At 65.4% G+C, this 127,080-nt stretch overlaps 4 protein-coding genes across 8 annotated transcripts; 3 read left to right on the forward strand and 1 right to left on the reverse strand.

The window, feature by feature from the left end:
• Nucleotides 1–7,415: 7,415 nt before the first annotated feature.
• On the reverse strand, nucleotides 7,416–49,380 carry NADSYN1 (NAD synthetase 1). 5 transcript variants are annotated; one of them, XM_062195669.1, is made up of 21 exons: nucleotides 49,236–49,380; nucleotides 48,040–48,100; nucleotides 44,614–44,730; nucleotides 37,315–37,368; nucleotides 36,371–36,460; nucleotides 27,344–27,395; nucleotides 24,967–25,055; nucleotides 24,708–24,825; nucleotides 23,738–23,869; nucleotides 21,241–21,315; nucleotides 19,577–19,701; nucleotides 19,231–19,279; nucleotides 18,950–19,052; nucleotides 16,667–16,835; nucleotides 15,758–15,893; nucleotides 14,713–14,819; nucleotides 13,467–13,598; nucleotides 12,949–13,021; nucleotides 10,464–10,592; nucleotides 8,550–8,726; nucleotides 7,416–7,595 (listed from the first exon to the last, which is right to left on the reverse strand). In XM_062195669.1, the coding sequence occupies exons 1-21, from the start codon at nucleotides 49,318–49,320 to the stop codon at nucleotides 7,545–7,547; spliced, it is 2,124 nt and encodes a 707-aa protein (XP_062051653.1). In that variant the 5' UTR covers nucleotides 49,321–49,380; the 3' UTR covers nucleotides 7,416–7,544. The 5 variants fall into 5 exon arrangements, with proteins under 5 accessions (XP_062051653.1, XP_062051654.1, XP_062051655.1 ...); XM_062195670.1 differs by lacking the exon at nucleotides 36,371–36,460; XM_062195671.1 differs by lacking the exons at nucleotides 36,371–36,460; nucleotides 37,315–37,368.
• Nucleotides 49,381–53,278: 3,898 nt separating this feature from the next.
• Nucleotides 53,279–65,413, forward strand: DHCR7 (7-dehydrocholesterol reductase). Its single transcript, XM_062195674.1, has 8 exons — nucleotides 53,279–53,364; nucleotides 55,743–55,846; nucleotides 56,200–56,422; nucleotides 58,799–58,889; nucleotides 59,429–59,642; nucleotides 61,884–62,088; nucleotides 62,628–62,759; nucleotides 64,573–65,413. Exons 2-8 carry the CDS (start codon nucleotides 55,749–55,751, stop codon nucleotides 65,035–65,037), a joined length of 1,428 nt encoding a protein of 475 aa, XP_062051658.1. The 5' UTR covers nucleotides 53,279–53,364; nucleotides 55,743–55,748; the 3' UTR covers nucleotides 65,038–65,413.
• A 6,349-nt stretch (nucleotides 65,414–71,762) lies between these two features.
• On the forward strand, nucleotides 71,763–88,233 carry LOC133764898 (uncharacterized). The gene is made up of 9 exons (XM_062198513.1): nucleotides 71,763–71,869; nucleotides 74,760–74,886; nucleotides 74,998–75,126; nucleotides 77,920–78,030; nucleotides 78,988–79,072; nucleotides 80,700–80,861; nucleotides 81,733–81,918; nucleotides 82,542–82,723; nucleotides 88,090–88,233. Exons 1-9 carry the CDS (start codon nucleotides 71,763–71,765, stop codon nucleotides 88,231–88,233), a joined length of 1,233 nt encoding a protein of 410 aa, XP_062054497.1.
• Nucleotides 88,234–88,495: 262 nt separating this feature from the next.
• Nucleotides 88,496–121,670, forward strand: LOC133764899 (collagen alpha-1(I) chain-like). The gene is made up of 9 exons (XM_062198514.1): nucleotides 88,496–88,871; nucleotides 90,270–90,463; nucleotides 110,605–110,735; nucleotides 110,822–111,632; nucleotides 112,620–112,724; nucleotides 118,000–118,086; nucleotides 118,550–118,592; nucleotides 118,962–119,146; nucleotides 120,804–121,670. The coding sequence occupies exons 1-9, from the start codon at nucleotides 88,496–88,498 to the stop codon at nucleotides 121,668–121,670; spliced, it is 2,799 nt and encodes a 932-aa protein (XP_062054498.1).
• Nucleotides 121,671–127,080: the final 5,410 nt, after the last annotated feature.

Consider the following 127,080-nt stretch of genomic DNA (forward strand, 5'->3'; position numbering starts at 1 on the left):
GTGTGTGACCTCGGCCTCCCCGTGGACGGCGTGTGACCTTGGCCGCCCTGTGGACGGCGTGTGCCCTGAGCGACCTGGTTAAGAGATCGTCCCGGGTCATGAGGGCCACGTCTTGACTTCCTCCCCAGAGCGTCGGCTTCGGCCTTCCCCTGTGGGTGCTCAGCCCGCTGGGGACCTTCCGTCTGGAGTCCGAAGCCGAGGTCGAGTGCGCTTCCTCCCTAGGGAGCGGCTGTCCCTGCGCCTTACACTCCTCCCCTGCCTCGGAGCCCTGTCAGGAGCGTGGGGTCTGCTCCACCTGCCCGTCCACCTATCCCGACACAGAGCCCGTGCGCTCGCCACAAGCCCTGAATGCCCGTGGATGCCCCCGCCCGCGCAGACCCGGCCCAGCGGCCACGTGCCGGGAAAGCCGTCCTTGGCTTTCTGAGCCCAGAACTGACCTCCTCTTCTCCTTCTTTTTCTAAGATTTCTCTCTTTCTTTGAAAGCCTGAGTTACGGGGTGGGGGGGGAGGAGAGAGAGACAGAGCCCTCCCACCCGCTGGTTCACTCCCCAAATGTCCACGACGGCCCAGGCTGGGCCAGGCCAAAGCCAGGAGCCAGGAGCTCCATCTGGGTCTCCCACGGGGTGCAGGGCCCAGGCGCCTGGGCCGTCACCTGCTGCTCCCCCAGGGGGTGAGCGGGGAGCTGGATGGGGACAGGCACTCTGACTCAGGGCACCACGGTCCCCGCGGAGGGGCCACAGCACCCTCCCCGCCTAAGTCTGCCCCGGGGCTCTGGCGGCCCACTTCACCGTCCCAGGAACCCACTGTGTCCATCACGGCGGTCAGCCACCTCCTGCTCCCAGCTGCCAGTCCACGGGCCTGACGCCCGGCCTGCAGTGCGCAGCCCACCTGCAGCAGCTGGGTGACAGACAGACCTGGGGCGGCACCGCGCCAGGCCCCCGCTGGCAGGGGTTATGGCCAAGCAGGGGTCAGCCGTACCTGGTACTGGCTGAGACAGGAGCCGCGTGAGAAGGAAGGGTTAATCCGCCTCACGACCCTCACCAGACAGCAGCCAGAAACCCCAAATCTGCGCCAAGGATTCTACCCCGCCCCCCCACGCCGGAAAACAGGTTTTCTTTTTCTCTAAATCTGCAGGGGGAAAGGGGCCCTCTGCCTGCCGAGCGCCTCTGGCTCCCCCTGCTGCTCCGTGGCGGTACTGCATGCCGGCGGCACAGCGGGGTTTGTCACACACAACCCGAAGCCAGGAGGCCGTGGGACGGGAACCTGCAGCCGTCCACCGCGACCCCCTGGCCACCACGCCTGCAGCCAAGGACGAGAGCTGAAACCCTCTGCGTGCCCCCGGCCTCTAAGATGCCCCCTCCTCAGCCCGAGTTCCCGAGCCTCCAGCCTCCTCCCTGGCTCTCTGCCTGTCAGGCCCCTCCCACCTGTCCCGCCCCCGTCCCCCTCCCTCTCTCGGGAGTGACTTGCTGTGACAAGGGCTTGGGACAAACCCCCTCAGCTGCTGATCCTGGGCTCCTAGGGGAGGCTGGGGGCTCCCTACACAGCAGGCCCCTCCCCACTGTCGGAACCCCTGAGGATGAGCAGAGAGAGAGGCACCCACACACCAGACCCGGACGGCAGACCCGGACGGCACCCCAGCCCGCACCCCAGCCCTGCCCCCAGCTCTGGGAAGCAGAGGCTGCTCTGAGGCCGGCCCAGCATCAGAGGAAGCCGGGCTGAGCCGGGGCCGGCCTCCCGACTCCCTCTGGGTCCGGCTGAGCCTTCGCCCCCGCGTGCCGTCGGGGTGAGTGAGGGCTGCTGCCCCTCCCCTGCTGACCCACCCATCGGGCACCGTGAGCAAGCCTTGTCCACAACCCTCTTCCTGTGCCGCCCGGGAAGGTTTCAAGTCTGGAAGTCTGAACCCCGTGTTCACACCCCCTACACCCTGCCACGCCTACACTCTGCTACACCACGCCCACCGACGCGCCCACCGACGCGCCCAGCACCTTCCGAGCACCCAGGCCTGGGCACACGAGGGCTGGGGGGGCTCATCCAGGAGACCCAGGCTCCTTCGCCGCCTGGCCCGGGTCTCGGGCCCTCTGCCCTGGCGACCGCCAGCCGGCGCTGCGCCCCAGCCGGTCCCCCCTCCTCTTCCCCCAGGCCATGGCCCCGCCAGGCCTTCCTCCCACACCACACCCTCCTCTTCATGGCCGTCTCTCTCTTTCTCCCTCTTTCTCTCTCCCTCTCTCTCCAACTTCACCTTTCAAATAAATAAACAGATCTTTGAAAACAAAAAATATTTGCTACAAAAAAATTCTGAAATCCCTGAACTGATTTTTAGAGTAGGCATTTCCATCACCTTGTGACGACCTCTCACATAAATGATTTCAGGATGTTTTACACGGAAATAAACTGACCTTTGTACTCCTTTGCCGTGAGCTTTGGGAGGCGCCAACCACACATCCACACGCAGAAAACGGGCAGCAGGCCCGGGAACGCTGCGGGAGCCGGCACCGTGACGTCCCAGACTGCCGCTTCGCCACTGCTCTCAAAGTTCCAGATCGCTGCTACACGGGGCTGGCGCTGTGCTACATATAGCGGGTAAAGCTGCCGCCTGCAGCACCGGCACCCCATATGGGCGCCGGTTCAAGTCCCGGCTGCTCCACTTCCCATCCAGCTCTCTGCTGTGGCCTGGGAAAGCAGTGGAAGATGGCCCAAGTCCTTGGGCCCCTGCACCCACGTGGGAGACCTGGAAGAAGCTCCTGGCTCCTGGCTTCGGATTGGTCCAGTTCCAGACATTGCACCCATCTGGGGAATGAACCAGCGGATGGAAGATCCCTCTCTCTCTGTGTCTCTGTCTCACTCTAACTCTTTCGAATAAATAAATAATTAAAAAAAAAAAAAAAAAAAAAAAACGCTGTGCATGGGAAACCACACATGAGACACGGCAGCTCCCCGTAGCCTCAGAGGCCGCGTTCACCCGCTCCTGACATCACCACGTGTCGGTGCGCAGACCCCGCCTAGAGGCCGTCCTGCCCCACGTCTCGCAGTCTGGTTACCGCGGGGTCTCCATGGGGGCCGGGGAGCCTCACGGAGACGGTGGCCTGCGTTCCGGGCAGTGAGCTCGGCGTCCGGACATGGCGCCATGTGTGGAACACAGGACGGCAGCGCCGTGCCTGGCCAGCCTGCGGCGGGACCCACGGCTGGCTCGGCGCCCGCCTCCCCAGCGAGCCTGCCGGCGACCTCGCCAGGTCCGGGCAGGCCGTGGCACACACACTCTAGCAGGTGGGCAGTGTGCGTGCGGGGCCTCGGATGGCGAGGGTCAGCGGTGTCCACGGAAGAGCGGCTTTTCCAAAATGATCATGGAACACGGAATTAAAGAAGGAGGTTATTTGGGGGAAAAAATTGAAATCCATGCACAGTTCATGGAAAACACCTACTACGAAAAAAGCACACAAATTGTTGTAGCAAATGACACGTTTTTGGAAAAAAAAACAAACTTATTTATCTGAGGCAGGGGGCAGAGAGGCCAGAGTTCTCTCATCCGTGGGTCACACCCAGACGCCCGAAGTGTCCAGGACGGGGCCAGGCTGCCGTGGCAGCTGGGAGCTCAATCCAGCCTCCCACACGGCCGGGAGGGACGCAGCTACCTGCCCGGGCCTGCGCTGGGGGAGCCGCAGCCGGAGCCGGGAGTGGAACCGGCCCCGGCCCCCGCCCCCACGCCAGCCCCTCAACTCGCTCTTTCACTCCACTGTGCCCTGAACTCGGTCAGGGGCCCGCGTGCGCGCGCCTCCACGCACGGACACACGCGCACACGCTCAGGAAAGTTCTGGAAGGGTAAGGTCTCCCTCTGGGTCCTCGCTGCCACAGGGCCGCCACTGCTTTCTTAGGTCTGGCTTTTTCTGGACCCCCAGAGGCACGCGTTTGTCACGAGGCTCTCTCCAGGGGAGGGCAGCGCGGGTCCCAGGGCAGGAGGCCCCCAGGGCCTGGCGCTGCAGCCACGCGGCTCCCACGACGCCTCCTGCTCCGCTTCCGCTCTGCGGCCCCCCGGGGCCGGCCCACGGGAGGGCCCCACCCGGCCCAGGGCGCCCTAACCTGCCGTGGCCTCGTCCTGCGTGGGCACCCTGGGCCGGGCCAGTTCCCAGCTCGCCCACTAGATGGCGACGGGGCGGGGAGGGGTCTGCCCTGTGAGACCGTGGGCCCCCGCCTGCCCCAGCCACTGCCTCTGGGGCGGCTCAGAGCCAGGATCCTGCTCACACGGGGACGGACCCCAGGCTGGGGGAGACGGCCGGCCGCGGGCCTGTCTGCTCCTGGGGCCGGCGTGGGAGCGCCCACTGCGGGGGCCAGGGCCTGGGGCCCTGCCTCCTGGCCGAGCTCACCGCCTGCCCTGGCTCCGCCAGCTCTGGCCGGGCACACGGGGCTGTGCTTTGCAGATGGTTCCTGGGTCCCCCAGGGGTCCGTGGGCTGCACACGTGGTCCCCGGGGTGGCCGGCGGGGGGCAGGGCCCAGTGTGGGGGTCCTGGGGAGTGCTGCCTGCGGGAGGAGGTCCCTGTGTGACCCCGTGGGTGCCCCTCGGCAGACGGCTGTTCCACGCCCCCTCCCCCCCCCCCGCTCCCTCCCCCCCCCCCCCCCCCCCCGCTCCCTGCACGAGCTCCGGCCACCTCTGCCAGAGCCGGCGCCGAGCCCCAGGGCCTCCGGCCCTTCCTTACAGTGCGGGGAAGCTGACCAGTCCAGACCAGTCCGGACCAATCCGGACCACACCTGCCACGCCACTCCCCCCACCCGTGTCGTGGGGAATCAGCTTGCACGGTGACTTGGCGGTTCCTGGGGTGACTCCGGGAGCCCCCTCCCTGCCCTCCTGCTCCCCAGCCGGTCAGCTTTCCCACAGGCCCCGGATGTCATCTTTCAGTGCCTGCTCCTTGCTCCACCCCTCGGCCTCCAGCGCAGCACCCGCGGCCCAGGCTCCTGGAGGTCAGGGGTCAGCCTGCCCCCCAGCAGGGGGCTAAGCACCTGGAGAATGGACCAGCCCACGGGGGCCGCTGGCTGCCGGGGAGCTGCAGGGGCCGGCGTGGAGAGCATCCCACCATGGCCCAGGAGGGGCCGGGCCGGGGCGAGGGGCAGCCGGGAGGGGCCGGGCCGGGGCGAGGGGCGGCCGGGAGGGGGGGGCCTTTCCCAGCAAGTCTGCGGAGAGCAGAGCCGCGGGAGCACCCCCACCACCACCCAGGCCCCACGCTGATGGCAGACGGATTCACCGCCCGGGTCCCTGCTGCGCCCAGGCAGCAGCGGCCGTGGTGCTGTGACCAGAGTGACGCAGCCACACTGCGCCTGGGCCCGGGCTGCGCTGTCCGCGTGGGGTGGGGGGGACATTTCCTGCTCAGAGGGGCGAGGGCAGCGCCTGACAGCGGAGGCGTGAGCGGAGCCCGGAAGGCCCGGCGCCAGCAGGCAGCAGGCCACGGAGCACAGGGGCGCGACACGGCTGCCCTGGGCCCCTGCCCGCCTGCCTCCCGCGCCCGGGACCTGCGTGGGCAGGAGGAGGCTGACCCCCCGGAGAGCAGCCCCGCGGCCGGCAGCCCAGAGCGTCCTCTGAGGTCCTCATGCCGCGGTGGCTTCCTCCGTGCCAGCGGCTCTTCCTGGGCCACCTGGCCCCGCGGCCCTCCTGCCACAGCCGCGCTGGGTGAACGTGGGGACTGAGACGCTCACTCACGAGCCCTGGGAGCCGCCGAGCGCCCTGCGGGGCCCTGGGAGCCACCAAGCACCCGTGGGGGTCTTGGGATCTGCTGAGTGCCCCATGGGGGCCCTGGGATCCTATGAGTGCCCCGCGGGGGCTCTGGCTTCTCGGGGGGAGATCCGCACTGGCCGTGGAAAGGAATTGTCTCAGCCGCCCGGCCTGCCGTGCTCCGGGGCACAGGACGGTCTTGGGCAGCACCAGCGCCGTAACCACGCCGAGGCCTCTTGGGATGGGTGTGTTTGTGCCTCTCCCAGCGTCAGCCCAGGGTCGGGGTTTTCACAGCCAGACAGGGTCCCCACGTCGGTCAGATGGCGCTCTGCTACAGGACGCAGGTGTCACAGCGGTGGCTTAACCTGCCGGCCCCAAACGCCCACCCTGCGTCTCCCGCCGCACGAGGGGCTGAGGCTGTGGGCTGTCTTCCTTCTAATCCATAAACCAGAACCCAGGATCGTCCAGCAAGTACGGCCCCCTCCATCTCAGAGCCAGATTCCCCCGGAACCCACGGTGCTGAGGCCCTCGGACCACAGCTGTGGGGCCGGCGCTGCGGCATGGCGGCTAAAGCTCCGGCTGTGGCGCCGGCGTCCACATGGGCGCCCGTTCCTGTCCCGGCTGCTCCACGTCCCTTCCAGCTCCCTGCTCATGCACCCAGGAAAGCAGAAGATGGCCCAGGTGCCTGGGCCCTTGCACCCCCACAGGAGACCGGGAAGAAGCTCCTGGCTCGGCCTGGCCCAGCACCAGCCGTTGCGGCCATCTGGGGAGTGAACCAGCAGAAAGCACTGGCTCTCACTATCATTCTCCGTAGCTCTTTCAAATAAATAATTTAAAACAAACAAAAAATGCCCACCCTACTGCAAGGTCCCGGCAGCCCGTGAGCCTAGGGTGGGGCAGCAGAGGACAGGGAGCGGGCAGGGGGTGAGCTCGGAGGACCTGGGGTCAGGGGGGCTGGCAGGGGGTGGGCTCGGAGGGCCCGGGGTCAGGGGAGCGGGGAGGGGGCGGGCTCGGAGGGCCCGGGGTCAGGGGGGCGGGCAGGGGGCGGGCTCGGAGGGCCCGGGGTCGGGGGGGGGGGCAGGGGGCGGGCTCGGAGGGCCCGGGGTCGGGGGAGGGCAGGGGGCGGGCTCGGAGGGCCCGGGGTTGGGGGGGGGCAGGGGGCGGGCTCGGAGGGCCCGGGGTCGGGGGGGGGGGGGCGGGCAGGGGGCAGGCTCGGAGGGCCCGGGGTCAGGGGGGCGGGCAGGGGGCGGGCTCGGAGGGCCCGGGGTCAGGGGAGCGGGCAGGGGTGGGCTTGGAGGACCCGGGGTCAGGGGGGGCGGGCTCGGAGGGCCCGGGGTCAGGGAAGTGGGCAGGGGGCAGGCTCGGAGGACCCAGGGTCAGGGGAGCGGGCAGGGGTGGGCTTGGAGGGCCTGGGGTCGGGGAGGCCACAGGCGTTCGTGTCTGCTGTACCCAGCGCTGGGACTCAGTGACTTCCGTGTGGGCCACCATCCGCCCAGCAGGCCGGGGATGTCACTCACCGAGCCAGAGGTGGGAGGCTGAGACCCCTGGGGCTCGGCCCAGGAGAGCGGCCCCGGAGCTAAGAGGAGCCCTGGAGAAGGTGGGAGACGGGGCTCCGAGGACCCACACAGGGGAAGGCGGCTGGCCCCAGGCTCTGCGGGCGACTGCGCCAGCGCCCATCAGGCACCCATCAGACCAGCGCAGGAGCCGGGCAGGAGCGCAGGAGCGATCGCTTTATTGACGCCTGAGTGAGGCCCTGGCTGTGAACAGACCCCGGCCCCGCCCCCCCGCATGTTGAAGCGGCTGCAATGGAGGCGTGGACGATGCAACAAAGCTGGCGGGATCCCACGCCGTCAGTCGGGAGTGTCCAGGGCCGGCTGTGGTGTGCCCTCCAGCCGCAGGACCTGCGGAGAGCCGCGGTGAGGAGCCGTCCGGGGGCCCAGAGAGGACGCACGCCGGCCACGGCTCTGATCGGGGCAGGACACAGTGTGGGCGGGGGATGGCGCAGCCCCGCCTGGGGTCACTGCGCACGTGCGGCTTCTGCCTGGGGGGGGCTCCAGCGACACCGGCCCCTGGACACAGCTGCGCCCCGTCCAGCTGTGACTCCCAAAGGCACCTCCAGGTGGCTGATCTCCCCCCAGGGAGACCCCTGCCAGCTCCCCCGTGTGCACCTGCGCCCCGACATGACCACCTTCAGCTCGGCCCGTCGCCTTTCCCGTGCTGGTCTCGCTGCGGGAACGTGGGTGGCTGTCGGCCGGCCTGGTGAGCCCCGTATCTTCTGTCCCCCACGGGTGGGGAGGGGAGACCGAGTAGTTCAGTCCCCCACACGGCTGATGCCGGGGCCACGACGTGCGGCCATCACAGCCGTCCACGCAAGGCCCTAGGCAGGACATCTGTGCCCGCAGAGCGTGGTTCCTCCGCTCTCGCGAGCATGGCGGTGATCCCAACGTGGGGTTTACACCCCAAGCAAAGACCCCAGGTCACGCTGCGGGCAGCTGGGGGTCTGAGGGCAGAAGAAGGGCTAGAGCAAACGTGGCCTGCGGGCACAGGGGGCAGACGCCACGGGAAAGGACGGAGGAGGAAACCCCGCAGGACCGGCCTACACGGAACCATGGGGACCACAGGGCGGAGAGCCGCACGCAGCCCCCAGGGCTGGGGCGGGGGCTGAGCCTGCAGGAGGCGGAAGACGCAGGGAGCGTGGACTTAACGGCGTGAGAGGTGATGGAGCCGCCTGCCGGAGCCACGGCAGAGCTCACCCCGGCACCCGTGAGCACCTGCCACCTCCATGATGCAGAGGACCCGGCACCACCACCAGCACCCCCGAGTGGAGGCCGGGCGAGGCCCTGGGCGGGACGCACCTGGCGGTCTATGCACCGGAACTGCCAGGGCCAGTGGGTGTTGTACAGGAACGGCCGCAGGTCGAACCTGTTGTCGTCTGGGCTGTAGCTCTCGGCGTGGTAGGCGGGCGTCAGCGTGGTCATCTTGTGCCTGTTCGCGGAGTACTTGGAGAAAAACCGCTTCACCTTCTCAGCCACCTGTGGGCGTGCACAGGACACCGCTTATAGGGAGGCCGGACAGGCCCAGGGGTGGACAGGCCTGGGGACGGACAGGCCCGGGGGGTGGACAGGCCTGGGGACGGACAGGCCCAGGGGTGGACAGGCCTGGGGACGGACAGGCCCGGGGGTGGACAGGCCTGGGGACGGACAGGCCCAGGGGTGCACAGGACACCGCTTATAGGGAGGCCGGACAGGCCCGGGGGTGGACAGGCCTGGGGACGGACAGGCCCGGGGGTGGACAGGCCCAGGGGTGGACAGGCCTGGGGACGGACAGGCCCGGGGGTGGACAGGCCTGGGGACGGACAGGCCCGGGGGTGGACAGGCCTGGGGACGGACAGGCCCGGGGGTGGACAGGCCCAAGGCTGGACAGGCCCAGGAATGGACAGGCCCGGGGATGGACAGGCCTGAGGGTGCACAGGCCTGAGAATGGACAGGCCCGAGGCTGGACAGGCCCAGGGGTGCACAGGCCTGGGGACGGACAGGCCCAGGGGTGGACAGGCCTGGGGACGGACAGGCCCAAGGCTGGACAGGCCCAGGGGTGGACAGGCCCAGGGGTGGACAGGCCCAGGGGACGGACAGGCCCAGGGGTGGACAGGCCTGGGGACGGACAGGCCCAGGGGTGGACAGGCCTGGGGACGGACAGGCCCAGGGGTGGACAGGCCTGGGGACGGACAGGCCCAGGGGTGGACAGGCCCAAGGCTGGACAGGCCCAGGGATGGACAGGCCCGGGGATGCACAGGCCCGGGGATGGACAGGCCTGAGGGTGCACAGGCCTGAGAATGGACAGGCCCGAGGCTGGACAGGCCCAGGGGTACACAGGCCCGGGGATGGACAGGCCCAAGGCTGGACAGGCCCAGGAGTGGACAGGCCCAGGAACACACAGGCCCGGGGATGGACAGGCCTGAGGGTGCACAGGCCTGAGAATGGACAGGCCCGAGGCTGGACAGGCCCAGGGGTGCACAGGCCTGGGGAAGGACAGGCCCAGGGGTGGACAGGCCCAAGGCTGGACAGGCCCAGGGATGGACAGGCCCAAGGCTGGACAGGCCCGGGGATGGACAGGCCCAAGGCTGGACAGGCCCAGGAACACACAGGCCCGGGGATGGACAGGCCTGAGGGTGCACAGGCCTGAGAATGGACAGGCCCAGGGGTGCACAGGCCCAGGGGTGCACAGGCCTGGGGATGGACAGGCCCAGGGGTGGACAGGCCCAGGGCTGAACAGGCCCGGGAATACACAGGCCTGGGGATGCACAGGCACAGGGATGGACAGGCCTGAGGGTGCACAGGCCCGAGGCGGGGCGCCTGCTCTGGGACACACGCCCCTCTAGTGGCCAGCGGGTCACCCCCTGCGTGTGACCTCGCCCAGAGGCAGCAGGGGAAATGCCAGGGTCCAGGCCAGCGGCTGGGACGTGAGACTGCAGGACTGCAGGAGGCTCCCCGGCGGCTCTGAGGGGTCACCGCGCCCCGGCCCTGCCCTCGCCATGGTCTCAGCCGGCGGGAAAGCAGAGCCATCCTCACTCCAACAAGGGCGCGGGCCTGTTCCCGTCCTGTCGCCCTGGGTGTGGCTGAACCGCTCAGGGGTGGCTGGGAGCACGTGGAAGCCCACGGGAAGCACCCATGCCACCCGGCTCACGCCGCCTTCCCTCGCTTGGCCGAGTCCCGTGGGCCACGCACAGGTGGCTTCCCCCAAGCGCTGCCCGGAGCTGTGCTGCGGCTCACCTGTCTGGGGGTCCAGGCGCCTCGCCACAGGTGCAGCAGCCGGCAGAACATGCTGTAGGGCCCCATCTTGGAGATCTTCCGGAGTCGCCCGTACACGGAGAGCTCTGCGTATGTCATGCCCATGTCCTCCTGCGGGGACACACGCCAGCCACGAGTGATGGGCAGCTCGAGTGGGGGCAGCTGAAGAACCTCGGGGCGCCTGGCCCCGACCGGCCCACCGCAGGTGTGGCACTGGGGGGGTCGGGCCCAGGGCCAGACCAGAGGCATGCGGGCCTGCAGGGGCGATAGGCTGGGTCCCTGTGGACATGGCCTGTTTGAAAGCAGAGGCTTTGTGGGTGGGGTGAAAGTTCATGACCTGAGGTGCCCTGGCCCTGGGTGGATGCCGGGGGCTGTGAGTCCAGGGACAGGGGACAAGAGGAGAGACAGCCGGAGGAGACAGAGGTGGACAGCTGAGCGGCAGCCACGAGCTCGGGGCGGGAGAGGCAGGAGCCTCCTTGGAGATCCGGCCCGGCCAGCACCTTGACTTTGGACACCTGGGCCCAGAGCCATGAGAACAAACTCCTGTAGGTGAAAAGCACCCAGCACAGGAGATGCTGTCCCCTGCCCTCCCGAGCCCCATCCCCAAGGCACGGAAGGCCCAGAGAAGGGGCAGTGCTCTCAGGACTCTGGGCCACGTGGGAGGCCACAGGACGCTGTGGTCTCACAGTGCCAGGCCAAGAAGGCCCCAGGCCCGGCTCAGAACCTCCAGCAGCACGCGCAGGCCCTCACAGGCTGGGCCCCTCTTCCGTGGCTCAGCACCCGCCCCGGTTCCCTCTCTGTTCCTTCCACGCCGGAGAGACAGGGGCGGACGGCAGAGGCCACCTCCGACGGGGCCTGCTCAGCCCTCTGCCCACACCCGGTCCTGCCCTCCACTCACTCAGTTGTAGCCAAAGCTCTGAGCGCCCGCCTCGGGGGCCCTGTCTCGACCCCCGGCTCAGGCACGCTGCCGCTGCAGCCGCCCTCCTGGCTCTGGCTGACTGCTGCAGGCACGGCCCGAGGCCGCCGTGGTCCCCTCCCCCTCGTCGGCGTTTTAGCAGTCGTGGCCACGTCTGCTGTGTTCGCCACGGGGCCTCCAGCGCCTGACCAGTTCTGGCTGAGTTCCTGGGCTACCCCCTCCCAACGACGGACAGAGCCACTCGGCCACACGTCCACAGGGAACAGGCGACAGACAGGACCGCGGGGCATCTACATCGGGCGCCAGCCAGCAGGTGCAGAGTGGGCATCTATGCTACCCCAGCAGGTGCAGGGCAGGCGTCCACACCACCCCAGCAGGTGCAGAGTGGGCGTCGGGCAGGCGTCTACACCACCCCAGCAGGTGCAGGGCAGGCGTCTACACCACCCCCAGCAGGTGCAGAGCGGGCGTCTACACCACACTCCCCCCAGCAGGTGCAGGGCAGGCGTCTACACCACCCCAGCAGGTGCAGAGCGGGCGTCTACACCACACTCCCCCCAGCAGGTGCAGGGCAGGCGTCTACACCACCCCAGCAGGTACAGGGCAGGCGTCCACACCACCCCAGCAGGTGCAGGGCACGCACACGGTGGTGAGACATGGCGCCTCCCCCGTGATCAGAACGAGACCAGGATGTCCACGTTCACTGCGTCTGCTCAGTGCCCGAGACGTCCCCCAGGCCCTGGGCTGGGAGGGACGAGCAACAGCTACCCCTGCGCACGGCTCGGCGCACAGAGCCGAGGCTGCCGGCACCAACAATGAGCTCGCGCGTTCCTTTGCCAAGATCAATGAGTAGAAACTGATCGCCTCACCCACACTAGCAACAGACGGCCCAAAAGCAAAGTTAAGAAAACCGTTCTGTTTATAATAGAACCAGAAAGAACATTTTAAAACAAGTCTTGGGGCCGGAATGGTGACACAGCGGGTAAAGCCCTGGCCTGCAGCGCCACCATCCCATATGGGCGCCGGTTCGAGTCCTGGCTGCTCCACTTCCGATCCGGCTCTCTGCTGTGGCCTGGGAAAGCAGTAGAAGATGGCCCGAGTGCTTGGGCCCCTGCACCCGCGTGGGAGACCCAAGGAAGCTCCTGGCTCCTGGCTTCGGATCGGCACAGCTCTGGCTGTTACAGCCATCTGAGAAGTGAACCAGTGGATGGAAGACCTCTCTCTCTCTCTCTCTCTGCCTCTTTCTTTCTCTGTGTTAACTCTTTCAAATAAATAAATAAGCCGTCTTCTGAAAGCTAGAACGTGCCACTGGAGTGAGCTGAGCGCCGCCCCGCGTCACTGCTCGGGCCTTAGCACAGGTGGCAGTGACCCTGGGCAGCACAGGCTGGGCGCTGTCCCCGGCAGAGCCCGGGCCGGGCTGAGAGCCGATCTCACCGCCCGTGGGAAACCCGGAACCAGAGGGGCCCAGCAGGAGAGCAGGGGAACAGAAGCCTGAGCCCCAGCAGGGGGCAGGAGGCGGGGGAGGGCGGGGCCTGCGCCAGAACCCGCCACTACCTCATCTGTCTGCGACACCTGTCCGTTGTCGGCCAAGGGCTCCAGCTCTGCGGTGGCCGGTGCCGACAGGATCCTGCAGCCATGACACGGAGGTCGGTCACCGGGGCGCGCTCACCCACTGGGGAGAAAACCCCGACGGTCGCCCCCAAAAACCGGCCGCCATCCAGGCCAAGGTCGGGACTCTGGGGCCTCCATTGGTGGGAGGGGGCGTGCCCTTGGCAGGGGCGGCTTCGTGGCCTGGGTGGGCTGTACCCTGCGTTGCAGGACACCTGTGGACACCCCAGCTCCTCCCCACTGGCCGCGGAGGCACAGCCTGCTGCGACAACTACACGTGTCTCCAGGCACAGGCCCCAGCGGGGACAGACAAGAAAGGGGCAGCGTGGGCAAAGGCCTGGGGGGGGTCCGGGCTCCCTCACCCACCGACTCTGCACGGCCTGCCCCGGGGTGGCGGGCTAGGCAGGAGGTGGCTCACACCGGGGAACGGGCCAGCCACATGGGGCAGCGCGGCCCGGGCTCACCCCTGCAGGGCCGGCAGCTGGAAGCGCCCGACGCAGAAGCGGACGAAGGAGCTCAGGTCCGTCTTGCTGATGCCCCCGATGGGGTTGATGTCCGCGCTGGAGCAGTCGTACTTGGTCAGGTAGCCCAGCAGGCTGTGGAGACGGGCACACGGTCACGCCCGGGAGCCTGGTGCTGCTGCAGCGGGCGGCAAAGGAGCCGGGCTGCACGCCGTCGGGGGAGGCGCGGGGCAGTCAGGAGCTGGCGTACTCGGCCCGGGCGGCCTGGTGGGAGGCCAGGGCCAGGGTGGGCCCTGCAGGGGAGCTGGGCCAGGCTGCCGCCCCAGGGGGTCCCAGAAGGCACAGGAGCAGGGGAGGGGAAGCGGACGAGGCGGCTCAGGGCAGGGATGAGGCCGGGGGGGGGGGGGGGGAAGCCAGGGACAGCAGCCCTACATCAGGCACTGGCGCGAGCTCAGCCCAGCGCAGCGCCAGCTCAGCCCCGGCCCTCACCAGCCTCGCCGGGTCACTTCTGCAGCCTGGACGGTGCCTGCCATCTCCCCTGCTCTCAGCCCTCCTCCCCTGGGCTCCACCCTCCAGCCCCTCCATCAGGTCTCTCGGCCTCCTCCCAGGAGGCGTCTGCCTGGGCCACGCAGAACCGTCCTCACCCGGGAGCTTCCGTGCCCTCGCCTGGTCAACTGACACCCCGGGCCCGGGGGACACCTGCACCTGCCCCAGGACACGCCCACACCTGCCCCAGGTGGACACGCCCACACCTGCCCCAGGTGGACACGCCCACACCTGCTCCAGGACACGCCCACACCTGCCCCAGGTGGACACGCCCACACCAGCCCCAGGTGGACACGCCCACACCTGCTCCTGAGGTTGGTGGGGGCCCCGTCCCTTCCCTTCCCTGCAGGACCCCACCCCATGGTGGCCCGGGGCCCAGGACGTGGTGGGGAACAGATGCAGCACCCCTGCAGAAACACCTCGCTGGTTTGGAGGTGAACACCCGGGGCCAGGACACCTCAGCCGCAGCGACACAGCCAGGGAGGAGGAGGAAGAGGGAGCCGGGTGGCAGGGGCGGTGGCGGCTGGGCTGGAGCCGGAGCATGAGGGAAGAACCCCGGGGCGGACAGCGAGGACAGGGCTGGCGGGGGCGGGGCCCGGTGAGCCTGCAGCAGCGGCTGCAGCCACGGGAGAGTCCTGCTGCCACATTCGACAAGGGCTGGTGCAGGGGTCGGGGACACGGGACACTGCCCAGCCACACGCACCTCTCATCCACGTTGGCGGAGCCGAGCACCAGCAATCCCCCGCGGGCGCCCCGAGACCAGAGGCTCAGCTGGGCGAACAGGTAGGCGAGGACCATGCGGAGGCGGGCCTGCACAGCGAGGGGAGGGGTCACTCGGCGCGGAGCCCACCACGGCTCTGGAGGCGGGGGCTCCGTAGCAGCCCCTGGGAGTGGAGCGGGGGCTCTCTGGTGGCCAGGGAGCAGCTGACCCCTCCGTGGTCCTCACGTGAGCACGGGGGTCCTGGTCTCCAGAGAGGGTACAGGGGTGTGGCGGGCAGGACTGAGCCAAGGCAGCTGGGCACCGGCTCCACACCCTCTGCCACCGGCAGGGGACAGAGAAGGTGAGGCCCCTGGGACCTTCCTCTCCCTCTGCCGACAGCCAGGGGCAGGAGCATGCACACCAGGCTCACACACGTGCACACGCCCACGCCCACATGCACATGCCCATACACGCTCACTCACACAGGCACTCGCCACGCACAGCCATCACACAGACGCTCACAACACGCATGGGTTCGTGCACACCCATGCTCACACTCTTACACAGATGTACACACGTGTTCACATACTCACTCCACACGTGTTTATAAACTCACCCACACGCTCACCCTCAGACACGCACCTCTAGCAACTGCCACGCTCACACTCCCACTCCCACTGTTACACACTCAGCCTTGCACACGAGGCTGCAAGACCAAGCCCCCAGAGGTACACGCACTGCGGACCCCAGCACCAGCCATGCCCAGGGCTGCCCGGCCCTCCCCCGGGGACCAGGCCCACGGGGGCACCTGCACAGCCGTGCCCGGGGCTGCCCGGCCCTCCCCCGGGGACCAGGCCCACGGGGGCACCTGCACAGCCGTGCCCGGGGCTGCCCGGCCCTCCCCCGGGGACCAGGCCCACAGGGGCACCTGCACAGCCGTGCCCGGGGCTGCCCGGCCCTCCCCCGGGGACCAGGCCCATGGGGGCACCTGCACAGCCGTGCCCGGGGCTGCCCAGCCCTCCCCAGGGGACCAGGCCCACGGGGGCACCTGCACGTTCTGCAAGGCCAGGTTTTCCCTGCTGCATCCTCCGTGAGCTGCAAAGCGGGGCCTCTTCCCGGTCACCAGGCTGAAGACGCCCACCACGGCCTTCACGGCGGGGTCGATGTTGAGATCGATGTGGTGGCTGCAGGGGGACAGGGAAGGAGGGGGGTGTGTGCACACATGTGCGTGCACACATGTGGCGGAGCACATGTGATGCAAACCTCACGGTGGGAGCTGTTGTGTTCATGACACCGTGTAACCGCGGCCACCACCCCGCCCCACCTCCTGCCGCTGCTCTGCCCTCTGCCTCGGGTCTCCGGCACGCGGCTGTTCCACTGGACGGGTCCTGCAGTGCCTGCCCCGGCCTTGGCACAGCGTTCCCAGGGGGGACCACACGGCAGGGTTTACCAGGCTGCCCAGCCCTGTCCACAGTGTCTGATGCCACGAGACGTGACGGACCACGCCGCTGTAGGCCCACACCTGCTCTGCGGTGCCGTACCCCGGCTGGCCGCTGTTCCTTCCAGCACCCGGGAGCCAGACTGCCCGCCCCTCCCTGTGGTCCCTGCGCTGGCTTCCTCTAAGGGTTGCCCCCGGAGAGGAACTGCCCAACAAGGCAGCTTTTCCCCCATTCCCCTCCCGCCCAGAGGCAGAATAAATGGAACGTTCTGAATAGAATGCCAAGTCCCACCCCGGAAAGGTGGAGGCCAGAGGAAGTGACCGAAGCAGGGGTGAGTGACATGGCAGCCCCCCACCTCCATCTCACCCCGCCACGCCCGGGGTGCCGGGAGGAGGAAGAAGGCGGGGCTCGCCCACAGCCTTGGGCCTGGGGCCACAGAGGACGCACAGACGCCGGAGTGGTCCCGGGCAGTCATGGTCAGGGCACCTGGCTGGGCCCAGCACCTGGGCCGACTCTACCTTCCGATCTGCTGGGCCAGCTCCCGGGCCCTGCTGCACGTCTCCTGGGAGGAGTTCTCGCTGGCCATGTAGCAGGTGGTCAGGACGCGCCCACAGAGCTCCCGGGGGTCCTGGGGCGTGTAGCTGCTCTGGTCCACGACGGCCCGGACATCGGCCAGCACCTGCTGATCTGAGTCACCAGACACAGGTGGAGGCCACCAGAGCTCGCACTCGCCGGGGTGCCACACGGCCCAACCCACGCTGACTCTGGGTGCCACATGGCCCAACCCACGCTGTCTCCAGGTGTCACACGACCCAACCCACGCTGTCTCCAGGTGTCACACGGCCCAACCCACGCTGTCTCCGGGTGTCACACGGCCCAACCCACGCTGTCTCCGGGTGCCACACGGCCCAACCCACGCTGTCTCCGGGTGTCACACGGCCCGACCCACGCTGTCTCCGGGTGCCACACGGCCCGACCCACGCTGTCTCCGGGTGCCACACGGCCCGACCCACGCTGTCTCCAGGTGTCACACGGCCCGACCCACGCTGTCTCCAGGTGTCACACGGCCCAACCCACGCTGTCGCCTGGGTGCCACATGGCCCAACCCACGCTGTCTCCAGGTGCCACACGGCCCAACACACGCTGACTCCGGGTGTCACATGGCCCAACCCACGCTGTCCCCCGGTACCACATGGGCCAACCCCACACTCTCGCCCATGCACCCTCACCCTAAACCCCACGCTGTCGCCCGGGCGCCCTCACCCTGAGCCCCACACTGTCACCCAGACACCCTCACCCTGAACCCCACACTGTCGTCCAAGCACCCTCACCCTGAACCCCACACTGTCACCCAGGCACCCTCACTCTGAACCCCACGCTGTCACCCAGGAGCCCTCACCCCTGAACCCCACGCTGTCACCCAGGAGCCCTCACCCCTGAACCCCACGCTGTCACCCGGGAGCCCTCACCCTGAACCCCACGCTGTCACCCGGGAGCCCTCACCCTGAACCCCACGCTGTCGCCCAGGCGCCCTCACCCTGAACCCCACACTGTCGTCCAAGCACCCTCACCCTGAACCCCACGCTATCACCCAGGCACCCTCACCCTGAACCCCACGCTGTCACCCAGGAGCCCTCACCCCTGAACCCCACGCTGTCACCCAGGCACCCTCACCCTGAACCCCACGCTGTCACCCGGGAGCCCTCACCCTGAACCCCACGAGTCACCCGGGAGCCCTCACCCCTGAACCCCATGAGTCACCCAGGAGCCCTCACCCTGAACCCCACGCTGTCACCCGGGAGCCCTCACCCTGAACCCCACGAGTCACCCAGGCACCCCCACCCTGAACCCCACGCTGTCACCCAGGCGCCCTCACCCCTGAACCCCAAGCTGTCACCCGGGAGCCCTCACCCCTGAACCCCAAGCTGTCACCCGGGAGCCCTCACACCTGAACCCCACGAGTCACCCAGGCGCCCTCACCCTGAGCCCCACGCTGTCACCCAGGAGCCCTCACCCCTGAACCCCAAGCTGTCACCCAGGAGCCCTCACCCTGAACCCCACACTGTCACCCGGGCGCCCTCACCCTGAGCCCCACGCTCTCACCCGGGCGCCCTCACCCCTGAGCCCCACGCTCTCACCCGGGCGCCCTCACCCTGAGCCCCACGCTCTCACCCGGGCGCCCTCACCCTGAGCCCCACGCTCTCACCCGGGCGCCCTCACCCTGAGCCCCACGCTCTCACCCGGGCGCCCTCACCCTGAGCCCCACGCTCTCACCCGGGCGCCCTCACCCCTGAGCCCCACGCTCTCACCCGGGCGCCCTCACCCTGAGCCCCACGCTCTCACCCGGGCGCCCTCACCCTGAGCCCCACGCTCTCACCCGGGCGCCCTCACCCTGAGCCCCACGCTCTCACCCGGGCGCCCTCACCCCTGAGCCCCACGCTCTCACCCGGGCGCCCTCACCCTGAGCCCCACACTCTCACCCGGGCGCCCTCACCCTGAGCCCCACGCTCTCACCAGCAGCCCTGTCACTGGGATTTCCCGGCGAGCACCCTACAACGTGCAGGCCACAGATGCGGGCGGAGGAGCTGCCCCCTGGCCTGTGCCCTGTCCTGAGCACGGACACATGACAGCGGTGGGCGCAGCCACCGGGGCTCCAAGCCCCAGGGAGGGCCTTTGGTGGCTGAGCTGGACGGGTGGCTGCGACGCCGAGCGTGGCCACAGACCCTCCCCACGATGCCCATCCCTGGACGTCGCCCCTGCCCTGCCCGGGACTCTCCCCGCCCAGCGACGGCATCACCTACTTCCGCTCCTCACGGCCTCACAGACCTGATGGCACATGGAGTAGACCAGGCAGGCGGTGGCGGCGCTGTCCACGCCCCCGCTCAGGGGCAGGAAGAACCCCGCCTGCAAGCAGTCGCGGGACACACGTGTGGGCGGGGCCTCGGTGCAGCCACGCGCCCAGACCCCGGCCATGCACGCACAGAAGCACACGCAGGCCAGAGTGGCTCCACCCGCGACTGCAGACACGCAGATCCCTCAGTGAGGCGGGTGCTGAGCCCACCGGCACCCCCCAGCTCCTTACCTGCTGGCTGCGTCTTAAGAAATCCCAGAGCCAGCAGGTGGGCCCGAGGCTGCAGAACAAGCAGACGGGGTGGGGATGAGCACTGCCCGGGCCTGCAGGGGGCGGCCGCCGCCTGCCTTAGCCAGTGCTGCAGGCTCCTAGTCCTGCCCCAGCGAGGGTAGTGGCTCCGGCCCGGTGCCCGCGGGCCCAGTGCGGAACAGCCGCATGGCTGGAAGTCGGGCCCGGGAGCTTCGGCTCCTCCGTCCAAACCTTCGCCCTGCGAACGCCCATGGCGCACACTCCCCGCGGAGCCCCACCCCAGCCACTGGGCACAGGGACACGGCCACGTGGGCCTCGGGCAGCCCACCTTATCTCCTCCTCAGGGCTGTGGTAGGCCCACTCCACGGGCATGGACACCGGCTCTAGCAAGTCGTCGGTGTGCGAGAGGGCAAAGTCCACCTTCACCCGGGGGTAGGGGCTCACCCTGCTGGCCTGTGGGGGACGACAGATGCTGTGAGCCTGGGCCGGGGGTGGGGAGGCACGGCTGCAGCCCCGGAGGCTGGTGGGTGGGCAGGCAGACACCAGAGCCCTGCTCGCTGCCTGCACAAGGGGAGACGGCACAGCCCCATGGGAAACGGGCAGGCTGCTGCCCACGAGGCTGACACACAGCTCCTGGCAGGCCCGGCAGCTCCACTCCTGGGTGGGGTCCACACAGACAGAGAGAGAAATGTGTGGTCCACAGACACGGAGACAGAACGTGTAGTCCACACAGACAGAGAGAGAAATGTGTGGTCCGCAGACACGGAGACAGAACACGTGGTCCACACAGACACAGAGAGAAATGTGTGGTCCGCAGACACGGAGACAGAACACGTGGTCCACACAGACACAGAGAGAAATGTGTGGTCCGCAGACACGGAGACAGAACACGTGGTCCACACAGACACAGAGAGAAATGTGTGGTCCGCAGACACGGAGACAGAACACGTGGTCCACACAGACAGAGAGAGAAACGTGTGGTCCACAGACACGGAGACAGAACGTGTAGTCCACACAGACAGAGAGAGAAACGTGTGGTCCACAGACACGGAGACAGAACGTGTGGTCCATACAGACATGGAGACAGAACGCGTGGTCCACACAGACAGAGAGAGAAACGTGTGGTCCACAGACACGGAGACAGACCGTGCGGTCCACACAGACACAGAGACAGAACGCGTGGTCCACAAAGACACAAAGACAGAACGTGTGGTCCACACAGACATGGAGACAGAACGCGTGGTCCGCACAGATACAGAGAGAAATGTGTGGTCCACACAGACACAAAGACAGGACACGTGGTCCACACAGACACGGAGAAATGAACACGTGCACCACACAGACACAGAGACAGAATGTGTGGTCCACATGGACACAAAGACAGAATGCGTAGTCCACACAGACACAGAGACACAAACACGGGTCCACACAGACACGGAGACAGAACGCATGGTCCACACAGACACAGAGACACAAACACGGGTCCACACAGACACGGAGACAGAAAGCATGGTCCACACAGACACAGAGACACAAACACGGGTCCACACAGACACGGAGACAGAACGCATGGTCCACACAGACACAGAGACACAAACACGGGTCCACACAGACACGGAGACAGAACGCATGGTCCACACAGACACAGAGACACAAACACGGGTCCACACAGACATGGAGACAGAAAGCATGGTCCACACAGACACAGAGATACAAACATGGGTCCACACAGACACGGAGACAGAACGCATGGTCCACACAGACACACAGACACTAACATGGGTCCACACAGACATGGAGACAGAACACGTGGTCCACACTAACATGGAAACAGAACACGTGGTCCACACTGACATGGAGACAGACACGTGGGCCACCCAACGACTACATGGAAGAGAAGGCCCATGCCCACGCTGCCACACGGACACGCCCTGAGAACATTCCTGCGCCCCACGTGCACCCACACACACAGGCGGCTGCCCGAGCACTCACCGCCAGGTTTCGGGACGAAATCTCCGCCCGGTAGCTCCTGACGTCCTCCAGGTCCAAGGTGGCAGTGAGGACTTCCTGGGCATTTGGAGAGAACAGGTGACTTCCTGCTGCTGCCACGGCCATGGCCCGGGCGCCACGTGTGGACACAGCTGGGGGCCCGCAGTGCTGCTTCCAGACCCGCACCAGCCACCCGGTGACCCCGGCAGAGTCGCGACTGGCAGGAGGTGGTCTCCCGGGAGACCACCTTACAGGTAAGACCCCCACAGCCCACGCTGCCTCTGCTCCTGACTCCGGCAGTGCTGGCTGCAGGGGGTGTGTCCCTGCCACCCCCATGGGAGACCCAACTTAAATTCCAGTTCTGGCTTTAGCCTGACCTGGCCCTGGCTGCTCTGGGCATCAGGGGAGAGAACCAGCAAATGGAGGGCCCTCAAGTGGATGAACGCAAATTTCCACACACACAGAAGTCACACAGGAGCAAGGGCCGCTTTTCTGCCTCTGAACGTGGCTCGATGAAGGTGGGACTGCTGGGGCTACTGCAGCTACGCTGTGGCCATGAGGAGAGGCAGCCTGAGAATGAAGCCCACACAGAAGCTGAGGCTGGAAGCCGGCGCCGCGGCTCCCTAGGCTAATCCTCCGCCTTGCGGCGCTGGCACACCGGGTTCTAGTCCCGGTCGGGGCACCGATCCTGTCCCGGTTGCCCCTCTTCCTGGCCAGCTCTCTGCTGTGGCCCAGGAGTGCAGTGGAGGATGGCCCAAGTGCTTGGGCCCTGCACCCCATGGGAGACCTGGAGAAGCACCTGGCTCCTGGCTTTGGATCAGTGCAGTGCGCCGGCTGCAGCAGCCATTGGAGGGTGAACCAACGGCAAAGGAAGACCTTTCTCTCTGTCTCTCTCTCACTGTCCACTCTGCCTGTCAAAAATTTAAAAAAAAAAAAAAAGAAGCTGAGGCTGGAGACCGGCCGAGGTGGAGCCAGAGCCCGGAGACCCACAGCTGGACCCCAGCCGGACACTGCCTGTGCCCGGGAATTCAGCCTGGTTCGGCACAGAGCAGAGCCGGGCCTTTAACTCAGGGTTCCAATCAAACTGTGTTCCTGGAGTCTCATCTCATGGAAGGCAGGTGTGGGACAGTGAGAATTGTGCTCTCGGCCAGCGGGGGACACAGGACAGTGCGGCCACCCTGCGGCACCATTCCCGGCACCACTTCTCAGACAAAGGGTACAGGAAGTCCCAAGCAAGGCACGAACCCCAGGGAACCGCCAAGCCAGCGATGGCCAACCTTGGCACGAGACGGCGGCCTCCTCCACTCCTCCCAGCCCAGAGCGGCTCCAACCTGGACGCTCAGCATGAGACATCCAACCCAGAAAACCCCAGCGAGGTTCGCAAGACCCGGGGCGGCTCGCGCCCTGGACCTGGAACCAGGTGCAGGTGGCTGCGGCTCTGACGATGACCCTGCCCACTGCCCGCCGCCCGCCAGCTGCTCTGGGGCGGCCTCTGGAGGGTCCAGCCTGAGGCCAGCACCGCTTCCTCTCGGGTCAAGCACGGGCCTGCTGCCCACCCCTGCCCTGGGCCACACCACAGCTGGTGGGGCTGTGTCCCGTGGGGAGGGGCAATGGTTCTGAGATCTCAGAGCGTTCACCAAGGGCCCAGGAGCTTGCTGGAAATGCAGATTTCAGGCATTCTGATTGGGGGCGGGGCAGGTGGCTCCGGACACACCCCCGGGTCAGCAGGACTGCAGGGTGCCTGCGGCATGGCCAATCTCGCCGGGAAAGAAAGGGCCAGGGGACAGGGACACGCTCAGCTGGCGGCACGGGCTTCCCAGCCCCAGGAGGACCCCGGAGGAGCCTGCGGAGGGAGGGCGGGTGTTCCCACGGCCGCCACCCGCACCTGTCCCCGCACCGTCGACCCTGCCCGCCCCAGGGCAGTGCTGAGGAGACCTTGAGGGCCAGAGTCAGAACAACGCCCGTGGTCACCCCCAGGGTCACCGTGGAAACAGCAGATGCAAGCCCTCCTGAGAAGGCGGTGACGCAGCACCGTCTGGACCACGCTGCCCGCACCCCGGGGATCAGGCGCCAGCCCTCGCTGCTGGCCATGCGGTGTGCTCAGAGAGACCCTCCCCAGGGGCCCGGGGGTCTCCTCGCTTCCCCTGCCTCAAGCTACTGCACGCTGCCTGGGAGGGCCTCAGAGGCCCCCTGCCTATGCTGCCCCTCTCCCGCGACATGGGGACCAGGCGCTGTGCCTGCTGGGCCCCAAGCGGTGGCTTCCGCTCCCTGCCAGCCCCCAGAACTACTCAATGGAGCCCACGGCCCCTCCTCCCCACCCTCCGGGGACCACGGCGCCCCCCCCCCCGTCCTGCTCCAGGGCTAACACATGGCCACCATGCTGTCCGTCCAGGGCCGGGTCCCCGGGCTGTGTGTGTCCACCTATGACCAGGACCCTGGGGGATGTCGCCCGGGCAGAACCCCGGCCCACAGCAGCCGGGATGGGGCCGCGCGCGCTTACCACGTCCTCCAGGGAGAACTGGGAGCCCTGTGCGAAGATGCTGCCGTTCATGGCTATGAGGGCGCAGCCGTCGTAGTAGAGGCGGTCCCCGTCACAGCCCTTCTGGTTGGCCAGCAGGTAAATCCCGCCGCTCTGCAGAAGGCGGGGCCACAGAGCTGTCGGCACTGGCCGGGACCCAGGCCCTCTTCCCGCTGTCAGCCCTGCCCCCCTGCCACTGTCAGCACTGGCCAGGGGCCCTGCCCCCACCCCCGCTGTCAGCACTGGCTGGGCCCCTCCCCCTACCCCCTGCTGTCAGTATTGGCTGGGCACCCCCCCCCCCCACTGTCAGCACTGGCCGGGCCACATACCCCCGCTGTCAGCACTGGCCAGGGGCCCTACCCCTACCCCCGTTGTCAGCACTGGCTAGGCCCCTGCCCCCACCCCCGCTGTCAGCACTGGCTGGGCCCCTCCCCCCCACTGTCAGCACTGGCCGGGGCCCCGCCCCCCTGCGCTGTCAGCACTGGCTGGGCCCCTCCCCCCCGCTGTCAGCACTGGCCGGGGCCCCGCCCCCCTGCACTGTCAGCACTGGCCGGGCCCCTGCCCCCCTCCCACTGCCAGCACTGGTACCCCACCCACCCCCACGGCACGGGCACTGTCAGAGGACACGGTGTGGCTTGAAGAGCCCACAGCCAAGCTCCTGTGGCTGTCTCGCTGCCTAGAACAAGGGCAGCAGGCCAGGGGCGCGGTCTCCACCCACCATGACACCTGTGGACAAGTGCCCGCCCTGGCTGCTGGTCACCATGCCGTTGGCAACGGCGCCTCTTCCCAGGGCAGCCGGGAGTTAGGGACAAGGCCGGGCCCCAGGGGAGCGGTCAGCACGGCCTGGCTGAGAGCAGGCAGGAACCACAGGCAGCCCGGCCACCATGCTGAGGGGAGGACCACGAGTGCTCCAAACACGGTACCCGCCCCTGCGGCCCGGCCTGGTGCCTACCTTGGTGGTGGCCATGGTGACCAGATCCACCCTGGCGTGGGCTTTGCGTAGCACGTGGTGGCTGCCAGAGGCATTGGTGAAGATCTCCACACCGTCCAGGCCCATGTCCACGTGCGGGCTGTGGGCACAGGCAGGCGTGGAGACGAGACTGGCTGGACTCCCCCAGCCGCCTCCCACGGCCCCCGAAGCCCTCCCAGGGTGTCTCCCCAGGCCCGGCCACCAGCCCAGGATGCCCACAAACCCGGGTCCTCCAGCTGACCTGTGGGGCGTCCAGAGCTCCTCACAGACCTCACTCCCGATGCAGGTGTCCTGCGTGGCCAGCACCGCGTCCCCGAAGGGCACGGTCTCCTGCAGGTGGGGGTCACAGGTGCACAGTGGTGTCAGCTGCCCCATGAAGCCACCACTGTGTCCCAAGCCCTCCCTCGCCCAGAGCCCACCCAGGCCAGGCAGTCAGCCCCGGGCAGCACCTCCTCGGCTGACCCTGAGGGCCTCTGGTCACACCATCCAGGACCACAAACTGCCATAGCGTTCACTGTAGTTGTGACAAAGACGCGGCACAAATCACCTCAGCACACGGGCACCGAGCGGGCGCCGCGCCAGGTGACAGAGGGCACGGAGCTCGGACCTCACTGGCAGACACGGGGAGTGCGCCCACCCTGTTACAGACACGACCCGGCTGGGACCGGCGCTGCTTTGCCTGGCCAGGAACCCAGTGTGGGAGACCTGGGGCACACAGGGCTCTCGGGGGCTCCCCGCTGCAGGTGCGAGTCCAGCTCCCTTCACCGACAGGCCCTCCCTCTGCCACCCACAAAGCCGCCATCAGCTTGTGGCTGCAAGGAAAGCCCCCACCCCGGACCACAGTGCTGGCCACTGCCAGACCCCGCACCCGGCCTCGGGCGCCTCGCAGACCTGACCACACGGCTGGGGCCGCAGTACGGCCTCCCCCTTTCCAAGAGGCGCCCAGGGCTGGGAGCGCCAGGCGTGGTGAATGCAGCATCGGAGAGCAGGCTGGGTCCCCGACAGCCCGCGCTGCCACCGGGTGTCACTGGGCTGTCACTGCACAGTCGCTGTGCTGTCACCATGGAGTCACTGTGCTGTCACCGGGTGTCACCAGGCTGTCACCAGTCACCGGGCTGTCACCGTGCAGCCACTGGGCTGTCACCACAGTCACTGTGCTGTCACCGTGCGGTCACTGTGCTGTCACCGGTTGTCACCAGGCTGTCACCACAGTCACCGGGCTGTCACCGTGCAGCCACTGGGCTGTCACCACAGTCACTGTGCTGTCACCGTGTGGCCACTGTGCTGTCACCGGTTGTCACCAGGCTGTCACCACAGTCACCGGGCTATCACCACAGTCGCTGTGCTGTCACCATGGAGTCACTGTGCTGTCACCGGGTATCACCAGGCTGTCACCACAGTCACCGGGCTGTCACCGTGCAGTCACTGGGCTGTCACCACAGTCACTGTGCTGTCACTGCAGTCACTGTGCTGTCACTGTGCAGTCACCGAGCTGTCACCGAGCTGTCACCAGGCTGTCACCAGTCACTGTGCTGTCACCATGCAGTCACCGAGCTGTCACCGTGCAGTCACCAAGCTGTCACCACAGTCACCAGGCTGTCACCACGCAGTCTCTGTGCTATCACTGGGTGTCACCACAGTCACTGTGCTTTCACCACGCAGTCACTGTGCTGTCACTGGGTGTCACCAGGCTGTCACCGTGCAGTCACCAAGCTGTCACCACAGTCACCAGGCTGTCACCACGCAGTCATTGTGCTGTCACCACAGTCACCAGGCTGTCACCACACAGTCACTGTGCTGTCACCATGCAGTCACCGAGCTGTCACCGTGCAGTCACTGTGCTGTCACCGTGCAGTCACCGAGCTGTCACCAAACTGTCACCAGGCTGTCACCACACAGTCATTGTGCTGTCACCACAGTCACCAGGCTGTCACCACACAGTCACTGTGCTGTCACCATGCAGTCACCGAGCTGTCACTGTGCAGTCACCACAGTCACCAGGCTGTCACCACGCAGTCACTGTGCTATCAACTGGGTGTCACCACAGTCACTGTGCTTTCACCACGCAGTCGCTGTGCTGTCACTGGGTGTCACCAGGCTGTCACCACAGTCACCAGGCTGTCACTGTGCAGTCACCGAGCTGTCACCACAGTCACTGTGCTATCACCATGCAGTCACTGTGGAATCACTGTGCAGTCACTGGACTGTCACCGAGTGTCACCGGGCTATCACTGTGCAGTCACCAGGCTGTCACCACAGTCACTGTGCTATCACCACGCAGTCACTGTGCTGTCACCGTGCAGTCACCGAACTGTCACCAAGCTGTCGGACCTGTTCTTTGAAACCACCCCCAAGTTCAGGCCCCCTTTGCAGGGCTGACCTGCACAGTCTGGCAGCACCCCAGGGTGCTGAGGGGCGCCCATGTTGTCTTCCTGGGACGTGGCAGGATCAGGTAGGATAGAGGACAACCATGGATACATCCCTGGCAAGGGGGCTGCTGGGCCGTTTGTGTGCCTCTCTGCTACTCCCACCCACCAGGGGTCCCGCCCCACACGGCACCCTTGAGCCTGGAGCAGCCACGTCTGCCTGGAACGCGAGCTTCACGCCCAGGGCCTCACCTGCTTGGTCAGCTCCTGCAGCATCCTGGGGAGAAAATACTCCTCCACGTGCCTGGAGAGGGAGCAGGGCAGATGTGAGGGAGGTGTGCCTCAGAGCACACGGGAGAGCCACGGAGAGCCACAAAGAACACGGAGAGCCAGGGAGAACACGGAGAGCCACAAAGAGCCACGGAGAGCACAGAGAGCCGTGGAGAGCAGACCCACCCAGGGCACGCTGATCCCTGCACACCCACTGTGCACCCAGGCAGCATTTAAACCCACACAGAGCAGACCCACCTAGGACAAAATGGCCCCTGCACACCCAGTGTGCACTCATGCATCCCCTGGGGTTCAGCTCCCCCATTCTGAGGGTGGCTTTGCTGACTGTGAAGGACCCTTATGGGGGAGAGGGACAAGAAACTAGGCCTGGGCAGATATCAGGGGCTTCTTAAGAGGATAGATGTTCCCCAGAGTCCAGCGGGCAGGACGTTCTCTGGGAAGGAAAAGTCAATCCCCTTCAGAGAACCTCTAGGCACGCCCAGAGCAGAACTGCCCCTCCCCTCCAGGAAACCTCTGGGCGCGCCCAGAGCAGAGCTGCCACTCCCCTTCGGAGAGTCTCTAGGCACTCTCCCTCAGCACTCTCCTCAGCACGTTCCCTCAGCACTCTCCCTCAGCACTCTCCCTCAGCACTCTCCGGTATGCTAATTGTCCCTCCGAACCAGCCAATCCCGTGCCACCTCTGCATTCCATATGCTAATGGTCCCTCTGAACTGACCAATCCTACGCATGCGCATTAGGAATATGCTAATTCGTTGCCTATATAACCTGTGTGAAACTGCCGCTCAGGGCTCCTCACCGCCTGAGGTGGGGGCCCGTTTGCGCAAACGTTCAATAAAAACCTCGTGCTTTTTGCATCAACTGGTCTGGAGTCTGGATCTTTGGGCGTCCTCCCGAGCAAGTGGGCATCTCTGCAACTGAGAGGTCCAACATTTTGGTGGCCCGTACGGGGATTTTAGGTCGCCCTCAGACCCATTCCCTGAGGACCAGTTGGAGGTACGATTAAGTGTTTTCTGTTTGTTGTTCTTCGTCTTGAGTGTTCTGACTGGCCAGTACCTGACTCTGTGAGACCAGTGGGGGAGGCAGGCGTGCCCAGCAACCCCTGGTCCGTTTCCCGGAGGACGCTCCGGTCTGTGAGACCAGTGGGGGAGGCAGGCGTGCCCAGCAACCCCTGGTCCGTTCCCCGGAGGACGCTCCGGTCTGTGAGACCAGTAGGGGAAACCCTCGGTCCGTTCCCCCGGAAGACGCTCCCGGGGTGGTCTGGAGGTGGGTCGGAGACCAAGTCTCCCTCCTTCCCGGGGAGGGCTGGTCAGGCAGCCGCTCCCAAAAATAGCGCAATAGCGTTCGATTTGTCCTAGCCATGTGGTTTGTCTTGTTTACTGTATATGTCTGTGCATTGGCTGTTCTTTTTGTTTGGGCTGAAATCCTTGCACGCATGGGTCAACAAATAACCACCCCTTTAAGTCTCACTCTAGATCACTGGAAGGACGTTCGAGAATGCGCGCGCCACCTCTCAGTGGAGGTTAAAAGGAAACAATGGGCAAAATTCTGTTCCTCAGAATGGCCAGCCTTCGAGGTCGGCTGGCCAAGGAACAGCACTTTTAACCTTGATATTATTTTACAGATTAAGGCGCGAGTCTTTCAGCCAGGATCCAATGGACACCCTGATCAGGTGCCCTACATTACCACGTGGGAGGATCTTTCACGTAACCCCCCTCCCTGGATAGAACCCTTCTCCTTCCCGACGGAGCCCATACGGACCCTGTTACCCCCTCCTCCTATCCCGGTTGTGCCAACCTCCTCCCTATACCCTCTGAAGGAGATTCGAGATCCAAAACCTGACAAGCCACCGGTTCTTCCGGCTGATCAGGACTTTCTGCTCTTTGACTCTCCCCCACCCTATCTTCCCGGCCAGCCTGCTCCCCCGCAGGAGCTCCCACAACAACCAGAGCGGGATGTGCAACCTTCTGCACCATCCCCTGATTCCACGAGGGCAGGGGAAGAAGTCTCAGCGCCTTCCCCGCCCTCTAGCCGCCTGCGCCTCCGTCGGGGGCAGGCAGGGGGCTCGGGAAGCGTCTGGACTTCACAGACCTTTCCTCTTCGTTCGGTGGCTGGCCAGATGCAGTACTGGCCATTTTCCGCTTCCAATCTTTACAATTGGAAAACCCATAACCCCCCTTTCTCTCAGGACCCCCAGGCTCTGACTGGGCTGATTGAGTCAATTTTATTGACTCATCAGCCCACCTGGGATGATTGTCAGCAGCTTCTGCAGACCCTCCTCACTACTGAGGAAAAGCAGCGTGTCTACCTGGAGGCACGGAAAAACGTCCCTGGAGCAGATGGCCGACCGACCCTACTGCCAAACGAAATCGAGGAGGCGTTTCCCTCAACCCGTCCTGATTGGGACTACACCACCGTTGCTGGTAGGGAGCGACTTCGTCTTTACCGCCAGATTCTCCTTGCGGGTCTCAGAGGGGCTGGAAAGCGCCCCACCAATTTGGCCAAGGTACGTGCAGTAGTACAGAGGGCTGAGGAAACGCCGGCAGGCTTCCTAGAAAGATTAATGGAAGCCTACCGTATGTACACCCCGTTTGACCCCCTGGCAGAGGACCGGCAGGGAGATGTAATCATGTCCTTTATAGGACAGTCAGCGTCGGACATCCGCAATAAATTGCAGCGGCTAGAGGGGCTTCAGGGGTATACTATACAAGATTTAATGAAGGAGGCAGAAAAGATTTACAACAAAAGGGAGACCCGAGAGGAGAAGGAGGAAAGGATCCGCAAGGAGCAGGAGGAAAGGGAAGACAAAAGAGACAAAAGACGTAATCGAGAGCTTAGTAGAATTTTGGCCACCGTAGTGCAGGATACAGAAAGGAGTAGACCAGGACAGAATAGGGACTTGGGAGACAAGCGAAAGCCTCGGGTGGAAAGAGATCAATGTGCCTATTGTAAAGAAAGAGGACACTGGGTCAAAGACTGCCCGAAGAAAACACAGGGACCAAAGAAGAGACCAGTTCCAATCCTGTCCCTGGAAGAAGACGACTAGGTGAGTCAGGGCCAGGACCCCCCCCCTGAGCCCAGGATAACCCTTGAAGTGGGGGGCAGACCGGTAACCTTCCTGATTGACACGGGAGCCCAGCACTCGGTACTGACTTCAGAAAAAGGGCCTCTAAGCTCCAAGACTTCCTGGGTTCAGGGGGCAACTGGAGGGAAGTTATATCGCTGGACAACCAATTGAGAGGTCCAGTTGAGTACAGGACTTGTGACACACTCGTTCTTACTAGTGCCAGACTGCCCCTACCCCCTCCTGGGCAGGGACCTACTCTCGAAGGTAGGAGCCCAAATTCACTTCCATGAGAAAGGAGCTACCATCACAGACTCAGGAGGGCGGCCCCTCCAGGTATTAACACTACGCTTGGAGGACGAACACCGATTATTCGAGAGGCCCTCGTCCACCATGGCTCCCCTGGACCCCAAGTGGCTCACAGATTTTCCTCAGGCCTGGGCAGAGACTGCGGGAATAGGGCTGGCCGTCAACCGGCCTCCCTTGATCATAGATCTGAAGCCCACGGCCATTCCCGTGTCAGTTCGTCAATATCCGATGGGCAAGGAAGCTAAGGAAGGTATCCGGCCACATATCCAGAGACTGTTACACCTAGGCATTTTAAAACCTTGTCGTTCACCTTGGAACACCCCCCTACTACCAGTAAAGAAGCCTGGTACGGGTGACTACCGCCCGGTACAGGACTTGCGGGAGGTTAACAGGAGAACGGAGGATATGCATCCCACAGTGCCCAACCCCTACAATCTGCTAAGTACCTTGCCTCCGACCCACGTATGGTACACTGTGTTAGATCTAAAAGATGCATTCTTTTGTTTAAGACTGAGCCCTCAGAGCCAATCCATCTTTGCTTTTGAGTGGAAAGACCCAGAGACCGGGTTTTCAGGACAACTCACCTGGACAAGGTTGCCCCAAGGATTTAAAAACTCGCCTACCTTGTTTGACGAAGCTCTGCACCTAGATTTGGCCGACTTCCGAGTCAACCATCCGGACCTGGTCCTCCTGCAATATGTGGACGACCTCCTCCTTGCCGCCGAAACTGAGCAGGACTGCCTAAAAGGTACCGGGGCCCTGCTACAGAGACTGGGGGAATTGGGCTATCGAGCCTCCGCGAAAAAGGCCCAAATATGTCAGAAACAGGTGGCCTACCTAGGCTACCTCCTAGAAGGAGGGCAACGGTGGCTGACAGAGAGCCGAAAAAGGGTGGTTGCTCTAATTCCACCCCCTACCGATGCCAGAAAGATGCGGGAATTCCTCGGGAGTGCGGGATTCTGCCGCCTTTGGATTCCTGGGTTTGCGGAGCTGGCAGCCCCATTGTACCCCCTCACGAAGTCCAATGCTCCCTTTCAATGGAGAGAAGAGCAACAGTGGGCGTTTGACAACATAAAAAAGGCCCTATTGTCAGCCCCAGCCCTGAGCCTCCCTGATATGACCAAGCCCTTCACATTATACGTGGATGAGAACAAGGGAGTGGCGAAGGGAGTGCTAACACAAATGCTTGGACCCTGGAAAAAGCCGGTGGCATACTTTTCAAAAAAGCTAGACAATGTAGCGGCCGGCTGGCCTCCGTGCCTCCGCATGATAGCGGCCGTGGCAGTTCTGGTAAAAGACTCGGACAAATTGACTCTAGGCCAACCTCTCACCGTAGTGGCACCTCATGCTGTGGAGACAGTTATCCGACAGCCACCAGATCGGTGGCTCTCAAATGCTCGGATAACTCATTACCAGACTATGTTATTAAACTCAGAGCGGGTCCGGTTTGGGACTGCCACCTCTTTAAACCCGGCCACCCTGCTCCCGGAACTGGGGCCCCAGGCCCAGGTAATCCATAACTGTCACCAAATCCTGGCTGAGGCCCACGGCACCCGAAAAGACCTAACCGACCAGCCTCTGCCGGATGCCGAAATGACCTGGTTCACGGATGGGAGCAGCTTTCTACAGAACGGTGAGCGGAGGGCTGGGGCAGCGGTGGTGGATGGAAACACTGTTATCTGGTCAAGTGCCTTAAAGCCTGGAACTTCTGCTCAAAAAGCCGAGCTCATAGCCTTAACTCAAGCTTTAAAACTGGCACAAGACAAAAAGGTCAACATTTACACAGACAGTCGGTATGCTTTCGCCACTGCCCATGTACATGGGGAGATATACCGGCTAAGGGGCCTCTTAACCTCAGCAGGCAAGGACATTAAAAATAAGCAGGAAATCCTAGATCTTCTACAGGCCCTGTTCCTGCCCAAAATGTTGAGTATAATTCATTGCCCCGGGCACCAACGAGGAGACGACCCCGTAGCAAGGGGAAACAGGATGGCAGACGAGGCCGCTAGGGCGGCAGCCCTGAGCCAACAGGTGCTCCCGTTAAAGACAATTGAGCCCACCCAAGTATCGAGGGAACCACCTTTCCTCTATTCGGACCAAGACTTAGATACGATCCAGCGGCTCGGTGCAGAGTATGATGAACAAATAAGGGTTTGGAGGCTCGGAGAGAAAATAGTCCTGCCACACCAATTGGCTAAAGAAATAATTACCAGCCTCCATCAATGGACTCATTTGGGACACAAAAAGCTAAAAGCAGCCTTACAGGAAGATAGGCAGTCTTATTACATCCCCGGACTTGACTCTTTAGTCCAGCAGGTGACTGAATCCTGTGTTCCGTGTGCCAAGGTAAATGCCAGACACCTCAAGCTCCCGGAGGGAGCTAGGGTAAGAGGAGACCGACCAGGAATCAACTGGGAGGTCGATTTCACTGAGATAAGGCCAGGCAGTTATGGAAATAAGTATCTTCTAGTTTTTGTAGACACCTTCTCCGGATGGACTGAGGCATTCCCCACAAAACGGGAAACCGCCCGGGTGGTCGTCAAGAAGATCATAGAGGAGATCTTCCCCCGGTTCGGCTTGCCTAAGGTAATCGGGTCTGACAATGGCCCAGCGTTTGTCTCCCAGGTAAGTCAGTTGGTGGCCAAAGCATTAGGCATAAATTGGAAATTGCACTGTGCCTACAGACCCCAAAGTTCAGGACAGGTAGAAAGAATGAACAGAACAATTAAAGAGACCTTGACCAAATTAGCGTTGGAGACTGGCGTTAAAGACTGGGTCCAACTCCTCCCTATGGTGTTGTTCCGGGTCCGAAACACGCCCTCTCATTGCGGGCTGACGCCATACGAAATCCTTTATGGAGGGCCCCCACCAGTAGCAGGCTTGCTTGACCTTGCCAGTGACTCCGTTGCCGATGCCCCTAAGTTACAGGCCCGGTTGAGAGCGCTCCAGATCATCCAGAACCAGGTCTGGAAACCTCTTGCAGCAGCCTACCAACCCGAGACGACAACCATCCCACATCCTTTCCAAATCGGTGATGCTGTGTATGTCCGAAGGCACCAATCTAAGACTCTAGAGCCCCGGTGGAAAGGCCTCTTCACTGTGCTGTTGACAACTCCCACCGCTCTCAAGGTCGACGGAATCGCTGCTTGGGTCCACGCCTCACACGTGAAGCGAGCACCACCCCCCAGGGCCCCGAGGATCCGGATAGACCAGCCAAATGGAAGCTCCAGCGCACTCAGAACCCACTCAAGCTAAGACTTTCAAAAACTGTTTAATATTTGTGATGTTCCTGGCCTTTCCCCATTGTTTTTCCAATCCCCATGCTCCACAATTGTTAACGTGGAACCCAACCCAGTCCAGCAAGAACAGAGTTCCCTCCCTCCAGTGAGGCAGGCTCTCCCCAGGCCGGTCCAATAGATTTTAGGATTAAAATCTTTGCAAAAAGAAAAGGAGGGAATGAAGGACCCTTATGGGGGAGAGGGACAAGAAACTAGGCCTGGGCAGATATCAGGGGCTTCTTAAGAGGTTAGATGTTCCCCAGAGTCCAGCGGGCAGGACGTTCTCTGGGAAGGAAAAGTCAATCCCCTTCAGAGAACCTCTAGGCATGCCCAGAGCAGAGCTGCCACTCCCCTTCAGAGAGTCTCTAGGCACTCTCCTCAGCACTCTCCTCAGCACGTTCCCTCAGCACTCTCCTCAGCACTCTCCCTCAGCACTCTCCGGTATGCTAATTGTCCCTCCGAACCAGCCAATCCCGTGCCACCTCTGCATTCCATATGCTAATGGTCCCTCTGAACTGACCAATCCTACGCATGCGCATTAGGAATATGCTAATTCGTTGCCTATATAACCTGTGTGAAACTGCCGCTCAGGGCTCCTCACCGCCTGAGGTGGGGGCCCGTTTGCGCAAACGTTCAATAAAAACCTCGTGCTTTTTGCATCAACTAGTCTGGAGTCTGGATCTTTGGGCGTCCTCCCGAGCAAGTGGGCATCTCTGCAACTGAGAGGTCCAACAACTGTCACAGGGATCTGCTGAAATCAGCTGACACTGCCCCACGGGAAAATCCAGGTAGGAGGGGCCAGCACTGTGGCATAGCAGGTACAGCCACTACCTGGGACTGGCATCCCATATGGGCACTGGGCCATTTGTCAGCTGCTCCACTTCCAATCCAGCTCCCTGCTAATGGCCTGGGAAAGCAGCAGACAATGGCCCAAGTCCTTAGGCCCCTGTACCCACGTGGGAGACCTGGAAGAAGCTCCTGGCTTCTGGCTATGGATCAGTGCAGCTCCAGCCCTTGCAGCCATTTGGAGAATGAACCAGTGGATGGAATACCTCTCTCTCTCTCTCTCTCTCTCTCTCTTTTTCTCTTCCTCTCTGACTTTCAAATAAATAAATAAATAAATCTTAGAAAACAGCCCTGGGTGGGATTCCCGCTCCAGCACTGAAGCCAACATAAACAAGCTGGCCATGGGTGGATGATAAATGACGCGGCGCATCCATGAGACGGGAGGAGGCCTGACCACGTGGGAGCCCAGGTGTTCCAAGGAGATCGCTATGCGGCAGAGCTCTCCAAACAGGCAGAGCCCGGGGCCTGTGTCTGGCCTAGTGGTGATGACGCCTGCAACCATCACCTGGGCTTGAGTCCCGGCCCCGAGTCACCACCCCACCCCCGAGTCCCGGCCTCACCCCCGAGTCACTGCCCCACCCCAGAGTCCCGGCCCCACCCCAGAATCCCGGCCCCACCCCAGAGTCCCGGCCCCACCCCCGAGTCACCGCCCCACCCCAGAATCCCGGCCCCACCCCAGAATCCCGGCCCCACCCCAGAATCCCGGCCCCACCCCAGAGTCCCGGCCTCACCCCCAAGTCACCGCCCCACCCCAGAGTCCCGGCCCCACCCCCGAGTCACCGCCCCACCCCAGAGTCCCGGCCCCACCCGAGTCCCAGTCACCGCCCCACCCCTGAGTCCCAGCCGTACCCATGAGTCCCCGACCCACTCCCAAGTCCCACCCCCAAGTCCCAGACCCACCCCCTGTGTCCCCAGCCCACCCCAGTCCCAGCCCTACCCCAGAGTCCCTGCCCGACTCCCAAGTCCTGGTCCTGAGTCCCAGCCCCACTCTTGCACACCTTGGGAGGCAGCAGGAGGGCTCAGTAGTTGGGTCCCTGTCAGCCACGTGGCGGACCTGGGTGGGGTTCCCAGCTTCCAGGTTTGGCCCCGGCTACTGACCCATCCATCAAGGAAGTGAGCCTGTGGACAGGGTCTCTGTGTGCCTCTCAAACACAGCAGGGAAGGGACATGGCCACGCCTGTGAGCCACGTGACACGTGGGCCACAGTGTCTCAGACCCCACAGGCCTCGGGCTTCAGACTCCCCGCACAGACGTCATCGACTGAGCGGCCCTAGCCACGGAACTCCGGATCCAGAATTCCCGGCTACAACGCCGGGAGCCCGAGTCTGCGTCTGCAGATCAGGGAGCCCACCCATGGAACTGGACAGCCCGGCCCAGGGACCCCCCCCACCCGCCTCCTCCCGTGTCCTGTGACGAGGGCCACAGGTGGCAAAGACACCTGGCAAACACCTGGTCTGGCACAGAGCACGGCCGCACCAGGCGCCCGGCACTCACCGGCTCCGAGACCACGGGGTGAACCAGCGCAGCTCGTGGTAGTTGGCTTCGTTTGCCAAGGCCATCTTGGGTCTGATGAGCAGGAGCCGCCTGCAGGTGACAGGTGCTGAGCCCAGCTCTGGGCACGTCCCCACCGGGGGTTCTGGTGCCGGCCAAGGACTGGGAAATCCTGCCCGGACAAATGTCTCCCTCCCTCCCTCCCTCTCCAGCCCTCTAATCAGCAATGGCAGAGCTGCCTGCACCCAGGCCTGGCTTCCTCCTCCCTGGGCTTCGCCAGCATCCCAGAGAGCCCGTGCTGGTGGAGGCTGAGACCCAGAGGAGCCAGGTCGTCAGCACCTCCTGCGGAGCGTCAGCCTAATCCACTCCCAGGGTGGGTGTCCTGGGGTTCCCGCGCAGGTCCCTCCCCCGGCCGCCCACCTGTTAGGACCATCACCCTCCCCGGCCGCCCACCTGTTAGGACCATCACCCTGCCCGGCCGCCCACCTGTTAGGACCATCACCCTCCCGGCCGCCCACCTGTTGAGGACCATCACCCTCCCCGGCCGCCCACCTGTTAGGACCATCACCCTCCCCGGCCGCCCACCTGTTAGGACGGTCACCCTCCCCGGCCGCCCACCTGTTGAGGACCATCACCCTCCCGGCCGCCCACCTGTTGAGGACCATCACCCTCCCCGGCCGCCCACCTGTTAGGACCATCACCCTCCCCGGCCGCCCACCTGTTAGGACCATCACCCTCCCGGCCGCCCACCTGTTGAGGACCATCACCCTCCCGGCCGCCCACCTGTTGAGGACCATCACCCTCCCGGCCGCCCACCTGTTAGGACCATCACCCTCCCCGGCCGCCCACCTGTTAGGACCATCACCCTCCCCGGCCGCCCACCTGTTAGGACCATCACCCTCCCCGGCCGCCCACCTGTTAGGACCATCACCCTCCCGGCCGCCCACCTGTTGAGGAAGATCACCCTGCAGTTGTAGCGGACATTTCGGTGCATCACGGGCCTGTGGGAAACAGGGCAGTGCTCAGGTCATGGGCACCTGGCGGACGAATGGCCTCTCGGTCACGGCCTCCCCAGGCCCGCGGCGGGAGATGCCCGGCCCTCCTGTGGCCCTCAGACCACCTTCAACGCACGCCCGAGTGCACACGCCACCCACGGGGCACAGAGCCCAGACCACATTCTCGCACCCCAAGTGCCTCCCGTCGAGCCGCTCTCTTCCCGGGGCTTCGCCCGCCCTGGCCCTGAACACCGAGCCTGTGTGCGGTCTGACCCCCTCCAGGACAGGCTCGGGAGACACCTGTTCACTGCCCTGGCCCTGAACACCGAGCCTGTGTGCGGTCTGACCTGTGTGCGGTCTGACCCCCTCCAGGACAGGCTCGGGAGACACCTGTTCACTGCTCTGGCTGAGCCCTCTGGGCACACGGTGGTGCTTGCTGCAGCTGGAGGGGTGGGGGGCTCAGTGGGCAGCGCTCGGCTGCTCAGGCACAGCTGGGCTGACCGGGCATCGGCTGCACAGGAAGTGACCACAGCACGTCCACGTCCATGGAGGGGATGGAATACAGCAGGCGTTGGAGGGAAAGAAACAGAGCAGCCCGAGGGGCCTTGCAGGCTCTGCAGGTTCCAGCAACGCCAGCCTCGAGCCCTCCGCGAACAACGGGGACCAGAGAGCAGGACGCACACCCAGCGCTAGCGCCAGCGCCGGCGCCGGCCAAGGCACTCGGACGGCCGCCACGAGAAACTCCCACCACGAGTGCATCTAGCCGGCTGCCCGAGCCCAAGCAAAGCGCACTGCAGGCCGGGCACAAGCGTGTTCTCAGGTGAGTCCAGGTGAGCGCGATACGGAGACGTCCATCTCCAGCGTGAGCCAGCTGCTCCGGGGTCAGAGAGAGCTCCCGGGGGTCAGAGAGGGCTCCCAGAGGTCAGAGAGCTCCCGGGGTCAGAGAGAGCTCCCGGGGATCAGAGACAGCTCCCGGGGGTCAGAGAGGGCTCCTGGGGGTCAGAGAGGGCTCCCGGAGTCAGAGAGAGCTCCCGGGGGTCAGAGAGAGCTCCCGGGGGTCAGAGACAGCTCCCGGGGGTCAGAGAGAGCTCCCGGGGTCAGAGAGAGCTCCCGGGGGTCAGAGACAGCTCCCGGGGGTCAGAGAGAGCTCCCGGGGGTCAGAGAGCTCCCGGTGTCAGAGAGAGCTCCCGGGGTCAGAGAGAGCTCCCGGGGTCAGAGAGAGCTCCCGGAGGTCAGAGACAGCTCCCGGGGGTCAGAGAGAGCTCCCGGGGTCAGAGACAGCTCCCGGGGTCAGAGAGAGCTCCCGGGGTCAGAGAGAGCTCCCGGGGGTCAGAGAGAGCTCCCGGGGTCAGAGAGAGCTCCCGGGGGTCAGAGAGGGCTCCCGGGGTCAGAGAGGGCTCCCGGAGGGTCAGAGAGAGCTCCCGGGGTCAGAGACAGCTCCCGGGGTCAGAGAGGGCTCCCGGGGGGTCAGAGAGAGCTCCCGGGGGGTCAGAGACAGCTCCCGAGGTCAGAGAGCTCCCGGGGTCAGAGACAGCACCCGGGGTCAGAGACAGCTCCCGAGGTCAGAGAGAGCTCCCGGGGGGTCAGAGAGAGCTCCCGGGGTCAGAGAGCTCCCGGGGGGTCAGAGAGAGCTCCCGGGGGTCAGAGAGGGCTCGCGGGGTCAGAGAGGGCTCCCGGGGGGTCAGAGACGGCTCCCGGGGTCAGAGAGAGCTCCCGGGGTCAGAGAGGGCTCCCGGGGGTCAGAGAGGGCTCCCGGGGTCAGAGAGGGCTCCCGGGGTCAGAGAGGGCTCCCGGGGGGTCAGAGAGAGCTCCCGGGGTCAGAGACAGCTCCCGGGGTCAGAGAGGGCTCCCGGGGGTCAGAGAGGGCTCCCGGGGTCAGAGAGGGCTCCCAGGGGTCAGAGAGAGCTCCCGGGGGTCAGAGAGAGTTCCTGGGGTCAGAGAGAGCTCCCGGGGTCAGAGAGAGCTCCCGGGTCAGACAGAGCTCCCGGGGTCAGAGAGAGCTCCCGGGGTCAGAGACAGCTCCCGGGGTCAGAGAGGGCTCCCGGGGTCAGAGAGAGGTCCCGAGGTCAGAGAGAGCTCCCGGGGTCAGAGACAGCTCCCGGGGTCAGAGAGGGCTCCCGGGGGGTCAGAGAGAGCTCCCGGGGGGTCAGAGACAGCTCCCGAGGTCAGAGAGCTCCCGGGGTCAGAGACAGCTCCCGGGGTCAGAGACAGCTCCCGAGGTCAGAGAGAGCTCCCGGGGGGTCAGAGAGAGCTCCCGGGGTCAGAGAGAGCTCCCGGGGGGTCAGAGAGAGCTCCCAGGGTCAGAGAGAGCTCCCGGGGGTCAGAGAGCTCCCGGGGTCAGACAGCTCCCGGGGTCAGAGACAGCTCCCGGGGTCAGAGAGCTCCCGGGGTCAGAGAGCTCCCGGGGTCAGAGAGAGCTCCCGGGGGTCAGAGAGAGCTCCCGGTGTCAGAGACAGCTCCCGGGGGGTCAGAGAGAGCTCCCGGGGTCAGAGAGAGCTCCCGGGAGTCAGAGAGAGCTCCCGGGGTCAGAGAGGGCTCCCGGGGGGTCAGAGAGAGCTCCCAGGGTCAGAGACAGCTCCCGGGGTCAGAGAGGGCTCCCGGGGGTCAGAGAGGGCTCCCGGGGTCAGAGAGGGCTCCCGGGGGTCAGAGAGAGCTCCCGGGGTCAGAGAGAGCTCCCGGGGTCAGAGAGAGCTCCCGAGGTCAGAGAGAGCTCCCGGGGGTCAGAGACAGGTCCCGGGGTCAGAGAGCTCCCGGGGTCAGAGAGCTCCCGGTGTCAGAGACAGCTCCCGAGGTCAGAGAGAGCTCCCGGGGTCAGAGAGAGCTCCCGGGGGGTCAGAGACAGCTCCCGGGGTCAGAGAGCTCCCGGGGTCAGAGACAGTTCCGGGGGTCAGAGAGAGCTCCCGGGGTCAGAGAGGGCTCCCGGGGGTCAGAGAGAGCTCCCGGGGGTCAGAGAGAGCTCCCGGGGTCAGAGACAGCTCCCGGGGTCAGAGACAGCTCCCGGGGTCAGAGAGCTCCCGGGGTCAGAGACAGCTCCGGGGGTCAGAGAGAGCTCCCGGGGTCAGAGAGGGCTCCCGGGGGTCAGAGAGGGCTCCCGGGGGTCAGAGAGAGCTCCCGGGGTCAGAGAGGGCTCCCGGGGGTCAGAGAGAGCTCCCAGGGGTCAGAGAGAGCTCCCGGGGTTCAGAGAGAGCTCCCGTGGTCAGAGACAGCTCCCGGGGGGTCAGAGAGAGCTCCCAGGGGTCAGAGAGAGCTCCCAGGGGTCAGAGAGAGCTCCCGGGGGTCAGAGACAGCTCCCGGGGTCAGAGAGAGCTCCCGGGGTCAGAGAGAGCTCCCGGGGTCAGAGAGGGCTCCCGGGGGTCAGAGAGAGGTCCCGGGGTCAGAGAGAGCTCCCGGGGTCAGAGAGAGCTCCCGGGGTCAGAGAGAGCTCCCGGGGGTCAGAGAGAGCTCCCGGGGGTCAGAGAGAGCTCCGGGGGTCAGAGAGAGCTCCCGGGGTCAGAGAGAGCTCCCGGAGGTCAGAGACAGCTCCCGGGGGTCAGAGAGAGCTCCCGGGGTCAGAGAGAGCTCCCGGGGTCAGAGACAGCTCCCGGGGTCAGAGACAGCTCCCGGGGGGTCAGAGAGAGCTCCCGAGGTCAGAGAGAGCTCCCGAGGTCAGAGAGGGCTCCCGGGGGTCAGAGAGAGCTCCCGGGGTCAGAGACAGCTCCCGGGGTCAGAGAGAGCTCCCGGGGTCAGAGAGAGCTCCCGGGGGTCAGAGAGAGCTCCCGGGGTCAGAGACAGCTCCCAGGGTCAGAGACAGCTCCCGGGGTCAGAGACAGCTCCCGGGGGGTCAGAGAGAGCTCCCGAGGTCAGAGAGAGCTCCCGGGGTCAGAGAGAGCTCCCGGGGGTCAGAGAGGGCTCCCGGGGTCAGAGAGAGCTCCCGGGGTCAGAGAGAGCTCCCGGGGGTCAGAGAGAGCTCCTGGGGGGTCAGAGAGAGCTCCCGGGGTCAGAGACAGCTCCCGGGGGGTCAGAGAGAGCTCCCGAGGTCAGAGAGAGCTCCCGAGGTCAGAGAGGGCTCCCGGGGTCAGAGAGAGCTCCCGGGGTCAGAGAGAGCTCCCGGGGTCAGAGAGAGCTCCCGTGGGTCAGAGACAGCTCCCGGGGGTCAGAGAGGGCTCCCGGGGGTCAGAGAGAGCTCCCGGGGGTCAGAGAGGGCTCCCGGGGTCAGATAGAGCTCCCGGGGTCAGAGAGAGCTCCCGGGGGTCAGAGAGGGCTCCCGGGGTCAGAGAGAGCTCCCGGGGGTCAGAGACAGCTCCCGGGGGTCAGAGAGCTCCACTGCCTCAAAGCTTTAAAGTTCAGCCCGTAAACAAAACTGGACAGCAAACAGCACGCAAGCAGTATTTTATCCTGTATGTGAATGGGCTGATATCTTTCCTATGTGAAGAACTCTTAAGATAAATTAGATACAATCATAGGCAAACAGGTAACTCCAACACAGTACCATATGCGACCAACAGACACATGCATCCTTCAAGGACTTAGAAAGAATTCGCCGGGGCCGGAGCTGTGGTGCAGCGGGTTAACACCCTGGCTTGAAGCGCCGGAATCCCATATGGGTGCAGGTTCAAGACCCAGCTGCTCCACTTCCAATCCAGCTCTCTGCTGTGGCCTAGGGAAGTAGTGGATGGCCCAGGTGCTTGGGCCCCTGTACCCCCATGGGAGACTTGGAAGAAGCTCCTAGCTTTGGATCAGCTCAGTTCCAGCCGTTGTGGCCATTTGTGGAGTGAACCAGCGGATGGAAGACCTCTCTCTCTCTCTCTCTCTCTCTCTCTGCCTTTCCTTCTCTCTCTGTGTAACTCTTTCAAAAAAAAAAAAAAAGAATTCTCTGTCATTCTCACATTTTATTTTGCTCATAAAAGCTCAGCTGTGGGGGCCGGCGTGGTGGGGTAGCAGGTTAAGCCGCCCGGCATCGCCTATGGGTAAGGGTTTGAGTCCCGGCTGCTCCACCTCCCATCTAGCTCCCTGCCAATACACATGGGAAAGCAGCAGATGGCCCAGTGCTTGGGCCCTGCACCCGCATAGGAGGCCCGAATGCAGCTCCGGCCTCCTGCCTTCGACTTCAGCCCTGCGCCGGTCTCTGTGTGTGTCTGGGGAACAGCCCAGCAGGTGGGAGCGCTCCCTCTGCCTCTCAGAGAAATGAGTAAAAAGTCTGAAAGAAGTTCAAACACGACTACTATCATTTTTTAAAAAAAATTTATTTGGGCCGGCGCCGTGGCTTAACAGGCTAATCCTCCGCCTTGCGGCGCCGGCACACTGGGTTCTAGTCCCGGTTGGGGCGCCAGATTCTGTCCCGGTTGCCCCTCTTCCAGGCCAGCTCTCTGCTATGGCCCGGGAAGGCAGTGGAGGATGGCCCAAGTCCTTGGGCCCCGCACCCGCATCTGGCTCCTGGCTTCGGATCAGCGAGATGCACCGGCTGCAGCAGCCATTGGAGGGTGAACCAATGGCAAAAAGGAAGACCTTTCTTTCTGTCTCTCTCTCTCTCACTATCCACTCTGCCTGTCAAAAAAATAAAAAAATAAATAAAAAAAATTTATTTGTTTATCTGAAAGAGTTACACAGAGAGAGGAGAGGTACAGAGAGAGAGAGAGAGAGAGAGAGAGGTCTTCCATCCATTGGTTCACTCTGCTATGGCCGCAACGGCCGGAGCTGTACCAATCCAAAGCCAGGAGCCAGGAGCTTCCTCTGGGTCTCCCACACAGGTGCAGGGGCCCAAGGACCTGGGCCATCTTCTACTGCTTTCCCAGGCCACAGCAGAGAGCTGGATCAGAGGTGGCGCAGCCGGGACTAGAACCGGTGCCCACATGGGATGCGGGCACCGCAGGCGGTAGCTTTACCCAGAACATCATAGCAGCAGCCCCATACACATTTTTAAAACAGGTGTTTAAACCCCATGCCAGCAAAGACTATGTAAAAGAAAGATCTTAAAAAACACACGGCCAGTGCTGTGGCACAGTGGGTTAAAGCCCTGGCCTGAGGTGCCGGCATCCCATATGGGCGCCGGGTCTAGTCCCGGCTGCTCCACTTCCAGTCCAGCTCTCTGCTGCGGCCTGGGAAAGCAGTAGAAGACGGGCCAAGTCCTTGGGCCCCTGTACCCGCGTGGGAGACCCAAGGAAGCTCCTGACTTCAGATTGGCGCAGCTCCAGCCATTGTGGCCATCTGGGGAGTGAACACAAATGGAAGATCTCTCTCTCTCTCTCTCTCCCTCTCCCTCTCCCTCTCCCTGTAACTCTGTCTTTCAAATAAAATAAAATAAAAAATCTTTAAACAACAACAACAAAAAAAAACACCACACACACACAACACAGAGACCAGGAAATTCAAGAGCGAACAGAGTGAGTCCACGAGGTAGTAGACTCACAGCCCTCGAGCCGTCCAGGCCTCACTCCGGGACCGGCACCTGCTTCCCACAGAAGGGCCCTGGCAGGGTGGGGTGACGAGGTGACAGGTCGCGTTCTCCCTGGGGCAGCAGCCGTGACCAGCACGCGCCACGGGGAGGGGCCGCAAGCCAGGGCTGGCAAAGGCCCAGACACTGCCCGGCCCCAGAGCCTCTGGAGCGGCCCTGACTGCTGACCCCGGGAACCACGAGGAAGAACCCAGGCCACGCTCATGTTGGAGGTCAGCAGCCACAGGTGCGCGGGGACACTGAGACGGCACCTGCCACCCATCCCCATCCCCGGGGGGACGCACGCACTGCTGAGCCGACCCTGAGCCACCTGCTGAGCGGACGGCAGGGCAAGGGTCAGCGGGACGGAGCGACGGAGGTGGACGCTAAGGCAAAGCACCAGGTGCGGCCCGGGGAGGGGCAGGAGACCAGCACGGGGGCCCTGCCCCGCACAGGTGGGCACAGACGCCCTGAGAACAGCCCACCTATGGCACCTGTGGTGGCCACATCGATGCCCTGACACGGAGCCACTGCCGAGACTCAGCAGGAGGCGCAGGAGGCTCTGTGTGTGACGGGGAACACCGTGCTCCCGTCGGCACACTGCGTGGTCACGTGTGCGGAGGAAGCTTCCCGAAAAACCCGCCAAAATGGCTTCTGGGAACCGTCTCCGCCAGGGGAGGGGGGGTGTCAGGTGGCTGCGGGGCAGGGACAGGAACAAAACCCCCTCCCAACACAAGACCTCTCGTAGGTGGGACGTGTGCACCCCCCAGGGCTGCCCCCGCTGCAGGCGGGAGCCGGGGGTACCAAGTCCTTGCCCTTGCCCGTCCACAGCCGGCACTCACATGCCCACGTCGCAGATGATGTCCCGAGTGACTGGAGATTCCAGAAGCGCAGCCAGCACTTGGAAGGAATGCAAGAGCGTGTCGGACTCGTGATGATGGTCCCAGCATCCGTAGCCGCTGCAGAGAGAGGGCGTGGCAGCTGAGTGTCGGGCACACGGGCCCAGGCGAGCAGCTGGCCCCAGGGCCTGGTCCACTGAGTCGGGACGCGCCTGGGGCCGGGCCTGGGCACCGACGTTCTTCCCACGGCTCCCCCAGGCACTGCTTTGTGCGGGCAGAGCCAACAGCACCGCCTTACGGGCCCGTCCATCCCCTTCTCCGTCAATCGCCACTGAGACCTCTGGCCTGTGTGCCCAGAGCGTCTACCCTTGGATCTCATTCCAGACTCACGCTGTCCCAAGAGCAATGACGCTGCACCCACGGGAAAGCCCACTCCGGGCAACAATGGCACCCACACAGCCACCCTGCGGCTCCTGGCACAGGTGCTCCCCGAGGGCTGAGGGCTCATGGCCACGCCCTCACCCCGGACCAGGCAGTACGGCCTTGCTTTAGGAAGGCACCCGGGTTTCGGCCCCGTCCCGAGATGAGACAGGCCTGGGTGCTGTGGGCGGGCCCGAGGTGACCAGCAGGGACCTTAGCAGAATTGCAAGAGGACAGGGGAAGAGCAGGGGAGGCCCCGTGGAGGTGGAGGCCGAGGTCGGGGCGACACGGCCACAGCCAGGGAAGCCGACGCCTTCAGAGCCGGGAGGGATGGGAAGGAGCCTCCCCTGGAGCGTTCGGAGGAAGCAGGGCCTGCTGACCCTCGGGTTTCAGATGCGGGGCCGCCAGGGCCGGGAGAGAGGATGCTTCTGCCCCGGACGTGGTCCTGTCTCACGGCAGCCACTGGGAACCAGCACGGTGCCGCGCAGGGTTGGAGGACGTGCAGACAGAGCTCTGGAAGCCGGAGCACAGCGTTCCCATGGCAACACGTGCAGCATTCGAGTTTACAAACAGAGGCGGCCCCGGGCACCAGGCGGCCGCCTACGGGGTGCGTCTCAGATGCTGGCCCCCACGGCAGCACGCGCCAGCCTAGCTGGGAGCAGTGCTCTCCTCCGCCCGGGGCTCTGGGCACGGGAAGGGTGTGCCGCCCCCCGAGGGACCGAGCCCGGGCATGGCTCCCCACTCCAGCAGGTGCCTGCCTCGGGGCTTCATTACGACAGCGCCACGGCGACCTCCAGCCACCTGGGACCTCTCACTGTCTCAAAGTGACACAGGGGCGCAATTCACAGTGGCGGCTGGCCACCAAGTGCCCAGGGCAAATGTAGCTGATGGCCCTGCACCTCCAAGACCCCCAGGGTCTCAGAGAACAGCCGAGCATCCCACGTGAGGACCCCTGGTCCCTCTTGGTCCAGGAGCCCCTCGGGGTGGCCCGGCCCCTGCCAGTGAAGACCCAGAAGAGGGTGTGCTCAGTGCAGAGGCTCAGGTCCTGTCCTGCCGACTCTCCCCCTTGTATCACTGCTGATACTCGCAGACAGGAGTCTTCAGGAACTCAGGCGGGCCAGCGCTGTGGTCTGGTGGATTAAGCCTCTGTCTATGGCGCCTGCATCCCATCAGGGCACTGGTTCAAGTCCCGGCTGCTCCACTTCAGATCCAGCTCCCTACTATGGCCTGGGAAAGCAGTAGAAGATGGCCCAAGTGCTTGGGCCCCTGCACCTGTGTGGAGACCTGGAAGAAGCTCCTGGCTCCTGGCTTCAGATCAGCCCAACCCTGGCCATTGCAGCCATTTGGGGAGTGAACCAGCAGATGGAAGGTCTCTCTCTCTCTCTCTTTCTCTTTCCTTTCAAATAAATAATTTTAAAAAACTATTTAAGGCCAGCGCCGTGGCTTAACAGGCTAATCATCCGCCTTGCAGCGCCGGCACACCAGATGCTAGTCCTGGTTGGGGCGCCGGATTCTATCCCGGTTGCCCCTCTTCCAGGCCAGCTCTCTGGCCCGGGAAGGCAGTGGAGGATGGCCCAAGTGCTTGGGCCCTGCACCCGCGTGGGAGACCAGGAGAAGCACCTGGCTCCTGGCTTCGGATCAGCGAGATGCGCCGGCCACAGCAGCCATTGGAGGGTGAACCAACGGCAAAGGAAGACCTTTCTCTCTGTCTCTCTCTCTCACTATCCACTCTGCCTGTCAAAAAAAAAAAAAAAAAACTATTTAAAAAACCATGGGAAATGGAATTAAAAGATAAGTTCATTGTGGTGCACACACGGGGCCTTCAGAAAGTTCATGGAAATTTGGGAAATTGGGCATAGACTTCAACTTTCATTTGCATCCAAGTGAACTCACTTCTGAATTTCACCTGGGCACGAGCTTTCTCAAGCAGCCTCAGGCCTCCTGGGATCCTCTGGCTAAAACGTCCCTGCTTTCCGGAACGACCGGGGCAGGGATGCAGGTGGACGCGACTCTTACACGGGGGACGCAGCTGGGAAAGGGGTGAAGGCTGAATTGCAAGGGTATGGGCCGGGGCGAGGCCAGGCAGAGGGGCTGCCCGGTGCACCTGCTCCTGGTGTGCCTGCTCCGGGCTCCGGGCGCACCTGCTCCAGGAACTGCAGGACCTGGGGTGGCCAGGGGAGGAGCTGCACACAGCCAACCATGTGAGGGGTACAGAAGTTCTCGGGTGTTAGGGGAGACGCAGCCGGATCCCAAGGATAGAACTCAGCCTAATGAAGGAAGTGACCCTGGGACCACCCGAGAGGAGATAGCTCCAGGAACAAGAACAGCCGAGTGCAGGGGACGGGGACCTTGGCGAGGGGAGCCTCGGACAGCTGACTCCCGGCCCAGCAGCAGCCGGGGCTTGTGGGAGATGCCGGGGGCGCAGCTGCTTTTTCAATAACAGGAGGAGAATCAAGGAACCACTTTTCCCCGCTGACTGCGACGCTGGAAGCCACCCTGAAGCTGAGGTCGCCGGTGGGACCTTTTATGGTCGAAGAGGAAGCCAGAGCCTGGGCAGGCGCCTCGGACCTTCCGGGCAGCTGATTTGCTCTCCAAGCGCAGGAGGCTGGTGAGGAGCCATCCTCCGTGGCACGGGTGGCACCTGCCCCGTGGCCTCACCCGACAGCAGGGCCACCATCTGCCCCTGGACAGAGGCTCTGTTCCCTGATGGCCTCGAGGCCCCGCCTCTTCGTGGGAGACAGCGACATTCAGCCACAGCGAGCGGGGTGGACGCAGCCCGGGGTGGGGACAGCACCCACCTGCTGAGACCCGGCTCCTACAATTACTGGACACAGGGATCGCCCGGCCTCTGTGCTGCGGCCTGCCCCAGCTCAGGCGTCCGCCAGCACCCCCCAGCCCACTCCCTCGCTGCTGCCAGCCTCCTAACGGAGCTCCTAGCCCGTTCAGCAGGGCACGGCCGGTGTGAGGCGGCACCTGCCCACCCCAGGGGATGTGTGTGTCTAATCTCACCAGATTTCCAGCTCGGGTCCAAGCCTGTATCTCGCTCCTCTGCTCTTGGCAATCTCAATACCTGTATGTAGAGAGGGGGGCGGTTTTAGCACCCACAGCACGTTCCCAGGCATACGAGGAAAACGAGCCGGGCTGCTGTTGTGGCGTGGCGGGTTAAGGCACTGCCTGCAGTGCCAGCATCCCAGGTGAGTGCCGGTTCAAGTCCCGGCTGCTCCGCTTCCCATCCAGCTCCCTGCTATGGCCTGGGAAAGCAGCAGGAGGTGGCCCAAGTGCTCGGGCCCCTGCACCCACCTGGGAGACCCGGAGGAAGCTCCTGGCTTCAGCCTGGCCCAGCCCCAACTGTTGTGGCCATCTGGGGAGGGGAACCAGAGGATGGAAGTTTTCTCTTCCTCTCTCTCTGTCTCCCTGTCATTAAAGAAACCCAAATGCAGAGTGAGGGCCCTGCCCTGAGTCCTGTTCATAACCGGGCAGCAGGGGGCAGTGCACACCTGGCAGAGATGAGGAGGACGGGCTGGCAGAGTGACCCCTAGCAGGGGTGGGGGCACACCCCAGCTGGTAGCTAAGGAGCAGATGCCCAAGGCGGGACAAGGCTCACAGAACCCAGCATCACTCACTCACTGGGTTTGGGCCACAGCTTCAGGCAGAGGGGTCAGCGGCTCGAAGACTCAGCAGTGACCACCCACGGCCTCCCGGCCCCCGGGAGGGGGGTTGCTCTGAGCTCCGGGGAGGAGAAAGCAGGCTGGCTTTTTTTTAAGGCTAAAGGTTTCAGGGGCGTGACTCGGACCTGGAACACAGCTGTTGCTGCTGCGCCCATTCTCTGAGCTGGGGCCACCTCCCCTGCAGGCTGCCAGGGACAGCGCCAAGTCGGGTGGGGGTCAAAGGTGAGCCCATACATTTCTCAGCAGGAGGCCGCACCCCAGCTCTGCTTCCTCTGTGGGGCGGCTTCTCCTTCGGCCCAGCGCCCGCCCCGCCTCAGGTCGCTGCACTCCCACAAGCGCGGGGCCACCCTGCGCCCTGGGGAGCCCTGAAGACAGGTGGGTGCGGGGCTCTCCCGCCGGCACCGCCGGCACCCGAGCGCGGACCCACGCCGCTGGAAACACCTCCAGGCCCCAGGCGGCCCCGGGCACGGAGCGCGCGGGGGTCCGGATGGCCCCTGACCCCAGGGCGAGCGCCCCCCCCACCGTTCCTGGACGCACTCTTCAAGATCCTCTGCAAGTTGCCCTCGAAGTCCAGGGCCCACTGGTTGAGCGCGCAGGTGGCCACGGTCACCTTTCGGCCCATCCTGGCCGCGGTCGCCCGCAGGGAGACCCGCCTGACGCCGCTGAACCCGCAAGCCGGAGCGGGTCCTTCCGGTCGCGCGAGCCCCGCCCCGGCCCCGCCCCGTCGGGGGATGGCCCCGCCCCCTCAGCGCGGCCCCGGCGTGGGCGGGGCGGGCCTGTGAGTCGCGGAGGCGACGCGTCACTCACGCCCTCCCGGGCGTCGCCCCGCCCACAGGGCGAGACGGGCGGGGGAGGAAGCCGACGCCTCCGCGCCCCGCCCCGGGGCGCTCGGCTGCGCCTGCGCGGCGAGGAGGCCCAGCGCCGCCCGCAGCGGCCGAGCCGGTGTGAATTGTGCGCGCATGTGCGTGATGTTCCCGCGCTGTGGCGGCGCCGCTGGCATTTCTGATGCTGCGCACATTCCCTGATTGGTGCGCCCGGACGTTTCCTTGCGCCAAGGGCAGGTTTTAGGCACGGAGCAAAGAGGGGGGGCTCGCTCTTCAGGGGCCCTGCAGGGGGTGCTCGGCGGGGCCGCACCTGCAGGAGGCCGGCCTGGGGTCAGTGCCCCCCCGCACTCTGGACGCCCCCGAGTTGTCCCGCTGCGTGCGGGGCGGCGGCAGGAGCCCCCCCCTGCACTCTGGACGCCCCCGAGTTGTCCCTGTGCGTGCGAGGCGGCAGGAGCGCCCCCCCTCTGCACTCTGGACGCCCCCGAGTTGTCCTGGTGCGGGGTGGCAGGAGCGCCCCCCCCTGCACTCTGGACGCCCCCGAGTTGTCCTGGTGCGGGGTGGCAGGAGCGCCCCCCCCCCTGCATTCTGGACGCCCCCGAGTTGTCCCTGTGCGTGCGAGGCGGCAGGAGCGCCCCCCCTCTGCACTCTGGACGCCCCCGAGTTGTCCTGGTGCGGGGTGGCAGGAGCGCCCCCCCCTGCACTCTGGACGCCCCCGAGTTGTCCCTGTGCGTGCGGGGCGGCGGCAGGAGCGCCCCCCCTCTGCACTCTGGACGCCCCCGAGTTGTCCTGGTGCGTGCGGGGCGGCGGCAGGAGCGCCGCCCCCTGGACTCTGGACGCCCCCGAGTTGTCCCGGTGCGAGGCGGCAGGAGCGCCGCCCCCTGGACTCTGGACACCCCCCCCCCCCCCGACGCAGGCGCTGACAGCTGTCCTGGGGGAAGCTGTGCTCCAGCCCGAGGCTTCTCTCCGTGGTCGGCAGCTGGTCCGTGCAGGGCCGGCAGGAGCGGGTGCGCGGGTGCCCGTTCAGCTCTGCCGGTTTCCGCCCTGTGCAGCTTCCAGCCTCCCTCCCCCCCCTCGTCTTCACGTAGGTGGCAGGAATCCACTTTTTCCATACAGATAAGAAATTTTCTCCTGACTTGCGGGAGAACTTACCTGTTGGATATATGTTTTTTTAAACATTTATTTATTTGAAAGAGTTAGAGGGAGAGAAAGAGAGAGAGAGAGAATCTTCCATCCACTGGTTCACTCCCCAGATGGCCACAACTGACCAGGGCTGGGCCAGAGGAGCCAGGAGCTCCATCCGGCTCTCCCACGCAGGTGCAGGGGCCCAAGCACTTGGGCCGTCTTCTACTGTTTTCCCAGGCCACAGCAGAGAGCTGGATCGGAAGTGGAGCAGCCGGGACTTGAACCAGCACCGCCCATATGGATGCCGGCACTGCAGATGGCAGCTGCTTACCCTGTTCCGCCACCGCGCCAGCCCGTTTTCCCTCTCTTTAAATCCGGTTTTCCCTGTGTGTGAAGTAATGCTCGCTCCCAGGAAGCACAGGGGTGGTGGCAGCATTGCCCGCTTGGTCCTCACAGCCTCCCCGGGCCTGGTTTTCATGGCCCAAGTGCAGGTCTGTGCGCGCCCTCCCCACAGGTCTCTGCTCAAGTCTCTCCTGCTGAAGGTGGCCGTCCCAGGCCTGGGGCAGAGGCCAAGAGGGTCCTGGGACACCGACACTGTCACAGGATGACGACGACAAGGCAATAGGAGCCGGTTCCGGAGCTTCCCAGCCACACGTGGGACAAGCGGTACCGGAACAGGATCCTCCGGAAGTAAAAGAACCAGAGAGAGAGAGAGAGAGAGACCGGGGCTAACCGTCTTGTGACCCAGAGTGTAGGATTCGGCAAGTGCGAAGCCGTGAGCTCGTCTTCCAGCGGAAGTTTAAGCAGAGTTCCCAAGGCGCCAGACCACCACCGACAAGGAGCAGTTAAAACCGGAGCAAGCCAGCTGGGGGCAGATCTTTCCCGACCGGAGCTGATCTTTCCTCGCCGTGATGCTGACCCAGGAGGAACTGGCCACTGCTCTCCCACCAGGAAGACGCTGGGAGGGTCTTCGACCCACATGGAGGTGGCTGCCGGGGTCGACCCCAGCCCCAACCAAAAGCCGGGAGGGTTTCCCTCCACCCCGGGCGAGACTCACCCTGGCGGCTCATCCCTGCGGCCAAGGGCAAGGATGGTGGTTTCAAAACGTCTGAGGCAGCTCGGGCCCAGGGCGCCAGCAGGTTCCCATGGCAGGTTCCCATGAGGCGCCCGGCTGCTCCGGGGGATAGGTCCCTGCCCCTCTGAGAGCCCCTCCGCTTCCATGGAGGTCGGCGTGAGGATGCGTGTGGCTCACGTGTCCCACAGGAGGAGCCGTCTCCCTGCTCTTCTCAGGCAGGGGGTGTCTTCCGGGAAACCTCGCACCAGGAAAGCTTCCCTCCGGGGCGGTGCCGGGCACAGCCGGCTCACCTGCTGCCTGCAATGCTGGCACCCCTATCCGAGCGCCAGTCTCTGCTGCCCGTTTGCCCTGCTGTGGCCTGGGAAAGCAGTGGAAGATGGCCCAAGGGCTTGGGCCCCTGCACCCGCGGGGGAGGCCCAGAGGAAGCTCCTGACTCCTGGCTTCCGTCTGGCCCCGCCCTGGCCGTTGTGGCCAACTGGGGAGTGAACCAGCGGATGGAAGACTCGTTCCTCTCCCCATGCCTCCTTGTCATGCTGCCTTTCAAATTAATTAATTAAATTTAAAAAATGATACAGCTTCTCTCTGGGCAGCCCCTGTTTCCCGCTGACCTCTGGGTGGGTTACAGTCACAGCCGCCATGTGGGGGTCAGGGTGTCCACTCTACTGTGTCCCGGGGGGCCGCGGGCATGTGCCCCCGGTTTCCTGTGCCCACAGGGCCTGTGGCCCAGACATTGCTGGTGTGGGGTCGTCAGAACCCTCTCCCCCAGAGCCGGCCAGTGTCCAGCATGGCCGCTCCCACCTAACTGGTCCAGCTTGCACTCTGCCTCCCTCTTCTCCCCCCTTCCCTCTCATCCCTGCTCGGGGTGCACCCTCTCCCCTCGCACCCACGCTCAGATGTGCCCCCGCCCCCACCCCTGCCCAGGGTGCCTACCGGAAGCTCATTGGCAGGTCACTGCCCAGAAGACCTGCCTGTGCAACCCCCCCCCCCCCGGGCCGGCTGCTTGCTCCGCGCCTGTTCCAGCAGCGGACCCCGCCCGTGCGTGGACTTCACAACCTTTTGTACCCACAAGAACTCGCCCCGCCGTGCTCAAGTCCCCCCCTCCGGCGGGGGTCTGCCCGTTTTGCTCGTGGCTGAGCGCCGCGCACGTGGAACCGCACCTGGACACGCGTGGCACTCGTCAGAAACGAGCCCCGCGCGCACAGGGGAAACTGAGGCACGGCAGGCCCAGGCCCACCCCGCGGAGAAGCGCGCGGGCCCAGCGCTGCCCCCCCGCCCCGACCCCAGCGGCCCCCTGGCGGCCGCCGCGAACCCCAGGGGTGGCCTTGGCCGGGGCGGGGCCAGAGGCCGGGCGCAGCGGGCCGGGCCGTCAATCTCGTGCCCCGCGGCAGCCGAGTGGCGCGCGCTGTGGGCCAGGAGTCAGCTCAGGCTCTCCGGCCAATCGCGGGGCGCAGGTGCCGCGGGCGGTGCAAATCCCACCTCCGATTGGCCGTCTGTCACCCACGTCATCCGAGGGGGCGTGGCGGGGCGGGCCCGCTCGGGGAGAGAGTGGGCTGCCGGCCTCCAGTGCGCGGCCAGACCGGTGTGGGGCAGGCGCGCGGCGAGGGCGCACGCGAGAGCAGGGCGACGTCGCGGGCTTCGCGCGCCGGTGAGGAAGGGGGCGCGCATCCACGGCGGCGGGGGGCGCCTGTGGCGCAGGCGAGGCGATGGCGCGCGGGGGCGCGCAGGTGAGGAGCGGCCCGAGGTGTGGGCCCCGGGCCCGCGCAGCACGGCCCTCTCGGGGCCCCCCGTGGGCGCGCGGCGGAGGGAGCTGCGGTGGCCCGGCAGGGGGCGCCCCGCTGCGCTTGTGCCCGCGGGGAGCAGGTGCATGGGGGCCCCGCGGCCACGGCCCGCTTCGGGGGGCGGCGGGCAGCCGAAGGAGGGGCGACCCGCTTGGGAGGGGCTGGGCTCTGGTCCTCGACCTCCTGGCCGGTGGGCGCCGGCACCCCCGCGGGGGAGCTACCCGGAGGCGCGCGTGTGGCCGAGCGGGGTTCCCACGCGGGAGCGCTGCCCACGGCGCGCCGCCGCCCACGCCCGGGACCAGGGTCTGTGCTGCCCACAGACTGCGGGGCCTAGGTGTCGCTCAGCTCCCAGGCTCGGAGCCTGGGCCGGCTCCAGGTTGGGGGGACTGCGCCTGTGCGCCTGGGTGTGCGGGGTTCCCGGGGCATCACCCCGCCCCTAGGAAGCCCAAGTCCCCGCCTTGTGGTCTGCAGCGCTGACTGATTACCCCACAAAGGTCCTGCCCCTGGGAAGGTGGTGGACCAGGCCCGGCCCTCCCGGTAGCCCAGGGGCCCTGACCCAGCAGGTGCCGCGTGGAACTTGGGTTTCTTTGTTCTTGACCCCTCACTGTGGCTTTTATTTTCCCTGGAGTTGACGGTTGCTTCCCTTTTCCCACTTGCTAAGGTTTCCAGGCCTCTGTCTGCGTGGGTGTGTTTCTCTGGACACCGAGAGCTGTCACACACGCACACACGGCAGACGCCACCAGCCCCTCACCTGGTGCCCGGGTGCCCTGGGCCTCCCCGGAGCCGCTCTCCGGGCTGCCTTGCCACCTGGTTCCGGCGCTGGCGGGTAACCCGCCGTGGCAGTCTCAGAATGTTCCCAGGTTTCAAGCCTCGCCCGGGGGCCCACTTTGCTCCTGCGACCGGGGGCCCACTTTGCTCCTGCGACCGGGGGCCCACTTTGCTCCTGCGACCGGGGGCCCACTTTGCTCCTGAGAAGCCCAGGGCCCTGCTGCGCTTGGTTTGATTTTCCGCTGGAAGCTTGCTTCAGATACCCATTACTGCTTGAGAAGTAATCGTAGGCGTGCACAAGGTCGCGCTGGCATTTCAGTGCCCAGGTATCGCGTGTGATGATCAGATTGGCGTGCGCGGCGTGCCTGTCGCCTGAGCGTTTATCATTTCTGTGTGACAACATTCGGAATCCTCTCTGCTCACTGTTTTGGATTAGACAGAGAGGATTCCCGTGGCCGGAGCTGGGCCAGTCTGAAGCCAGGAGCCCCCTCCAGGTCTCCCACGCAGGTGCAGGGGCCCAAGCCCTTGGGCCATCTTCTGCTGCTTTCCCAGGCCACAGCAGGGAGCTGGATGGGCAGTGGAGCACCCGGGACCTGAACCCTTGGCACATGTGGGATGCCGGCATCCCAGGCAGAGGCTTAGCCTGCTATGCCACAGCGCCAGCCCTGGATCCTTGAAGCTTCGTAACTGTGAACCTGCCCTGGACCTGCTAGTGCCCCCCCCCCCCATTGTAGCCAGGTGCAGCAGCGGTGTCTCCCGCCCCCACCTTCTTCCCGTGATTGTTGGGCACCCATTGTGTGCACCGTTCTAGACCTGGTAGAAGAGGGAGGGGAGGGCACAGGATTCTTGTCCTGGGGGGGCACTCAGGAGATGCACCAGGGACGGCACCAGTGCCTTGGCGGGGGGAGCCGCTCGGACCGGCAGCACTGCCTGACGTGTCCCAGGCGGGGCAGGGGCCGAGTCGGGTTCCTTGTGTACCTGCAGCAGAGGGCACGGGGGGGGGGGGGGGCAGGCAGCCGCTGCCCCTCTGCCGCTGATGGAGAAGGAGCTGAGAGGAGTGAGCGTGGGTGTGGGGAGGCAGGGTGACCCCCCCACTGTGTCCTCGGGGACAAAGGTCCTCAGCCAGCGGCTCTCACCTGAAACCCGGCGGCCAGGTACCCAACACCTGAAACCTTCCTGCTCCGCTCGCCTGCACACCTGGCCTCATTTGAATGGCAGAACAGGGGTGTGGTAAAGAGCCTGCATAAACTTACCTCCTGACCCGGTGTGCAAGGTGCATGCAAAACGCGTTTCCTGTTAAACGCGGCGCCTCCCCCAGGGCCTGGCTGGCTGGACGCAGAGGCTGCAGCCCTGAAGCCCTGTGGGTCCCAGGCATTCTGGACGGGCGGGGGTGGGGGGTGGGGGGGTGGGGGGGGTGTGGACACAGCAGGGCGCCTCTTCTCCGGGAACTGAGCCCTGTGTCTCCTCCTACCCTCAGGTCCCGATGGCTGCCAGGTCCCAGCCCAGCGCTCCCACGGCAGAGAACCTGGGCAGCACCACCCATGGCCAGCCTGTGTCCCAAGGCCAGTGGGGCCGTGCCTGGTAAGGGTCTCCCCGTGTTCGGGGTGGGGTCCTGGGGGTCTTAGGACCTATTTAAAATGTCTGTTGTTGTTGTCAAGGCCAAAGCAAGTAGCTTCCAGTTTCACACAGGAAGCAGTTAGACAAACCAGGACACAGGGTCCCGGACGGTGTGGGAAGGAGTGGACGTGAGCGGAGCTGGTGTCCGGCAACCCCCGTGGCCTAGCACGTTGTCCTGTGGCTGTGGGGGCGCCGGCAGGGGCCGATGAGCATCCCTGGCCTGGAACCCAGGGAGCCGTGGCCGCCTTCCGGCCTCGTGTGCGTGTGTGTGTGTGGCCTCCCGAGGCGGGAGGGCTGACGCCGCTGTCCGCCTGCAGGGAGGTGGACTGGTTCTCCTTGGCGAGCGTCGTCCTCCTGCTGCTCTTTGCGCCCTTCATCGTGTACTACTTCATCATGGCCTGTGACCAGTACAGCTGCTCCCTCACCGCCCCCGTGGCCGACATCGCCACCGGCCGGGCCCGCCTCGCCGACATCTGGGCCAAGACCCCGCCGGTGACAAAGAAAGCAGCCCAGCTGTACGCCTGCTGGGTCTCGTTCCAGGTCAGCCGCCCTGCCTGGGAGCCCAGCGCGCCCACCTGCCCCAGCCCAGCGTGTCCACCTGCCCCAGCCCGGCCTGCCCACCTGCCCCAGCCCAGCGTGTCCACCTGCCCCAGCCCGGCCTGCCCACCTGCCCCAGCCCGGCCTGCCCACCTGCCCCAGCCCAGCGTGTCCACCTGCCCCAGCCCGGCCTGCCCACCTGCCCCAGCCCAGCATGTCCACCTGCCCCAGCCCGGCCTGCCCACCTGCCCCAGCCCAGCGCGTCCACCTGCCCCAGCCCGGCGTGTCCACCTGCCCCAGCCCGGCCTGCCCACCTGCCCCAGCCCGGCCTGCCCACCTGCCCCAGCCCAGCGTGTCCACCTGCCCCAGCCCGGCCTGCCCACCTGCCCCAGCCCAGCATGTCCACCTGCCCCAGCCCGGCCTGCCCACCTGCCCCAGCCCAGCGTGTCCACCTGCCCCAGCCCGGCGTGTCCACCTGCCCCAGCCCGGCCTGCCCACCTGCCCCAGCCCAGTGTGTCCACCTGCCCCAGCCCAGCGTGTCCACCTGCCCCCAGCCCACCTACCCCCTGCCCCAGCCCAGACTGCTCACCTGCACCAGCCCAGCCTGCCCCCCAGCCCAGCTCAGCGTGTCCACCTGCCCTGGCCCGGCCTGCCCACCTGCCCCAGCCCGGCATGTCCACCTGCCCCAGCCCAGCGTGTCCACCTGCCCCCAGCCCAGCGTGTTCACCTGCCCCCAGCCCAGCGTGTCCACCTGCCCCAGCCCGGCATGTCCACCTGCCCCAGCCCAGCGTGTCCACCTGCCCCCAGCCCGGCCTGCCCACCTGCCCCAGCCCGGCATGTCCACCTGCCCCAGCCCGGCCTGCCCACCTGCCCCAGCCCAGCGTGTCCACCTGCCCCCAGCCCAGCGTGTCCACCTGCCCCAGCCCAGCCTGTCCCCCAGCCCAGCGTGTCCATGGAGGCATCACCGTGTGTCTGTCGCATCTCCAATGGGTGTTGGATGCCCCTCAGGAGGGGGGAGGGCCTGGGCATCCAGCAGGCAGGGAGGGGCCCTCGCACCTGGCCTCTGGAAACAGCCCCCAACCCCCACTGGGACGCTGTCAGTGCAGCAGGCACCACTCAGCAGAGCCCTGGCCTGGCCAAGGACACCCTCAGCCACAGTGACCTCTCTGGCCTCCCGGGTGGGATGGGCCATTCGCATGACAGACCTGGGAGTCCCGGAGTGTCGCTCCATGTCTGAGCTGGGCTGAGGTTTCCAGGGACTCAGGGCAGGAAGAAGGCAGGCCCCCTGATGAGCTATTGCTCACCCCTCCCCAGGTGCAAGCCCGGGCCCGGGGGCAGGAAGTGCCAGGGCAGCCTGAGTCACGTGGCCGTCCATCTGTGGACGATGGACAGGAATGAGTTCTGATCGGGGCTTCTGTGTGGAACAGCCTGGTTAGGGTTACCTGAGGGAGAGAAGCCAGAGACAGAGACCCCTACTGTCCAGAGACAGAGACCCCTACTGTCCAGAGACAGAGACCCCCAACTGTCCAGAGACAGAGACCCCTACTGTCCAGAGACAGAGACCCCCAACTGTCCAGAGACAGAGACCCCTACTGTCCAGAGACAGAGACCCCCAACTGTCCAGAGACAGAGACCCCAACTGTCCAGAGACAGACCCCCTACTGTCCAGAGACAGAGACCCCTACTGTCCAGAGACAGACCCCCAACTGTCCAGAGACAGAGACCCCTACTGTCCAGAGACAGACCCCCAACTGTCCAGAGACAGAGACCCCCAACTGTCCAGAGACAGAGACCCCTACTGTCCAGAGACAGACCCCAACTGTCCAGAGACAGACCCCCAACTGTCCAGAGACAGAGACCCCAACTGTCCAGAGACAGAGACCCCCAACTGTCCAGAGACAGAGACCCCTACTGTCCAGAGACCCCCAACTGTCCATCACCATACACAGGTCCCTGGGGCTGCTGTGAGGGGGCTGGAGTCTGCTACACAGAGCCAGGCTGCCTTCTGCAGTGACGAGAAAGTTCTAGCAGGTTCTGGAATGAGGTCGTGGCGATGAACACCCCACATAGCCCTGGGCCGCTCCCTTTAGAAGGGCGCACCTCACAGGACGTGAGTGCTCTCTCGGTTTCTGCCATGTCCACCTCCCCCGGTGGAAGTGGCTCCCCAGGTGGAGCGGCCTGTTCTGGAGGCTGGGGGAAGCTCTGGCGCCTCCCTCCCGCTGGTCAGAGCTCCCGGGCGCCGAGGGCGCTGATGGAGCAAGACCGAGGGTGAGGCTGGACCGTGCCCCGCTCGTCTCGGCCTCCTCCCCTCTCCGTGTCCAGACGCCGGCGGCTGGGCTGCCAGGTGGAGGGCGTTGGCCTTAAACTTCTGTGTTTCAGGTGCTGCTGTACGTGATGCTGCCTGACTTCTGCCATAAGTTTCTACCAGGCTACGTGGGAGGCGTCCAGGAAGGGGCCGTGACCCCTGCAGGTAGCCCCTCCCCTCCGCCCACACCCAGGCACGATGCCCAGGCTGGCAGGGACAGGGTCCTGGCTGTGTCCCCTGGGGCAGGCTGGGGGCCGGCCCCTCCCCAGGCCCGAGGCTCCCTGCGGAGGCCTGGGGGCACGCGGGAGTCTGGGTTCAAGCCACGCGTGGGGGTGTGGGCTGGACTGCCCGCCCTGTCTGTTCACAGAGCTCCCAGTCCACAGGGGAGGCTGAGATGGGGGGGGGCCTGAGACACCGTGGACTCCCTCGCTTCTGCCGTGACTTGGCCCCACTCACTGGCAGCTGCAAACCGCGGTCAGCTAGTCAGGACCCCAGAGAGTGGTGTCCCCTGCCCCTGCTCCCAGGACCCAGCCGCCACAGTCATTCCTCTGTGGGCAGCTGAGAGGCGCCGCTGGCCTTGGAACCTGTGGCCTGGGGGATCATGCTGGGTGCCCTGGGCCAGGGCGGGACAGCGAGGAGGGCCCCAGCCAGGCTGGACGTGGGTCAGGACGACCCGCTGGTGACGCCCGGGTCTCCCGCTGCAGGGGTCGTCAACAAGTACGAAATCAACGGCCTGCAAGCCTGGCTCATCACCCATCTGCTGTGGTTCGCCAACGCGTACCTCCTGTCCTGGTTCCCACCCACCATCATCTTTGACAACTGGATCCCGCTGCTGTGGTGCACCAACGTCCTCGGCTACGCCGTCTCCACCTTTGCCATGGTCAAGGGCTACTTGTTCCCCACCAACGCCGAAGACTGGTACGTTCAGCCTCATGTTCGCGGTGGATGCCCCCGGCCCCGGCCCGTGCTGAAGGCTCGGAGGATGGAGGCTCCATGCTGGAGGCGGTGCACAGAGCCTGTCTGACCCTGGGGTGCGTCAGTGGCCGCGCCCACCGGCTGAGGTATGGCTGGCAGGGCTGTCACAGGACAGGGAACCTGGAAAGGCGCTCTCTGGCTGGGGATGCAGGCGTGGCCTCTGCGCCGTCTGGTGGGCCTGAGATGACCGGATGCCAAGTTCCCTTGCTCAGTGGCTTTAACCCGAGCCTCCCAGCCAGGACGGGCCTGCTGGTTGGTCCCCGTTATGGAAGCCTTGGGATGTGCGGGCAGTGGTTAGCCAGCTCAGCCACCCTGCTGCCTACCTACCCGCTCACCCATCCACCCATGTACCTACCCATCCCTTACCCACCCACCCAACCACCCGTCCATCCATCTACCCACCCACCCACCCATCTACCCATCCTTCTACCCATCTACCCACCTACTCATCTACCCATCCTTCTACCCATCTACCCATCCACCCACCCATCCATCCATCTACCCACTCACCCATCCATCCATCTACCCACTCACCGATCCATCCATCTACCCATCTACCTACCCACCCACCCATCCATCCACCCATCCACCCACCCATCTATCCATCCTTCTACCCATCTACCCACTCACTCATCTACCCACCCACCCACCCATCCATCCATCTACCCACCCACCCATCCATCCATCTACCCATCTACCTACCCACTCACCCACCCACCCACTTACCCATCTACCCACCCACCCACCCATCTACCCACCCCTCCACTCATCTACCCACCCACCCACTCATCTACCCATCCTTCTACCCATCTACCCACCCACCCACTCACCCATCCACCCACCCATCTATCCATCTACCCATCTACCCACCCACCCATCCATCCATCCTTCTACCCATCTACCCACTCACCCATCCATCCATCTACCCACCCACCCATCCATCCATCTACCCGTCTACCTACCCACTCACCCACCCACCCACTTACCCATCTACCCACCCACCCACCCATCTATCCATCCACCCATCTACCCACCCACCCATCCATCTACCCATCCTTCTACCCATCTACCCACCCACCCATCCATCCATCTACCCATCTACCCACCCACCCATCCATCCATCCATCTACCCACCCACCCACCCATCCATCCATCCTTCTACCCACTCACCGATCCATCCATCTACCCACCCATCCACTCATCTACCCACCCCTCCACTCATCTACCCACCCACCCACTCATCTACCCATCCTTCTACCCATCTACCCACCCACCCACTCACCCATCCACCCACCCATCTATCCATCTACCCATCTACCCACCCACCCATCCATCCATCCTTCTACCCATCTACCCACTCACCCACCCATCTATCCATCCACCCATCTACCCACTCACCCATCCATCCATCTACCCACCCACCCATCCATCCATCTACCCGTCTACCTACCCACTCACCCACCCACCCACTTACCCATCCATCCATCTACCCATCCATCCACCCACTCACCCATCTACCCATCCTCTCACCTACCCATCTGCCCGTTTGTCCATCCATTCCCCTATCCACCCACCTACCTATCTATCCATCCAACCACCCAAATCCGCCCATCCATGCATCCATCCACCCACCCACCCAGCCAGGCAGCCAGCACCAGGTGACCGGGGGTCTCCCCGTGTAATCCCTGCAGGCAGTGGGGCTTGCGCTGCAGTCTGGGGGACCCACGGGAAAACCAAGTGTGTTTCCTAGAGCTGAAACGTCGAGGCCCCAGGGAGACGACTGGGGGTGCCTCTGCATGGCGTGTGTTCCCTGGGTAACCAGGGAGACGAACGGGCACGCCGTGTCCAGCAGGTGTGGGACGCAATCCTGGATCTCGGGTGCTGGCTGTAGGAGTCAGCTTTTCAGTCCTTAAGCAAAAATACCCATATCACGGGCGCCTGGGGAGGGTGACGGGAGGCCTCGGGGCCAGCCCAGGGCCAACTGTCAGCCTTCCTGGGGCAGAGCCTGTGACGGGTCTCTGCCCGGCTCTCGTTGGACACGGACCGCGAGGGAGTGCGGCCTCGGTCGGGGGCGGGGCTCTGCAGCGGCGCCGTGGCCTGAGCCATCGGCCCCCGGCACCCGTGTCCGCAGGCTGCGTGCGGAGATGGGCCCGGTGCCACCTGTCTGTCCTTTCTTCCCCTAAGCAAATTCACAGGCAACTTCTTTTACAACTTCATGATGGGCGTTGAGTTTAACCCCCGGATCGGGAAGTGGTTTGACTTCAAGCTGTTCTTCAACGGGCGGCCCGGCATCGTTGCCTGGACCCTCATCAACCTGTCCTTTGCGGCCAAGCAGCGGGAGCTCTACGGCCACGTGACCAACTCCATGGTCCTGGTCAACGTCCTCCAGGTAGCCGCTCTGCCGCGGGCCCGGCTCCAGGAACCCAGAGCCCCTGCGTCCCCTGGCTTCCACCTGCCTCACCCAGATTTACAGTTACAGAGAGAGGGAGAGAGGGAGGTCGATCTTCCATCCACCGGTTCACTCCCCAAATGGCCGCAACGGCCGGGCAGGGCTGGGCCAAGCTGAGGCCCGGAGCCTCACTTCCGCCTTATGCTCCTCTGTGTGGCCAGACAGAGGTCCCCACGCCCCCCAGGGAGCCACCCGCAGTGCGCATGCTGGGACGCTGCCCCTTTAGGCCGAGGGGGTCCCAGGGCAGGTGCGGCCCTCCCACCCGGAGCCCGCCCCTCCGCGCTCCAGTCCTGGTCCCCTGCCAGGGCCTGCCCCCGTCCCACACGGCCAGGCAGGGCGGGAGGTGCAGGACCATGCGGCTCGGCCACCCTCCGAGCACCACTTCCTGTGCCAACACGGGGCCTGGCTCCCGGGGGCACCGCGGAGCTGCGGGTCGGGAGAGGCCAGGAGAGGCCGCTGACGTGGCCCGTGTCTCGCAGGGCATCTACGTGCTCGACTTCTTCTGGAACGAAGCGTGGTACCTAAAGACCATCGACATCTGCCATGACCACTTCGGCTGGTACCTGGGCTGGGGCGACTGCGTGTGGCTGCCCTACCTCTACACACTGCAGGTGAGGGGTGCGGCCCGCGGGAGCCAGCTGCAGGAAGGGGGAGGGGCGCCCGGGCCGGGAAACCCAGGTGGCTCAAAGACCATTAAGTGTGCTGCTCTCACCCTACTTCTGAGCCTGCCCCGCCCGTGCTGGGAGCAGCTACAGTGGGCGGGGGCGTCTCACGAGGGCCAGCTGGGGTGGGGGTGGGGGTGGGGTGGGGGACTGATTGAACGCTGTCCCCAGAAAGGCAGCGAAAGGCAGGTGGGTCGCCCCATTGTTAAGTCAGGCCCGTCTTGTTCAGCCTGGACTGTTGAAAGGACCTGGGGTTCACCGTGTGAGGCCCTCAGCCCAGGATGGCAGCCGGGGTGGTGGCTCCCAGCCTCCAGGGTGCACGGGGACCGTGCTGGGGCTGCCTCGGGGGTCTCTGAGGCAGTGGAGAGTACAGGAGGCCTCATCATGGAGCCCCCATCACCTCGCACCCCACACAGGAGCGGCCCTGCTTGAAACCCTGGCGGGATGCACCTGCTGGTGTGGGGCCTGCACAGGTACGGGCCGAGGGCCTGGCTGTGTTCTTGCTTTGCCCCGAGGCTGCAGAGTGGGGTGCGGTGGGGGCCCGTCGGCCACTCGGGGAGGGGGTGCGGGTGAGGCGTTAGCTGACACAAGCCGCCGAACACCATCTGTGCACCTGTACAGGGCCCCCGGGGGAGCAGGGCACTCGGCAGAGAAACTGGCAGGGGAGCACCCTGGGTGCTGTGCCGATTGGCCCTCCTGGACCCCTGCTGGCCACAGGGTCCCTGCTCCCCTGTCCCCGTGGACACCGAGGCCGACCAGCCAGGGGTGCACGGCAGGGAGACGGAGACCTGCTGAGTGGCTCGGGGGCCGGGGGCCGACAAGCACGTCCTGCCCCAGCTTAGGCCGAAGGCTGCCCGTGGACAGAATCCCCCTTCCAGCCCTTGGCCACGCGACGGCCGTCTTCCGCTTCACTCGGTTCCCCGGCGTTTGGCGCGATGGCCTCGGCCAGCCGGCGCCACAGTATGACGTTCAGGCCGTGCTGTGCGTGTTCGCCCCGTGTTCGAGGCGTAGGTTCCACGTGCCACAGAGTCCCCAAGGGGTCACCCAGGACTTGCACCCGGGAGAGCGGACTCCAAGTCCTGGTGTCTCCCGGGCCGGCGCTGGGCAGGGTGATCCCTAGCGGTAGACCCGTGTGCAGGCCAGGGCACGGAAGATGGAATGAAGAGATGTGTTTAGTTTGGTCCAAGACAATGTTGAGATCCATGATCCGTGGGCTCCAGAAAGTTCGCGGAATCGGCAGATTATGAAAAACTGCTCCGCACTGGGGCTGGCGCTGTGGTGCAGCTGTGCCGCCGCTGGTGACACCACTGGCATCCCACATTGGGGCGCTGGTTCGAGTCCCTGCTGCTCCACTTCCCGCCCCGCTCCCTGCTCATGGGCCTGGGAAAGCAGCGGAGGACAGACCCTCCACCCTCAGGGCAGACCCAGATGGAGCTCCAGGCTCCAGCCTGGTCCAGCCCTGGCCATTGTGGCCATCTGGGGAATGAGTTGCTGGATGGAAGATCTCTCTCTGTCTCTCTGCGTGTCTCTCTGTCTCTCTCTCTCCATAACTCTGCCTTCCAAATAAATGCATTTCATGTCCTGGCTTGCAGCGAACTAAACTTACCTTGTCATTCCATTTTCCCACTAACTCTGACGGCCCTTCAGGTACAGGCAGGCAGGCGGAGGGAGATACGGCGCCCGAGGGAGGGGAAACGGGGGGGGAGGCGGAGCCAGGGTTGGCCCCGCCCCTCCCCTTGACGCCTTGTCCTCCGGCCGGCAGGGGCTGTACCTGGTCTACCACCCGGTGCAGCTGTCCACCCCGCACGCCTTGGGCGTCCTGCTGCTGGGCCTGCTGGGCTACTACATCTTCCGCATGGCCAACCATCAGAAGGACCTGTTCCGCAGCACTGACGGCCGCTGCCTGATCTGGGGCCGGAAGCCCAGGGCCATCGAGTGTTCCTACACCTCGGCCGACGGGCAGAAGCACCGGAGCAAGCTGCTGGTGTCCGGCTTCTGGGGCGTGGCGCGCCACTTCAACTACACGGGCGACCTGCTGGGCAGCCTGGCCTACTGCCTGGCCTGCGGCGGGGGCCACCTGCTGCCCTACTTCTATGTCATGTACATGACCATCCTGCTGACCCACCGCTGCCTGCGGGATGAGCACCGCTGTGCCAACAAGTACGGCGCCGACTGGGCGCGCTACAAGGCCGCCGTGCCCTACCGCCTGCTGCCCGGAATCTTCTAGAACACTGGGCCCAGTGCAGTGGCTGTGAAGGAGGTGTGGCCTCCCAGCGCCGCCCTCCAGGAGCCTCGGCCTGCTCATCGTAGAACGGAAAGGGCCTGGCCCTCGGCAGCTGTCCGGTCCATGTCAGCGCTGGGCCCCCGCCTCCGTTCCTGGGGATTCTGGGAGTTTGTCCCAGCCGCCTTCTCACCAGTAGCAACTACTTATACCTCAGTCCCCGGGCCAGCAGGTGACGGGGTCACGGCTCATAGCCCGTTGGGGGCGGAGCCGCCGCCCTGCCCATCCCCGGACTTTTCCCTGTAGAGGGTGTTTGCCAGCACTGTCCGCCGTGCTCGGGGACTCCTAATTCTGTTGAATAAACGTGGAAGTTGGCCTGCGAGCTGTGCCCACTCTCCGCTCCCTGCCTCTGGTGCATTGCTTGCTCTGCACTGGGCACGCTGGCTCCTGGAACCGTCTCTCCCCAGCAGCCTGCATGCACGGTGCTGCATCGGCCAGCAGAGGGCGCTGAGGGACTGCGCAGTGGGGCGGGGGGCACTTCCTTCTGTGATCGCCTCTGAGCTGTCCACGTGTGCAGGGCACGGACACCCAGGGACACTGCCCAGGGTGAGAACAGCCGAGGTGTCAGGGGCTGTCCGGCCGTAGGATGCGTGGTCTGCTGCTGCCCCCAGCTCTGAGCACCCGCTTGGTGGTCCTGGACCACAAGACGGCGTCCACATGCAGGGCCTGGGGCTCTGTGAGACCCCTTGCACAAGCCCCTTGGACATGGAATTAGTGTCTGGGGCTCGCAGTGAAGGCACCGGTTATGGAGCTCATGTCCCACAGCGGAGCGGCGGGGATCGGTTCCCAGCTCCGGCTCTTGGCTCCGGCCCCTGCCCTTGCACACACTGGGAGGCGGGCCAAGGGTTAAGGACTTGGGTCCCTGCCAGCCACACGGGAGACCTGGCTGGAGTTCCCGGCTTTGGCCCCAGCCAGGAGCCACGGGGGCATTTGGGGGTGCACCAGCAGATGGGAACTCACGTCTCAAAGAAGAAAGAAAAGGGGGAAAAGATCTTTATCTTTGCACTAAAAATATTTTGAAATAGAGTCAAGAAGTGGGTTTGAACACCTGGACTGCCCGAGTTCTGTGAGCCCTGTTAGTCTCTCCTGCCTCTGAGGGTCCCTGTGTGTGAGGAAGTGACCGTGAGGGGCCAGCGCTGTGGCGTAGCAGGGAAAGCCACAGCCTGCGGCGCCGACATCCCACACAGGCACCGGTTCAAGTCCCAGCTGCTCCACTTCCCATCCAGCTCTCTGCTGTGGCCTGGGAAAGCAGTGGAAGATGGCCCAAGACCTTGGGCCCCTGCACCCACATGGGAGACCCGGAAGAAGCTCCTGGCTCCTGGCTTCAGATCGGCGCAGCTCCGGCCGTTGTGGCCATCTGGGGAGTGAACCAGCAGATGGAAGATCTCTCTGCTTTTGCCTTAAATAAATAAACGGCTCTTTTTAAAAAAAAAAAAATGACGGTGAGAATTCTGTCTCCTGGACGGGCTTGACCGCTACACAAGGGCTGGGGTTTGCAGGAGGAAGGCCAGGGGCGCGGCGGATGGAAGGGGAGGGTGCACCTGCTGGGCAGCCTCCGCTGGAGTGCACCTCACCTGCCGAGGGGAGGGAGCCCAGCTTGGCCACCTGCCCCCCGACAGGTGAAGGGAGTGGCAGAGGGTGCAGGGTGTGGAGAGAGCAAGGAGCCAGCAGAGCGCCCAGCGCCCCCGGCCAGGGCAGGGCAGCACTGGAGGGGGGCGGCTGGCATGGGGCGACCTCTGCTTCAAGTTGGACCTGGTTGGGCAGGGAGGTGCTGGCTGTCTCGCCAACAGCCCCGGGCCAGAGGCGTGGGCCCCACCCAGGCTGACTTGGTTCTCTCCGGGCCTCCGCCCGGCCCCACCCACTCTGAGCGTAAGGGTCTGTGGGGGTCTCAGACACTGCCCCGCCTGGCTCGGACTACACGGGACCCCTCTTCTTCCCAGGGGTTGTACGGAGGCTGGGTGTGGTGGTCGGGAGCTGGGGCCCGGGCCCGCTGCCCACGCGGAAGTTCCAGCCCCAGCGTTTAGCAGCCGTGTGGCTGTGCGCGGGCAGGCAGCCCTCCGCGAACCCAGCCAGGGTCCGACCTTCTTCCTGCTGCCCTCACTGCTCCGGGGCCTGCTGGGTCGGACAGCACTCGGCTCAAATCCTGGGTCTGTCAATCAGCCGAGGCTGTCTGGGGTTTGTGTGTTCGGCTTCTCCAAACTTCGTGCGCCCGTGTTCCTGCACGTGCTGAGCCGGGGCCTGGCTGCCTGCCCCGTCGGCCCGCGCTCACCCAGGGCTGACCCCCGGCTCCCTGCCGGTTGCAAAACGCGCTCAGTTCTCGGTGACGCCGCCGAAGCCCCAGGCACCAGAAGGCAGCCTGGCGCTCTGCCTCCTTGCCAGGGGGCGGGCAGGCCGCCCTCTGGACGGAGGCGGGGTGGGGTTGGGTGTGTGTGCACCCAAGGCTCCACCAGGCCTCCCACAGCCCCGGGGAGATGCCCCTCACCCACCTCGGCCTTGTCTGGAACCCAGTCTGCTGGCCCCAGCGACGTGCCGGGCCAGCCGGGAGAACACTGCCAACCACGCACTTCCCACAGCCCACCTCCGTCCCCTGGAGCTGGCCGCATCACAGCACGGGGCTGATGGGCTCCGAGGCTCAGGGCTGGCAGCAAACTGCCCCCGATGACACAACCAGGGAGTGTTGAAACCGGGCGAATCCTGCCCGGATGACACAAGCCGTCACGCTGAGACCCGGTTAGACCTGCGCCGATGACACAGCCAGCGAGGGGCGAGGCCTTGGTTTCCTGTGCTGCTGGGCGGGGGGTGGGGAGACTTGGACCCACGGGGATCCGGGCGAGTGGACAGCAGCCTTCGGGTCGTCCTGGAGCCCGTGCCCCCAGGAGGACTTGGGGAGCTCGTGGGAAACCAGCAGAGGCACCGACACCCACGCAGGCTTCCCGAGGCACCCGTGGCTCCTGGACTTTCCCTTTGAAGACACCAGCGCCGGCACGCGTTTCGACCAAGACAAATGCCATCTTTTAATTCCGTTTCCATGAATGATTTGAAGTCGTACGATTGGTTCTGGTGGATTAAACACAGGGGACGGGGGCCGCAGCGGGTGAAAGCCCCGGCGTGGGGCGCACACAGGTCCCGACTCTGCCGCCGCCGCGGCTTGCTTGCTTTCTTACTTTCTTTTTAAGGATATGTTTGTTTAGTTGGAAGTCAGAGAAAGAGAGAAAGGTCTTCCATCCGCTGGTTCACTCCCCTATGGCTGTCACGGCCGGAGCTGCGCCTATCCAAAGCCAGGAGCCAGGAGCTTCTTCTGGGTCTCCCACGTGGGTGCAGGGGCCCAAGCGCTTGGGCCATCTTCTACTGCTTTCCCAGGCCATCAGCAGGGAGCTGGATGGGAAGTGGAGCAGCCAGGACTCCAACTGGCGCCCACGTGGGATAAGGCACTGCAGGTGGTGTTAGCCATGGCGCCGGCCTAGCAACTCATCCTTGGATCGATTTTGCGGTGAATTTCCTGAAGTGCCTCGGGTAGGAGAGACTCTACGCCAGGAAGGGGACCTGGACTCGCCGATGGCCCTGCACAACCAGGAAGAGGCCTGAGCACATCCCCCGGCGGGAACGCCAGGCTCTCCAGCCACAACAGTGAATTCACAAAGACAGCAAAATAGATGAATAAAGCGGGAAGCAGCTCCAGTGCCGGCGGCGGGGGAGCCGAGCCAGTTTCCCTCGGCCTCACACCGGAGACCACTCGGCCACGGGGAGAACCGCCAGCGTGGCTGCGCCTACTCACGGCAGCGTGGGCGAGTCTCGCAGATGCCGTGGGGGCCACCTGCGCGGCTCCTGCTCCGTGCCCCTGGACGTGGAACTAATGATGGGGCTGTTCTACGTGCAGGGGGCCGGCGCTGTGGCACAGCTGGTAAAGCTGTCTGTGGTGCCAGGACCCACACAGGCACCGTTCCTGTCCCGGCCGCTCCACTTCCCGTCCAGCTCCTGGGAAAGCAGTGGAGGACGGACCAAGTGCTTGGGGCCCTGCACCTGCCTCCCTGCATCCAGGGAGACCTGGAGGAAGCTCCTGGCTTCTGGCTCCAGCCTGGCACAGCTCTGGCCATTGCAGGCCTTTGGGGAGTGAACCAGCAGTGGAGGACCTCCCCCCCCCCCCCCGTAACTCTGCCTTTCATATAAAATAAACTATAAAACGTAACCTAAAATGTGCCTAAACACATGTATCTTTTAATTCCATTTCCCATGGACATCTGAGGTGCCCTGGGACATGAATTCCGAGGACAGGAAAGAACTCACTGTGCTTCCTACAGGGTTAGGGGCCCGGGGAGTGATTGACGTGGAGTGAACCGGGGCGCCCTCTGCGGGGCACTGGGAGTATCCACCTCGATGCACAGCTCAAGGATGGGCCCCAGGGGACCAGTCCTCCAGCAGGGGCTCAGACCGGTCTCACTCCCCCCGGGGGGAAGCATCCACACCATGCCTCAGCCGCCCTCCGGGCCACAGCAGGTGCAGCGCTGACATGCCTATGCTGGCTGTGGGAGGCTCTGGTCCCCGTCTCCGCCCAGGCTCCAAATCGCAGCCGCACCCCCCTTCTAGTGGCGGAGTTGGAACAGCCCTGAACCCGTGTGCTCCAGGCCTTGGTGGAGCGAAGCTTTGTCCAGGCGGCTTCTGAATGGTGGGTGTCAGCGTCGGGGGGGGGGGGCACTGTGTGACGGATGTCCACAGAGCTGTGTTAGGGGCGGGTCCTTGACATCTGGACGCAAGGGGTCAAAGCTACACACCGAGCCATGGCCCCCCGGCCACAGCCGACTGGCAGAGAAGCACCGCCTGCCTTCCCCGTGCGACCCTACCGGCCATGGTGGCCCGAGGGTAGCACATGCACGGTGCGCCACACCTGCCCGCGCCGTGGTTCCAGCCCCTGCCCCCCTCGTCCTTTGCCCTTGCTCTGCGTGGGGATCACCCCTCCCACACACCTGGCCCTACCTTCTCCCCTGCTCAGCGCCGCCGGCCACTCTGCTGGGCTCCTCGGCCTTCGCTGGCTATGGCCAGGGCCTCTGTTGGCCTGGGGGTCTCACTCTGCAGCCGTGGCAGGGTGGACGCAGGGACGGAACAACGCCAGGCTGCTGTCCTCGCAGGCCATGCCTGTGCTGCCCACACAGCTGAGGCCCCGAGGCCGCGGCTGTTACAGAACAGTGGCATTGTTGCACACCCCGGGGCCCTGGCCACCCCAGAGAGGCCCCCACCCTGTCCAGCAGCCAGACAGAGGTCTGCTGTTCCCTTCAGGGGTGCCCTGGGCTCTCCCACGTCTTCCATAGTGGGTGATGCAATGGTGCAGGGTGCCTGCTCCCCGTGGAGGGAGCAGGCAGCAGGGCGGGGGCCGGCTGTGGCTGGGGGCGGGGTCCACGCAGGGCTTGGTTTCAGGGGCGCTGGCTCGTGGTTCCAGGGGAGCATCCGTAATCTGTCTCCTTCTAACAGGCAGGGGAGATGTCCCTAAACAAGCCCTCCGATCGCTGACCAAGTGCCGGCCGCCTGGGAGCCGGGCGGACGCTGGTCTCCCCATAGGGCCAGCCGGACCTCCGACCTCCTGTGAGTGAAAGCCGGGGGCTTTGTGTTTTCTCCCCTCACTCCCTTTACCTCTTCCTGCCGGGCTGAGGAAGACTCCTCCCTGGGGGGACAGGGAGCCCTGGGAGTGACCAGCCTGGCTCTGAAGGCGTCCAGCTTCAGCCGTGTCCGTGGCTGGGGGCTCGGCTGCAGGCGCCGCCCCGCAGAGCCCACGTGTCCATATGTGTGCGCACGGACAGCCTGCCCGTGTATTTTAGAATTATTTATTTGTTTGAAAGGTGGCTGGGGGGGGGGGGTCTTCTGTCCACTGGTTCACTCCCCAGAAACACTCAACAGCTGGGGAGCCCAGAACAGAATCTCCCGCGTGGGTGGCGACACCGCTGCCTCCCGGGGTGAGCACCAGCAGGAAGCCAGAGTCGGAACCAAAGGGTCTGATTCGGGGCAGGCACCTCTGTGGGATGTGGGCATATCAAGAGGCCACTCACCGCTGCCCCCAGTCCACCCTGAAACTGAGGCCAGTTCATTCCGGAGACGACAGAAGCTTGCGCCACTCACGGCCACTTGAAGATGAAATACGCCCGGCATTTTCTTCCAAATATCCGCGTGAGGTCCCTGGTGGAGGTGCCAGGCCTGGCCTGAGCAGAGACAGGCTCTCCATCAGGAGGGGGCCAGACCCTCCGCCTCCCGCCCCTAGGGCGCCAGCCAGGCTGGAGCTCAGAATTTGGCCGCAGGTGGAGGCGGGGCCTGTAGGGGCGCCTCTGTTGAAATGACCCCCCTTGGGGCTGAACGGCCACCCAGGGGTGCAGGGGATCACATGCTGGCACAGGCGTGGTCTGGAAGCGTGGAAGAATCCTTGTGGCAGGGACACGCGACGACTTCGTGGATGAGTGAACGGAAGGTGAGACCCAGCAGGCAGCGTCTGTCCCCAGGCTGTGAACAGCTGGTGACCCCAGGGGCTTCCGTGACCCCCTCCACCGGAGCGCGGAGTTGTGTCCCGCAGAGGCCACGTCGGGAGTACTCACGGCTTCCTGGGGTTTCGCCTGCACGGGGTGCACTCCACTGTTCACGGACGGTGCCGGGACTGGAGCCGCGCCCGCCCCCCTGTCGGTGCTGCCCAGGCCATGGTCATCACCAGCTCCCGCAGGGAACCTGGGTGTGAGCGAGGCCCGCGCTGCAGCGAGCGGCCACCAGGGGGCGCCCAGGCCACGCAGGAAGCTGAGCTGCCTTGGTGGGGGGGCAGTGACACTCCCCGGGGGTGTCCCACGGAGCACAGACGCCCGCCCGGGGTGGGAAAAGGCCGAGTCGGACGCTGTCTTCAGTAGCCATCTCGGGTGTAAGTGCACCGGGGTGAGGTACTGGCGGCACCCGGTCTCCACCTGTCTTGGATCACTGAGCAGCTTGTTCAGAGGAGCGGCCCAGTGCACGGAGCCAGCGAGGGGGCCCCGCCCCCCATGCACTGTGTGCCCGCCTCACACACCCCCACACCGCCCTGCACACAGCAGCGGGCGTCGTCCTCTCGGCCAGCGTCCACTCCCCTGGTGCTGTTCACGCGCCTCCCTCACGCCGCACCAGCTGCCCGCATGGACACCTGAGCCTCCAGGGGAGGGGGGAGGGGGACGAGCAGGTCGTGGAAGCCGCACCCAGGAGCCCACTCCACTCCCCGGGAGCTCCCTGGAGCCGGGCAGAGCACACGGCGCCTCCCGGGGGCCTGGACCCCGCTGAGCCCCTGTCGCCAGCGGAAGCCACGGGATTGGCCACACAAGCTCTCAGGTGCCGGTCCCCTCTGGGGAGGAGAGACGTTGGGAAGGGAGGAGCAAGATGTGGGCATGAGGGGGCCGGCGCTGTGGTGCAGCAGGTCAGGGCACTGCCTACAATGCTAGCATGCCACATGGGCGCCGGCTGGAGTCCCGGCTGCTCCACTTCCAATCCAGCTCCCTGCTATGGCCTGGGAAAGCAGCAGACAACGGCCCAAGTGCTTGGCCCCTGCACTTGGCATGGGATCCCCAGAGGAAGCTCCTGGCTCCTGGCTTCAGCTTGGCCATTGCAGCGAACCAGAAGTTGGAGGACCTCTCTCTGTGTCTAATAATGGGAAGGGGAGGGGAGGGGAGGGGAAGGAAGGGAGGGGAGGGGAGGGGAAGGAAGGGAGGGGAGGGGAGGGGAAGGGAGGGGAGGGGAGGGGAAGGAAGGGAGGGGAGGGAAAAGAAAAGAGGTGGGGACGAGCTTCAATGTAGTTACTAGCTTAGTTATCTTATTATTATTATTATTATTTTATTTATTTGAAAGAGTTACAGAGAGAGAGAGAGAGAGAGAGAGCTCTTCCATCGCTGGTTCACTCCCCAGATGGGCGCAACGCCCAGAGCTGAGCCGATCCTAAGCCAGGAGCCAGGAGCTTCTTCCGGGTCTCCCATGTGGGTGCAGGGGCCCAAGAACTTGGGCCATCCTTCGCTGCTTTCCCAGGCCACAGCAGGGAGCTGGATCGGAAGAGGAGCAGCCGGGACTTGAACTGGCGCCCATATGGGATGCCGGCACTGGCACTGCAGGAGAGGGCGTTAACCAGCTGCCCCACAGCGCCGGTCCCAGCTTAGTTATCAAAGCAAGCAGCCGTCCCCAGTCCCCAGTCCCCAGTGGGTGTTAACGTTGCATCCCAGGGAGCGTCCCAAAGTTCTTGGAAAATTTGTGTTCTGAAAACCAGCGCATGGAATTTGAGTTTGGGGGCCCCTCCTGCGTCTCGCTGTACTGGGCACCCTAATGCAGCATCCACCCCACATGAGAGTGGCCTGGTCCCTCGCTGTGTGCGTCTGAGGGCCCAGCGCTGGGCAGGAGAGGGAGGGCTCGGCGGCCGGCCAGCTGGGTTTGCCGCACGCTTTGCTGGTTCTCTGGACGCTGTTAATAGAGGATGAAATGCAAGTGCTTGGAGAACCCAGCCTCGCGGGGGAACCGGGGACAGGGCCACCAGAGGCGCTGGGTCCCCAGCCCAGCACTGGACCCCGTGTGGTGCAAGTGCACAGCCATGTGACAGCTCCAGGGCTCCCGGCCAGGCTGGGCTCCCGCCGAGGATTCCCCACACCCAGGAGAGGGGGGTCACTGCCCTGCCCTCACCTTCCGGCTGACCTCGGCCACCTTCCGGCTCTGCACCTGAAGCTCTGGCCCCCGGGTGCATCTTCGTGGCGGGCCGGGGCACGGCACCACTAGCGCCTGCCAGGCTGCCCTCAGGGAAGCCACTCGCCCCTGACTGCAGGGTTTCCTGGGACGTGGTCTCGGGAGACTGGGAGCAATCGGGCTAGAAGCTGAGCTGGCGCCTTCTCCCAGACACGGGGCTGCGTTGTGGCTGACACTGTCCCTGGGGCGCCTTCCGGAAGGCGTGGCTTGCCTTGGAGGGGGCCGAGGATGAGACCCCTCTCCTTCTCAGCTGCTGAGGGGCTCTCGGGGCTCCTCGGGCGGCAGGTGCTTCCCCGATGGCTGGAGTGGCTCTGTGACCTCGCCCGGGGCGGAGCTAGGAGTGAGCTGAGACCACGACCCTGAGAGCTGCCACCGGCTGGTTTCGTGGTCTCGGGGCAGTGGCACGGAAGCACCTGCTAGGCTGCTTTCAGGATAAGTGGTCCTGACGCGGGACCCTGGGAAGAGGACCGGGACTGCATCCCAAACACAGGAGCTCGTGTTGCCGGTCGGGGGACCACGCTCCGAGGACTGCTGCCATCCGCTGAGCTGTGGCTGCGCCAGAGCAGGGGGAGGGGGCGTGGCTGCACCCCGGTGAAAGTTCGGTTATGGCAGCGGCCAGTTCAGTGGCCCCCACTTCTGGGCGTCTCCCGGCTCCGAGTTGGTGAGGCTTTGGCTCACGGCTCTGTACAGACGCGGAGTGCGTCCACTAGCCTCGGCCTCCTCCCTGGGCACTCAAGGTGCAGCAGGTGCACAGACCGACCACGAGGCCACCTGCCCTGCCCCCTCTGGGAGCTCCCGGTGGCCCCACCCAAAGGCCGCACGAAGCCCTAAACCTCACCCCAGGGGCTGCCCTGGCCTCCTCCTCCAGGGCGGCCTCGCACCGGTGGTCACAGCACCCATGCTGCGCCCAGCTCTGGCTGTGAGGGGTGCCCCAGTCACTGCCTGGCGTCTCCCCACAGGCTCACCATGGACAGCGGCGTGCCCCTCATCTGTGACTACGGCTCGGGCCTCAGCAAGGTGGGCTTCGCAGGAGCCGAGGCGCCCCAGGCCATCTTCCCAACCATGCTGGGGAAACTCCGGCACGACGTGAGTGACTTGGGGTCCGCCCCTCGCCCCCACCACCGTGGGCTCATCCTGCACCGACAGATGCAAGCCCCCAGCACTCCCAGGACCCGCCCCCCCCTCTGTGTTTTCCAGAACGTGTTGGTGGGAATGGAGGAGGAAGACTGGTTCATCGGAGCCGAGGCTCAGAAACACCGAGAGAGAATCATCCTGCAGTACCCCATCTCCCGAGGGAGCGTCGTGAACTGGGACACCATGGAAAAGGTGGGCTTCAGCCTGTGGGGCCCGGGGCACCCCCAACGCCAGGCTGCGTAACGCCCACTGCTATGGGAGCTGCAGGGGACCAGGGAGAGTGAGGCCTTGGTCCCAGATAGAAAGGAGCGATCGATACGGCCAATCTGAGCCCCTTGGTGCCAGGGGTTCCAGCAGGGCCTGCGTGTGGGTCTGAACAGGTTGTGCTTGGCCTTGAATGGGGCTCACTGTCCTGCAGATGTCCTGGGGCAGCCCTGGAGGCCGACGTCTGAGCTCCAGGCATGGAGTCCACCTGTCGCCTGCAGGCTCCTGCTGAGGCTGGGGGTGGGGGCAGAATCTGCTGCAGGCCCCTCATCCCCTCTGGGCCCTGCCCTCTGCGTGTCTGCGTGCCCCGCCCCCTGCCCATCACATGGGATTAGGTCCCCCCTGACTCCAGGGTAACCCTGTCCCTGCCTCACTACACCTGCAGTAACCTCCTCCCAGACGGGGCCCAGGGGAGACACCAGTGCTACGTAGTGACGCCCCCAGACGTGGAGGTGCCCAGAGCTCAGCTGGCCCGTCTTCCTGCTGGTGTGGGCCACGAGTCGGCGGCGCTGTCCTGGGTGAGGCAGGCGGGCGGCTGCTCCCACACGGACAGCTCTGCGGGGCTGAGCGAATGTCCCCCCAGCATGCTGGCGGCTGCGCCCAGGGCCCGCCGTGGGAGAGGCCGGGGTGGAGGCAGCCGTGCGCTGGGGCACGCACTCGGAGGTCCTGGCCATCACTTCCATTGCGTTGTGTCGGTCACACACAAGCCTGTCCTGCCTGTGTGAGAGAGAGGCCCTCACAGGGCGGGAACCCTAAAGGCAAGGGTTGTGGCCAGCCATCTTGGAGGCTGGCTGTAGGGACAGCGTTCACAGGTGTCTTCGTCAGCGCGGCTGGGTGTTGGCTCTGGCTGTCGCCCTCACTGAGCAGTGGAGATGTGTCTCGGGGGTGCTTGGCACCTGGCTTAGGGGACACACCTTTAGCACGGCCATTGCTCCACCCTCTCTCCCACTTTGGAAGAGGTTTGCACAACCTGAGCCCTGATGGAGCTGGATCCCAGGGTCTCCCCTGGGGCAGGGTCCCGGGGTCTCCCCTGGAGTGGGATTCTGGGGTCTCCCCTGGAGCAGGATCCCTGGGTCTCCCCTGGTTAGAGACCCTGGGGTCTCCCCTGGAGCGGGGTCCCGGGGTCTCCCCTCGTCCCAGCCCTTGTTTCAGGCCCTCACCCGAAGGCCACCATCACTGCAGTGACCCCTTCTCGCCCCTACTTTATGCCTCTGATTCGCCCCTGCGCTGTGGGTCGGATGACCCCTCCCACACTCATGTCCACCTGTGTCACCTCCCTCTCCCGTCTGTCAGTGACATCCAGTCTGTGGGTGGCCGGCCACCGCCCGGGAGCCCGCCTGGCCTTTGTGGGCTCCACTCCTGCGTCCTTGTGCCCTCCCCAAGCCCCTTCCTGCACTGACGGCCCCCAGGGGATGGCCAAGCACGGCCAGCTGAGGCCCTGCCGTGTCCGGGTCCGTGCTGGTGGCTTCAGGCGGAACCGTGCCCCCACTATGGGCACACGGCAGACTGACCCCCAGGCCGCAGGTGGCCTCACGGTTGCCACGCCCGCGGCTGGGAAGTGCTGGCACCCGCACGGCACATGTGGACAGTCCTCTTCCCTGCGCAGGGCAGGGCAGGTGTCGGTGAGGACCCGCCCAGGGATGACTGGCAGGTGCATGGGACCACGTCTCCCACGCAAGGGCCCGGAGCAGCCAGGTTCCCGTTTGTGGGGGAGCCCAGGGACCCATCCCGAGGGACCTTTGAAGGGACTGTTCATTAAAATGAGGTCAGTGCGTCCCCAGGGTCTGACTGGGACAGGCCGTGAGGACGCAGGGCTCAGCAGGGGAGCCGGCCCCATGATGCCTTGCACTTGGACGTCAGGCTGCAGGGCTGGGGGGCAGTGGCTGCCTGCTGTTGCCGCCCCCACACTTGGGCGCAGGGGCTTCTGCCAGCATTGTGTGGCCATGTCCTCCTGGTCCTCCACGGGGGAGGGGCCGGCTCTCTGAGGACGAGGAAGCCGGAGTGGGCAGGGCCCAGGACTGCAATGGACTCGTACCTGCCCAGAGCCCTGGTGGTCCTGCTGCTCACATCTGACCCCTGGGGACCCCAAGGCCCCCCGATGGGCACCGGCTTCCTGGTGCCCCACAGCCTCGCTGCAGGCCCGGGGCATGGATAGAGGCCCCCACCCCACTCAGGTCAGGACACCCTAACTGTGAAGACACCGCCTCCCTCCACCCATCCTGTGTGCAGGGCCCGGCTCGAGGCTCGGGGCCCGGGGGCGGGGATGTACCCGGACCCTCGCGCGCCTCCCGCTCACTCCGCATCGTCTCCAGAACTCATCACAGCGCGAAGCAGACAGGTGTCCCCCTGCGAGGAACGGCTGCACGCTCAGGGCTGTGGCTCAGACACGGAGATGCACCTGCTGCTGTCGGACGGATGGACAGACAGACAGACGAGAAAGACATGGACGGAGGATAGAGCAGATGACGAGCGATAGATCCCAGATGACAGGGATGGATTGGATAGACGATGGGCGCATAGATGATGGGGGTCGGATACTCAGATGCCAGATGATAGAGGTAGATGGATGACAGATGATGGAGAGATGGATGATGGTTAGATCACAGATGAGAGAGATGCAGAGAGATGGATAGGTGATGATGGGGAGGCAGGCGGTGACGGGTAGCCGACAGCTGGGCAGACAGACAGACGCCTGACCCCTGCCGCCTCTCTGCTCCCCAGATCTGGCATCATTCCTTCTACCAGGTGCTGCACACCGCCCCGGAGCAGCACCCCCTGATGCTGACCGAGCCACCTTTAAACGCACCGGCCAACAAGGAGAAAGCGTGCCAGGTACCCGGGCCTGGGTGGCGAGGGGACTCCAGGAGCCCAGCTCCCAGTGCCGCCCCAGCCTTGGGGTCAAACCCGGGACCTTGCCTTCTCTTTGCAGAGAAAGATCAAGACTGGTGGGCGAGGGGCCCCTGGGGTGGTGGGGGACAGCACCCATGGCTGCCGGGGGAGCCAGGGACAGGGGGGTCGCTCGTGACTGCGAGACAACGCACGGCTCTGCCCCTGCGCCCCGCCCCACCCCACCCCACACCAGGCCTAGGTCTGGTTTCCAAGCTCCGAGGTCTTCTCTGAGCCGCACCTGGGCCTGCGCGCACCAGGAAGGGGTCAGTGGAGGCCCTGACAGCATCGCCCGGATTGCCCCAGGGCCCAGGCCGGTAAAGGAAGGAAGGGGCCTGGGATGGACGGCAGAGTCCTCCCTAGGGCTGGAGCCGGGGCCAGCTGGCCGCCCGTGTTCCGGGCTTCTCCTGGTGGGTGCATGGTTGAGCTATCAGCCGGCAGCTGGGGTCACGTGCCTCACCCCCCACTCCTAGGGCTCAGTGCCGCCTCCCGTGGGGAGCAGAGACTGGAAGCACAGGCCCAGGGCTGGGCCTGTTGCCCCGGCCTGCAGCCAGCACCCTGTCACCACGTCGGCTGTGCCTGGTGTCGGGCTTGCAGTGGGCACGGTCACAGTGAGCGGCTGCCGCTCTGAATCGAAGTGGAGGGGAGGGCGCGGCTTCACAGAGGTGTGGGGCCCACCCTGACACCACTGCCCTCCAAGTCTCCCAGGCTCTGGAGAGGAGTGAGCCCACTGCCCAGCCTCGGAGACTGAGGGTGGCACTGGGAGGCGCCGGCATGCTTGCTGTCTCCTCGCCCAGCTCTGTCCTGGGGCCAGTGCCGCCTGCAGCGGGGTTCATCTCGGGCCTGGGGAACGGAGGAGCCCCTTCCCAGACGGCCGCTGCCAGCAGGTGCTGATGTCCCCAGATCCTGTTCGAGACCTTCAACGTGCCTGCCCTGTACCTGGCCAATCAGGCAGTCCTCTCTCTCTACTCCTCCGGGCAGACCTCCGGTGAGCAGCCCTGGGGAGCCCGTGCTGTGGCGCCCGTGCCGTCTCCCTTGCACCCCGATGGGGGATGCCCGCCACAATGCAGCCCACTCCCTCCCTGACGAGGTCCCTGCTCCCCCCCCCCGTTCCGGAGCCCTGGTCTCCGTCCCCACAGGTCCAGCCGTTCACTTACCGTCCCAACACCGTGAGGTGTAGCCGACCCACCGCAAAGCACTGCTGTCCGGGGAACGGTCTGCCCAGGTCTGACACGGGTGACCAGGGGACATCCTGACCACAAGATAGTGACCCAGCCAGCACCCCCGCACTGCCCCTCCAGGCTGGCCCTGCAGGGAGCTGGCGCTATGGAGGGTTTTGTGCAAATGGCGCCATGAGATGTGTGGTTTGGGGTGCCTTCTCCCCTCAGCACCGTGATGTGGGGTTCACTGCATTGCCATGTGCACCAGTGGCTCATTGCTTTCTGTTGCTGGGCAGCATTCCGTCCTGGGGTCCACGCGGCCCCCGTGCAGGGACACCGGGCTGTTTGCGGACCAGGGCGCTGCTGCGGACATGCGTGTGTGTGCGTGTGTGTGTGTGTGCAGGCACAGACATCTGCTTGCGTTCCCCTGGGGCAAACATCTGGAAGGGAAACGGCTGGGTTATGCGATAGGCATTCATTTCACTTTTTAGACAATGTCCCAGATTAGGGGCAGGCGTTGTGAGACACCAGCTTGGGGTGCTTTGAAAGGGCTGGTTCGAATCCCAGCTCCTCCACTTCTTTTCTTTTATTATTTTTTAAAGATGTATTTTATTTGATTGTCAGAGTTACACAGAGAGAGGAGAGGCAGAGAGAAAGAGAGAGAGGTCTTCCATCTGCTGGTTCACTCCCCAATTGGCCACAATGGCCAGAGCTGTGCTGATCCAAAGCCAGGAGCCAGGAGATTCTTCCGGATCTCCCATGTGGGTGCAGGGGTCCAAGCACTTGGGCCATCTTCCACTGCTTTCCCAGGCCACAGCAGAGAGCTGGATCAGAAGTGGAGCCGCCGGGTCTCAAACCAGCGCCCTATGGGATCCCGGCACTGCAGGCCAGGGCATTAACCCGCTTCGCCACAGCACTGGCCCCAGCTCCTCCACTTCTGATCCAGCTCCCTGATAACGCACCCTGGGGGGCGGCAGGTGGTGGCTCAAGTACTTGGGCCCCTGCCACCCACGTGGGAGACTCGGGTGGCATCCCTGGCTCCTGGCTTCAGCCTGGCCCCGATGTGCAATGTGTTCTTGGCTCCCAGACTCACCAGGTGAAAGGAGCCCCTTCTCCAGCCCTGGTCAGCCCCCGTGGCCCCCATCACAGGGAGCTGCTCCTCCCTGCTGCCTCCCCCACTGCAGGGAGACCCTCCCAGTGTGCAGGCACCCCCAGGGGACCTGGGCCAGACCCGTGCACAGGGACCTTTGGAGATCTGACTGCTAACGGCTGCACCTGTAGGGCAGCAGGGAACCGGCACTCCTGTCCAAAACGGGAATCCTTCCCCGGCCTAGCACCCGCCCCTTCCGGGGAGGAGAGCTTGCTCCTGAGCCTCCGCCATGCCCTCCGGCTGCCTCCCCTCCTACCCCCCACCCCCACCCCTGCCTTCCGATGCCAGCATTTTCTCTTGTCCAGGAACCACCATTGAAGCCGGGGAGGGGATGACGCACTTCGTGCCCATCAGCGAGGGCTGTCCTTTGCATCAGTCGACCATCCAGCTGGACATCGCGGGGCAAGACCTGACCTTGTACCTCCTGCAGCTGCTGTCAGCTGGCGGACACCCCCTGCTGGGCACAGGTAGGATTCTGCCGAGCCCCTGGGACCTAACACCCTTCTTGGCTGCCCAACCCACGGCCCTGGAAGTGCCAAGCCACAGCTAGTTGGCCAACACCCAGATTCTAAAAACACCCCCGCCTCTATTTAGGGGCGAAGGATGAAGCCCGAAGGGACGAAAGCACCAAGGAGGGCCACAAGGAGGGTGGGTGGGGCAGAGCCACAGCTTGTCCCCCACAGGCGCGGGTGTCCTGGGTGCCTGGGGCTTCTCCTCCTAATGGCTGCCTGGGGGTGATGGTTAAAGTGTCCTTGGAGATGGAGAAAGGGAAGGGGGAGACAGATTTGCCTAAATCCAGGCATTTCGTGCTCGGCAAGGAGGGGTCTGAATCCACATTTATCGCATCAAAGCCCAAGCCAGGAGAAGGGAAAAACATCGGGAGAAGGCAGCGTTCGGATGACGGGAGAGGGAGGGGTGGGGTCACAGCACCTGTGGGGAGGGAGGGGTGAGGCAGGAGCTGAACGCTTCCCGGGGCGTTGGAACTGGGACGAGGGGAGGGGCCCAGGCAGGGCCGCCGAGGGAGAGTCGGTGTGCCCAGGCTGACGGACCAGCAGGGAGGCCCAAAGGCAGGCAGCTGGAACGTGACACCCCAACTCCAAAGACGCAGCCGGGGCTGTAGGCTGTTTCAGCCCCCAGGTGGGCAGGCGGGGTAGCCAACCGCAGCTTAGAAAGTGCTGGCCGCATCCAGCCGGGCTTCCCAGGCCACCGATCCTCTGCACACCCAGGCTCCGGACACCCGGCACCCGGCGCAGAACCCAGAGCTGGAGCCGCGCACGGACACCACAGCTGCCGGGGCTCCCCTGCCCGCCCGCCTCTGACGCCTGCCTTTGTCCGCAGCTGACCGGGAGTGCGTCAGGGACCTGAAGGAGAGGTGCTGCTACGTGGCCCCCGACTTTGACAGGGAGAAGGAGCAGGCCTCGCCCTCCTGCCAGGAGAAATACCGGCTCCCCGACGGCCAGGAGATCTGCCTCGGGCAGGAGAGGTTTTTCTGCCCCGAGGCACTCTTCCAGCCGGAGCTCATCGGTGAGGTCACCTCTGGCTTCCCCAAGGCCACCTCTCGGTTCCCCCCCTAGGTCATAGCTGGGCTTTCCCCAGGTCACTAAGGGACTTGTCCCCAGACACTGACAGGTCTCTCGCGAAAGCTCTGGATACCGGGCGTGACGATGTTCCCGGCACACGCGTGTGGTGGGCGGTTCTCCTGGTCTGGGTTTGTTTACCGTCCAGAGAGCGCTGTGAGCGTCCTGTGTCGCGATGTTGCCTCTGCCGACGTCTCGTACGACGGTGGGTGCCGAGTACAGGAGCCGGGAGCTACCGAGGACCTGGGGTGTGGTGCTCTCTGCACAGAGCGGAGAGGCCACTTCCTCAGCCCCGAGTGGGACCACGGCACCAAAGTTCGTCAGTGTTTAATTTGGAACAAAAACCCGTGCATGTATTTCAAGATTCCCCCTGTGCACCAAAGACTCCTACTTTTAATTGCACACTCTATAAACTGGGCAAGGCCACGGGCACGACCCCATGGGGACTCACAGGGGCCTGGCAGTGGGCACTTGGAGCTGAGAATGGGGAGCCAGCGGCCTGCAGCCCTGGCGGCCGGCAGGGAGGAGCCCAGGTGTGCAGCCCCCAGAGCCGGCTCTGTGTCCGCCCAGGGAGAAACAGTGTGGGGATGCACATGACGGCCGTGCAGAGCATCTCTGCCTGCAGGCCCGCGCTCTGGAGGGCCCTGTTCGGCCACATCATGCTGTCCGGAGGGACCAGCTGCGTCTCCGGCTTGCAGTCCCGACTGCAGAGAGAGATAGTGGAGCTGGTTTCGCCCGCACTTACGGTCAAGGTAAGGGTCTCCTGACTCGCCCTCTGGGGGTTCCTGGCTCTCGGGGCTGCCCGGGGCTGGGCCATTGGGGTGCTGGGACCGGGGAGACGGGACAAGCCCAGCCGGGGCGTCTGCAGGCTGCAGGAGCGAGGTCGCCCCCTGGCTTCCATCAGCGCTGCCTCTAGGCTGCTGGGCAGCCTGCACCCAGGGCCGCCCCCCCCCCCCCCCCGGTGCTCGCTGCCCTCCTCTGGCTGGCGTCCCTCCCACCTCTGCTGGCTCTCTGGGCTCTCCGTGCCTGGTGCCCCTCATCTGTGGAGCCTCGGAATCCTTCCCGGCTCACCAGCCGGCCCTGCAGCCGCTGTAGCCTCCCCTGCCCGGCCACAGGGGTCCTCGGGGTGTGGCCTTCTGCCGAGGCCCGCGGAGACCCCCACACACCTCGAGGGGCACCACTCCTGGGGCCTGAAGCTGCTGCCTTGCCTGTGTGTGCCCTGCTGGGGTGGATGTGAGGGGTCCCGGGACACTGGGGTGCACAGGGCAGCAGGTGGGTCTCTGGACTCCTCTCCTCTGGCTCGGGCTCCTGGCCACGCCCCTCTGCGCCCCTCCCCCCCCCCCCCGCCTTAAGGCAGGGCACTGCGAGCTTGGAGACAGGATGGACGGTCCAGGCCCTTCTGACCCTCAGCACCCCGGGCTTCTCTGGACGGCTTTCCCCACCGCCCTCACCCCACCTGGGAGTTTGGGGCCTCGCTGCTGGCAGGCTCCTCACCGGGCCTCTGCCCCTCCCGTCTCGCGAGGTCCCTGGGCTCGCCCCTCTCGCCCCGCGCTCTCTGGAGAGGCGGGCTGAGGCCGGGCGGGATCGGTGTCTCCTGGGGAGCAGGCGGGCGCCAGGGGTCCAGGGAGCGTGACGGCAGCATCGTCTCCCCCTGCCTCTCACGCCGCCAGGCCTTCTCCAGGCTCTGGAAGCTCACACGTCTGTCTCCTCTTTGTGCAAACACCACCCGTCCAGCGCACACGTTTGTCACCCAGACTTGGGACCTCCTGAGTCTGGGGCTTCCCTGTGTCGTCCTATCCGCCAGGGAGAGTCGGGAAATCGGAATGAAAAGCGCGAGTTTATTTTGCTGCCAAAAAAAAAAAAAAAAAAAAAAAAGCCTGCATTCGTGTGAAACACGTTTGTTGCTGTTCTGTGGGATCTCCCGGTCAGCACTGCCCATCGCGCCCCGGGCCGCCCGTCGGGCGAGGTACGGGGAAACTGCACGTGGGTTTCCCAAAACCGCGGCGCCAAAGTAAACTCGCACTTCTACTTCCGCTTCCCGCGAGCCTCCTGAAGCCGGGGAGCTGCCTCTGCTCCGTCCGAGACACTCATGTCCAGGCAGAAGGCGCTCACCCCCGCCATCCCCCGGCTGTGGAATTCTCACAGCCAGGGCCCTACCCCAGCTCCCGGGAGCCCTCAGAGCTTTCGTGGGAGCTGAACTTGCGTGGGGTCGGAGCAGAAGGCTGTGCCCGGCCCAGAGCAGAGAGCACAGGAGCGTCCTGGGCGGCTCCTCTGTCCACTTCCTGCGTTCCCGTGGCCCTCTCTGTCCACCCGGGTGGCCGGGCTGCGGCCACACCCTTCCCACCCTCAGGCTGAGGCGCAGTCCAGCGCCCCCAGCCCCAGAAGCTTCCCCCTGAGAGGCGTGAAGGGGACGCCTGGCCCCTCCCTGGGTGACTTCTCTGCTGTCCACCTCCAGAGGGGGAGGGAGGGACAGCCACCCCCACCCCCGTGAGGAAGAGCAGCATTCTCTCCCCCAACGAGCCGGGCCACCCAACTGGCTCCAGCGGGGCCCGCTTTGCACAGACTTACGAGGGTTGGGGTCTTGCTTTTTCCGCCCGACGACGGTGTGACAACCAGGCACGCTCAGGGGAAGCTGTTCCTGGAGTTCTGGCCTGGGCTCTTCTCCCAGCCGAGCCGTCTGACCCCTCAGGCGAAGCTGGACAGTGGCCGTGACCACCGCGCCCAGGCAGCCCGCGTGTGTGTGTGAGGCTGGGGTGTGCAGCAGGCTGGGTGCAGGGAATTTTTTTTTGAAAGGCAGAGTTACAGGGGCTGGGGGAGACGAGTAAGAGAGAGATCCTCCATCTGCTGGTTCACCCACAAACACTGGCATCAACCAGAGCTGGGCCAGGCAGGAGCCAGGAGCCAGGAGCCTCATCCGGGCTCCCATGCGGGTGCAGGGAGCAGGAGCCAGGAGCCTCATAGGGCTCCCACGCGGGTGCAGGAGCCAGGAGCCAGGAGCCTCATAGGGCTCCCACGCGGGTGCAGGAGCCAGGAGCCAGGAGCCTCATAGGGCTCCCACGCGGGTGCAGGAGCCAGGAGCCAGGAGCCTCATCCGGGCTCCCACGCGGGTGCAGGAGCCAGGAGCCAGGAGCCTCATAGGGCTCCCACGCGGGTACAGGGGGCAGGAGCCAGGAGCCTCATAGGGCTCCCACGCGGGTACAGGGCCCAAGCACTCGGGCCATCTTCTGCTGCTTTCCCAGGTGCATTGGCAGGGAGCTGGCTGGGAAGTGGAGCAGCCGGGACTGGAACCGGCACCCACGTGGGATGCAGGCACTGCAGGCCAGGGCTTTGCCCACTATGCCACAGCGCCGGCCCCCAGTTTTTTTTGTCAGAGATCAAAGTTCAGTTTTGCATGCGTATGGAGTCCCCTGTGTTCCCTCTACACACTTTGCAAGTGGAGGGTGGAACCTGCTCTGTGGAATTGATTCACTGGGAAACAGCCAGGGCTCCTGGGCTCGTCCGTTTCTTCTTTCCAACTCAGCCTTGCTCAGCCCGGCCTGGCCCCCCGGGTCTCTCTCCCTGACGCGCCCGCTGGCTCCCCGGGTCTCTCTCCCTGACGCACCCTCTGGCTCCCCGGGTCTCTCTCCCTGACGCGCCCGCTGGCCCCGCGGGTCTCTCTCCCTGACGTGCCCGCTGGCCCCCCGGGTCTCTCTCCCTGACGTGCCCACTGGCCCCGCGGGGCTCTCTCCCTGACGCGCCCACTGGCTCCCCGGGTCTCTCTCCCTGACGCGCCCACTGGCCCCGCGGGGCTCTCTCCCTGACGCGCCCGCTGGCCCCCCGGGTCTCTCTCCCTGACGTGCCCGCTGGCCCCCCGGGTCTCTCTCCCTGACGTGCCCGCTGGCCCCCCGGGTCTCTCTCCCTGAGGCGCCCGCTGGCCCCCGGGGCTCTCTCCCTGACGCGCCCGCTGGCCCCCCGGTCTCTCTCCCTGAGGCGCCCGCTGGCCCCCCGGTCTCTCTCCCTGACGCGCCCGCTGGCCCCCCGGGTCTCTCTCCCTGACGCGCCCACTGGCCCCACGGGGCTCTCTCCCTGACGTGCCCGCTGGCCCCCCGGGTCTCTCTCCCTGATGTGCCTGCTGGCCCCCCGGGGCTCTCTCCTTGACGCGCTTGCTGGCCCCGCGGTCTCTCCCTGATGCGCCCGCTGTCCAAGGCCGTCTGGCTGGTGTTTGTGTAAGCGCTCCTCTGGCTGACATCGCAGCCCTGAGTGGAAGTGGGCGGGGGTGGCCGGACCCACTTCCTGTGCTCCGAGGAGGAATTCAAGGACAGGGCGGGTGAAGGCTGGGCGGGGGGAGGGGGGATCCAGAATCTCTAGGCGAGCTCAGGAGAGGCTGGGGCCGTCCCTCCCGGAGGCCAGGGGCTGGGGCCCAGGCCGGGGGCCTCAATCCAATCCTCAAAGCGGCAGAGTCTGGGCGGGGCTTGGGTGCCGTCCGTTTTCTCGCCCTTCTTTGGGAATCTCCCAAGTGTCACGGCCCTGGGTTCGCGGTGGGAGTGGGAGTGTCCGCCATGGTAATTTCGCCACGCCGACATTGTGATGAGTCACAGGGCCGCAGCGACGAAGCCACAGGAGCTGTGGTTCTTCCTTGCACAGAGGCACGACGTCTGGGAGATGTGGGTGGGGGTGGGAGTGCGGGAAGTGGGGGCTGGGCTGTGGGGGGGTGCTGCGTGCAGGCTTGGGCAGCGTCAGCACGGACAGCAGGGGCTCCCCGGCACCTGGCGTTGTCTCTGCCTGCTGTGCAGACTCCGAAACCTGCTTTGCTTTCCCCTTTCTGGTTCTGTGCTTCTTTGCATCGCCTTGAAATTCTGCAAAGGGTCTTCGAATTCATGGAAAACGTGCTTCACGGGAACGCCCACAAACATTTCAAATGTCTTTTTTTATATAAAGATTTATTTATTTATTTGAAAGTCAGAGTTACAGAGAGAGAGAGAGAGAGAGAGAGAGAGAGGTCTTCCATCCGCTGGTTCATTCCCCAGATGGCCACAACGCCTGGAGCTGAGCTGAGCTGAAGCCAGGAGCTTCTTCCGGGTCTCCCACGCGGGTGCAGGGGCCCAAGGACTTAGGTCATCTTCCACTGCTTCCCCAGGCCACAGCAGAGAGCTGGATCAGAAGTGGAGCAGCCAGGACTCGAACTGGTGCCCACATGGGACGCCGGCACTGCAGGCGGTGGCTTCACCCGCTAGGCCACAGCACCAGCCCCTCAAAATCTTTGCAGCAACACAAGCTCATCTCCCAGCCCCACAAACTCCGCTGCGTGGGGGAATCTTCCCTCGGCCCACGCCAGCGGAGCACACGTGCGTGGTGCCGGAGCCTCAGAGCTCCCTCCTCCCACCCCTCCAGAGCCCAGCTCGGGTCTTCCAGGCCCCCTCTCAGGCGCCCCTGCGGCTCCGACCCGCACGCCCGCCTCCCCCCGCCCCTTGTGTGATGCACACGCTGTCACGCCATCACACGCGCCCAGAAAGGTCAGCGAGCCGGCACAGCGCCGAGTCCGGCCCTGAGCAAGAGGCCTCAACCTTCCGGACTGCAGGGGCCTGGCGGGTGGGTGAGGGTCGCTCCCCGGCCCGGCCCCTGCCCCTGCCCCAGCCCGAGGGGCGGCCCCCGGATGAGAGGGGCCGCGGAAAGCCACTGCTTGTAGCTCTAGCCGGGAGGCAGAAGTGGGGCGCAGCCGGAGGCAGAAGTGGGCGCAGCCGTGCTAGGTCCTGGTGATAGGTCGGCTGGGCTGCTTGATTGATTTTGCTTATCCACGCTTCCTAATTCTTCCAAAAACTAACGCGCGCCCCAGGCGTGGTCCTGACAGAGGATAAATGCACCTGTCCGGGCAGGCCGGGGCCTGCGTTTCGGCAGCCAGTGGAACGGATGGGAGGCGGGGCGTGGAGTTCCGAGTCTCCGCCCACTCGTAAGGCGTGGCACCAGCCAGGCGGGAGGATCGACCCCGGCCTGTGAGGGTCTCTCTGGGGTGGGGGGGTTCACTCCGCCCCCACCCCCACCCCTGCCCCGTGAGGGTCTCCCTGGGGTGGGGGGCTCGTCCGGAGTTCGGAGAGCCCAGCTTTCATTGAGGTTTCTTTGCCTGCCCCCCCCACCCCTGCAGGTGATCAGCTGCCCCTACTCTGCCTACGGCGCCTGGGTCGGGGGCTCCATCTTGTGCTCCCTCTCCACCTTCGAGGACATGTGGGTCACCAGCTCCGAGTACAGTGAGGTCGGCTCCTCTGTCGCCTGCAGAAGAAGTTTCTGACCCACGGCCGGACGCCTACCCCATGCCAGCGCCAGCCGAGGCGCAAGGACCGCCCGCCCCCAGCCCTCCATAAACCTGGCTGAGGAGGCACACCTCCTGTGTTTTGTCTGGGTGGGGGCAAGGGCACTTCCGGCCCTCGTTGGGTGTTGATCAGTCGGGACGTCTGAGCTGCACCTCGGTACCAAGCACCCCCCGGACCCCGTGCCTGCCATGGCTGAGCCACACCTCGGTACCAAGCACCCCCCCGGACCCCGTGCCTGCAATGGCTGAGCCGCACCTCGGTACCAAGCACCCCCCGGACCCCGTGCCTGCCATGGCTGAGCCGCACCTCGGTACCAAGCACCCCCCGGACCCCGTGCCTGCCATGGCTGAGCCGCACCTCGGTACCAAGCACCCCCCGGACCCCGTGCCTGCCATGGCTGAGCCGCACCTCGGTACCAAGCACCCCCCCGACCCCGTGCCTGCCATGGCTGAGCCGCACCTCGGTACCAAGCACCCCCCGGACCCCGTGCCTGCCATGGCTGAGCCGCACCTCGGTACCAAGCACCCCCCGGACCCCGTGCCTGCAATGGCTGAGCCGCACCTCGGTACCAAGCACCCCCCGGACCCCGTGCCTGCCATGGCTGAGCCGCACCTCGGTACCAAGCACCCCCCGGACCCCGTGCCACAAGCACAGGTCCCTGACGCAGCCTGCCTGTCTGCTGGGCAGGGGGCAGCAGGGCCTCTCCCCTGCACCTGCTCTCCCAGACCCTGCTGGCCGGGCCGCGCCGTCTGGAGGGTGCTCCTTTGTCATGGATGTGTCGCCCTGCTCTCTCTTACGATCACAAAATACCGACGATCGGGTGACTTTGGAGGAACGGGACTCCTTGGGGTAGCAGGGGGTTTGTGAAGCCCCCTGGGGGGCCGGGGGGACCACGTGGGGGATGGAGCAGCACAGTAGCTAGGGTCTCTCCTCGTCCTCCGAAGCCATAAATTAGGGCCTGAGGTTTCCAGCACCTGAGCTGGGGGTGGGGGGGGGGGGGCGCTCACATCACAGCAGGGCATAAACCCACACTCAGCCCTCTGCTGGGTGTAACCCGGGCACCAGATGCTCCCGCCCAGAGGCACACGCGGCTGCTCTCGCCGTGAGGCGGCCAGAACATGTCACATTGGCGGAGGAACTCCAATGGAACAGGTTGAGGGTGAAGCCAAGCCGCAGAGCACGGCCAGTGACCAGGTGGTGTAAACACAGCTCAAGGACGTGCACCTGAGCCGGGCTCCTGGCGCTAACGCGACACCGCAGGCCGGGCGAGGGGCGGAGAGAGCAGCCCTACCTGGGCTGCACCTCGATCCCCTTGCTGGGCTCACCTTTGCCTCCTGTCTGTGCCTCGGGGTGTGTTCCACAGCCGAGCTGCCGCAGGGACAAACCACGTCCGACCACACCCGCGAGATAAGCAGGGGAGGCTTCCCCGTGTCTGGGTGCGGGTGCCCCACAAGAAGGACATTGTAAATCTGTTTAGGGGCACACTGCTTCAAACAGGCGAAAGGGGGGATATTCAGAACATGCCAGAAAACTCCGGTCAGGATGCACCTGCCGCAGACCACACTCGGAGGGCTCCCCATCATCTGGCTCAGTAAGGTGGCAGCCACTGCCCAGCCAGAGTCCTTGTCGTGATCCGAGAGAGAGACAGAGAGACAGAGAGAGAGAGAGAGCACTTCGATCTGCTGGTTCGCTCTCCAGACGGCCGCAACAGCCATGGCTGAGCCAGACTGAAGCCAGGAGCTTCATCCAGGTCTCCACTTGGGTGCAGAGAGCCAAGCACTTGGCCGTCTTCTGCAGCCTTCCCAGGCACATTTGCAGGGAGCTGGATAGGAAGTGGAGCTGCCGGGACTCGAACCGGCAGCCATAGGGGATGTTGGCACTGCGGGCAGCGGCTTTACCTGCTGTGCCACAGTGCTGGCCCCCTTCCCGGGATGCTTGGCTCTGTTTCACGGCCTACGTAAACTATTAGGGGCTGCCTTCACTCTCCATCCGGGAGCCAACCCCTTGTCCCCAGGCAGCATCACCCTCAGCTCTCCTGGGGTCTGCAGCCGACTCCAGACTGGCTCAGACCTGGATGACACCAGTGTGATTGCGTCACCCCTGGCGACGCCTCCCGTGCAGACGCTGACGCCCCGGCCTGTGTGGGAGGACCGTGCACGGGTGGAGAGCTGTGCAGTGGACGGGTCTGGCCGTCCCTCCAGGCCTGAGGTGCGTAAACATGACGCGATCGGCATTCGAATCTCTGGGTGTCTGCCCACGCGCCGCCGCGCAGGGTCTCGGAGCAGCAGCGCCTGCGCGCCGGGGTTCCTGCACCAGATCCGGGCACTGGGGCCACCGGCACAGCAGGGATGGACACGGCGCTCCCGGAGGTGTGCCCAGGGCTGCAGCCAGACAAGTGCCGTGCGCCCGGGGCCCCGGGGGGTCAGAGTCACGGAGGCAGAGTGGGAGGCGCACGGGAGTTGGTGCTCAGTAGCGACACAGACTTTGTTTAAAAGATGGGAGCATTCTGGGTGCTGGAGACGGCGGCAGAACCACCGCACTGGAGCGGGCGCTTACGCATGGGCCGGATGGCGCGTGGCACGCAGTTCACCATGGCAGCATCCTCTGGGGGCAGACGGCTGAGCCGCTGCTGGGGGTCCCCACAGCCCACATCAGAGCGCCTGGGTTTGCGTCTGCCCGTGCAGCCTGGGAGGCAGCGGCGGCGGCTCAAGCCCTTGGGTCCCTGCCACGCACATGGGAGACAAGTGGAGCTCCTGGCTTTGTCCCGGCTCAGCCCCGTGTGGGGAGTGGACAAATGGATAGAAAATCAATCTCTCTCTCTCTCTCTCTGCTACTCTGCTTTTTAAATAAATAAAAACAAATACATAACCTCTCAAATTATTTTCCGCAGCGGCTCCTCCTCCAGGGGACTGAAATGGGAAGTTCGTCCGAGTCTTTGGCAGCTCCGGGACGTCCTCCCTCATCTCCCCGGGGCTCAGCCCACGTGGCCACACTGACCGACCGGCCGCTCACTCCCACCTCGGGACCCTCGCGCCCGCTGAGCCCGCCCCGCACTGCTCCCTGCTCCGCGGAAGCTGCACCGTGCGGTGCTGGTCCAGGCTCTGTTCCAGAGCGAGGTCCCTGAGGGTGGACGCCTTGTAGAGGGAGGAGCTTCACCCGGCTCCCGGGTCTGAGGAGTCCAGAACATGGGGCCTCCAGCGGCTTGGCTCTGGCGAGGGCCCCTCGGCCACATCCCTAAGTGGCAGGTGGTCTTGTGGCAGACGTGGTCACGTGGTGACACAGGAAGTCCACGGAGCCGCACTCGCTAACAACCCACTCCAGTGAGAGCTAACCAAGTTCCCATGGGAACTGCAAAAATCTCTCTCCAGGGCAGTGCCCCCCCCCCCGATGACCTAGCCACCTTCCTCCAGCACCCACACCATCACAGTGAGGACCAAGCCTCCAGCACACAGAGCCCCAGGTTCTATCCCTCATCATCCGTCCATCCCTCTACCCACCATTACCCATCCATCCACCCATCCATCCACCCCACCTGCCCTCCAGCCAGCCGCCAGTCACCCACTCAGCCAGCCAGCCAGCCAGACCCATCCATCTACCTACCTACCATCCACCCATCCATCCTCCTGACCGACCAGCATGCCTACCTCACATCCATCCGCCCGTCGTCTGCCGCCCGTCCGCCCACCATCCACCTGTCCAGCTCTCCACTGGTTCCTTTTCCAGAGCAGAAGTCAAAGATGGAGCAGCAGGGGTGAGGGGCAGAGGGAGAGAGGCCTTGGCTCAGCTATGACGTTAACATTTTAAAACAAACAGAACCAAGCCATAGAGCAAGCCAGGAGGCTGTCCCAGCCCTGTTCTCAGTGCCCTGGCTGTGCTACCTGCCGTTGCCAACAACAATTGGTGATCCTAACGGCCCAGGAGGCATCGTCAGACGCTGAAAGCGGCTGTACTGAAAGCCAGCTGAGGGGCCGGCGCTGTGGCGTAGCCGGTAAAGCCCTCTGTGGCACCAGCATCCCATATGGGCGCTGGTTTGAGTCCCGGCTGCTCCTCTTCCTGTCCAGCTCTCTGCTGTGGCCCGGGAGGGCAGTGGAGGATGGCCCAGGTCCTTGGGCCCTGCACCTGCATGGGAGACCAGGAAGAAGCTCCTGGTTTTGGATGAGCACAGCGCAGCTCCAGCCGTTGTGGCCATTTGGGGAGGGAACCAGCGGATGGAAGACCTCTGCCTCTCTGTAACTCTGCCTTTCAAACAGATAAAAGTAACGTGGGGATCAGGGTGGATAACCTCCTGCAATGCCAGCCCCACGCACAGCAGCCCGCAGGCGGCCCAGTCCCCGGGAGAATCGCTGGCCGGCGGGGTCAGACTGTGGTGGTGGTCACATCCCGGGTGGAGAGGGGTGGTGGGGAGGCTCAGCGGTGCCGTCCATGCAGCCCCATGGCTTCCTGACCCAGCTGCAGCCCCCCTCCGCCAGCCCACCTGGACGCCACTTGCTATGGGTTGAGCTGGCTTTGGCTCCCAGACTCACACAGGCATTTAACCCCCAAGGTCATCAATGGGCAACTAAGTGGAAATGTAATCCAATCACGGTGTTGGGGAGGTGGGCCTAGTGGGAGGTCCTCAGATCCTGGGGTGGAATGGGGGGGTGCCATAAGGAGGTGGTTCTCAAACAAGGGCTGTAACAGGAGCCCGAGCAGACCCAGCCCTCCTAGCTCTCTCTCTCCCCCCTCTCTCTCCCTCCCTCCCTCTCTCTCTCTCTCCCCCTCCCTCTCTCTCTCTCTCTCTCTCTCTCCCCCTCCATCCCTCTCCCTCCCTCTCTCTCCCTCTCCCCCCCCCCCTCCTTGCAGGTTCACCTGAGACCCTTCGTCCACATGCATTTCACCATGGCCGTCCTCGTCCTCAGACTCCAAACCTACGGGGCTCTCTGAGCTTGGACTTGAACTCCCACAACCATAAGTTAAATAAATCTTTTCCCTTTATGAAGGTACTTCCTTGTGGTGACAAAAATCTAATTAATATACCATTGTAGTTCTAGCCCGCGGCCCCAGGTCAGCCTGTCTGCACACTCCAATGCTGGCTGCTCAGGGACAGAGACCAGGCTAGAGGTGGGTGCAACAGCAACTTTTTTTTTCACAGTTAGTGAGAGAGAGAGAGAGAGAAAGGTCTTCCTTCCATTGGTTCCCCCCCAAATGGCCATTACCGCTGGTGCTGCGCCAATCCGAAGCCAGGAGCCAGGTGCTTCCTCCTGGTCTCCCATGCGGGTGCAGGGCCCCAGGCACTTGGGCCATCCTCCACTGCCCTCCCGGGCCATAGCAGAGAGCTGGCCTGGAAGAGGGGCAACTGGGACTAGATCCCGGCGCCCATATGGGATGCCGGCACTGCAGGCGGAGGATTAACCAAGTGAGCCACGGCGCCGGCCCCGCTCTTCTTTATTCTCACCATCAGTCCATCCATCCATCGTCCATCATCGTCCACCACCCACCTCAATACTGATTAAACACCAGGTCATAACTCACAGATGCCCAGGTCGTTTGCAGCCAAAGCCCCTGTATTCAGAGTCTGGTTCTACCAGTAGTGAGCGGTGTGATCTCGAGCAGGGCCTTCAGCTTCCATTCAGCACAGTTTTCCATTGGTAAAGTGGGGGCAGTAGTACCCCCCCCCCAACTGGGGACGTGTGGACCTGAAAACCTCACTAAAGAAACAAGCTCACTCAGGAGTGGACGACGGGGGATTTGCAAAGCCTGCGTGAGCACGCCCTGGAGAACCACGGGAGGTGTCCACGGCACAGGGCGGGGGTCCATGGGAGGCTTGAAAGGACAGCCCTCGGCCACCAGGACGAATGGCCAGGAGGACACCAGTCCAGGAGGAACGGGCGTTTGCTGGGCCGAGGTCCCCGTGCACGAAGTCGCTTCCTTCGGGGTCTCAAGTTGGCTTTGCCATGAGTGACTCCATCTTGACTCCGCAGCTTTCACAGATCCAGAGGTGAGTGGGTAAGAGCGCCTGGAAATGGCGTCTTGTTGCCGTCGTCGCTCTTACCGAACCGCTGGTGCTGGGTTGCCGTGGCGCCCCGAGGCGCTCACACGCAGGGAGGCAGACACCCCCGCGTTACCCCCGTCACAAAACAGGAGATGCTCCTCCAAGACGGACTGATCTTAAACAATGTGTCTATCAATCATCAAGACTAGGCTAGGAAAGTGTTAGGTTGATGAAACAGATGGACTTCCGTGGACCCAAAGTGTCCTGCAGGTGCCCAGAGACCAGGTAGAACGTTCTAGAAACCCAGTCCTCCAACCTGGACTTTCTCAAGAGCTGCCCCAAATCAGAGGCCCCCTCAGCAGCGTGTCCCACCCCTGCAAAAAGCCTGGCCCGCAACCCGGGTCCCCAGCCGGCGGCTGCAGCAGGCGCCGTGCGCCAGAGCTGCGTCGGGCCCCGGCCGCCATCACTCGCCCGTCCACAGGTGGACCCTGGTCCTCCCGCCCTCCCTGGGGTCGATATGCATGAGAGCTCCATTGTCGTGAGCCGGAGCTGGGGTCTGCAGAGACCCCATGGAAGGACTTGTGTCTACATCAGCAGCGTGTGCCCTATCACGCGATGCCGGCGCCGCGTCACAGCTCACGCACTCCCCGACCTCTAAGGAGAGATCTCTCCCGCGTGTGCACTGACGGCTGAACGGACGACAGGATGTGTCCGGGCTACGATTTGGCCTGAAGGGAAAAAACGAAAAGCAGAAAACAAGGAAAGCAGGGCTGTTGTGGCTAGCAGGTTACATGGCCACCTGCAGTGCCAGCATCCCACATGGGTGCAGGTTCGAGTCCCGGCTGCTCCACTTCCCATCCAGCTCTCTGCTGTGGCCTGGGAAAGCAGAAGATGGCCCAAGTGCTTGGGCCTCTGCACCCATGTGGGAGACCTGGAAGAAGCTCCTGGCTCCTGGCTTCTGCCCTGGCCCTTGTGGCTATTTGGGGAGTGAATCAGCAGATGGAAGACCTCTCTCTCTCTCTCTCTCTCTCTCCCCTCCTCCGTAACTTTGTCTTTCAAATAAACAAATAAATCTCAGAAACATAACAAAACCCAAGCTGAGGAAATCTGCCGTTTGTGACCACACCGTCTGGCGGATCTCACGGGAAGTGAGAGATCAGACACAGGAGGACGACCCGGGCGCTGGTGCTGTGCACAGGGGCACACTCACTGCCAGGAGCGTAGATGGGCCGGGCGTGGGGGAGGCACGGTTCACCTCCTCCATTGTCCAGCGGTGAGAGGAGCTAATTTCAGCCCATTGTGTGCTGGGAATTACGAACATGTGATGAGTACCCGAACATTTCATTTCTTCTGCCATGCATCTAGAAATAAAGCGGGTCGTTTGGGGTTCAGGAAGGGGCTGCTGCAGGGAGGCAGGAGCAGGGGGTGCAGGCCAGGCTCACCCTCCTCCATACCCTACTCAGTCCTCCCAGGAGCCCCGCGGTGGGCGTCCTGGTGGCGAGTCGCCCACTCCCGCTGGAGGCTGTCGCCTGGGATGGACAGGCTTCCCAGCATCCCCTGCAGGAGCCCTGCAGGACGGCCACTCCCCCTCCCCCGTGCTGGCGAAGGCACGGCAGCCACCCGGTTGCGCTGGCTTCCAGTTGCCAAAGAGGAAGTGGCTCCTTGATTGGCCCAGTTTCCCCCCCCCCCCCAGGTCATTCCCGAATATTCCTGCCAGCGTTTCTTCAGCCTCTGCACCATTTCCCTCCGCCGGATCCCGCGATGAATCCCGTTCAAGCCTCCCAGGCGGGGGTGGGTCCTGCCCTCTGCACCCGCACCCCAGCCCACACAAGGCAGAGGCTCACCTTCTCTGGAGAAGCTCCTCACCTCCCCTAGCTTCGACAGGCTTAGACCCTCGCCCATCCGGGACCCCTGGGGCGTCCCCAGGACATTTGAGGGGACAGTCATGTGGAACTTGAGCTTCTAACCAGCTCTGCCAGGCTGCATTCCGCCCGTGTGGTTTCAGAGCTGGGGTCTAATTAACACATCGCCCCACCTGCAGCCATGTCACTTCCAATTCAAATCAGCAAATGCGATGACTCGTTCAACAAGCGGTCTCTGGGCAGGTGTTCCCAGAACAGGCACACCTGCGGCTCCTACCCAGGGGCGCTCAGCCCCCGAAGGGAGAGAGGCCCCGGAAATCAGGCCATTGCTTGATGGGGCACAAGCAATTATAGCCACAGGAGCAGGGAGGCACCAGATGGTGAGAGAGGAGTGAGGACGAGGCAGCAAATGCCCTAGAAAACGCACGTGCACAGCTGGGGTGGCCATTGCACAGATGTCCCCCCACCAGGAGGCGGAGCCCATTCTCCATCCCTAGAGGAGGGCTGGTCACGTGACTAGCGCCGCTGGCAAACTCCGTGCAGACAGTCTCCAGGTGCTAGCACACTGGGCTTGCTCTGCCATCCTTGGCACTGCTTGGCCACCATTGACGAAATCGGTGGGTGCAGTTAGGATGGGGAGCAGCATGGCCAACAGCCCCCACCACCCCCTGCTGCCCATCAGGCAATCACCAGCCAGCTGCCAAAAGCAGGCGTGAAGCCGCCTGACCACCAGCTCACCACTCAGAGTGGGCGGACCTGGCCCAGGACAGCAGAAGAACCGCCCAGCTGGGCCCAGCCCAAGTCTTTGGGCCCCAGATTCATAAGCTAACAAATGCCTGTGAATTGAAGCCACCAAGTTGTGGGACAGGGTCACTGACCCTACAAAAGAAATAGAAGTGATATTCCCTGATTAAAGACTGGAGGCATCGCACCCCGGGATTGCCCTGGCTGGGCTGGGGGACCGGCTGCTTGCATCGCCCGCTAGATTTGTCTTCCCAGCTAAGAACCCACTGTCCCCAGGAGTGTGGGCTGCAGCCTTATCTGGTGGACACTTGCCGATGGCCAGGGACTGGGGGGCTGTAGGGGGGTGCGGTGGTGGGGCGGGGATGCCGGTGGCGACAGTCCCCCCGGTCCCCTAGCCTACAGGCTGGTGGCTTTGAGAGGACACTGGCTCTTGGCCAGCCAACTCAGCTCAGTACTGATCTGACCACTGGCGAGTCACCCAGCGCCACCCCCCCCCAACTCAGCAAATGGTTTCCCCCAGGCTCGTTGTCAGGGTGCACAGCTGAGCCAGAAGCGAGGGCCCCGGGTCTTTGTCATTTCCTGAGGCAATTTCTCAAGAAAGGAAGCTTATTCCCCTCTGGTGAGGGCCTCCTTGCAGGGGGACTCCCGGGCGGGGGTGCTCACGGGAGACGGCCAGACTGGCTGCTGTGGAACCCACCTACCCGTCGACCCATGGACAGAGCAGCCCACGCGTGAGGGCAGAACCCCCAGGACCCAGACGCCCCCGAAGGCTGCATCTCCAAACACTGCTAGCAGGCGGTCCTGGGGATTCCGTCTTCTGGGGAACACCCTGAAGTGGAGCAGCTCCGCGGACAGAGGGGCTCGGAACCTCCACCCCAGTGCCCTGTGCTCCCGGGCTGGGTCGGTCTGCCAAGGGGGCGACTCTGAGGCCGCCGTGCGTCGGAGCTCACCCCGCCCCGGGGCTGGACGGTGCCAACAGAGCCCATCGCTGGGCACCCTGAGGCTCAGCTCCAGCCTCATCTGCTCTCCCTCTCTCTCTCCCTCTCTCCCTCTGGTCAGCTGTGCGTCCAGCCGACATCCAGCTCAGTCGGGACCCTGGGCCTCCCTGCCGTGTCGCACCCTGGCAGGGTTGGGGCAGAGAGGCTGAGCGCGGACAGGAAAGGCCTGTGTCACTGGGGTCAGCACCCTCCCATCTCCACCTTGGCCACTGCACCACTCTTGCTGGACACACAGCCAGGTCTGCTGGGGAGGAGCCGCACGTGTGGGAGGTCGCCAGCAGGTGGCGCCATAAAGGACCGGCAACCCAAGTAACCAAGATGTCCCATTCCCAGCCTGGTCATACAGGGCCAAGGTACCTCGTACGTGTCCCAGGTCCTTGGCTCCCTTGATCAGCCAGCTGCCCTTGTATGGACCCAGGCAGAGGGGACACAGGCAGCTGCAAAGTCCATGCAGAGTGTTTGTTTTAGATTCTTGCCCGCGAGATGGCCTCACTCTCCCCCCACGGGAGGGCCTTCAGGAAACCGTTGGCAGCAGCCATCCCCTGTCCTGCGAGTTCAGGCCCCTGGCCCCTGCCCTGAGCACAGCAGGGCGCAGGGTCTCCAAGTGGCTGCTACCCCTTCCGCTCCGGACGACTGATGTCTGATTGACACCTGTCGTTGGTCTCCAAACCCCAGATCAGGCCGGGATGCTTGTGCGGGGCTGGTGCCAGGGAGAGAGGGCTTGCAGGAGGGGAGTGCGGCCCAGGCTCCCGCGGTCACCTTTCTGGAGACCCTGTAATTACCAGGAGTGGAGCAGCCAGCGCCCGCGGAGAGACGGACACGGCGGCGGCTCAGAGCAGGCCACGGCCCAGCTTCCCCTGTGCACAGCGCGGGACCAGGCTCAGGCCCCCAAGACCACGCAGCCGCTGAGGACGCGTGGCTGGCGGGAGGGGAGCCCCCTCCTGGCCAGAGGCCTTGTGCACAGCCACGTGCGGCGGGCGCCCGGCCGGGGGCCGCTGGGAGTCACCATCTGTGCGCTCCGTCCTCGGGGCAGCCGGGAGCGGCCAGCGAGGCAGAGCTGTCCAGCTGCGCCCCAGCACAGGGACTGCGGAGGCTCTGCCAGCTGCGATGCCCCCGCTGGGCATGGCCAGGCTCCGGCTGCGCTTCGCTTCGAAGATAAACGGTTTATCTGTCCAGGGGATGCCCCCTCAGCCACCCCACGTGGCCTGCCCTGCCCTGCTGGGCACCCGGCTCTGGGCAGAGGGCAGAGGGGGTCCCACCGCTGTCACCTGTGCCTGCTCCCCACTCACTGGGCTGGGGTCTAGGCGCCACCTGGGCTGAGTCCACACCCCACAGGTCCCCCTCTCCTCCCTCACCTCAGGGCCACCTGCCGGCCCCACGTGGAGGCTCCGGGCCTGGGGTCAGGCTCTCTGTCGCCTCTGCAGCCCCCTGCCCACGCAGCACAAACACCTGTGTTCCCAGGTGGAGCACCCAGGAGGCCAGGCCAGCGGCGGAAGACCCAGCGTCCACCCAGGACTTGTGTTTCGTGCGCTCGTGCACTGGGTCATTCATTCCTCCAGCACCTACTACAGCGGGGGCCGGACTGGGCTCAGGAGCTCCAATCCGGGGGAGGGGCGGAGCCGGGAGCTCCAATCCGGGGGAGGGGCGGAGCCGGGAGCTCCAATCCGGGGGAGGGGCGGAGCCGGGAGCTCCAATACAGCAGGAGGGGGCGGAGCCGGGAGCTCCAATACAGCAGGAGGGGGCGGAGCCGGGAGCTCCAATCGGGGGAGGGGCGGAGCCGGGAGCTCCAATCCAGCAGGAGGGGGCGGAGTTCAAGAGCTGCAATCCAGGGGGGGGCGGAGCTCGGGGGGGGCTCCAATGGGGGGGGCGGAGCCGGGAGCTCCAATCCAGCAGGAGGGGGCGGAGCTCGGGGGGGGCTCCAATGGGGGGGGCAGAGCCGGGAGCTCCAATCCAGCAGGAGGGGGCGGAGCCGGGAGCTCCAATACAGCGAGGGGAGGGGGCGGAGCCCGGGAGCTCCAATCCGGGGGAGGGGCAGAGCCGGGAGCTCCAATCCAGCAGGAGGGGGCAGAGCCGGGAGCTCCAATCCAGCAAGAGGGGGCGGAGCTCGGGGGGGCTCCAATGGGGGGGCGGAGCCGGGAGCTCCAATCCAGCAGGAGGGGGCGGAGCCGGGAGCTCCAATACAGCGGGGGAGGGGGCGGAGCCCGGGAGCTCCAATCCGGGGGAGGGGCAGAGCCGGGAGCTCCAATCCAGCAGGAGGGGGCGGAGCTCGGGGGGGCTCCAATGGGGGGCGGATCCCGGGAGCTCCAATATAGCGGGGGAGGGGGCGGAGCCCGGGAGCTCCAATCCGGGGGGAGGGGCGGAGCCGGGAGCTCCAATCCAGCGGGGAGGGGGCGGAGCCTGGGAGTGCCAATCCATCAAGAGAGGAGAGGAGGTGGAGCCGGGAGCTCCAAAGGAGGGGGGGGCAGAGCACGGGAGGGGGGGGGCGGGAGGAGGGCGGAGCCCGGGAGCTCCACTCCAGCTGGGGGGCGGAACCCGGGAGCTCCAGTGGGGGGGGCAGGGGCGGGGCCCAGTGCAGCTCTGGAGTTCAGGCCGCACCCCCCCGCACCCCCACCCCCCCCACTGGAGCTCAGGCCGCACCCCACCCCCCCACCTTCCCCGGCTGGAGCTCGGGCCGCACCCTGCCCCGCCCTGCTGGGTCCCCAGGCCTCCACATGGACCCCCGCTGGCCTGCACTGTCCGCGGGCTCTGGGCAGAGCCGCCCACGGGCTCGTGCGGGGCGCGGGTGGGCCGCGAGGCAGGGCCCCCGGGGAGGTGGGCTGGGTGCCGCTCGGTGTCGCCCCTGCCCTCCGGGACCCTGGGCGAGGCCCCTGGCCGCCTGTCCGGGGGCTGCCGTGGGGGCCAAGCGCGCCCCTGCGAGTCCCCTCTGCAAGGGGTGGCTTCTCTGGCTCAGCCCACACGCACTCTCCGGGGAGCCCGTGGAGGAGCCGTGGGCGATGGAACCCAGGAGACCGCGGGCCGGGCGGTGCCGAGGGGTCGGGGCTCGCTCTGAGCACAGAAGATGTTTCTGAGCTGTGTCAACGCTCGCTCCACCCCGAGGCCTGCGTGGCGTGGGAATGACGTCTCTGAAAATCTGCTTTTCAAAAAGCCGCGGACTCATCTCAGAGAGGCACGGTTCTCATTGCTCTGGCCTGGGATTCAAAGTGATGGCTGGAGCTGCCGCAGCTCCAGGTGAGAGTGAGGGTGTCGGGCCAGGCTAAGACCCTGGGCCCCAGAGGACCGTGGGAGCCACCAGCCCGGTGTGGGCTCCATGTTTGCTGAGCTGTCTTCTGTGAGAGAGAAACAAAACATCACGAGGTAGAAGTTTCCGCTTCTCTGTTTATGAACTCAAAGCTTATTGGCAGCAACAGTGACAACTGTCCATGGCCCATTTTCTGGTAAGCACTGTTCTGGGAACCTGACCTATATTCACTCTTTTAATCTGGGTTAATTAATTCATTCACTTAAGATTTACTTATTTATTTGAAACACAGGGTTACAGAGAGGGTGGGAGACGGGGGGGTCTTCCATCTGCTGGTTCACTCCCCAATTGGCTGCAACGGCCAGAGCTGTGCCGATCTGAAGCCAGGAGCCAGGAGCTTCCTCCAGGTCTCCCACATGGGTGCAGGGGCCCAAGGACCTGGGCCATCTTCCACTGCTTTCCCAGGCCACAGCAGAGAGCTGGATCGGAAGTGGAGCAGCCAGGACTCGAACCCGCGTCCATAAGGAACACCGGCCTCGCAGGCGCGGCTTCACTCGGGGAAGACCCGGTGTGTCGCCTCCATCGTCTTCAAGGCTCTGGGGGGCCTCACCGCGGCGGCGCCGGGCTGGCTCTGACGGCACAGCTGGGCACGGGGAGGGCGTCTGCCGCCCCTGCCTGGCGGCCCTGGGGTCTTGCCACAGAGCCTGCGGGGGCTGCTGGCCCCTCCCGTGCCTGCCCCCGCGCTTCCCACTGCACGTCCGCAGGGCCCTCAGCCGTCGCCAGTCACCCGTGGACACCAGTCACCAGTCACCCTGTGACAGCTGCGTCCAGGGTGCCAAGGGGTCACGCGTCCACGCCACCGCCGGGCCGTCACCCGGTAAGAGAACCCTTGCGGGCGGAGCCGTGTCCGTCAGGCCGTGGCCCGGCCACGGGGACTCTGCCGTAAGCAGCGGGCGATGCTCCGAGGTGGGGGTGGGGGGGGGTGCAGGCCTGGGCAGAGCCGGGCCGCAGGGGCCCCAGGGAGGGCGGGGGCGGGGCTGGGGGCCAGACTCGGGCCTTCATCTGGTCCGGATTCTTAAAGCAGAACTGATATTGTTCATTGATGTCTTCTAAACGTCGAGTTACGCATTTCCACTTGGTTTGCAGCACTGAGACAGAGAGAGACAGCCTCTCCCTTCTGACGCCTGCAACAGGGGCCGGCGATGTGGCGCAGCCAATTAAGCCGCTGCTGAGATGCAGGCATCCCATGTGGGCGCGGGTTCGAGTCCCGGCTGCTCCTCTTCCCACCCAGCTCTCTGCTATGGCCTGGGAAAGCAGTAGAAGATGGCCCAAGTGCTTTGTTCCCTGCACCCACGTGGGAGACCTGGAGGAAGCTCCTGGCTCCTGGCTTCAGATCAGCTCAGCTCCAGGTGTTGTGGCCATCTGGGGAGTGAACCAGCGGATGGAAGACCTCTCTCTCTCTCTCTCTCTCTCTGGAAGCCACTCGCCTGCCGTTTCCTTCTCCCTGGGGCCACCACTGCCCAGGCTGGCCATGCACCATGGCTGTGGGCTGCTGCTGTGGATGCCCACTGGGGGCCGGCCCAGCCTGGGGGAGCTCTGAGATGGAGAGGCGGCCTGGGGCGGAGGGCGCACCTGCTGGCCCGCTCTGCCATGTGACCTGGGCACCCCTGTCCCAGCCGCCACGCCTGGGCTTCCCCCCGGGCCAGTCTCAGCCTTGGCCCGAGAGGCTCGCACGGGCCTCCTCCTGCCGCCTTCCGCCCCCAGCCCTAGAGAAGGGGGCCCCGGGCGCCACTCGGGTTCCTTGCCACCAGCAGGCGTAGAGGCGGCTGCGTCCTTCCCACGCTCAACCTCAGGGCGCTGCCTCTGAGCAGGAGGTGGGAGGGGCTGATCTCAGGGGCCCCCTCCCCCGTTCTGGGCTCCCCGCCTTAGCCCCCACCCCTGTCCACCAGGTGAGGCACTGGCCGCCCAGCCCCGCAGGCTCCTCTGGCTGCCGGGGGCGGGGAAGGCGAGGGGGAGGGCGAGGTGCCGTGTGAGGGCACCGTGATTAGTCGGTGAGCCACAATGTGTCCCAGAATCCAAATGGAAGTGGGTCGCCCTCGGAGGTCCCTGGCCAGGCGCGTGCACCTGTCACCTCCGGGTCTCCCATGTCACCGGCCAGCAGGGAGCAGCTCCGGGAAGGCACTGGCAGGTGGGAGTCTGAGCGGGGGCCGGGCTCAGGTCAGAGGTCGGTGGCCCTGGAGACACGGGCATACACAGATGGTAGGGAGACCGATGGGACACACGAAGCTTCTCCCTGTTTCCCTGTGCCCCCAGCTCTGCTGAGACAGACGGCGGACGGACAGAAGGTCCTGGTCATGTTCACGTCGCTGCCTGTGTGCCCCCGAGGGAGGGAGCGGGGCGGGGGTCCACGTTCCAGACAAACGCCCGTGTCAGGCCCGAGTGGCCACGTGGGAGAGAACTCAGATCCCCCTGAGAAGCTTGCGAGCCCCCTGGCTCGTCTTGTACAATGGCGCGTCCCGGAGCCGGCTGCTGGCCGTGTGCCGTCAGCTTGGGCAGCGGAGCCAGCCAGCCCACCCCCCAGAGGACTGAGGCCGCCGTGGGCCCGAGTGGGTGGCTACACCGTGCAAGGGCCCAGCAGCCGTGGCCGGCGCTCTGGGTCGTCCTGAGTCACAGCCGGCTGCCTCCGAGAATCGGCTGGTGCTGGTGGTCAGTGGGGGGGAGGGGCGGTCAGTGGCTGGCCCTGGCCACCAGCACCGTCCTGTGTCTGCGTGGGCTGTCTTTGCTGCTATGGCACCGGCCACAGGAGCCACGGGCCAACCACAGATGGACTCGGAGGCCTCTGAAGCCGCAGTGCAAGGAGGGGGCACCTACGAGCTGGGAACACCGCGTGGGCTGACCTCCCCGCTCAGGCACCTGCGGTCAGGGACTTGGTGCCGCCTCCCTCTCCTGCTCCCCGCCTCAGGTCCCCGCAGGCGGGTCATTCTGCAGCGGGAGCTCTGGCCTCCGGGATTCTGAAGATAGCCCCCGGCCGCCTCTCCCTGGCTCTGATTGGCTCCCGTGCCTGTCTCTCACGCGCGCCCATCTCCGGCCAGACTTTGGGTGGCAGAGGGCGGTCGGCCAGGGAGAACAGGTGCCGACTCCAGGAGCCAGTGTGGCTCCGCAGGCGACAGACCCCGCATGCAGGGAGAGCCGTGCGTGGTCTGCGAAGAATGGCTCAAGTGCCTGGCCGCTTCTTTTTATCTCTGAGCTTGGGGGTCTGTGTGGGATCCGTTTTGTCCCTCTAGCCTGTGGCTCTGCCTTCTCTCTTGCGATTGGATAAATTGAATTTTTGCCACGTCTAACTGAATTCTGTGTTTGTCTGCGTTCTGTGTCCCATCCGAGGTCACGGAGATGTCTCTTCTGTGGTTCGTCCTCAGGATTTGCAGCTGAGCTCATACATTCAGGTCTATGAGCAATCCACACTAACTTTTCTTTTGTAGTTTTATTTATTTGAAAGGCAGAGCTACAGAGATGGGGGTGGGAGAGAGAGAGAGAGAGAGAGAGAGAGAGAGAGGTCTTCTATCCTCTGGCTCACTCCCCAGATGGCCGCAACAGCCAGGTGAAGTCAGGAGGCTCTTCCAGGTCTCCCACGCGGGTGCAGGGGCCCCAGCACTTGAGCCGTCCTCCGCTGCTTTTCCAGGAACATTAGCGGGGAGTTGGATCCAGAATGGAGCAGCCGGGACTCGAACTAGAGCCCATACAGGATGGCGGCGCGACAGGCGGAAGCTTAGCCTACCACGCCACAGCGCCACCCGCAAAACCCACCTGTCTGGGCTCAGCCTCCACCCAGCCCTCACCCTCGCCGTGGTGGGAACCCTTGTTGCACCTGCGGGAGACCCTCCAAGCGCCACCTGGTTGCCCCCAGCAGCGGGGGCCGCCCTCGTGGGAGAGTTGCCGGCAGCCTGGAGCGACGTGCAGCTGTGTTCTCCCGAGCCCGCCCATCGGTCCCCACAGCAGTCCCACATCTGCCATTCGGCTCAGCAGAGACCCCGGGAGGACACCTGGCGTGCGCCCCCCGGGGCCCGCGTGTGTCTCGGGGCGCTGGAGCGCACGGCAGCTGCTGCTTCAGACCCTGGGCTCCGGCGGGCGAGCCCACCCCCACGCTGCCTATTTTGAGAAACGGGGCCATCAGAAATAGAAAAGCCCTAATTCTACAGCTGAAACCCTCGCGCAGAGCTGGGTCATCAGCTAAGACAGCAACTCCCCATCCGAGGGCATCTGCCGTTTTGTATAATTTTTTTTAATATTTTTTTAATTATTATTATTTTTTTATTTTTTATTTTTGACAGGCAGAGTGGATAGTGAGAGAGAGAGACAGAGAGAAAGGTCTTCCTTTTTGCCGTTGGTTCACCCTCCAATGGCCGCTGCGGCCGGCGCATCTCGCTGATCTGAAGCCAGGAGCCAGGTGCTTCTCTTGGTCTCCCATGCGGGTGCAGGGCCCAAGGACTTGGGCCATCCTCCACTGCACTCCCGGGCCATAGCAGAGAGCTGGACTGGAAGAGGGGCAACTGGAATAGAATCCGGTGCCCCAACCGGGACTAGAACCCGGTGTGCCAGCGCCGCAAGGTGGAGGATTAGCCTGTTAAGCCACGGCGCCGGCCCATCTGCCGTTTTGTAAGCGCTTGCAACCCTTCAAGGAAGAGAATCGTCTAGATAGTCCCTACGGAAGACGAGCAGGAGTTATGCCCAGGCTGAGGGCCTCCGGACACCGGTGCTGCCTCTGCCGGGCTGGCGTCCGAGGTTGGAGGTGGGCGTGCGTCCTGTTCCGCCGTGGCAGCTTCCGCCGCTGCAGCCGGGAGCAGGTTGTGGGGGAAGTTCCCATAGAAGCCACGGAATCAAAGGACGGGGACCAGTTCTCCACGGGGACCAGCGCTCGGCCAAGAGTGCCCCAAGCAGAGGCCATGGGGAGACGTCCGGCTCTACCTCGGCGGAGGGGAGGAGCCTTGCTGTGGCTTCTCCTGCCCACGGTTGTGGTTCCGGCCGAATGAGGGACATTTGCCAAAATCCACCAGAGTGGGCGGTCTCTTCCTGCCCCGTCTCCTCCCCCGACTACCGAGAGCATTGCCGGGGCTTTGCCGGGGCTGGCGACCTCGTGATGGCACAGGGCGGGCGCGGACTGTTCATCGAGCTACTGGCACACAGCTGCGGTGACCGCCGCCCAGGCCTCATGCAGCCCAGAGCCCACAGGGGGAGCGACTGTGAAACCGCATCAGGCAGTGTGCGGCGCCGGGAAAAACCAGCGAGGGCGGAGGCAGCTCCAGTCGGGGGGTCAGGCCACACCCAGACCCCAGACCTGGCGGGCAGGGCCGGCAAGCAGGGGCGCCCGGGCACAAGCCAGCCTGTGTGTGGCCGTTGGGAGCAGTGGTCAAGGAAGTGACCAGCAGGCCGTCCCCTGGGGTCCTTGCAGACACGAGCCAGCTGTGCGCGGGGCCGGCTTGGCTCGCGGGCGGAAAGATGGTGACGGGGAAGACACACAGTGGGGGTGAGCTGACGCCCTGCAGCGGCCGCTGTGGGATCTGCACCCCGGACGGGGGTCTCCCAGCCCCGGCCCACAGATCCAGGTGGAGGAGAGCGGAAGGAGGAATCCGGGGGTGGGGGGGGGGGGAGGAGCAAGGGACGAAACAGAGCTAAGTGTAGCCTGAGGGGGAGCGGATGGTGCGGCTGCTGGACGCACCGGGAGGGCTGAAAGCAAAGCCAGGGGCCGGCGCTGCGCCACAGCGGGTTGAAGCCCAGCCTGCAGCGCCGGCATCCCACATGGGCGCCGGTTCGAGACCCGGCTGCTCCACTTCCGATCCAGCTCCCTGCTAATGCACCTGGGAAAGCAGTGGAGGATGGCCCAAGTGCTTGGGCCCTGCACCCACGTGGGAGACCTGGATGAAGCTCCTGGCTCCTGGCTTTGGATCAGCGCAGCTCTGGCTGCTGCAGCCATTTGGGGAGAGAACAGGTGGATGGAAGACATCTCTCTCTCTCTCTCTCTCTCTCTGTAACTCTGCCTCTCAAATAAATAATCTTTAAAAACAAATAAATAAATAAAGCGCGTGGGTGAGCAGGCTGGGCGGTGAGGGGGGAATGTGCTGCCTCAGGGGATGGTGGGGGCTGGGCAGTGCCTGGGGGAGGAGAGCATGAGGGGGTGGGGGCTCTGAGGCTGGCACTGGGCCCCTCACTCAGAGAGAAGTGGGGAGCCAGGCAGGGGCTGGGCCGAGTCCCACCCAGGGATCCCAGCAGCTATGCCACAAAGAGCCCCCGAGGGCCCTGGTGGGAGCAGCAGACTGGCAAGACAGCGCCTGCACCCACCCTTGTGGCCTGGGGCGTGGCCTGGGGCGTGGCCCGGGGCATCCACCCTGCAGGTAGAATTCACTGATCCATCGGCAGGGGGTGGGGGAGAGCAGGAGGCGGGTGTCTCCCCAGGAACCCCACCGCCAGGCTGGGGTGGGGCACGTCTGGGGCCGCGGTCGGGAGCTGAGCGGGATGAGCCAGGTGTTTGCATGGCCGCAGCTCAGGGGGAGGCCAGGCGGGGCGCACCTGGCCTGGATGACCAGGGGCGTGACCCCAGAGGAGGGGACACCTCTCCGGATGTGCCAGCCAAGGGGAGGGAGCCATCAGGGAGGGGTAGGATGGAAACCAGCGCTTCGCCCCGGAGCTGCCGCCGTGGCCGACCGCACGTGGCCAGTTGGACAGAGTTCTGGATACCGGAGGCCTGAGGTTGGGGCATTGGCAGGTGACCGCCCGGTGGTCTCTGCCTCCAAGATGGCGTGTTGGATGCTGTGTCTTCTAGGGCGGGGACTGCCGTGCCCCCTCCCTGCAAGCCCTCTCACAGCCGTGTGACCTGCCCCCATGCCCTACAGCTCCCAACGCTGCGGCACGGGGTACCGAGTTCCCAGCACACGAACGTAGGGACAGGGCCAGGAGGGAGGAGGCAGCCTGGGGCCGTGCGTGCCCAGGGCTGGCGTGACGGGGACCGGGGCCTGGACAGGACGCTCTGGACGGGCTCATCCGGTCCTCGCAGCCGCCATGCGAGCGGGGACGTCACTGCCAGCATCCCCTCGCCGAGGAAGCACCGGCTCAGACCACGGTCCAGCCACAGGGACTGCAGGCGGCCGGCCTCTGCCACGTTTGCTGGGAGACCCTGCCCGCTAGACGGGGTCAGGGCCTGGGATCCGGGCAAGGCGGGGAGGGAGGAACCCAGCTGGGGCCTGGGAGTCCCCCGTTCGCAGTGGTCAGGGGAAACCACGTGGGGACAAATCTCTGGGCAGCTGCAGAGGTTGGGGGGAGGCCGAGGACGGGAGCAGAGCCAAGGGCCGGACTGGGAAGGCCGGACAGGACAGGAATCAGACCAGCTCAACAAGCACAGGCGCAATACCGGCTCTGGCCACTGGGGTGCAGAGGTGAGCCCTGGCAGCAGGGAAGGCCCGGTCTCAGGGACAGGGCAGGGGGCGGGGTCCTCGGAGGCCAGCTTTCCACCTGCTACGCTCTTGCCTGGGGGCTGGGGCCCACGGAGCCCCCCAGGGGCCCAGGTCGGCTGACCTTGGCCGTCAGAGCTGGGAAAGCAGACCTAGCTCACGTGCAGGTGGGGGCGACCTCCAGCGCTCGGGCCCTGCCTGGCCCCTGGCCGTGGTGCCGGCACAGAAGGCAGCGAGCCAGGCTCCTGTGGTCTCTGCGTCCAGACGGCCAAGTCCGCGTCAATCCCATGGACTCTGGAGCCGCCATGGACCCGAGAGGCCACCATGCCTGCAACCTTCGCCTTTCCAAACCTCTCCTGTGAGGGGCTCGCTGCACACCAGGCCGCACCGATGTCGCCGGCTGCAGGCACGGGCACGAGGGTGCCAGGGCAGGTCTCCAGCAGGGCTCGGCCCCCAGCTCCGCCCTTCTGTCACCGTTTGGTGACATCCACTGGAAGTTCAGACAAGAGGGCAGTGAGTGCCAGGCTGCCCGGGAGAAGGACAGTGTGGCTCTTAATACCCTCAGCCGGCTAACTGCTGGTCAGCCTCCCACCTGGACACGCAGAGAGAGCCGGAGCTCGGCCATCGCACGCCCTCCCCTCAGGTCCTGCCCTGGCCGCAGGAGCCGCGGGGACCCCATGCTGGCCGCCGCCCTTCCCTCCGAAGGCCCCGAGGCCGCGCTGATCCGCGCTTTAGCTGTGCGGTGCTGAACCTCCCAGCAGCCTGCACTCCGCAGGGAGGCGGCTCCTTCACGCCCGTCACGGTGCCAGGAACTCAATTTGCAGAGCCTCTCCCGGGGGCCGCAGGCGCCGCTTCCTAGTGGAGCTGGGCCGGGTGCGAACCTGCGGCCGCCCTCGGGGGCTGGCAGGACCAGGCTCCTTCTGGGAACACACGGGGACGTGCCTGGTGCTCCGCGGGCCCGAGCCCGGGCTCCTTTCCTGCCCGGAGGGATCCAGGCTCGGGGTGGCCGTTGGCTGTCCCTGGTGCTCGGGACACTGGACACACAGCTGATGTGGCATCTGTGGTCCCCTGCGGGCAGCAGGAGGTTCCAGGCCAGGGGTGGCGGGGCCGGCGCCTCCAGAGACCTCGCTCCTGTGCGGCTGATGGCACCTGTGTTCCCGAGCTGTGCGTCTGTGTCCTCACTGCCCTCTTATAAGGACACGGGACAGACGTGCTCGGAGGCCGCCTGATGGCCCTGCCCTGTTCTAGATTAAGCCCCTCCCCAAGAGCCCCGTGGTCAGCTGCGGCCTCATGCGGGGGCCCGGGGCTGGGGTTCCAACACACGCTTTTGCCCCAACGCCAACCCCACTTCCCCTTCCACACAGGGGAGGAGCCGGCGTCCATGGCACCGGGCAGACCCCGGCTGAGGGCTGCCGCTCCGTCGCCGCCTCGCCGCCCAGAAGCTGCCCTGGGCCTGTGTCTCCCGCCTCTGGGGATGGCTCTTTGGGGGCTGTGGGAGCTGGCACGCAGGGCCACGGCCGGGGAGGTGCACACAGCACAGACCTAGTCCCTTCCGGTTCCCAGAGCCACGGGGCCAAAGTCCAGGTGTCTGCCCGCCCAGCTCCCCCCAGAGGCTGCAGGGGACGCCCCTCCCAGTTCCCAGGGGCCCCGGGGCCTTGGCTGGTGGCCACTCTAGGGGGTGTCTCAGGTCTCCCCTGCTCATCGGCCTTAGGGCGAGGATGACCCCATCCCAAGGCCTCCATCGCCACTGCAGAGAAGGGGGTGGGGTGGGGGCGTGGACACAGCTACACCGCAGGCCTCAGGGACTGGGCTCTGGCCCGTGCGGCTCCTCCCCACACCGGGCTGCCCCTGTCCCCAATCCCGCCTCCGGCGCCACCGTCTTCAGCCACAGCTCCTTGTCCGGTCTTGCTGCCCAGCGGCGCCGGGGCGGGCATGGCCGCCAGCGCTCCCCCCACGCAGCGGCCTCCCCGCCCATCTCCTCCCCCGTCTCCACCCTGGGTTCTCTCTGTCCCCTCGGCTGCCAACTGCTCTGCCCTGCACGGCCCCCAGAGCCCCCCAGGGGGTCCCGGCCTCCGTCTGCCCTCACTCCCGGACCAGGACGCGCCCTGCATCCTGCCGGCTTCCGGAAGCTTCTCGCCGCCCGCGGGTCAGCGGCTGCACCGTGGCCGCTCTCGGCCGCCCGGCCTGCCCGGCGTGTGCCCACCGCGCTCGGGGAAGGACGCGGCGCGGTGCGGTCCATCCGGCCAGCGCAGCCGGCAGGAAACTGCCCAGACGGCGTCCGCCCCCGCCTGGCCCGGCTGATCGCTCCCTGCAGGGCCATCTCGGCCGGGAGACATCGACTGCCCATTCCGGCTCAGCGGCCTGTCCACCCCGACCTCAGGGCCGCCGCCCGCGCCCCGACCCGAGCCCCCTTGCTGTCCACACCACCTCCTTGTCCCGGGCTGATGTCTCACCGGGGCCTGGGCCTGCCTCTGCGCCGCGTGGCCACCCGCGGGACACGGGAGGGACACGGGAGGGCCAGGCGTGGCTGGAGTGACCCCTTCCCACGGGCGCCGGCGGTCAGCGGGGGCCACTCCGTGTTTGCTTCCCGAGGCCCCGCCCTGCCCCCCACAAGCCCCGAGCCCCGGCTGGTCCCCTGGGGCCAGACCCGCTGGGCATCGTGGGAAGTGGCCGCGGGGACCGAGACGGGCGGCGGGGGCTGCACGGGGGGCAGGGGCGCTGGGGTCGGCAGGAGCCCGGCTGGGGGCCCAGTGCTCGGACCCCGCATCTGTGCCGCCCCAGGGCCTGGGGCGGGGCGCTGGGGGCAGCGAGGGGACATCCGGTCAGGGCCTGCGCCAGGGCGTCAGGCTGGGCTTCGGGTGATTCAGCCAACCGAGACAATGATGTCTACACAGTCTGGGTGGGTCGGGGGGCGGCCGGAGCTCTGGCTCCTGCAGCAGTGCGGCCCTCTTTACGACAGAGCCACCGACGGCAGCATCCGCCTTTACGACGCTCGACAATCGCCCGCCGGTCGATCCAGCATCTTTACGACAGAACCACCAACCGCGCCTTCCGTCTTTACGACACTCGGCAGGGTCACCGGCGGGTACGATCCTCTTTACGGCACTTGGTGGACTCGCCCGAGGGTACGGTCCTGTTTGCGACAGAACCACTGACGGCCGCATCCGCCTTTACGACACTAGTTACTTGTGGGCACCGGCAGTCTTTACGACGCTGGGCGGGCTCGCCGGCGGGTCTGGTCCGCCTTTGGGCCTCTAGGCCTGGGCCGTTCCCAGGTGGAGGCTGTGGTGGCCCTGCCGCCGGGAGGAAGCGGCCCCGGGAGCCGGGAATGGCGTATTCCCTGGGCGGGGGCTCTGCTGGGCCAGCGGAGCGGGGTCAGGCGCTCGGGCCGCCCCGTGGCCGCCCCGCCCGCGGGAGCTGGGACAGGACGAGCGTCCCCGCCGGCGGCAGGCCCCTCCCGGACGCGTCCAGGCTGTGCGTGGGCGCCCGCTCTGCTTCCGGCCGAGCTGCCGGGCAGAGCAGACCCGGGGAACCCGCCAGGGCAGTAGCCACCCCCGGTTCCCAGCCCCTCCGGAGGCGCTGCGTCCTCCGGCTGTGAGAGTGGACGGAGGCCCCGCCGGTTGCCGGGCGCTCGGGGAGGCGTGGCTGACCCAGGGCAGGGGCCGGTGCGCCCCGGGAACCGGGTGGGCTGCGAGGTGATCGCGTCGGTCATTGGCCCGGAAGCAGAGGGGCCACACACGTGCATCCAGGCGTGCACACGGGCACCGGCACCCACGTGGCATGTACACACACAGGCACCCGCACTGGCCCATGCGCACGCCCACATGCGTGCACACACCCACGCACGGGACACACACATGCGTGCACGCACACACACGGACACACACATGCGTGCACACACACGTACCTGCACACACGCCCACATGCATGCACGCACGGATACACACGGACACACATGCATGCACGCACGGACACACACGCCCCTCAGTGCGTGTCGCACCGTGTGGGCCTCACTCCGAGCACGCGGGGCCGGTCGGACCTCCGCGATGTCCTCTTAGTGGCCGCAGAGGGAAGCCGCGTCCCTGCGTCGGTGCCGCGCGGACCTCTGACAGCTGCTGCAGGGTCGCCGCGCTCAGGAGCTGGGGCCCCGGGACGTGCGGGGACGCCCTGACACCGAGGGCAGCTCCGAGACGTCACCAGCGGACAGCGTGGCCGCGGTGAGCTCCGCCCCGCCCTCTGGAGCCAGGCCCGGTGCTTTTCCCTCTCGGCCCAGGAGGTCTGACTCCGAGACAAGACCGGCGAGGAGACACAGACTGCAGAGAAAAATTAAGCGGCGCCGGCAGCTGCACGCCTGGCTCCGGAGACAGCCCCAGCGCAGGGCGACCTGGGCGCCTGGAAGCCGGTGTGGCGGGGAGGGGGAGGGCCGGCGGTGGGGGCCCAAGGGACATCTTGGAAGTAGCAGGAGAGCAGCCCCTGGGGCGCGGACCCGTAGATGTGTGCAGGGCGCATCTGTGCAGCGCGGCTCGGGAGCCCAGGCTCTCGGGGAGGGAGGGGCCCCTGGCCTGGACTTAGCCGGAGGAGACCCCGGTCAGCTTCCTCTGCAGATCCGTGCGGCCTCCCAGCAGCCCCCCAGGGGGGCGGCGCTGTGCCTTGAAAGCCCCGGTTCTAGAAGCAGAAACAGAGGAGGACCCGAGAGGAGGGATCTGAAGGACTCCCCTACTCAGTTTTAAGACGTGACTGAGGCCGGCGTGGTGGGCTGAGCCGCCGCCTGCAGTGCCACCATCCCATATGGGCGCTGGTTCTAGTCCCGGCTGCTCCATTTCCCATCCAGCTCTCTGCTGTGGCCTGGGAAAGCAGCAGAAGATGGCCCAAGTGCTTGGGCCCCTGCACCTGTGTGGAAGCTCCTGGCTCCTGGCTTTGATCGGCGCAGCTCCAGCCTTTGTGGCCATCTGGGGAGTGAAACCAGTGGATGGAAGCTCGCTTGCTCTCTCTCTCTCTCTCTCTCTGTAACTCTACCTCTCAAATAAATAAAAATCTGTTTTTTAAAAATAAAAACTTACTAAGCCTCCATTAATTAAGATGCTGTCGTGTTGGGGAAAGACTCAGCACGCTGCTTGGGGCCCGGAATAGACCGGAATAGACCAGCATCCACTCAGGGTGCCGGCCACGGCCGAAGGTCCCGCGGGGGCAGAGGTCGGCACTGGGCCGGTTAGCGCCGCGCAGCAGGGCCGGGAGGTCCTTCTGGGAAAACACCCGGTGTGGGCGGCGTGGATGAGACGTCCAGAAGACCCGAGAACACACGGCTGAAATCCACCGGACCGGGCCCCTCAGAAACGCTCAACTGCTCCGTCGCATTTAAAAATACTTATTAACGTTTTTAATAAAAACAGCTACACTGAATGCTGTTAACACTGGAGACCTGTGCTCCACTACGAGACTGCAGCGCTCGGGTCTGATAAAGGGCTGTGTCCAAAACATGCAAACGACCCGGACGATGCCGTGAGCCAAGCCAGACCGGAAGCGAGCAGAGGCTGTGGAGAGGCCCCGCCAGGGAAGGTGCACACAGGGCACACAGCGGTGAGCAGCCCAGGGGCCCAGACAGCGGCGTCTCCTGGAAGCTCCAAGCAGGTGCGGGCGGGGGGTGCAGACGCTGTCCTGGCCTGCAGGCGTGTGCCGGTGCGCGTGCCATGTGCGTGTCCGTGTGTGCACACGTCTGCGTGCGTGTGCAGTGCACTGTGCACGTGTGGTGTGTGCATGTACGTGCATGTGCGTGTACACATGCGTGTGTCCATGTGCGTCTGTGTGTGCGTGTGAGTTGTGAGCGAGTGTGTAGAGCAAGCGCTGGGCTCCTGCCGTCACCAGGGCGCTGTCCTCACGTGACCGTGGTGACGTCCATGTTTACGAAAGGACCCGCAGTGCAGGTCGGCTGAGTGGGGACATCAGTGCAGGGCTCAGGTGCGTCAGAAGACGCTGCTGGAACTTTTCTCAGGGCGAACCACGAAACACAGGAGCCGCCACCTCACAGCTGTTAGCGCACTGGACAGCACCCAGCGCTGCCGGGGAGTGGGGAGCCACGGAAGTCTCTTCGTGGCTGGTGGGACTGGGAGACACTGCCGCCACGTGGGCAGGCGCTCTGGCAGCTTCTCACGGAGCTGAGCGTGGCCTGGCCCTCGGATCCAGCCCTGGCATTCCTGGGCGTCTGTCCACGCGAGTGGGAAATTTGTGTGCAGCCGACACCTGCCCTTGGATGCCCAGGGCAGCCTGCTTCCCCACACCTGAGCCGCCAGGACCCCCCCCGAGCAGGGGAACAGACACACAGCCCGGCCTCGGTCACCGGTGGCAGCGGACTGTCGGCAAGGACAGGGGAGGGTGATGGAGCCACAGAAAGACCTGGAGGGTTCCAGGTGCTGAGCGAAGAACCGCGGGGTGCAAGGTGGAACCGTGGGGGCAGGAGGGCAGCTCAGCGGTCACGGGACGAGGGGAGAGGGTGTGGGGGGCTGCAGGCTGGGCGCCCGGCACTGCACTGCCCACCAAATCCGGGCGGCACCCTGGGGCTCGTTCTCTGACCACCAGAGCTGCCCGTGCTCACTGTAGAGAAAACGCTGTAGGCCGGCGCTGTGGCTCAGCAGGCTAATCCTCCGCCTAGCGGCCCCAGCACACCAGGTTCTAGTCCCGGTCGGGGCGCCGGATTCTGTCCTGGTTGCCCCTCTTCCAGGCCAGCTCTCTGCTGTGGCCCGGGAGTGCAGTGGAGGATGGCCCAAGTCCTTGGGCCCTGCACCCCATGGGAGACCAGGAGAAGCACCTGGCCCTGGCTTCAGGTCAGCATGGTGCGCTGGCCGTGGCAGCCATTGGAGGGTGAACCAACGGCAAAGGAAGACCTTTCTCTCTGTCTCTCTCTCTCACTGTCCACTCTGCCTGTCAAAAAAAAAGAAAACACTGTAGGCCGGTGCCGTCCTCATGTCGGCGCACCTTCCTCTCCCTCTGTGGGCCGAGGGCAGAGGGCATGGACCGTGGCGCAGACCCCAGGCGCCCCCGGCGCCCCAGACTGGCGTGAGCTCACGCGATGCGTGTGGCTCTGGTCCAGGCGCGTCCTGAATAGCTGGCGGGAGGCTCCTGCCATCCGGTCTGGGGTGTCGCTAGGCAGAGGCCAGTTCCCGGGGCGGGGGGTGGGGGGTGGCTCCAAGCCAGCCAGGACATTCCAGAAGCCGCGTCTCAAAGTGGGAACTGAGAGCCAGTTCAGGGAGGGGCGCCCGGCCCCCGGGTGGGGGGCGCCTTTTCCATCCCTCTCATGGGGCTGGGGCCAGGTCCCCCGAAGTGGGAACAGACTCTGGGGTACAGAGCCCCCCTCTCAGCAAGGGGGGCACAGAACACAGCAGGAAGATGCGTCCGGCCCTCCAAGTGCCCACTGCCCCGCGGCAGCCTCTTGCACACGGCACCAGCGCGCGTCACGATGCGCCCTCACGGGAGCCACCGCCCCACGGCGAACCGGGGCTCAGGAAGACCTGGAGCCGCGGTTCCCACCGCAGGCCAGCACCGGCCTTCCTTCCGACGCCCGGGACGCCGCACTGAGCCCTCCAGCGGTCACAGCCGTGACAGCGAGGACGTGGCGTCCACTGGGTGCAGCCAGGGACCCCGAGAAACACCCCACAGGGCGCTGGCCCGGAGAATCCCCCAGCCACGCGGTCGGGGGCTGCGGAGTGGCTGTCGGGGTCCAGGGTCCCCTCCAGAGCTCAGGACCTGACTCCCGGGTTCGCACGCTGATGGCGTCGGGGTCGCTGGGTCCCCTGTGTGGGACAGCAGCTTCGTAAGAGGAACGAGACCTGAGCCGAGTGGACCTCGGTCTCCACGGGGCCAGGCTGGGGTGTCTCAGGGCCACAGAAAATGGCGAGGGCCGTGGGCGGCGTTTACTGAGAGAGGCCTTCCTCGTGCACCTGCGGCAGCTCGCGCGCTGCTCGGCCGCGGCCCCCGGCACTGGCCACGGCCCCCGGCACTGGTCAGCCACAGCCAGCTGCTGGGCTGCAGTGGTTGCAGGGCGGGGCTGGGGGTCCTCACGCGGCTTCCATGTTGTCACGGGCTGCAGGGGACCTCGCCCCCCAAGGTGTGTCCGCTCCGAACCCAGAACCTTCTTTGGAGCGCATCTTTGCGGATGCAGGGAGGTCGGGGCAGCTGTGGCGAGATCATCCAGGGTCAGCTCAGCCGGACCCTGGGGAGGTGGCGGGGCGATGGGCGGGGCTGAGCAAAGACAGAGGCGGGGCTGGGGGAGGCGGCGGAGGGGCGGACTGGGCGGGGCTGAGCACAGAGGCGGGGCTGAGGGAGGCGGCGGGGGGGAATGGGCGGGGCTGAGCACAGAGGCGGGGCTGAGGGAGGCGGTGGAGGCGGACTGGGCGGGGCTAAGCAAAGACAGAGGCGGGGCTGGGGGATGCGGTGGAGGCGGACTGGGCGGGGCTAAGCAAAGACAGAGGCGGGGCTGGGGGAGGCGGCGGAGGGGCGGACTGGGTGGGGCTGAGTACAGAGGCGGGGCTGAGGGAGGCGGCGGAGGGGCGGACTGGGCGGGGCTGAGCACAGAGGCGGGGCTGAGGGAGGCGGTGGAGGCGGACTGGGCGGGGCTAAGCAAAGACAGAGGCGGGGCTGGGGGATGCGGTGGAGGCGGACTGGGCGGGGCTAAGCAAAGACAGAGGCGGGGCTGGGGGAGGCGGTGGAGGGGCGGACTGGGTGGGGCTGAGTACAGAGGCGGGGCTGAGGGAGGCGGTGGAGGGGCGGACTGGCGGGGCTGCGTGGACACAGAGGCGGGGCTGAGGGGAGGATGTGGGCGGGGCTGCGCGGACACAGAGGCGGGGCTGAGGGGCGGACGTGGCGGGGCTGCGTGGACACAGAGGCGGGGCTGGGGGGCGGACGTGGGCGGGGCTCAGGGAGGTGGCAGAGGGGCGGACATGGGCGGGGCTGAGGGAGGTGGCAGAGGGGCGGACGTGGGCGGGGCTGCGCGGACAGAGGCGGGGCTGAGGGGCGGACGTGGGCGGGGCTGCGCGGACACAGAGGCAGAGGGGCGGACGTGGGCGGGGCTGAGCAGACACAGAGGTGGGGCTGAGGGGCGGACGTGGGCGGGGCTGAGCGGACACAGAGGCAGAGGGGCGGACGTGGGCGGGGCTGCGCGGACACAGAGGCAGAGGGGCGGACGTGGGCGGGGCTGAGCAGACACAGAGGCGGGGCTGAGGGGCGGACGTGGGCGGGGCTGAGCGGACGCAGAGGCGGGGCTGAGGGGCGGACGTGGGCGGGGCTGCGCGGACACAGAGGCGGGGCTGGGGGGCGGACGTGGGCGGGGCTGAGCGGACGCAGAGGCGGGGCTGAGGGGCGGACGTGGGCGGGGCTGCGCGGACGCAGAGGCGGGGCTCGGCCTGCAGCTTCTGCAAGCCCAGGAACCCGCAGGCTGCTGGGCACCACCTGGGAGTGAGGCAGGGATTGCCTAACCCTTGACCTCTGACCTCTGGCCTCCAGATCCCTGAGAGACTCCATTCCTGTTTGTGGTTCCAAGAGTCTTTGCCTTTTGGTTTCGATCTTGCGAGGGCAGCTGCCCTGGGTGCCGTGAGTGTGGACACGTTCAGGAGACTGCCTGGGCCCCTGGGCCACTCAGTGTGTCAGCCCCTGGCTGGGGGTGTGGCACCGTGGCCACGGAAGGGAGGGGTCTGCAGGCGCGCCAGGGAGGGCGAGTGTGCTCAGGGTCAGCCGGGGCTGGGATGCCGGCCGGGGAGGGCGGTGCTGTGAGGCGTCCTTCCCGGGAACTCGGACAGACGTCCCGGAGATGACCCGGCGAGGCTGCGCCTCTCCCAGCTGTATCTGTCACCTACATCCCCGGCCACCTGTCATCCGTCATGCGCCCCCCTCCCCGTCTACCTGCCTGCCATCCGTGTCTGGCTACCTCACTGTCACCAGCAGCTGGCGACCCGCCTGCCTGCCCAGCATCGGCCTATCCCTAACCCCAACCCCAGTTCCTGGCACTGTCACTGGGGGGTATCTGGCCTTTCACAAAGCGTCTCTCTGCGCTCAGGTTGAGGGCGACCTGACGTCTCCACTGCACAGGTGGGAGCCAGGTTGGTCCTTCAGGACTGGGCCGTGGGCGGCAGGAGACCCGGCGCCGAGAGCTGCCGGAGTGGCAGCCGTGGCTTCGGCACAGAGCAGGGTGGGGAGGGTGCTGCCCCCCCCCTCCAACCCGAGTGACCGCTCTCCTCCCGCCTCGCCCTGGGCATGGGTGGTGGCCACGTTTCTGGGCTTCCCGTTCTACATCCAGGCCTCAGCCAGTTTCTCTGACACCAACCTGTGCAGGTGCGCGGGGCCGCGGCCTGGGAGGGCTGCGCGTGCTTCCCTGGTCTGTCACCTCTGCCACCCGGCCCCACAGGGCAGTGACACGGGGCGGAGCCTAGGCCTGCGTGTGTCCACCGCCCCCCGCCCTGCCCCTGCAGCGTGTGCAGAGCCCGTGATGGGAGAGGCCAAGCGGATGCGGAGCTGTGACGGCCAGGGCTGGGGAGCGAGGCTCAGCCCCGCACACGGGGCAGCAGGCAGCGGCTTCTCAGGAGAGGCCTCCGTGCGGTCGCCGGCCACAGCGCCTGGCACGTCCGGCAGCCCCGGGGCTGCCCTGCGACAGCAGGTGCGCCGGGCAGCGGCGACGCGGAGACCTCCCTGTGCCTTCGCGCCGGCCGCCCACGAGGGCCGTGCGCCCCGGGCCCGTGCGGCCGCCACGCGTGCGCTCTGCGCAGGTCCATGGCAAACTCAGGCCAGACACTGAGTTTTTCTGAACTTGGAATGGTTTGAACTGACGCAGGAGGTCGAGAGAGGAGGAAGCTTTATTTCTGCCCTCTCGACGGCAGAACCCTCGGTGCTTTCCGAACAACGGACCGGGACCGCAGCCTCCACCCGAACCGGGCTCCAAGGAGCGGCCGAACCAACCGCCGCGCCGGGCTCCCAGGTCCGCGTGACTGGGTCTCCGCCCAGCCCCCTGTGTGCTGATTGGCTAAGGTCTGGGTCTCCGCCCAGCCCCTGTGTGCTGATTGGCTAAGGTCTGGGTCTCCGCCCAGCCCCCTGTGTGCTGATTGGCTAAGGTCTGGGTCTCTGCCCAGCCCCTGTGTGCTGATTGGCTAAGGTCTGGGTCACACGCCCCGCCCCTGTGTGCTGATTGGCTAAGGTCTGGGTCACACGCCCCGCCTGTGTGCTGATTGGCTAAGGTCTGGGTCTCTGCCCCGCCCCTGTGTGCTGATTGGCTTAGGTCTGGGTCTCCGCCCAGCCCCCTGTGTGCTGATTGGCTAAGGTCTGGGTCTCTGCCCAGCCCCTGTGTGCTGATTGGCTTAGGTCTGGGTCTCTGCCCAGCCCCCTGTGTGCTGATTGGCTAAGGTCTGGGTCACACGCCCCGCCTGTGTGCTGATTGGCTAAGGTCTGGGTCTCTGCCCCGCCCCTGTGTGCTGATTGGCTTAGGTCTGGGTCTCCGCCCAGCCCCTGTGTGCTGATTGGCTTAGGTCTGGGTCTCTGCCCAGCCCCCTGTGTGCTGATTGGCTTAGGTCTGAGTCACATGCTCTGCCTGTGTGCTGATTGGCTTAGGTCTGGGTCACATGCCCCACCTGTGTGCTGATTGGCTTAGGTCTGGGTCACACGCCCCCGCCTGTGTGCTGATTGGCTTAGGTCTGGGTCACATGCCCCACAGTGGCCAATCCCGGCGTTGATCCGGAGCTGAGGGCAGGCCCAGCCCCTGTAGTCCAGCTGTGCCCTGGGAGGGGCCTGGGTCCTCTTCCCGAAGTGGCTGGGAGGCGGGAAGTGTGGCGCACACCCGGCCTGCGTGCTCCCGGCTTAGTTCGCTCTGAGGCCCCAGCACGTGTGTGCATGGTACTTGGTTCCGGGGCCCTGTCCCCAGGGCTGTCTTGTCTGGCGGACCCCTGGGAGGGGTCTCAGAACTCAGAGGAGAAGGAAGGGCTGTGTGAGCTGTGCACCGAGGCCGGGCCACTCAGGGCCGCCTCCTCCACACAGGCCGCCCGGACTTGCCCCGGTGGGGCCGCTGTAGGGGCAACGCTGGTGTTCACATCGCCACGGCAACCCAGAAAAGCCGCGAGATGACAGGGACAGCCCGACCCAGGCCTGCAGATCTTGCCCTGGACGCTGCCCGGCACCGTGTCCCTGTGACTCAGTGTCTCCGCGCCCAGGCCTGGCGGGGTTGGGACAAGCACCTGGCACCGCAGAGGGCTGGGAACAGAGGCCTCGAAGATGTGGCGTCTCCGGCAGGACCCAGGTGGGCACGCTCCGTCTCCTGCCTTTCTCAGGAAATGGGCCCCGAGGGTGCTGTGTCCTCCCTGCTGTGGACGGCGGCCGTGGCCGGCTCTCCTGGGGGTCAGGCGGCCGTGGCCGGCTCTCCTGGGCGTCAGGCGGCCGTGGCCGGCTCTCCTGGGGGTCAGGCGGCCGTGGCCGGCTCTCCTGGGGGTCAGGCGGCCGTGGCCGGCTCTCCTGGGCGTCAGGCGGCCGTGGCCGGCTCTCCTGGGGGACAGGCGGCCGTGGCCGGCTCTCCTGGGCGTCAGGCGGCCGTGGCCGGCTCTCCTGGGCGTCAGGCGGCCGTGGCCGGCTCTCCTGGGGGACAGGCGGCCGTGGCCGGCTCTCCTGGGCGTCAGGCGGCCGTGGCCGGCTCTCCTGGGGGACAGGCGGCCGTGGCCGGCTCTCCTGGGCGTCAGGCGGCCGTGGCCGGCTCTCCTGGGCGTCAGGCGGCCGTGGCCGGCTCTCCTGGGGGACAGGCGGCCGTGGCCGGCTCTCCTGGGCGTCAGGCGGCCGTGGCCGGCTCTCCTGGGCGTCAGGCGGCCGTGCCCGGCTCTCCTGGGGGACAGGCGGCCGTGGCCCGTCCCCCAGCCTCGTGGGCAGCTCAGAAAGCCCCGGCCACTTCTTGGCTGCCTCTCGCCCTTGTCCGGCCCTGGAAACTCGAGTCTGTGCCGCGTGGTCTTGGGTGCGGTCTGGGGGCTGCGCAGGCTGCCATGAGAGCCGCCACCGACTGGGCTCCAACACGGGCGTCTGTCCTCTCCCGGGTCCGTGTCAGGGGCCGGCAGCCTCCCCGGCGGCTCTGGGAGGCCCTCGCCTTGCTCTGCCCGCTTCTCTGGTCGCCCAGCGTCCCCCTCGCCTGTGTCCTCCCCCCTGCACAGCTCTGAGGGCTACTCATTCCTGGGTGAGACCCTGGACCCCGAGTGGCCGCAGCCTGGACTCCCAGCCGCAGGGGGTCCTGCCCTTGGGGTCACCACTGCCCCCTCCCAGCCTTCACGGCGACTCGCCGTGACCCCCACAGAACCACAGAACGGGGCAGGTTCGGGGGGCGGGGCTCGCTGGCGCCTGGGGCAGCTTCTGCTGGGTGCTGTAGAGAGGAAAGGGGTCGGTAGCTCCTGGCTCTGCAGGCTCAGGGGCGCCGCACAGGCCTCCGCTCTGCTCTGGGGACGCCCTTGGGGCAGACGGCATGGAGGGGGAGGGGGACAGAGAGGGAGCCGAGGGAGGCAGCTCAGCTTGCCCGTGGCCCCCACCCCGGGAGAGCAGCATCGGTCCCGTCGGCCGGCCGGCCCCGGCCTGTGCCCCTCCCCCGGCCTGTGCGGTGCAGGTCTCCGGAGGGGCTTGGGAGGCGCTCGGCCCTGACCTGGGCCTTGAACAGCCTCTGAAGAAGCTGCCTCTGGAAGCAGTGCTAGTGTGCTTCTTATTGATTTTACTGTTTTATTTATTTTTTATTTATTTATTTTTATTTATTTTTATTTTTTTAAAGATTTATTTGTTTTATTTGAAAATCAGAGTTACACAGAGAGAGGAGAGAGAGAGAGAGGGAGAGGGAGAGAGAGGTCTTCCATCCGCTGGTTCACTCCCCAAATATCTGAAACAGCCAGGGCTGGGCCGGTTCAAAGCCAGGAGCCAGGAGCCAGGAGTCAGGAGCCAGGGGCTCCATCCGGGTCTCCCAGGAGGGCGCAGGGGCCCAAGCACTCGGGCCGTCCCCCACTGCGTTCCCAGGCGCCTTAGCGGGGAGCTGGACTGGAAGCCGAATAACTGGGATTCGAACGAGCGCTCCCATAGGGGTTACCAGCGTCACCCGGTGGCTGCTCATCTGCTGTGCCGCAGAGCCAGCCCCTAAGCTTTAATTAATTTAAAAATAACAGAGAGAGAGAGAGAGAGAGAGACAGAGACAGAGACAGAGAGACAGAGAGAGAGAGAGCTAGCCCAATCCCTGGTTTACCCTCCGGATGCCCACAGCAGCCCAGGCTGGCCAGGCTGGCGCTGGCGGCCAGGACCAGGAACTCCATCCGGGCCTCAGCTGGGAGCCAGCGGCTGCGGCCTCTCCAGGATCTCATTAGCAGGAAGCTGGGACTGGGAGCTGGAGCCAGGCGTGGAGCCGAGGCCTCTGACGGGGACACACCTTCAGTGCTCGACTGGCCGCTCGTGCCCCGGAGACGGCCGTTCCCAAAGGCTGGTGTAGCCCCGGGGCCAGAACACGAGTGTTTCCTGAGCGCGCTGGCCAGGGCCGAGCCGGCGTCCCTCACGGCTGTGGGAGGACGTGTGGGGTCCTGCGGACACAGCGGAGTTCCTGTTTCCGAGCCGCTGGAGCCGAGGCTCCGGGTTCTGGCCCTGCCCTTTCAGTCACAGGCCTGCAGCTCCTGGTCTATTTCTGTCCCCGGGAGAGGAAGCGGATGGCGGCCTGGGCGGCCACGTCCAGACCCTCCTGGCCTCTGTCCGACATAGACAACGCCGCTGGCGCTTCCGGCGTTGTCCGAAGCCAGCTGGCCACAGAGCGGCTGTTTGGCTTGAGTGTCGCCCAGACACAGCATGCCACGTGCTTACACCACGCGTCTCCTCTCCAGCTGACGTCAGGGCCTCCCCAAGGGCCCGGGGAGAATCCCGGTCCCAGCTTGTCGCCTCCCAGGACTCACGGCGCCCCTCCACGGTCAGGCCGCCGGCCTCGCCGCTGTCTGCCAGTTTCTCTGTGCTGTGCTTGGAACGTGTTCGTGCGAAATTCACATTTGATTCAGCATCCTTAAAATCTATCATTAATCTTTTAAAAAATGTGTTTATTTGAAAGCAGAGGGACAAAATTCCTCCTTCTGCTGGTTCACTCCCCAAATGCCCACCACAGCCAGGACCGGTCCTGGCAGAAGCTCGGAGCTCAGAGCTCCATCCGGGTCTCCCAGGAGGGTGGCAGAGGCCCAGGCCAGGGGCATCTTCTGCTGCTTTCCCAGGTTCCCTAACCGGGAGCGGGGTCATCCCGGCAGCGCAGCCGGAGTGCAGGTGTTGCCATCGGCTGCCTGCAGCTCGCCCTGCTGTGCCACATGCCAGCGCCCGTCTTTTTGATCCTAGAGAGCAGTTTTAAGTTCAAGTCAAAATCGAGCAAAGTGGAAAGGAGTTCCCGTGGGCCCCCGTCCCCACCCGGGCCCGGCTCCCTGGTTGTCGGCGTCCCCCGCTTAGGGGGCGTTAGTCACCATCTGCGAACCCAGGCTGGGGCACACATGTCGCCGGGCGTCCTTCCTGTGTGATGAGGCCATCTGGAGGTTGTGCGTGCTCTGGGTTGGGACATCCCGTGTCCGCCATCGCAGGGGCACCCACGGTCGTCTCGCTGTTGCTCCTGTTCCTCGCCCCCTCCCACCAGCCCTGGCGACCACTGATCCTCTGGCTGGCTCCACAGGCTTGCCTTCTCCGGAGCATCCTGACCCTGAGCCACTCGCCGTGCAGCTGTTTCTGACGGCTTCTCTGGCGTGGAACCACGCACGCCGGTTCCTCCTGGTCCCTTCCCGCAGCTCGCTTCTCTCATTGCTGGGTAGGAGCCCACTCAGGTCTCTGTGGGCACCCCCGCCTTGCCCGTTGTAGCCACCAGGGAGCCCAGGTGCTGGTTCCTAGGGTAACGGGACTCAGCTTCGGGTCAGCTGCCCGACTGCCGTCCCGAGCGGCCGTGGCTGAGCCTTCCCGTCGCTCCTAGGGCCGTCTGTGTCGGGGACCGGCTGTGCATCACGGTTTTACCCCAGAGGGAGCCAGGTGGGAGGGAAGGGTTTGTCCAGCTGGGGTTCGAGGCCCGGCAGCCCCGCTGGTCTGGCCCCGGATGAGGGCAGTGGATTATGGCACACAATGGAGGAAGGATCTGGCCGTGGGCCAGGCTCCCGCTCCACGTCCTTGCCTGTCCTTACAAAGCCGCAGCCCAGTCCAGTCTGACCACTTCCCCGAGCTGTGGTTGGATCAGACCATCAACCACTGACATCACCTCTGGGACCAAGGCCACCCATGGGCCCTCGGGGGCACCTGCTGGCGTCCGCAGCACCGGCCCTCCCGACCGTGGTCTCGCTGGTCTGTGGCCTACAGAGCTCCCTGCCAGCCGCGACCTGGAGTCTCTGTTTGCGTCCTGCATTTGCCTTGGCTAAACCTGGCTGCCCTTTGCTGCCAACATACCCAGTGGCCTCTCTGTTGCCGAGAGGATCTTTCTCCACCTGCGTCTGGCCCAGCGCCAGGCCCTCAGGGCCCAAGCATGTGCGTGTGTGAGGTCGGGTGACTGAGCCTGTGCGGTTCAGTGCCGGTGCCGAGCCGTCCCGCTGCAGACAAGCTCGGTCACACGCGCGTTTCGCTGCGGGCGAGCTTGGTGCGCGTGCGCGCCAGCCGCACCCGTCCTCATGAGTCCAGACCCCAGCCACTCGGTGAGCCCGGTGCCAGCATTCCAGCCTTTGATGCCTGCGCGTGCCAGGAGAGGGTTCTGCGACCAGGAGGCCGGGTGAACGTTTGATGCCCAGTGTTCCCCACGGGGGAGCTCGCCTGCCGTGGACGGCAGCCCCCCCTGCTGGTCCCCAGGGCCTGAACCCCAGCCAGCATCCGTTCTTGTGGCACCCTCAGCCACGAAGGCACCGTGGTGCTGAAAGGGCCCCCGGGCCTTAAGCTCGCAGCTCCATGTGGCGGCAAAGGTGACGCCGGGAAACCTGGTGCCAGGGCTGTGGATGGCAGCGTCACCTCCGCCGGACACCCTAGCCTTGAGCTCCTTCCCGGGCTGGGTCCTGGAGGCCGGCATCCAAGCTCGGGGCTGTGCCGCCGTGACCGGGAAGGGACAGTGCCAGGGCTGGGTTGACCCTCACCTGCACCTTGAAGCCCCTGCTGTCACACCTGGGCTTTCGCCCCAAGGAGGAAGGAGGACATTCCCTGATGGCTGGGGTGACAGATGGTGGGGACTGCTCTCCAAGGCGGACTTGTCCGGGGAGGGCCAGCCCCCACGGGCACTGCACAGGAGACGGCAGGGCGTTCCCTTCACACCGTCAGCTTTAAGCCAGGTGCTGGAAGGACAGTTCCGGGTGGCCGTGGGAGGGTGCACCAGCAGTCAGGCCAGTGTCTGCCCCTGTACTGACCGGAGTGAGGCGTGGGGGCCCAGCTCCCAGCAGCCGGTGACCGCGTGAGCCGAGTGTCACGGCGGAGCAGGTGGGATGTGGCGGGAACAAGAGCTGGTGAGGAGGTGCCGACACGGGAGCGGAGGTCCGGGTGCCCACTGTGTGGTAGCAGCGCCCACCCCTTCAAAGATGGCGGTGCCAGGGGCCCAGCGGCTCCACGGCTTGGCCTGCACCTGGCAGGGCTGAGAGCTGCACACCTGAACAGGTCCCACGAGGGCCCTGCACAGCTTGGGACGGGAAGGGGATGCTGGCGCTGCTGCAGCCTGGGTGGGCTCTCGGGCTCTGCTCAGGGACGAGAGTGGTCGCAGAAGCGAGAGCCCGTGTGGGTCCACCTGCGGAGGGGCCCAAGGAGGCAGAGCAGGGAGGAGAGGAGGGTACCGGGGGCTGGGGGAGGGAGGGGGGGAGGAGCCGTGTTAAAGGGGCAGAGTCGGTTTGGGAGCAAGTCCTGGGGGTGGAGGTGCTGCGAGCTGTGCTCCGGCCCCCGAGCTGCGCTCAGAAGCGGTTAAAACGGTGAATTTCAGTTTTACTGCAATTTTTTGAAACCAACCCCAGAAAAAAGACAGCACCATACGGAGTGGCCACGGAGCACAGCTGCCCTCACAGCAGTGAGAAGCCCCGTGTACGCAAGGCCCCGCGTGCGCCTTTGTGTGCATCACACACGCGTGCACGGGGGCGGGGCCTGGGAGAATCCACACCTGTGCCGCCGGGGAAGACCCAGCCTGGGCCCGCGTTCGGGGTTGGACCCGGCCCGGCCGGGGCCCCCGCTGCCCCTCACACTGACCTCTCCAGGAGCCCCCGCTCTGCGGGGAGACCCAGCCCACGCTGACCCCCGGGCTGACCCCTCCCTGGCAGTGGGGGCCTGCCTGAGTGCCACGGCCTGCTAACGGCGATTGGTTCCTGGAAGGGCACGAGACCCAGCCGACTGTGGCCCAGTGCACATGTGGGTTCCGGAATGTTCTCGGAAGTACAGAGACAGGCTCTGTCTGCGGCCGCCGCCGAGGCCCCAGACGGAGGCCAAGCGCGCAGGCGTGAGAGTCCCCACTCCCAGGAGGAGCTCCTCACGCAGCCTCTCCCTCTGCCCTGGCCACACCCTCCCTGGGGAGGGCCACCTGCCGTCCAGGCGCCCGCCCAGCGTCAGCCTGGCTCGTCAGAACCTGCACAGAACAGTACTTGACCAGAC

The sequence above is a fragment of the Lepus europaeus genome, chromosome 7 (assembly GCF_033115175.1).
Source record: "Lepus europaeus isolate LE1 chromosome 7, mLepTim1.pri, whole genome shotgun sequence".
Taxonomy (NCBI): Eukaryota; Metazoa; Chordata; class Mammalia; order Lagomorpha; family Leporidae; genus Lepus; species Lepus europaeus.

Excerpts from the sequence above, each read along its gene's own strand:
- NADSYN1 (XM_062195669.1), bottom strand. The coding sequence starts at position 49,320 with ATGGGCCGAAAGGTGACCGTGGCCACCTGCGCGCTCAACCAGTGGGCC. Across the intron at positions 19,053-19,230 it reads TCTTAAGACGCAGCCAGCAG|GCGGGGTTCTTCCTGCCCCT; the intron begins GTAAGGAGCTGG and ends GACTGCTTGCAG. Across the intron at positions 13,599-14,712 it reads TCCGCCAACGTGGATGAGAG|CCTGCTGGGCTACCTGACCA; the intron begins GTGCGTGTGGCT and ends CCGTCTCCACAG.
- DHCR7 (XM_062195674.1), top strand. The coding sequence starts at position 55,749 with ATGGCTGCCAGGTCCCAGCCCAGCGCTCCCACGGCAGAGAACCTGGGC. Across the intron at positions 58,890-59,428 it reads AGGGGCCGTGACCCCTGCAG|GGGTCGTCAACAAGTACGAA; the intron begins GTAGCCCCTCCC and ends CTCCCGCTGCAG. Across the intron at positions 62,760-64,572 it reads CCTACCTCTACACACTGCAG|GGGCTGTACCTGGTCTACCA; the intron begins GTGAGGGGTGCG and ends TCCGGCCGGCAG.
- LOC133764898 (XM_062198513.1), top strand. The coding sequence starts at position 71,763 with ATGGTCATCACCAGCTCCCGCAGGGAACCTGGGTGTGAGCGAGGCCCG. Across the intron at positions 71,870-74,759 it reads CAGGAAGCTGAGCTGCCTTG|GCTCACCATGGACAGCGGCG; the intron begins GTGGGGGGGCAG and ends GTCTCCCCACAG. Across the intron at positions 81,919-82,541 it reads CTTCCAGCCGGAGCTCATCG|GGAGAAACAGTGTGGGGATG; the intron begins GTGAGGTCACCT and ends GTGTCCGCCCAG.
- LOC133764899 (XM_062198514.1), top strand. The coding sequence starts at position 88,496 with ATGGCTGAGCCGCACCTCGGTACCAAGCACCCCCCGGACCCCGTGCCT. Across the intron at positions 88,872-90,269 it reads CATGGCTGAGCCGCACCTCG|GCAGCATCACCCTCAGCTCT; the intron begins GTACCAAGCACC and ends CCTTGTCCCCAG. Across the intron at positions 119,147-120,803 it reads GGGCTGCCCTGCGACAGCAG|GAAATGGGCCCCGAGGGTGC; the intron begins GTGCGCCGGGCA and ends TGCCTTTCTCAG.